We start from the raw sequence: 144,179 nt of genomic DNA, 5'->3' as shown, positions 1-144,179 counted from the left end.
GATTCACCAGAACCTTTAGAATGGTAATTTTAAATTTTTCTAATTTGTTACCTTGTAGAAGAAACTTTTTCCAAAAGAAATAAGAAGTGACTTGGAAGAAATACTCCAGGTCAAGAAGAGGGAGAAAGGGCAGATGCTTGGTACAACAAATAATCAGTCTCTGTTTTAGGTTTGGCAAAATACAGAGAATGCCCTGTTGGAGATGGTGATTGTATCGATAGTGCAGATGTTGCTATTTAATACTGATGTGTGGTGGAACAGAAGCCTTGATACAGGAATCAGACTCTTACTGGTAAACCTAATTTTAATTTTGATTAAGCAGCTAGCTATTGCATCCCATTCTTTTCTTCCCCACTTCTTCCAAAATTAGGGCTCAGGGCTTATGGATATGGAGACTGAAACTCTGTAGGCATGGATTTTCTCTTGGTTTAATAATTAGTTTTATTTAGTGCACTTAACATTATGTAAACCTGAAAGCTCTAACAATGCTGAATGTGACCAGATACCTAAGAAAAATATTTGATTATTGTATGTATCTCAACAGGCTGGTGTCATTCGGGATCGATTACTTCAGTTGATCTCAAAACTGCAGTTTGCTGTAGCTGTTCTCTTGACATCATGGACAGAGAAAAAGCAACGTCGGAAATCTACTGCAACCTTAATAACACTCAACATTGTTTTCTTCCCAATTGTACTGGCCTTCATAGCTGTCTCTGCACTACTTTCTTCCCCCATGCTGCCGCTCTTCACTCTACCAATATTTTTGATTGGGTTTCCTAGACCTATCCGAAGCTGGCCTGGACCTGTGGGTGCAACAGCATGTGTTTGTTCAGATACCATGTACTATCAGCAGGTGGTTCCAAGTCTGGCCACTGCACTGCAGTCTGCACTAGCATCAGGTAGTCTAGGTAGGTAAACTGTAGCTGTATAAAATAATTTGCAGATAATATAGTTAAATGCTTTAATCTGTGTAGCCTCTACTGGAGAACATTGTGATTTGCAACCTCTATGTTAAATAGATGTGCTCACTACCTAGATTAAAACTTAAACAATGCAGTGTTCCAGGGTTTATTCAGCTAAGTAAAAAATGGGTGGTTTCAGACCTTGCTGCATTCTCTTAATAGAGACTGCTGTGATTTAATACAATGACACAGCGGTGGCAAAACTGTGTTGCACTTGGTATTCCTTATACTGAACAAGAGAAGATGTCTTTCTAAAAGATCTACGTAGGCTTAACTAAAATCTATGGGCTTAATACATGAACCACTTTGTCAAATTCTGTGGCCTGTGTTATGTAGGAGATGAGACTAGAGGATCATAATGGTCCCTTCTGGCCTTACAATTTTACAGAAGATTGTGACGTATTTATTTTTTTAATGATACTAAAAGAAAACAAAAACCAAGATTTTTTTTTTCTTCGCCAAAGAAAACATAATTGCTGAAATTGCAAGAAATTCTTTTGAGAAACACTTGGCACACACAACCAGAATAATCAAGAGCAGGTTGCCCCACTGATAAGTTATGAGTATTTACTTTTGCTGTCTTACACTGATGGCTAGTAAGGGAGGCATCTTAGTATTCAAAGGTAATTGAATCTAACTTCAGTCACTCTTTTTCGGAGGAAGAGATAAATGCAGAAACTTTTGTCAGCAGACCTATGCAATGGATTTGGTACAAGGGCTGAAGAGACTTGAAGTAATTGTAGGAAGCGTCCCCACAAAAGAAGAAACCCCACTCGCAGTTCACTCTGCCAGTAAATAAGAGAACATCTTTCTTATTGCTACTATGAAAGTCAGGTGTTGTGGCACTCATGCCTCAGATTCAATATTTTTTTAAAAAATAGAAAAAATTACTTGCTTTTTAAAGGAATAATCTTTGAATGGACATCTCCAAGCAAGGATCCTGTTAGGATCTTAGATCATTTAAAGATGAAACGATAATGCTCTATGTGCCACTATTTTAATTTTAAAAAAAAAATAATAATCTACAGAGAGGATTTGTAGTAGCTTTGACAGCCCAAATTTAAAAAAAACTTTGCAAAAATGGTAGCAAGAAAGTGCACTTCATTAGCACAGTGGAATATAAGGTTATTTTTAATTTTAACTATAACCTAATGGCTGGTTTTACTGATTGTATTTTACAACATTCTGAAACTAAAATTCACTGTACAAGTCAAAGATGATTTGAACGTGAGTGAGGATGCAATGTGCTGGCAGCAAACATGCACTGTCCTGTTTTGGAATATCACAGATGTGCTGGAGAAGTGACAGCTGACTGTAATCTAAAGTCTGAATTAAGAAAATCAGTTAGACGGCAAGTTTACCATCACCCTCTTACATCTAAACAGAAAGAGAGTAGAGGAAAGAAATGTGATGTTTCTGTGGGAGGGAGGGCAATCTACTGACTAAAGCAGTGAGCTTGATTTCAGGACTCTAAGTGCTAGCATTGCCATTAACTTGACGTGTGCAAGTCATTTATGCCTTAATTTTCAAATGCCTACTAATTTTGGTTGCCTCGGGTTTTTTTGATATCTAGGGCCTGATTTTTCTACCTAGTGGTGCTGAGGAACAGCAAATTCCATTGGATCTGTGGGTGCTTAGTACCTCTGAAAATTAGTCCATTAGATTTTCATGTGGGACATCCAAAAATGGATACACTTGCAAAATTTAGGCCTTAACATCTGCTTAAGTGTCTGTAAAGAAGGCATGATAATACCTCACAGGTGGATTGAGGTTTAATTGATATTTATAAAGCATTTTGAGATCCTTAAATAAAAATGCCATAGAAGCATTCCTCCTCCTTCCCCCAGGCCGACCTTGTGCTGCTGGGGGAGTCTCAGAATTCCCTTTTGTATACACATTGATTTTTCACAAAAGCAAGAAAACATAGGACCTTTCTACTGGCTGAGGAATGCTGGATATGACTCCTTCAAGAGCTCATTGCTGCTGCAAAAAAATATTGTGAATTAATGAAAAAAGTTGCAAGGCATGCCTTCCTCTTCTAATCTTCAGGATCATCAGTCCATGCTGATATGGGGAGTAACAGAAGAAACATGATCCTACATTTTAAGAAGTCTGCCCCCTTTCCTGTATTTCTCTCTCATCCCATTCCCACCTTCCTTTTGGAGTATTTTAAGTACCTTGCACTCCTTTGCCATTTCTCACTTATTTTATCTGTGGCTCCCTCTGTCTTCATGCCCCACAGTTCTGTTCCTTGCTGTGTCCCAGACACAACTGTGTGATGTTGGACCAAGCCACTTACTTCATTTTCCTGTTGTAAAAAGGTTAACATCTCAAGGTTGTCATGAAGCTGAATTAATGTTTGGAAAGCACTTTGAGATGCTCTGCTGAAAGATTCTATAGACATGCATTGTAGTAGTATTCTACAGCTTATGTATATACGTAATCGTGTAGGCAAGAAAATTAACTTGGTTTCCACTAACTTTTCCCAGCTTGCCTCATCATTTCTATTTACACTACCTAAGTGTTTCAGAATGTACTATAGTCATTGTTCTGGACGCTATTTGGATCCAGATTTGCACCTTACTTGCTTTGGTTTCTACTCTTGACCTGACACAAAGTAGTGTAATATAAGCAGCAGTCCATAATCTAACTAAAGTTGTAGATGCTAATGCACAAAGGCTCAATCTATACCGAAGAAAGTATGGCAAAAAGCAGTGCTTGGAAAGCTCTCTGTGTACACAAATTCACCAAGTATTTCAAGATATTTTACAAGTTCTGGTTGTTCCAGCTGATTGTAATATCCAGGAATAGGTCTCCAGCTCAACCAGTGTAGTCTACAATAGTTTCTTCATATTGCAAGAGGAAACCACAAGCATTGCAACTGCCCTAGTTCTAACCCCATTCCACCAGGCAATGCCTCATATTGGCAAGTTGCCCCAAAGCTCCAGCTAGTAACAGTTGCGGGCACTCTGGGATATGTACATCAGGAAGCCACTGAAGCAACACCTGTGCTGTGCTAGGCCAACCCAAACTGGTTCTGGCAGGATCAGTGTTGCTGTGTAAATGCCCTTGCAACAGCCTAGCACATCACAGGCCACAAACTTTCATACAAGAGTGTCTTTGCAATGGTTTCCTCAATGTACAGAAGAAACCTTAACAGAATCCAACAGTAAAAGTTAACTTTTTCTGCATCTTTTTTAGGTCTCTCTTTACCTGGATCACACTTCTTGTGCCGTTTTCAGGACAGACTGATGTGGATATTAGTACTAGAAAGAGGCTTCACATACTGCTGTGTTAATATTAAGGTGAATATTTACTGAAAACTTACCTAGTCATGTTTTGGAAACACACATTTGTTTCTGTATAACTTCCTGTAATAGCACAAGTAACACAACTTACGTTACATAAGGTTAACATATTTTGGGTGCGTAACTAATTTAGTTTTGCAACTGATAGGGTCTTTTGTGTTGCACCATTAAGTCTGTAATAATACATTTGAAACAATCTGAAGCACATAAGCAAGTTATGACATAGAAGAAGTTGGGGGTGGGGGGAGAACCTACTAGATTAGCAAGTATGGAAGTACAATATCACTCATCCTGTGGCTACAGACTTTTTTTAAAAAAACAACCATATACAGTTGATCTGTAAGGGGCAAAGGTAACATGGCAAATAAAATGCAAGGTTCTAAAGAAAGTTCAGATTTATCATGTCTGTATTTAACATCTGTAGTCAATCTTAGATACTATGATGGGTGCTATAAAAAAATCTTTGCTTCAGTGGTGCCAGAAATATTAGAAATGGAAGTCTCTCTTCAATTGCTGGGAATAATTTTTAATAATAAGAAAATAGTATTCGTTAGCATTGCTTGTACAGCCAAAGAGCAAAGATGACTTGTTCCCATTTGTGCTATAGGGGCTAGAATTGCAGGAAACTTCCTGCCACACTGCTGAAGCACACAGAGTGGATGAAGTTTTTGAAATGGCCTTTGAACACCAGGAGCATGCAGAGACTTTCTCTCTCAATCATCATTTTGGAAACATTTTAACCCCTTGTACCACTCTACCTGTGAGACTGTATTCTGATGCCAGGAATGTCTTGTCTGGGATCATTGATTCACATGAGAACTTAAAGCAACTGAAAGATGATTTCCTTAAAGTGCTTGTATGGATACTTGTCCGGTACTGCTATAAAAAATCAAAAATGTGTGAGAAGCTGGACAAAACAACCAAGAACGAAGAAGGGTCATTTCCATTAACCCAGCCCAATGCATTTGACAGTGCAGTAGAAAAGCCCAGGCCCATAAAGGATGAAGATAGCTTTAGTGTAGATACAATTGCGGATTGGACCGATGATAGTGATCTTTTTGATCTTGAGCCCAGCAGAACAAGAGAAAGAAAAGAGACCTTGGTGCAGCTTCCAATGGCTCGAACACTTTTGTCTGTTCCAGGGTCAGTAGAAATGGAGAGCGCAGTTGGCGCTCTGCAGGAGACAGCCCCTGAAGATAAACTCTACAAAGCTGTTGTGCTTGGCCTCCCTGCTGTAGACAAAGGAAAGAAGCAGGAAGTTGTAAACTTGCCTTTAGTTGCGTTTAGCTGCTCCTACTCTGAGTTGCTAAGCATACCCGAAGAGTGGAGAACTGCACCCATACCTACTTCCAAACTCAATGAGATGAGGCAGAGGTTTCCAGAAGACTGGTACCATTTTGTTTTGAGTCAACTGGATTTTTTTCATTTGAAAGAAAAACCTTCCAATTTACTTGATGACATAACTAAAGACAAAGCTTTGAAAGAGTTGTACGTCCATGGTGTATTGTCTTGTTGTTTTGGTTTGTTTGGACTAGACAATACAGTTCCTGCTCCTAGTCATGTATTTAGAGCATACACTGGTGGCATCCCCTGGTGTGTTGGTTTGGATTGGCTAACTGGAAAACCAGAGCTGTTCCAACTAGCACTGAAAGCATTCAGGTAAAAAGCCATGCACATTATAAAACATAGCATAACTCTGTCGGAAGAGAGCATTTATGCTTTCAGAGTTGGCTTTAAACTATATGTAGTGAAGAGAGATATGCTAGCTAAGTGACCGTAAGTCACCATATTCATTGCCAAATAGTATAGCAAATTAGTTCTGAAATTAAGTATTTTGCATTTTCCATGATCAATCAATAGTGCCAATGTTTGAGCTAATTGAAACAACTATAACAACCTGTAAGTGGGTTATCATAGCTACATTGCTTTTGATAACTGCTTTGTCCCTCTCTCTGAAGTGTGTACTTACTCTAGGCATTCTGTTATACATCTTTCAGATATACGTTTAAGCTCATGGTTGACAAAGCAAGCCTGGGTCCAGTAGAGAACTTCGAAGAGCTGATTAACTATCTGGAAGAATATGAAAGTGACTGGTACATTGGTTTAGTATCAGATATTGAGTGGCAACAAGCAGTTTTGCAGGAAAAGCCATACCTTTTTTCTTTGGGACATGATCCTAACATGGTAAGGGGGGGAATGCTAGCAAGCAACATTAATGTGTTTTTTCCACTGCTCATTATTTTAATGTGTGTCTTACTTCCAAGACTTTACAGAGAACTTTACATCCAAAGAACAAATGAATGCTTGACAAAATTTGGCGTTAGTACTGCTGCAAATTGCTAGACAGCTGTTCTGCAAACGCAGCAGCATTTGTTAACTATGACATGGGGATATTCAAGCATTCGGCCATTAAAGATTCAACAGTTCTAGTTAATTATATGCAACAGCATAATCTAGAGGCCTATACGCCTTTCATCTTACACTAAATATTGTGAGGGGACCAGGGCATGTGACATTATTTGGTTCAAGGCACTGCAGTGTTGAAAGTCTCGCTTACTAAATTGCAGTCTCAACCTGTTGTTGAAATTATGGAAGAGGCAGTTTTAAAAAGACAGTACCCAGAATGATGCTAACTATTCCCTTTATGCTCTGTAACTGAAACATTTTTATTTGTCTGAATTCTATTAGTGTACTGAAAATTAAATGTTTTTTCTTTCAAAGGGAGTTTACACTGGGAGAGTGCTTACCCTTCAGGAATTGTTAGTGCAGGTTGGGAAGCTCAACGACGAAGCTGTCCGAGGTCAATGGGCAAATCTTTCATGGGAGCTGCTGTATGCTACCAATGATGATGAAGAACGCTACAGTATACAAGCTCACCCAATCCTTCTGAGAAACCTTACTGTGCAAGCAGCAGACCCACCGCTTGGCTACCCAGTTTATTCATCTGCATCTCTCCATGTGCCTTTGTTGTAGGCTGTTGATTTGTAAGGTGTGTTTTTTGTATTTCCTATCTGTAAGTAGGAAACCAAACACTAATGCTGCATTTGTACAACTAGAAATATGAAGATCTCATTGAGTGGCATTGGATGGCAGTTGCCAAACCAAGGAAACCTAATTTGCACAGACAAGGTGCTAGCTGGAGGCAAGAACTTTAGAATCTGTTTTTGCAGTGCTGGAACTACTTAAACCCCATTCCCTGTGTGGCTGCCACATGTCTTGATCTCCACTTCAGAGAACAGACCACTTAGCTCTTGGCCACTAACTGTGGTGGTGCTTTTTTTTTTTTTAATAGCTTGACGGGGTGACTTGCATTTGTAGGCAGGTTACAGCTCATTGTAGTATAGTGAACTGTATTGTTATTAACCAAAGTGTAACATATGAATATTTATATGAAATTTTTTATTCTGATTTTATATATTGATGTATTTTGATATTTTAGAACTTGTTATAATGTATAATTTTATATCATTTTTTTTAATGTAATATTACCTGCTGCCCTTTCACAAAGGAAGCCTTGAAGTGTTCTATAGAAAGGCACACTAGCTACTCCAGGCTTTCCCCTGCCCTAGTGTAAACAAACCATTATAGGGGCTGTATGCAGGCAGAGGGGTAGTTCAGAATGCAGGGAGAAGGGTAACTAGGGGCTGTGTGCCAGGAGGGCTCCCCCTTGCAGTCCCTGTGCCTCTCCCCCTGCAGCTCCCTCCCAACTCCGCCCCCAGCTTTAGCCCCATAGAGGGCAATAGGGCACTGGACTTCAGCCCTAAGGCCCTGTGGCCTCTAGACTCCTGATTGAGAACTGCTACTTTGCTGGACAATCTAGGTGTGTAAAGCTATTTCACTTGAATCTCTTTGACTGCTCAAGCCCTTCAGCAGGGCAGTCAGACTCCTCCACTTTCCTGCGTACTAACAGGAAGGAGATCTCCTAGCAGGAGTTTCTGACTTGGTGTCCAAGACAGCTGAGGCATTTAGAACTATTCACCCTAACTACCTGAGTAGACTACTAAAAGGAGAGAGGACTCAGCTGACAATTACCCCTCCCTGATGTAGAGAGGGGAAGTGCCTTCCCCTAAACAACGCAGGGCTATGGGGAAAGCCACGAGCCTGCTGCATCCCCTCCTATCCAGACTAATCAGATGTGTGCACAAGTTATCCAGCCCCAGAGCTGCCCTTCCAGAGCAGCCCCTACAAGCAATAAACACTCTTCCCCTTCATGCATTGGTTGACATTGGTCCTGAATGTCAGCCCAGGGTGCAACCAGTGGCTAGGGACTTTAGGCTCCGGGAAGGGAAGAATCTGGGCTGGTGGGTGGGGTCTGTAAGGTGTGAGAATGGTGGAAACAAGATCAAGTAGCTTATTGGGTAAATTCATGGCAGCGGAAAGATCACAATAGGGTTCCTGTCCTCCTACCATAGTTTTTATAAACCTAAAGAATGACTTTATAGAAGGCCCTGCAAAAGTAAAGCAGATATGTTTAGAGACATGCTTTTATTCAATAAATGTTCTTACAATGACATTAGGTTGCAGTTGTCAGATTACATGATAGCAAAAAAAGTAAGGAATAATTAAAAAAGGCCTTAACTTGCAAAGATGAACAGAGGACAGAACACTCCCCCAGGTACAGTTACTAGTTTGGTTTAGTGGGGTTTTGTGCAGGTTTCTCCTCAAGCTTTCTTCTTTTGAGAGTAGGAGACATCAGCATCCTGTAATAATGAGAACACAACACCTTTTAACCAATGTTTTCCTCCATTTTCTATTTCATTTAGATTTGGAAATCCTTCACACAAGACAGAGTTAAAAAAAATCTCATTCTACTTGTATTAGTATGTGATCAGATACTGACAATACCGTTGTGCAGGAGGACAGCTTTAAGTGTGCACATGAAACTTTTGCTGCTTGGCTTTAGAGTGCTTAATACAGGTTTTTCTGCCTAAAATGAGGCTTTTGTCTCAGACACAGCTTAAAGTATGTGACACAAGCCCTACTTGCAAGGAAGTGAGAGACTGTCAGCCTGTCTGAATTTCAAATATATTGCTCAAGTCACTTTAAATATTATAGTAGTGACAGAGAATAGTGCAGGCCAGGTCTATAGCAGCTGCTCAGTATCCAGCTCTGAACCTACATTTCTGCAGTGCAGACTAGATACATTTGAGGTGAAATGTTTTGTCATAAGCATACTAACTTCACTGTTCTGCTGCTTGAACAGCAATAACCCATGGGGCTGTATATTCTCATGTAGTGTACAAATGTGGTACCAAGCAGGGAGGAAGATGAACAGCAGACCCAGAATGCAGCCTACATTGATGGCTAAAGTCTCTCTACAGAGCGAGGAAAGGATATACAAAAACACCCGCTTAGGAATGGCTTACCACTCCACACTTGAAGTTTTGTATTCTTATTTTGCCCATCTTGTTCATAAGCCACCATGCCCAGGTGGGTGCATATTGCCAAAGGTAGCAGACTGCTAGATATGGGTGATCGCTGATCCAGGCTTCTTTCAGATCATTTACCATGCTGACCAATGTAAGCCGAACGCAGCGATCCGTTGGCATTTTGTGGGATTGATCACCAGTGTTTTCTAGTGACTGGGAAGAAAAGAGGAATGATGAAATGCTACAGAACTTCTGCATTGAGAAAATTACTTCGTTCCCCCATCTTTGGATTTCCTGTGTACCCATCATCAGAGCATTTAAGCAATATATACATAATTTAAAACAAAATTTCTACCTCAGTGCTGTTCTCCCTTCTTCCCTCATTTATGCTGCATCCTTAAGGGGGAGTTATACTTTGGTTTTAAATGGATCACAGCTCACTGCATATGTATCCCTAAGGATAATAAAATCAAGTCTCTTGTGGCTTCTGGCAAAGTAGGCTGGCCAGAGGACCAGTCTCTATTTATTTTAGATGAATAGTGTAGGACTTTGGGTAAATGAAGCCTATATAATGCCCCATGGGCCCAAAGCCCCACCCAAGCAGCTAGATGTGTGTGCTAAGGAGAAGTAATTTTCCTCCAAAGGCTACAGCTGCTCTACCAGGCTACTTCATCCCAACAGCTACCTGGCCCTGTGTCGTACTAATGCATGGCAGTGGGCTGAAAGATGTGCATAGCAACCTTGGGCCTATACCTGCTACTGTCAGAAAAGAGAACGACTGAACTGGGCTCCATGCAGAGTGTATGCACTTGCTACACATTCAGACATTTCAGCCTCTCTTCCACACAGCAGAACCACATGGATTCTTCTCGGGGGGGGGGGGGTCTGCTCCAGCCCCCTCATACTAGAATATTATTCTTGTATTGATTTCTGAGTGGGAACAGCTTCATTTAAGAGTCATGAATAAGTAAAGCACACTAATCTTTTTTTATGCCATCTCCCTTTATGGTGGCTTTTAAGCTGAGACATTGTGCTCATAAATTAAGCCTCCAATCACTGAGAAGAAGTCAGTTCAGGTGTTAGACAACTTGATATTGCAGGGCTGAATAAAACTGGATTTACTGGTATTGAAGTCAGAGGTCAGCAGTCCCACCACCCTGCAGGCTTGAGGACTAGAATTCTAAAGAAGCTAGTGTGAATTGTGTTGATGTGCCAGTGGAGGCTTCCACTGCTGGCAGGAGCCTTGCCTTACATAGTTTCAGCAAATAGAAAGCAGGAGATGCTCTTGACCAGGATATTATAGCTGTTCTAGTTCATTTAAGATGTGTTGAATCTGGCTGTGATGAAGGTGAAAGATGTGTATTATATGTACACTTGTTTTGAGTGTCCTTTGTGAGACCCTCTTAGCCCTAGGCCTACCTTCCCAAAAAGGAACTCCACACCACTGAGCCCCATGTTCACATCAAGGACACTTCCCTGTCAAAAAGCCCAACCAGAATGCTTTGCAATCTTACATGCTAATGCTATGATAAGTATTTAAATTTTACCAGCCTTTGAACCATTCTTTCCCATTCAACCCAATTAGGTCCAAAATGTGACATACTTAAACATGGTTTATAATTTGGTATAATATAAGAGCACATACTACATTTTAGAGTGGATATTTATGTTTACTATACTGCAACTGAGAAATTAAGTACTCTGCACCATTAGGTGGTCCACGGCACCAGGCTTCGCTGCAGCAGAAGCTGTTGGTAATAGTCTGCTTTCCGATTCCAGGAGTGAAAAGGACCCTGGGGCAGGCTGCTAAGGAAAACACTCCCTGATTGATTGGTTTTGGAGGGAGGCAGGACCAGACTTCTTTTCCCCAGGCATCTGAGAAATTTTTTATTTTTAAGACTCAAATGAAGGTTTTGCTCTCAGTAGGGTTTTAATAAAATAAATAGCTTTAGACACAATGTTTTATTTTTTGTGAAAATACAGTTACACAAACACCTGCCAGAACCTGGCTCGAATGTACAGGAGGAGAGGTGGACTGTTCCCCACATGGCATGGAATTACCCTAGGTATTATGTTTGCTAGGTAGTTTGTAGACAACAACAAAAAAATGTTTACCAATTTCAGTTACTAGGGTTTTTTTTGCTGGATTGTTTAGCTGAAACAGTTTTGAAACTTGAGAGATTTTCCTTGGCTTTCCATAGGAAATAAGAATGAATGCCTTGAAGCTGATGACAGAAGGAGCTTTGCCAATTGATTGCATCATAGTGTCAACAGATATAGGGAACTTTGTGTGTTGAGCAGACAGAAGTTGCCTAGATGGCAGCTAAGAGTATTCTGCATTCTCAAAGTTCTGTGGGACTAATCCAGACCCTTCCCTTGCAGCTGCAAAGGGCTTGTAATGCAGGAGAACAGGGTGATTCTGTGAATAAAAGGTGACTGTACAGGGAGTTGCAACCACTGGATGGCTGCATATTGGCAGGTACAGGTTGCCAGAATGGGAGAGTGTACCACAACCAATCACCTACAAGGAATTAACACACCTGCACATGTAGGAAAGGGAAGGTTCACCATTTGCAAAGGTGAGTAAGCATGTGATTCTATATGAAGTTAGGGACGAAGGCCCAGATTTTTAAAGGTATTTAGACATGGTGGTGTTCAGTGTTGCAATGATTAACTGATTTAAGAACCTAAAAGCCCATTGTCAATGGGATTTTAGGCTCCTAAGTGCCTAAATCACTTATGAAAAATATTTTAGACTCCTAAATCTGTTAGGCATTGCAACGCTGAGCACCACAGTGCCTAAATACCTTTAAAAATCTGGGCCTATATAATGTTCCTTTATTACACTGTAGGTTATTCATCTCTTTACTGCTGGAAGCTTAGTGTTTGCCAGCAGGAAGGAGCTCAGTTCTACATTGAAAAATGATAGTTTTACTGAGCGCTAACAGAATTAGCTTCTACTGTAGCAGAGTTTCAGCAGGAAAATATCTGCTCCTTACCTTTGAGAGGTCTTCAGTAAAGACATTGTGTATAATTTTGGATTGGACAGGTCCTGGACAGATGGTGGTAATGATTATCTCTGGGTATTCACCAAGTTCAGGCCGAAGAGAATTAAAGAAACCCTAGAAGAAAGGAAGTTATGTTGTTATTGCCCCATGCCTCAGTTTCCCCATTAATAGAATGAGGATAATGTTTATGTAGTTCACTGTGGTATTGTGAGGTCTCACTTATTTTAATGAGCATTAAGCTTTAACTCTGCTGTAGAAGTTCCAGGTATTGTACTAAATGCGATCACCACCACCAGTCTTCAATCTTTCATGTTCAGTGACCACTTTGAATATTTACTCCTAGTTCAGTCTACAGCTAAAGGGCTTGGATAGTAAGAGATTGTCTGCAGTCACTGATGCCTCTTTCCATCAGCTCTCAGAAGCACAAGGGTCTCTATACCAGAAGCTTTCCCCACTCTTGCAGCTCTCAGGTCTGCACAATGCCCACCAACAAAGTATTATGGGGCCTGAATTTTAGAGGTACTGAGCATCTCTAGCACCAAGCGAAGTTAATGGCAGCACATAGTGCTCAGCGCCTCAGAGAATCAAGGCTCCTGGTGTTTTGTCAAAGGGAGCTGTGCAGGACTAAGAACTGCAGAATCACAGAAAGGAGTAGACTACTGCAATCAAATGCCTATTGCTTCTCCCAACGCCTATGCAGAGAGTAAAGAATAGTTTCTATCCTGTTTTAAGTAAAGGACAAGGATTTTGTGTCACAGGGAGGAGGGTGTGACAGATTGGACCCCCCATCCAGGATGCCACCTGATGTGCTAGGGTCCATCCATTCCACCGGCCTGGGTTTCCCCACCCTGTCCTAGCTGTGCCCAGCCCTCAAGCTTTCTCCAGCACACACAGGTAGGGACACACCCATCAAATGGACACAGATATGGACACAGACATGGAGATCAACTCTGTGTGGGAGGAATCAGCTCCGAGATTCACCCAGTACTCATGTACACGTGCCCTTGGGAGAGGGCAAACCCAAAATAATATTGTCTTGCGTTGTATAGAAAAATCTGTACAGCGCAAGCTCATAAAAATCACCCTCTCCCTCAATGTGGAAAGAGAGATGCACAGCTTCTTGCCCCTCTCCCCAGCTATGAATTGCACAAACTGGGTTATGTTATGAACAAGAAATAAGTTTATTAACTACAAAGGTAAATTAAGTCATTATAAGGGATAGCAAACAGAACAAAGCAGATTACTGAGAAAATAAAACAAAACACACAAACTAAGCTTAATACACTCAAGAAACAGGTTACAAAGTGTAATTTCTCACCTTAAATGTTATTTTAGGAGAGTTGCAGAGTTTCCGGAATTTAGAGTTCCGGTTATTTCCCTTTACAGACTGGACCCTGTCTCAGCATGGACTTAACTCTGCCTTTCCCTTCAGGTGTTTTTAGCAGTCTTCCTTCCGCGGAAGGCAATAGAGGACAGTCCAGACTGCCTTGCTTCCCAGCCTTAAATAGAATTTACTAAGGTGGGAATCCTTGTGTTTCTAGTGGAAAAGTACCAGCAGTGCCCAAGGTGGTATTTTTGTACCAGGTGGACATTATCATATGACTTGCAGTGTCAGGGCAACCATGAGACAATGTTTAATTGCAAGGTCCACAGGAAGGAATTCTTGGGAAGATGGGGGGGGGGGTGTCCACATCTTTGAACACTCATTGGCTTTTCCTAATAGCCCATTAAGGCTGATTCTGGGGGAGTTTCCCCAAGCACATACGTAGACAATATTTCTGTGTGGGTAACAATTACAACTAACTTTAGATACAGAAAAGACACATGCATACAAATTGGATAAATACATTCAGTAAATGGACCTTTTCTAGGACACCTCACATGCCCCATCTTGCATAAGACATATAATATGAACATGGCACAATTAAGATATTTCTGTGAAGAATAGGGGGTGTAACGTCACAGAGGGAAACATTGTTCAACAAGATCTTGGACCACGTGCTCTAAGTGTCCAATGCTGCACCACTGAATTCAATAGAGAATTTTGCTCTTGGCTTCACTTGGAGCTGGACTGGGCTCTGACTTGAACACACTGCAGACAAATGCAAGAGCGAAGCTGAGCTTTAATTACAAACACGAGAGGTAGGTCTACATTGTAATCAGGTGATGTGATGGCAGCATGTGTAGCAAGATCTAGCTGGTTACTCAAGCTAGCTTTGAACAGCAGTACTGAAACGTGGCAGCATGGGTGGCAGCCATTCAAAGCACCTACCCAGAGTCCTGAGTGGATGAGGGTAGCCTGTGCTGTCAAGACTTCACTGCTACGGCTACCTGAGCTAGCTTTGATCTAGATCTAGCTTTGATCAGAACTAGCGTGGGTATGTCTATGCTTGCTGCAATCACACCTCCAAAGCGCAGTGTAGACAGAATCTCAGATCCTGAGTCCACTGACCTGGGCTCTGAGACTCGCTGCTGTGGTTTTTACTGGGGGTTTTCAGTGGCTGAGAGTACAGATTAGTGATTTTATAATATTATTGCTATTAAAAGACAAGCACTGTCAAAAAGAAACCTAGATATTAGGATAGGTTTCAAAGAAAGCCCAACATTTGAAAGTATAGAAACACACAGTTAGGCACCCAGCAACCCTAACACTGGCCCCTGGTGACACCCTCACTGGAGTGCATTTGGGGAGTGGAAGGATGGTGTTAGAACAGAAAGTGTTATCCATCCATACGCACTTTCAACTCAATGACCAAAAACATTAAGATGTTCTGCTCCTAATTGCAGTGCTAGTGTGCAAGAACTAGCAGCCTTTATGTCTAGCAAAGGCACCTATTTCAGAAGTTTTTGATTAGGCAGCATGCGAAGACATCACAAATCATTCTTTAGTGCAACTCCATGTGCCACCAGTTATACAAATGCCTAATTAGGGTGAATACCGAAGGCTGTCATTGCGCCATTGAGGCACCATGTGCTACCAATTATCAAATTAGGAATTTGTATGAAGAGCATACTGAAGTCCATCATTCTGCATTCTTTATTAAGACTCCATGTGCCACCAATTAAGAATCAACAAATACAAAACAATTACATGTAGACAAACTTCCTAGACCCAGATCAGGGCATTAAAGCCACTTCAAAAACCTAAGGTAAGGGTGCTCCTCTGCCATCATGTTAACTAGCATTATACATACAAGTCTTTACAAATACAGTGTCTTCAAGTTGAAGGTTTGTGCTTTTAAAGAATACAAACATCTTAAAATGTCTGTGATGTGACAAAAGGAGGATGGTAGTAGGGTGGTCAATGAATCAATACATTGACTCTTACAAGAGGATATCCACTAACCTATCCTGAATTTCTTAAAAGCCTTTGGTAAAAATTAAATAAATAAATACTACATCTTGTAGGATAAAGCCCTCTGCTTTGCAACCCTGTGGGAAGCTATATGAATAGCAGTTTGTAGAACCAGGCTCTAGCTGTGAAAGAAACAGAGGAAAGGCGACTTGAGGCTTGTTTTGCTATAGATTAAGGCTGTTGGAGTGCTTTAATTGGTCATTTCCATACTTTCAAATGTTAGATTAAGCTAAGATTAACTTTCAGTATCCTGGGGCTTTTTTTTTTTTTTTTTTTTTTTTAAAATAAATAGCCCAACCTTACCACCACTTGCAAAGTGCTCTACATCTAGGGACTAGATGACCTCCTGAGGTCTCTTCCAACCCTAATATTTTATGATTCTAGGAATTTAGAGAGCCTTGTGTGCACACATAGTGATATATACAATGGCTGAATTGTGTTTAGACAAAAAAGCATTCAGAATTGAGTTTACAAGACTACAGAAATGACCCTGGGGGAGGGTGTTCACGTTTATATGCTTTTTCTCTCAATGGACTTCCAGATCAGCTCTCCACAGTGTAGAAGTCAAAAGGTGAATTTTTAATTGAGAGCTCGAACCTCCACCTAGGATTTCAGTGGTAAGAGTTTTCAGTAACACCTGACAACTGTCTTGTGCCTCCTCACCAGAATTGGCCTCATTCTTTCATAGCTTATTGACGGGCTTATTATGCCAGCCCTTTGCTTTATAGTATTTCATACACTAAACAAATATCTGCTATGTGCACCTTCAAGTCAGGTGTTGAGTAAGGTGGTGCCATTTTACAAAGTCACTGACTAGAACAGTCACTGCAGTTTAAGTTGAAAACAAATCACACTTTAGCAGCAGTTCATAGAATAGTGTGGAAGGCAGATCATATCTAACCCCATAAAGTATACAAATTCAGATGCAACCCTTACAGACATTGTTTCTTGGTCTGTTGCTCTGAGAGCCTTCTACACTGGTGAAGATAAGCACACACATCCCCAATTTGTTGCAAGAAATGGTGAGAATAAAGGGCAGGATGCTGAAAGATACCAGGTACTTCATGAGGTGCCATGAGCCACAGATTCTCTTTGAAAGTCATGAAAGTGCTCAAAATTCAAAGGACTGGGCCCACAATTCTCTCAGTTATTCTAGCCCATAAACATGAATGTCAATTCCCTTCTTCACAAGGAGTTCCCATTGCCACTCATGGCTTTCTCCTTCAGATATATATATTTCAGCCAGTAAGGCTGTAGGTCTCATATGGGGATTATTTCTATTTCAAAATATAAATAAGGAAACCCCCATATCAAAGTGAACAGAGTGTACAGTAGACCCTCGGAATTACAAACGCCTTCGGAACTGAGGTTGTTCATAACCCTTTTATATTCACACCAATATAAAAAAAAAGCCTTGCAAGGAAACAGGGCTGTAATATAGTATGTCCTATAGCAACGGTTTCTGGGGGTTTTTTTTGAGGATTTCACTGTGCCCCTTGACATACAGCATTGCCAAAACCTATGATTTTATTAAGCCCCAGCTGCTGGAGTCAAGCAATTATTAGAAATAAATAGTTCTCTGAAACCATAAGGGCCAGAAAAAGCTTGAAAGGGGGCACCCTAAAGGCTCCAAAGCCAGAAGGCAAAGAATTTAAAAAACAAACAACAAACACACATACACCCCTCCCCCCCAAGTTCTTGTGATGTTTTGACCACTTATGGTTTTGCGCATAGGTGCGGACTTTTGTTTTTGCTAGTGACTGTTTCTGAAGGGGTGTGTGTGTTGGGGGAGGGAGGAAGTGTTCTGCCAGTTTGCGGGCAGGGGAGAGGCTATTTTCAGCCTATTTTAAACACTTCTTTTATATTCTAGTTATTGAATGTGTATTGTTGGTATCTTTACTGTTTTAATAATTAAGTTATGAACTACATAATTATATCATGAATTACAGTATATTAAAATCATTGCAATCACCTACAAGCTGTCTTCACTAACGTTGCAGTTTAAAGACATTACGTCTCACTGTAGCTTTCTGGATGAAACGGTCAGCAATCTTATTTGATATCTAGTTCCCTGATATGGTCTTGATGCACGTTAAGGACAGCTACATTATTCAGTTGCGTCTGTCCCATTGATGACTGGAGATAATTTTTAAGTCATTTGAAGCTGGAGAATGAGTGTTCCACAGTTCAGGATCATAGAGGCACAGTGTTTCCAGAGTACTGCAGATTTATGACTCCAAGATCTCTTTCTTGAAGGGCAACAGCTAATTTAGGCCCCATCATTTTATATGTATAGTGGGAATTATATTTTGCCCTGTGCATTACTTTGCATTTAACATGTAATTTCATCTGCCATTTTGTTGCCAAGGCACCCAGTTTTGTGCCATCACTTTGTAACTCTTCAGTCTGCTTTGGACTTAACTATCTGCAAATTTTGCCACCTCACTGTTTACCCCTTGTGACAAAGCTCTGTCCTTGCCTCCGTGGGTCCCGCATTTCCTGGCAGATTTCACTAGCCTCAGAGGCTCACTATGACCCTCCACGTAACCCTTCTCTCTCTAGAGACAAGGGTCACAGTCTACTGAGCCATTTTCATCATAAGCCAGTGAGGGAAGACAGGAGAAGTTACCCTGCCTTGCACAGTCTCTGTTGTCTCCCAGTCTCAGTGATTAATCAGGGAGCAAGGGGGGGGGGGTGGGAGAGCCCGGGCCCACCCTCTACTCCGGGCTCCAGCCCAGGGACCCTAATAGTATCAGCTATGGTAGCTGACCTTTTAGAAACAGAACATGTACAATTCCCTGGGCTACTTCCCCCACAGCAGCCCGCACTTCCTCAAGCTCCACTTCACTCTTACCTCAGGGCCTCCTTCCTTGTGCCTGATATGGTGTGTACTACTCAGTCTCTCCAACAGCACAACTTCCTCCTGCAGCTCCTGACATGCACACCCACCTGACTAACTGGGAGGCTTTTAACTAGTTTCAGCCATCCCCTGATTGGCTTCAGGTGTCCCAATCAACCGAGCCTTCTCCCTGCCTTCTGGAAAGTTCTTAATTGGCCCTAGGTGTCTTAATTGATCTGGAGCAGCTGCCCTTTCACTTATCCTGGTACCAGGGATTTGTTTAGCCTGGAGCTAATATCTCTATCTCCCACTACTTTTCTATAGACATCTGGCCTTGCCCTGTCACACCCTTTTAGAGATCATTTATGAATGGGTTGAACAGCACTGGTCCCAGTCCATGCCCTTGGGGATCACCACTATTTACTTCTCTTCATTCTGAAAATAGACTATTTATTCCTACCCTTTAGTTCCTTAGCTAGAGTGTCTGGCACTGCTTTCAGGATCATCTTATGATCCTTAACAAAAGGCTTATCATTAAATTATCTTAATCACCCTGCCTCTGTTTACAAAAAAGCTCCCTGTCCCAAGAGCAGAAGTTGTTAGCAGCATGGAACTCATCACATTCCACACTTAAGCTCTGGCTCATGGGTGCTGAGCACCCCTTATTCTCTCCCCCCCCCCATCCTCCATGAGTGCTTGAGCCCCAGAGCACCCACAGAGTCTGTGCCTATGATTTTGGGGGCCTAACTCATGGGTTTTGGATCCCAATACTACCATACTATTTCACCTAAAAACCCTGGGAAGACAGACAGGGAAAAAATGGTGATCTTATTTCAGTTGTAAATCTGTTAGACCTACCTGAGGCCCCTGCAGTCCCCACCAGCGAGTTGTTGGCTATCCAAAGAGGAAAGGACGGATGGAAAGGAGACACTTTTCCTGGTCACCAATTGTGCCCAGGTTTGGGAGGGGAGTGTTGTCTATAGCCAGCCCCTTCTGTTAATTCTGAGGAGCTTTAAAATACTTAGGCAGGGGCCCCACAATAAGCATACACTTCTGCAGCCAAGTCTCTCTCCTTGCTGGATGTTGGTTGGAATAAAAGCTTCAGCAAGGACTAGCTGCTCCAGCAATAAAGCTTCCTGGAGATACAAGGTCACTATGTTCCAAGACTGCTAGTTTAGCGAGCCAGATGGAATTTAGCTTACCTGGAGGGCATGCTTGCTGGCACAATATCCCGTGGCGAGGGGGGCTCCCATGATGCCCATTACACTGCTCACAGTTACAATCTTCCCCTTCTCCCTTTGGACCATGTGATTCAGGACATGTTTAGTTAAGGAGACTGTACCCAGGTAATTAAGTTCCATTATGGCAGCATAGACATCCACCTTCGTATCCACAAACAGGGAGCGCTGGGAACGTCCACCATTGTTCACCAAAATGTCAATCTTCAGAAAAGAAACAAATTAATACAAGTCTTAACCACCAACATTTTTTCCCTGAGGGAGCACGAGTCTTGCCCAGCTTTTCTCTCCCTAATATCGTCTAGCTTTTGTAGCATTGGGTCACTATTAGCTGCTGCAGGAGATGATGTTTTAGGCACTCTAGTGGCAGAAACCCACAACAATTAAGTCTAAGTTGAGGTTTGGCTAATTTTGGTGCTGGGTTAGCAAAAAAACTGACAAAAATAGCTCAATGTAACTATGCTGAGCAGTAGACCAGGTCCATTAGAGGAACACTTGTAGATGGAAACCACATAGCAGGATAGTTTAATATAAAAGAAGCCTATAATCTTGTAGCTAGTAACATCTAAGGCCCTGGTCCTGCAAGATGGTCCATGTGGGCTGACTCTTAGGTCTGCCCAGAGTTCCACTGGAGGAGACAGCACTGGGGGGTGGGGAGAGAAAGACAACTACAAAAACAGGACTGTAAAAGCATAAAATGACAAGGGGACTATGGGCACTATATAAAACTTCCCACTTTATTACACTGCCTGGATTTCAGATTATGTTTGAAGGGACAACCACAGAGCCAGGCATCTGGAGCAGAACACCTACGCACAGGAAAATATTTTATTTATCCCCCCCCCCATTCTTGATATGAACAGTCAGCTTTTGAGTTATGTACATTTCTGTTGTGCATGTTAGCTAGCACAAACAGATATTACTAACACTGCGACATGAAGCTCTCTGAATTTGCTTTCTTGTGTTCAACTTTCAGACCAATACACACCCAGTTATGGTTATTCCATTTTCAGTATGGATCTAGAAATGAGGTTATACAACCACAGATCAGGAACAATCAAATTAGATTCTTAGCTCCTTACTCAAGTTATTTGCTCATTGTTGTACCTGTGCAGAACCCCCACTGACGTCAATGGCATGCCCACAAGCAAACAATTGTAGGATCAAGGACTTGATATCCACACAAACATGTGTGCATACACACATAAACATACAAAATGGGTAGGTAACTTTGGTTTTGTTTTTATTTTCATTAATTCAGAAAAGAATAAAGGTGGAGGGATGGGGGTGGTTGTAAACTGGGGGGGGGAGAAGGACAGCCCAAAAATTCAACTCACTCTGCCAAAATGCTGAAGAACGATTTTAGTTGCAGTTTCATGGAAGCTTCTATCAGTCAAATCAAGGGGCAAAACAAGGATATCTTTACTGCTCAAGTTGGAGATCTCTAAAGTAAAAGAAAGTATTTAAAAGGAGCATTCCAGCCAAAACACCAACAAGGCACATTTAATTCCTGATATTTTAAAATAAGTAAATCCAACAGCCTCACCACCAACACAGCTTCCAAAAAGGAAATTCCATTAAGTGGGAAGGGAACAGATTTTGTTTTCTCAAACACAGAATCAGCTAATGGAATGCTATCATAACAACAGTACCAACACAAAGTACTCTTATTAAATGAAATGGGTTTGTGTATCTTGAACATACCAACACACTCTAGTCTACAAGGCATTTACACATTCCTTATAACCACTGCAATATGGCTTTTTAAATTAGGATTTTAACCAAGGCCTTCAGAAGCACAGAGTATCAGGATCCTTCACATTTTGCCTGTAGGTTAAACTGTTCAGCTGTGTGCATTCCTGAGAGCATGCAGGGTATTGTCCTTTCCATGACAGCCAGGGGGCGGTAATGGCCAACCTACATACACAATACCTGAGCCAGAAGCAGGAGAACCTTGAATATGGTTAATGCTATTGGACTACAGAAACAGCTCCTAAAGGCAGAAAAAGGATTAAAATAAAATTTGTAAGTGTAGGTACATTATTTGGGTGTTAAACAAATGAAAGACACTAAGCCCTGGTCTACACTATGAGTTTAGGTCGAATTTAGCAGCGTTAAGTCGATTTAACCCTGAACCCGTCCACATGACGAAGCCAGTTTTGTCAACTTAATGGGCTCTTAAAATCTTTTTTGTACTCCTTCCGAGGGGGATTAGCACTAAAAATCGACATTGCTTGGTCGACTTTGGGGTAGTGTGGATGCAATTCTATGGTATTGGCCTCCGGGAGCTATCCCAGAGTGCTCCATTGTGACCGCTCTGGACAGCGCTTTCAGCTCAGATGCACTAGTCAGGTACACAGGAAAAGCCCCAGGAGCTTTTGAATTTCATTTTCTGTTTGGCCAGCATGGCAAGCTCATCAGCACAGGTAACCATGCAGTCCCAGAATCACAAAAGAGCTCCAGCATGGACCGAACAGGAGGAACTGGATCTGATCGCTGTATGGGGAGACGAATCCGTGCTACCAGAACTCCGTTCCAAAAGATGTAACGCCAATATATATGCCAAAATCTCCAAGGGCAAATGCGAGGTGTTTACAATGCTCACAACTGCAACAGTGATCGGAGCTGGCTCCCGCTTCCCGTGCTCTGGCATATGCATGGGTAATCCAGGAAAAAGGGCAAGAAATGTTTGTCTGTTGTTGCTTTCATGGAGGGAGGGAGGGAATGGTCACTGACGACATACCCAAAACCACCCGTGGCTACCTTGTCCATTATCTCAATTTTTTTTTTTAATTAAGAACGAATGCATGGTTTCAAAACAATAGTTACTTTATTTCAAAGCGGGGAGGGTGGTTGGCTGACAGGGAATTAAAATCAACAAAGGGGGCAGGTTTGCATCAAGGAGAAATACACAAACTGTCACACTGTAGCCTGGCCAGTCATGAAACTGGTTTTCAAAGTCTCTGTGATGCGCAGCGCGCCTTGCTGTGCTCTTCTAATCAGTATCTGGCTGCTCAAAATCGGACGCCAGGCAATCTGCCTCAACCTCCCACCCTGCCATAAACGTCTGCCCCTTACTCTCACAGATATTATGGAGCACACAGCAAGCAGCAATAACAATGGGAATGTTGGTTACACTGAGGTCTGACCAACAGCGCCAGTGAGCTTTTAAACATCCAAAGGCACATTCTACCACCATTCTGCACTTGCTCAGCCTATAGTTGAACTGCTCCTTACTACTGTCCAGGCTTCATGAGCCATGGGAGCAAGGGGTAGGCGCGACTGCGCAGTGCTGCTGGCTGGGAGAGCAGCCTGAGGCAGAAGCCTCCTGCTCGCAGGAGATCAGGATAGCAGAGTTGAGCGGAAGCGGTGGAGCTAGCAAGACACCGTTGATGAGGATGGCTAGCAGTCCTACTGCACTGTCTCCTGCAGAGTTGCAGCAGATCAGGATAGCAGAGTTGCAGCAGAAGTGGTGGAGCCGTTCACCATTGATGCGAAGGCACCCAGGAGCTGCTGCTATGTGGCCAAGGCAAAAGAGCAGGAGCCCTGGAGTTGTTACATGTGGAACGTACGGCTGAAAGATTTCTTCACCAGCGACAAAGGACAGGAATATCTAAAAAGGCCCGCACATTTCCCAGAGTCACTACCCTTGATAACAGAACGTCAGTGATTCCATTGGCTACTTGGATCACAGCAGCCCCCACAGTAGTCTTGCCCGCAACAGCAGTAGTGACAGTGAGCTGAGCGGGCTCCCACTTGCAGTGCTATGGCGGCTGCATGCTTAACCCAGGAAAAAAGCTGCGAAACGATCCTCTGTGAAAGCAACGGCAGACAGAGGGAGGGAGGGGCGACTGACAACATGTACCCAAAACCACCCGCGACAATGTTTTTGCCCTATCAGGCATTGGGAGCTCAACCCAGAATTCCAATACCCTCAGTGTACCGCTCCGAAAATCGACGCTAGCCAGAGTACTGTGGACGCACTCCGCCGACTTACTGCGCTTACTGGGGACACACACAATCGACTGTATAAAACTGCTTCCAAAAAATCAACTTCTATAAAAATCGACCTAATTTTGTAGTGTAGACATACCCTTAGTGTTCTGTCTTTTTAAGCTGAACATTAATTTTTTTTTTTTTTTAAATGTTTTATAGTCATGAAAAATTAAGGCACAGTGGAAAATTCACAAGCGTAACCACTAGAGCGTGCTCATGCGTTTCATAGGGAGTAAGGCCTCAGTCACATGGCAAGCTAGTGTACAGCAAGCTGATACACAGTAGATTCACACCTGGGCTTGCCACACATTAATTTGACATGTGGGCAAGCCCTCAGATATTAAGCGTTACTTCTAAGTTTTACAAAGAGAGAGAGAGAGAGAGAGACACACACACACAAAAACGAACATTAAGGCCACTTGAGATCAAATCCCAGTAAACTTGTAAGGTTAATTGACAAGAACCAGAGAGTCAGGGAAGGTTAGTGTGACTTCAGTGGCTATTTTTAATGCCCTCTGCCTGGGAAACATGTGAATGATCTTAAGTACTTCCCACAAGAATAAGAAAAGCATCAGAAGGCCATGCAGTGCTCCAAGACATCCTATCACAATCTTATCACTAATGAACCACATAGGCCTTACTGCGAAGGCCAGACAGTATATTTTCTGAAGACAGGTTCTTTTCCTTTCAAAAGGAGAGAAAGGAAGCATGTAAACACAAAAACCTCAACTATTTTTGTAAGAGTTTTAGTTGGCAAACCAAGTACTAAGCAAACGGCATAGACGTTCAGTAACAAACTGGCTTCCCTCTTATACATTAAGACATGGTTCCATCCTCAAAAGTGGTTTTGTTTGTCTCAGTTTCCACAGCAAGTGCACTCAGATTATATAGCTTAAAATCTGTGCTGGCAACTTTCTGCTTTTATTTCAGCAGCAGAAAAATTTAGTGTAAAGCTAGCCAGAGTTTGTTCCATGCCAATCACAGATCCCAAAACTTCTAAGCCCGCCCTGCCATTCTGAGCAGTTTCATCAACTTGAGCCAGAGAATCCACACTCTTCGGGAGAGGGCAGGGGATGGACCCTATAGACACCACCTCTCCTCCTGGACCAATCCCCAGTCCCACACTGTCAAGCTGCCGTTTCTTTTGTTAACGGTACTTTTTTATGGTAAAGCAGAACGCCTGCGTTTGTTAATTTCTTCTTGTTATGAAGAAGGATTTGAGGAGGCTTAAATGCATCTCATAAGATATTTTCACTATTGCATAATATGTCTGTTTATTACACTGTGTGCTCTTTAGAATGCTTTCAGGCTGATGAATATGTTAGCAAGGCCAAGTGCCACCAATTCCAAGTCTTCATGCTGCATGCATCAGCTTTTCTATTGTTTTGAACAACTGACCTTTCTCACAGTTGCACTGAGCTTGCTTCCTAAATAGTGGCTTGAGAGTCTTCTTCACACAGCAAAGGCAACAAAATTATTCCCTTCCCCCACATTTTAATGTCTATTTTTGTGTGTTTTAAGTGTTTTTAATTAGAGTCCACCTGGTAACTAATTCTCTTTCATCTTTGATTGTTTCTGGGCCATAACTACATTAATCTCTTTCTCCTTCCATCATCTGCACACTAGAAAGCAAGTAGAGGGCTACAGCAGGATTTGTTAATGATTACATTTATAGCAATCCAATATATGCAGGCTAGACTGACCTTGTTTCCACAATGCTGGGCAAATACTGTGTTGGACCTTGTCCCTGCCCCCAGCAAGTGTTTTTTCATTAGACCTAACCTTTGCCACAAATAAGGAGTCCCTACTTGTGCACCAGTATGCAGCAACCTCATTTTGTTGAGATTGAAGTCACTGCTGTTGGCATGTCATTCATCAATACCAGTAAAATATTCTGCAGGGTAAACGATTTCCTCAGGGACACCTGTGCAACCTTGCAGTTACCCTGTTCAAACATGTTGAAGGCAGACTGGACCCCTGAATGTTTCTGTTGTTTAGTGAGACCATGTCTACACAACAGGGACTATAGCAGCATAGTCTCACACTCATCTGTAACAGGGAGTCTGAGCTACTTACACCCACCAAGAAGTTTAGGTGCTATAAACAGGGGCAGACAAACTTTTTGGCCTGAGGACCACATCGGGTTCCTGAAATTGTATGGAGGGGCGGTTAGGGGAGGCTGTGCCTCTCCAAACAGCCAGGCATTGCCCTACCCCTGCCCCGTCTGACCCTCCTGCTTCTCACCCCCTGATGGCCCCTCCAGGACTCCTGCCCCTCCTGTTCCTTGATGGCCCCCCGGGGACCTGCTCTCGGTCCCCTGACCACCCCCAGGCCCCTCACCCCTAACTGCCCCCCCCCCATCCAACCCCTCTTCTCCTTACTGACTGCCCCCACCCAGGACACCTGCCCCCATTCCCCACCCTCTGATTGCCCTGACCCCTGTCCAAGCCCCCAACCACCCCCCAAACTCCCCTGCCCAACCCGCTCCCTACCCCCTTACAGCGCTGCCTACAGCGCCGGTGGCTGGCAGCATAGCTGCACCAGGACAGGTAGCTGCGCCGCACAACACAGAGCACGGGGTCAGGCCGAGCTCTGCAGCCCTGCCCCCCAGAGCATTGTGCCGCGCAACGGCACGACTCCGGGGGAGGGAGGGACAGCATCCCAGGCCAGGAGCTCAGGGGCTGGGTAGGACGGTCCCGCGGGCTGGATGTGGCCCGCAGGCTGTAGTTTGCCCACCTCTGTGCTATAAGATGGTACTGAAGATTACAAACTGCCACAAAGACAAGTTTAGCTGCATATCTTGGATGGCTCAATTATTGAGTAACTTTTACACTAAGAGCCTGCCAGAATTTCCACATGACCCCACCCTGTTGGCACAGTGCCTTGTGTTCCTTTTGAAATACCCTCTTATTTTCAAGAGAAAAAGGCCCAGACTGTTAAATTGCCTAAAATTGCAGATAAGTGCTTTTGACAATCCCACTAGGTGCCTACGCATGCATCTGCAACTTTAGCACCTAAACATTTTTCATTTACTGCTCCTGTAACATTGCATCCTTCAGCTGGAGCTTTCTAAAAATACACAAAACTCAAAGCAAAGCATCTAGGTTATAATAAATGTAAGTTCATAACTGCCTTTAATTATGAATGTATTCCTGTTGTATGGATTAAGTTTTTTTACAACACTTCTATAATGGCAAAAAGTCAGATCAATAATATGGAAGTTACTTTACTTACCAAGACACTTCTGTTTCACCCTTTCCAATTCATTCTCTCTTCTTGCAGAAAGCACAACTAGAGCCCCTATCTTTGCTAGCTGGTAAGCTAACTCTTCTCCAATTCCACTTGAGGCCCCTGTCACCCAGACGACCTTGTCAGGCAGTTCATTTTCTGTTGAAATGACCAAGAAAGCAGTTTATGAATCACTGTTGGCAGCGATTCAAATTTGCACAGTTTATACAGAAACATGGAACCTCACAATAGCATTATTATAAAGTCACTTGTCAGTGTATAACCAGCTATTAAGGTTACATGGCTAAGTGCTCAGAAGATCAAGAAGTTCCACAGTTAAAGGCACATGCAACCTTAATTTCACCCTTTTGCACATTACAGTGCAGTCTTTAAGTTATACAATCATACTATTTTTATACATATTTTCCCCTATAGTTTATCCCAACACACCCCAAACTCTGATTGTTAGCCATCTTTAGGAGACACACTCACACACCCTTCCTCCACCCATCCCAAAAAAAGAAACCTACATAATTAAATAATATTTGTTGAACCACCAAAGATATTGCATGTGTCCTCTCAGCATAGACACTTTTGTCCCCTCTTCCCTTTGCTGTTGAAAATTAATCTCCTCTCTCCTACTGGTCAGATTTCCCATCCCCCAGCTATTTAGGACTGATTCACTGCCACTGTTCAGCTGAGGCTAAAAAATATATATATATTCCCCTATATTATGGTTGTGACCATGGTCACTGAATAGGCCATACTGAGAATGCTCAATCAGGGCAAACAGCAAAGAATAGGGCAAAGGATCCCCCAAACTGGTGGTTTATTCTAATAATTAGCTCCAATTCCCTCCTTGTCACAATTTTCTACATGGGTAGCGGGTAACAGTCCAATCACCTTCATGCTTTCCTTGTGCGCCCTGGTCATATCAGCCTGATGAAACAAAGTTGTCATATCCTTACCCAACAACAGGCAAGATGGAAGTGTCATAATCACCCGGGCCCTAGTTATGACATTAAACTGGATGCAACCTAGTTATAATGTCATTGCCAATCAGAACACTGGCCGGAAGATGATCTCAATCACCAGGACAGGCATCCTCTGCCCATTTGGAATAGGATGAACTTCACACAGACATTCAAAGATAGACAGAAATTCCTCTATATCCTCAGTATCTTTGTAAATAGGACAAATCCTCTCCAAATTTTTGCTATTGAGATGAGATCGATTTCCAGGCTGTAGCAGATTCTTTTGTTCTCTCAGGACTTAGAGCTGGAGTGTGGCAGCTTCTACCTGCTTTCTATGTGCCTGTTCCAGCCTCCTTTGAGCAGCTTTTTCAATTTCAGCCTCTGCTAGATGTCGGTAGTAAGCTTTTTTGGCTCTCCTGTCAGCTTCTTCTGTAATCTTTTGCTTTTCCTGCAATCGAAGATCTGCCAGTTTTGCTTCATGCTCTAACTGCTATTTGTTTTTCACTGCTAGTGTTCTAACTGCTTCTATTGCAGCCACTGCATCTGGGACAGATGAAGATGGAGACCCTGCTTTCTGGTCACGGTCTTTTAAACAGATTTTTCAGGTCTTGATCTGAGAACATTTTCCTTAAAAGACAGCCCCTTTTGTGAGCACAACTCTTCAAGGGTTTTTCTGAAAGATCATCATATGAATGTGGCTCACTTGTAATTAATCTTTAACCTCTCAATATCAATTAACTTTTGACAAGTATGTGTTTCTGACCCAAAACCCAATTGACCTGTGGTAATGTATATCCTAACCAGACTACACCAAAGTGATCATGGTCTCTGGAGGGGCCACACTGAGAATGCTCAATCGGGGCAAATTGTGAAGAACAGGGCAGATGATCCCCCAAACTGGTGGTTTGTTCTAATAATTAGATTCACCAAGCCAGTAACAAAACAGCTTCTGTAATACCTAACTGGTCACTATGGAGCCAAAATACAGTTCCCTTTAAGCAATCCAGCCTTTGGCTCCCACCCAGTCAAGCCTACATAGTGAGGGTTATTTAAAGCCTTATTCACCAAGTTCTACCAGTCCCAAGAAATCAGACACCATATCCTCCAGATCAACTGATATTTCAGATCTCACCTAAATACATGCTTACGGCCAATTCTTATTAACTAAAAGAATATTTATTAAAAAGAAAAAAAGTTACCGTGGTTAAAAATTATTATATATACAGACATGAATAAAGTTCTTAGGTCAGTTCCATAGCAGAGATGGTGAACTGCTGATCTGTAAGAGTCCTTCCAAAATCAGTTCAATAGGTTATAGTCCAATAGGCAGTCCATGTGCACAGTTTGTTCAAATTCTTCCATGAAAAGTTGGAGGGATAATCCAGGACATACACGGAGACCTCAGTCTTGTGGCTTGAGTTTCCCCTGACAAAGTTTAAGCAGATCTGAGATAAAGGATGAGGCTCTAAAGTTTTTATAGCTGAAGCTCAGCTGACAAACCTCTTGGCAGAAAGTGACCACAGCAGGCATTCCTTGGACGATGAATAGGTAATTACATTGTTGCTTTGAAGTAAATCTCTTTCCTAGGCATACACTGATAACCAGTTGCATTGATTAGCATAAGGCAATTAACTTTTTACAGGTTCATAGGTAGCTTACTACAAACTTCAAAGAGAAATAAAGAATGATATTATTGCACCACAAGTTTCATCTAATTGTTAATATTCCCTTTTGATCTCTGAATCAATAGAATATAATAATGAAACATTACAGACAGAAACAGAAGTTTAGCATCTAAAAGTTTATTAGATCACATTGCTATACTTCTAACAGATCTAGGTAAACACAAATACAATTAGTATTCTCTTCTAGTTCTCCAACAATACAGAACTCCCATCTATTTAACATGGCTTTGATAACCATCTACACGGAATGGCCCTGGTTAACATTTCAATACTTTTCTAATGTCTTAAAGGTTGATTTTGGATCACTTAGCCTGCTGGCTGCTTATCCCTCACTGGCTCAGCGTCACAATGGTTTTGCATCTTGGCAAGTACATTTGGATCAATTTGGGTGTTGCTCTTCTGTGAAGAGCTTGGAATAGAATACTGTTGGAGACCAGTCATAGAACTGGTTTGTTCCAGTATGTGTTTTTGTTGAGAAGAACTTTTAATGGTTCATTTTTAAATGAGTGTTTTAAAATAAAGAATTACAATAGAATGGTGTTAATGGTTAGCTATTGTGCTCTGATACACAACATGCATGAGAAGTTGTGCAGCATAGCAGTATGTGTCAGCCAGCTAAGACATCCCTCTGGTGCAGTTTGGATTTTTTCCTGGAGTTTCATAGCTCCTGTATAAACACAAGGCCTCGATTTCATTTCACCAGTGGAAAAGGAGGAGATGGGAGAAATTTAGAGATCTGAACCACCATAGTTTAAGAGAGTGTTCACACTTCCCAGGGTAGGTTAGTCAGATGGAATTGTTCTTCATATTTAGACCAAGTGCAACAGTCACCTTAAATTGGCTATACTTATCCACTCTGAGGAGAGCACATTTCCCAATCCATGTTCATTCTCTAGAACAGAGGTGGACCGCGGGACTGTCCTACCCGGCCCCTGAGCTCCTGGCCTGGGAGGCTAGCCCGCGGCCCCTCCCCTGCTGTTCCCCCTCCCCCGCAGCCACACCGCACAGGCAGTGCTCTCAGTGGCGGGGCTACGCGCTCATGCAGGGCAGTGCGGCAGTGTGTCTGGCTCCAGCCGGGTGGCCCAGCTGCCAGACATGCTGCTCTGAGCAGCATGGTAAGCGGGGGTTGGATAGGGCAGAGGTTTGGGGCGAGGGGGGGGAGGGAGGCGGTTAGGGGCAGGGGTCCCGGGAGGGGGCAGTCAGGGGACAAGGAGCGGGGGGGGTTGGATGGGTGGGGGACCTAAGGGGGGCAATCAGGGGGCGGGAAGTGGGAGGAGTCGGATGGAGGCAGTGGCCAGGCTGTTTGGGGGGCAAAGCCTTCCCTACCCAGCCCTCCATACAGTTTCGCATCCTGATGTGGCCCTCGGGCCAAAAAGTTTGCCCACCCCTGCTCTAGAACCAGAGCTATCAAGCATTCAGCTACATACATGGGTGACAAACAAATGCCTACAACAGGGACTGGCAACCTTTGGCACACTGCCTGTCAGGGAAATCCACTGGTGGGCTGGGACAGTTTGTTTACCTGCAGTGTCCACAGGTTCGGCTGATTGCAGATCCCACTGGCCGCGGTTCGCTGTTCCAGGCCAATGGGGATGTGGGAAGTGGTGGCCAGCACATCCCTTGGCCCACGCTGCTTCCCACAGCTCCCATTGGCCGGGAACGGCGAACCGCAGCCAGTGGGAGCCACAATCGGCCAAACCTGCGGACGCTGCAGGTAAACAAACCATCTCGGCCCATCAGCGGATTTCCCTGATGGGCCGCGTACCAAAGGTTGCCGATCCCTGGTCTACAGTCTGAGACAAACTCCCCTCATCTGCCAATGATAGGACTTACAGCCTGACTCCAGATGTAATGTATACCCTGGAACCTTATATTAACTGTTTTACAGCTATTAACCTGCCTTCCCCATTCTTACATGCATTGTGTATACCCCTCAGATTGCAATCTGTGTTTATTACAAGCAGCAGCACCACTTGGGCCAGATTCTGCAACCCTTACTCAGAGGGTATATCTACATAGCCGTGGGGAAGCAGGATTCCCAGCTCAAGTAGAAGTATATGCCCTAGTTCTGATGGAGCTAGTGCCTAAAAACAGCACTGTACCCGTTGCCTATGCTGCTGCAGCTGAGACTGAGCAAGTGCAGACCTAGGGGATCAGGCAGGACTTTGCTTCGGCAGCTAGCCTGAGAAATGGTGGGCAAACTGCTGTTTTTAGGCACTAGCTCAGGCAGAATTAGCATGCGTCTATCTATTTAAGATGGAAATCATACTTCCCAGTGGCTATGTAGATGTACCCAGACTGAGTAGTACCTTCATCTGCAACTATTGCAATTCATGCTATTAAGTGAGCGAAGCGATTACTCAGCATGAGAATGGGTGGCAGAATCTAGAGATCTTTTTACATTAAGCCCAGATGTTAGCCCCTTCGTACAGTACACATCCCTCCTCCCAAAAACACCACAGAGCATGAGCTGTTTAAAAAGTGTCTGTTTAGTTGGTAATAAAGCAGAATTGACACGGACTTGTGATTCCTCTGAGAGTTCCTACACCCCACGGTCATATCTTTTTAGAAGCACAGTGACCACCAGAAGGTGATTTTAAATAAGTTTCAGTTATAGATTTCAAATGTGATCAAAATTTAGTTTAGACAGCACTTATTGCTACAAAAGCACCAAACTGCTGTGCTAAGACAATTGACCATAGCTTCCACTTAGAAGGCCGCCAGTTTCTAATCCACTGGGATAATATTCCCAGGAAGACTTACAACAAGGCTCAGTGATTCCATTTTACTTTGAGAGATCCTTAGCTAAGGCAGTAGTCATCAATGCCCACATTTGCATTCTGCTTAAGTCAAAGAGGATACCTTTGATGCATTATAAGAATTTCTACTCAGTTATAATTATCTTTTCCTCAGGTTTTGGGGAAAACTCTCCTAGTTTGTTTCAATAGACGAGACGCACCCAAAGGATACACTGCTCTTGCTCTCCTTGTCACATTTACAGCACAGAAAGTTGTTTGACCCTAACTGCTTGGCTTCGATTGCATCCTCAGAATATTGCTATATCCGCTAAAGTATAGTCCAATTCAAAGAAATTGGAGATCCTTTTAAGTAAGCTTTAGTGAAACTGAAGACTACACTCAAAGAGATATTTAGAAAGTCTGAGGCCTCTTCTTATTCCTCCCTTACATAGATGATCTCCATTATATTTGTGCTGTATAGCACACACACGTTATGGACAAAGTTCAATACATTTTGTCCTGGAACAGGAGGTGGAAATCTATGTGCACAGTTTTAATCATGTTTGAGTTGGCAAGCTTATCTTGTGTTTTTCTATCACTTGTATCCTCTGATCTTTGATCCAGGTTTGGTTTTGGTTGCGTTTGTTTGTTTGTTTTTAAACATAACTTGATAAATGTTTGCTTAATTGATAAAGTCGTGATGTTCAGTATTTTTAGACACGTGTCCGAAAAAGGTCATCCTACAAATAGCAAATACATCTAAACAATTTCATTTTCTTGCAGTAAGAACATAACTGATAGGGCAGCATGACACAGGTGTTGCCCTGTAATTGGGGGCAAAGTTAGCCCAGAATTTGATCAAGCTAATTGCAATCACACTGTGTGCATTCAGCCACCATGAATTAATAAAACAGAACACCATATAGGTAAGGGTTCATTGGAATAAGCAGGGCTTCTGGAGGCAAGGTCAAATGTTGGCTGCAGGCTTGCAGTTTCTTCTAATCAGAAAGAGAGGAGCGGAGAAGAGAGTCAACAAATTGAGACAAAAAAAGTAAGTGGTTGAAGATCTTGAGTTTGGGCACCTTTGATATAGCAGCTTATGACTAAGGCTATGTCTACACTGCACTCCTTACAGTGGCAGAGCTGTGCCCTTACAGCAGAGCTGTTGTAAGGACCACAGTGTAGCTGCTCTTTGTGCCAACAAAATAAAACCACCCCCAACAAGGGGGCGGTAGCTTTGTCGGCAAGAGAGCGTCTCCCACTGACAAAGCACCATCCACACCAGCACTCTTCATCAGTAAAACTTTTGTCAGTCAGGGAGGTGGGTTTTTTATACACTTGACCAACGAAAGTTTTACTGATGTAAGTGCAGTGTAGACATACTCCTAACAATCTTAGGCTGTTTTGTTGGTAAGTAGTTTAGTGAAGTTAGGAGTGGTGATGACCCAGTATGAGCTCTGTATTTTGTAAAAGCTAGTTATAAAAAGACTAGATAATAGAGTGTGCTTTGGAGTAGTTCTCTGAAGCTATCCTGAGAGACTTTTTGACACCATACTCCGTGGCAGGAAAGTGACCGGCTATCGCTGACCTGCTGCTAATTATTCAATAACATCTCACAGATTCTAGGTAATTTGGGGTGTTCTAAACCTATTGTTTCTGTCTGTGTGTGCTTAAATCGAATAAATAGTAGTTTCAGATAAGAGCTACTCCTGGGAGAATTTTGCACCACTGCGCATGTACAGAATTCATGTCCCCTGCAGACTTCTTCACTTTCACGTAGAAAAAGATTACTGACAGGGAAGCAAAGGGAAGCTGCAAGAGCAGTCATGCACCACTCCCTAGCTGTGCAGGTACATTGTTTCAGGTACCCGGAGCAGCCAGCTGGGGTGTCACCGCGAGGCTGGGGACACCCCAGCCTGTGGCTCCTACCCTGAGCCAGGATCAGCTGCTAGTCCCAGCTGGGCTGGAGGCAGGAGAGGATGGGACTTCCTCTTCCCCTGCAAGAAGTGACTGGGGCTGTGTCAGACTCAGACCCACGCCCAGAAACCTCCCCCAGCTGCAGGAAGCACCACATCCTCCCCTGCTTCCTCCCCACATTGCTCCTCAGCTGTGGGAGGAGGGGTCACTGTACAGCGATCTGCTCACCCATTCCAACCCCTGTACATCTGGACCACCCAGACACCCCTGCCAAGCCTCACCCAGTACATCCAGAACCCCCCCTACCCCTCCATACCCAAACCCCACCCCCTGAACCTCAACCCCTGCATCTGGAGCCCCCCTGCACCCAGAACCCATGCCTCCTGACCCCCACCCCTGCACCCAGACCACCACCCTGAGCCCCCACATCCACACCCCCAACCAGCTATACCCAGACCCCCACCCCACCAAGCCCCACTTCCCCACCACCAAGACCCCTCTGCTGAGCCCCAACCACCTTCACCTGGAAGCCCCTGCATAGTCCAATTTCCCCTGCACTTTGAACACCCCCCCACACAAAACAAGCCTCTGTGCATCCAGATCCCCACACCTACACCCCCCCACTGAGCTGCCTGCACCCAGATTGTCCCACACAGAATCCTCTCACCCCACACCTGGATCCCTCCACACTGAGCCCCTCCACACTTGGACCCTACCTGGTTGAGCCTGCCTGCCCCAAACCTGGTGTGCCTGGCGCAGAGAGGCAGGGCTCCAAGGTGTTTCTGGGGCAGGCCCAGGCCTTGTGCTGTGTCAGGATCAGATGCAGCCTCACCACTGATTCTGTGTCCCGGGGCTGGGAGGGCTGCAGGGTGATCTCCCACCTTTGTGCAGCCAGTGGCCTGTGCTCCCCACTGTCATGCTGGAGCCTCTGCATTTATTTATTGACAAATAAAACTTGCAGAATTTTAATATATTGTGCACAGAATTTTTAGGCACGGAATGCCCTCAGGAGTAAAGAGCACACTTACTTGTATCAATATTTCAATCAGCCAGAAGCACTGTGTTTCCACTGATTTATTCCTGACACCGCCTGAAGTAAAACAGTTAAATTACCACTGCTTTGGGTTCTGAAAATCCTGGGTAACACAGGCAGCAGATAACTAACAGATGTTTATGATGGTGATGATAGGCATGCTTCCATCACATAGATGGAACACACACATGGAAAGACACTTTGGAACTGAACATAAGAACGGCCATAATGGGTCAGACCAAAGGTCCATCCAGCCCAGTATCCTGTCTACTGACAGTGGCCAATGCCAGGTGCCCCAAAGGGAGTGAATCTAACAGGTAATGATCAGTGATCTCTCTCCTGCCATTCATCTCCACCCTCTGACAAACAGAGGCTAGGGACACCATTCCTTACCCATCCTGGCTAATAGCCATTAATGGACTTAGCCTCCATGAATTTATCCAGTTCTTTTAAACCCTGTTATAGCTGACTTCCACCTGTATTTGTATGGCCCTACCAATTTCACTGCAGTGAAATATGTGTCACGGACCGTGAAATAACCCCTTCCCTGTGAAATCCCATCTCCCCCTGGTGCTAGGAGTGCCCCAGCCAGGGGGCTCCTAGTTCCAGCTGGACTGGGAAGGGACAGGACTTGTCCATACCCCACACAGCTGCTGAGACCCACCTCTGGGTGCCTCCCCCTGCTGTAGGATGCTCTGGGACTGGGCAGCCCCAGAGGTTCTTGCAGCTGGAGAAGGCTTGTGGAGTTGGGTCTGATCTTCCCTGTGCTGCTGGGAGTGCCCCAGCATGGGGCTCCTAGCTGGTAGTCCAGGCAGAACTGGGGCAGGACAGGACTTGCTCTTTCCCTGCAGGGCTGTTCTTAGGTATCTCTCCACACCCCTCCTCCCCACTCACTTCCTGTCCCCCTCCCTTTGCAGCTGCCTGGAGAGAGAACATTGTACAGGGAACTGCCCCTGATTCCAGATGCAATTATTAGCTTATTTAAAAAAAGACAGACAGACGAATCACTTCACAGAATTTTTTGATTGACACTTTACAGCAGCAAATCACACTCAGGGCTCAACTCTCCGATTGGTAGATAGGCATCTGAAATGGTTTTGTAGGGTAGTGATCTCAATGGTAACCTCAAACTTCAGAGCCACAGTGTTAAGATAACAAAAACAAGTGTGTGTGGGGGCGGGCTGTTCTTGTTTCAAAGTTCATCATTAATTGAATGTCAGCATGGAGCATCCAGCAACTGTCTTTCCCTCATTCCGTCTCTGTGCTGAAAACACCTTTCCGTGGTTAGACACGGCTGTCTCTGCATCCACAGAGTTTGTTGGATTTGTCAGACAGCGCTGAGCTAGCCTTGCAAGATGGGGGATTCAGCCTTCCACTAAGTTCCAAAACTGTAGCACGGGCAAACTACAGTCCACTTCTTTTGCAGTATTTTTGTAAGCAGGCATCTCCAGCCTACAATTCTTATCAAAGTCAAGAATTACAGTAAGCAAGGTTAAATCCACCTTCTACAGGTGCATTTTTGCAGGGTCAGAAATACGCACTGCTTTTAGGAACCCTGCTTCAGGGTTGTTGAAACTTTTGAGCCTTTTTGACGGGTATCAGAGCACTCTGCCATCTTCTAAAAAAGAAGAAATTGTTTGATTTTTTTTTTAAACTTTTTGTTTACCAGCAGTGCACTATCTGCAGCCGTCTTTTATGGGTTTCCGAGTCTAACAGGTGCTGAACTGTTGCCCAACGTGTGTGATCCAATGAAACACTGCAGCTTGTACAAAATAGTTTGTCACCATCGGCATGTAGAATTTGGCTTCAAATTCTTTCACACGATCTGCTGCAGTAATTATTTTTGATTTACTTTGGACACTCATTTTACAGTAATCCAGGTGTCTTCTGGTAGGCAATCAATTGAGATCACTACACTACAAAACCTCCCCAATGACCATATCTAACAATCAATGAGTTGAGGTCTTGGTGTGACATGCTGCTGTAAAGTGTCAATCAATAAATCCTGTCAAGTTCACATGACCTTTATTTTATTGATACAAGCTAATGATTGCATCTGGAAGGGGGGGGGGACACACCCTGTACAGTGACCCCTTCCCCTGCGGCTGCAGAGCGATGAGCTCAAGAAGTTAGGTGGGGGGCATGCGGAGCTATCCGCAGCTGGGAGAGGTACCCAAGAGCAGCCATGCAGAGGAAGAGCAAGTCTTGTCCCTCCCCAGCTGGCAAGGACTAGCAGCTAGCGGACCCGGGCTGGGGCACTCCCAGCAGCACAGGGGAGATCAGACCCCCCTCGATGAACCTTCTGAGGCTGCAGGAAGCCCACAGTTGCTGCCTTTGGAGTCCACCTCTGAAGACAGCACAGAAGTGAGGGTGGCAATTCCAATAACCCCCCCCCCCCCAAACAAGTTTGCAACCCCTCTTCCCCCCCGCCCCCCCCCCACACACACAATCCCCTTTTGGGTTGTGTGGGACCCCCACAGTTACAACACCCTGAAGTTTCAGATTTAAACATCTGAAAACGTGAAATTTACCAATTTTCAAATCCCATGGCTGTGAAATTGACCATAACCAACTGTGAATCTGGTAGGGTCCTACCTATTTGTAGCTTCATATACTGAATATTAAAAAGATAAGAATGTACAACTTTATATCACTCTGCTTTCATTCAGTATGCATCCGATGAAGTGAGCTGTAGCTCACGAAAGCTTATGCTCAAATAAATTGGTTAGTCTTTAAGGTGCCACAAGTACTCCTTTTCTTTTTGTGCTCTATCAATCTAGCATATGCTAAAGTTTTCCTTTTGTTTTTCCAACTCCAAGACAAATACTCAACTAGTGTTTACTTCATTAACAACAGCTGACAATTTGACCCGCAATATGCAAGTGGAATGGAAATAGTTTGTCCAAAATGTGAGAGTTTAGCAGTTCAGAAAGCCTTTAGCATGGAACGTTGATCTTATTTATGATCTAAAGACACCATTGTTATTCTAATGTTTGAAAAAGATCTGTCAATAGCTTTCAGAGTAGCAGCCGTGTTAGTCTGTATCCACAAAAAGAAAAGGAGGACTTGTGGCACCAGAGACTAACAAATTTAATAGAGCATAAGCTTTCGTGAGCTACAGCTCACTTCATTGGATGCATACCTCACGAAGTCTTATGCTCTAATAAATTTGTTAGTCTCTAAGGTGCCACAAGTACTCCTTTCCTTTTTACGGATACAGACTAACACAGCTGCTACTCTGAAAATAGAGATTATCATTGTAAGTAACTTGAAGGACCTCAAATGACCATCTCTCACTGGGGGAGGTGTCTCAATCCTCTGAGTTACACTTCTCAGGAGTGAAACAGTCACTCTCAAGGGTCAAACTCCTGAAAGCAGGGATAACACTTTCCCATCACCTGGCGCAAGACTATGGAACACACTTCTGGAAGAGGTATGAATGACCACAAACCTCACTGTCTTCTAAAAGGTGTGCAAGGCTTATCTCTTTAGCCTAGCCTTCCCCCAATATCTGCAACCAACCACTAAAGAGACTGAAGTGGGTAAAGAGAGGCATATGTGTGCGTATGTACACACACACGCTACCTAGCAACCACTTAGGGAGGCGGAAGAACGTCAGCTGGTTGGACCCAGCCTTGCCTTGGTCCTTTTTGCAAGGCATCCAGCCAACCATCACCATAAAAACCTATGCAGGGAGAGAGAATTTGAAGGTCTGATTGCTGAGCAAAAGCATGTTTAAATTTCACAACTTGCAGCTATTTGTCTCAACACCTTTGGAACAGCCTGTCCTATACACAGTAGGGAATTCCATAGGAGGCAGGCCCCCTTGCAAACTTTTAAGGAGCGATGCAGTTCCTAACATGCTTCAGAGAACGGCTCCCACACACATCTTAAAAGGCATGCTGGAGTCCTCCTTTAATCCTCTGGCACCACAAGAGGTTTGAGCGAAGGAATCAAGCCAAGGAATCCTATGGAGATCTTGCCTCTGCCAAACTGCACATACTCGGTATGTCTAAACTGCAACAAGAGACCTGCAGCATAACCACAGCTAGCCCGCAGAAGACTTGGGCTCAAGAGAATGAAGCTGCAGGGCTATAAAATTGAAGGGTAGACACTTAGGCTAAAGCCCAGGCTCTGAGATCTTCCCCAAATGTGGGATCTGGGCTTCCACCCGAGTGTCTACACCACTATTTTTAGCTCCAGAGCCCAAGCCAAAGTCAGCTGACCCAGGCTCTGACATTCAATGTCACTGTTTTTGTTTTCTTTTAAACTATTGCAGCATGTTTAAATGCAGCGTAAACATACCCTTAATGTTTCAGTCTACAGCTTAAGCACAGCCTTCCTTAGCTATACACCAGTGGTTTTCAACCTTTTTAGTGGTCTGCAAATGAAAAAAAAAAAATTCAAAAGGATATGCAATCTTAGGCATAGTCTGGGGACCACTAGGGTCTGCAGACCCCAGGTTGAAAACTATTATTGCCTTAGTGAAAGAGTTACACATAATATACTTCACTTGAGCAAAACCTGATTTTCAAAGGCTCACAGTTAAGAACCAGTTCTTACTAGAACACCCAAAGTAATCACTCAGTCTGTTGCAGAACTGGGAAGAATTGCCCTGGTCTTATAATTTCCAGTCCAGGGTCTTAACCATAAGACCACCTTCCTCTTTATATTACAGGTGCTAATCTTTTGGCCAACGTTCTAGTTAAGATGTTATAATCAGCTTTTAGAATGCTGCACTGAGTAGAATAGGAGGAAGGGACCTCAAGAAGTCATAAATAGATTTCTTGGCAGTGCTTAAATAGGGCCTCCCTTTATCCTCAAAGCAGGATTTTAATAGTAGTCTCAGTGAAACTGAAGTCATGAGCAGATTCCACAAAGCTGCCTGTATGTCTATGGCCAGATCATCATTTTGACCTTTCTATTTGCATCTTGTACCCTTATTCTTTGGCCCCAATCCTACAAACCACTTGGAGCAGCTGGACCCTCTGTCCACGTGGAGCCCCATAGGCAGGGGTGAGCTGGAGCCGGTTCACAAGAACCTGTTGTTAAATTTAGAAGCCCTTTTAGAACCGGTTGTTCCGCGAGGGACAACCAGTTCTAAAAGGGCTTCTAAATTTAACCGGCCAAAAGTGGCGCCTTAGGCACTGACTCCACGGGTGTTCCAGCCCTGTGCAGAGCACCCACCGGCAGCTCCCCGCCCCACCCCTGGCCCCAGCTCACCTCCGCTCTGCCTCCGCCTCCTCCCCTGAACGCGCCGCCCCGCTCTGCTTCTCCGCCCCCACAGGCTTCCCGCGAATCAGCTGTTCGCGTGGGAAGCCAGGGCAAGCTGAGAAGCAAGCAGCGGCTTCCCGCTCAGGCCCAGGGAGGCGGAGGTGAGCTGGGGTGGGGGGGTGCGTGAGGAGGGCCGCCCGCGCCACAGCAAGTAACCCGGGGCGGGGGGCGCACAGGGGAACTGCTCTCCGCCCCAGCTCACCTCCGCCACCCTCGGCCTGAGTGGGAAGCTGTTTCTCAGTCCTCCCAGGCTTCCCGCCTAACAGCTGATTCGTGGGAAGCCGGGCGGGTGGGCAGGGGGGCAGCGCGGAGAAGAAGAGCGGGGTGGTGGGTTCAGGGGAGGGGGCGGAGCAGAGGTGAGCTGGGGCGGGACGGGGAGCTGCCGGTGGGTGCTCTGCACCCACCAAATTTTCCCCGTGGGTGCTCCAGCCCCCGAGCACCCAGGGAGTCAGTGCCTAAGGCGCCACTTTTGATGTGATCAGTAGGGGAGCGGCCGCTCTGCTGCCCCTAGGAGCCAGAGGGACCTGCCAGATGCTTCCTGGGAGCTGCCCCAGGTAAGCACCACCGGGACTTCCCACCTCACCCCCCAGCAGGTGCCTCTAGCTCTTAGGGGTGGGGTGGGCACCCACTACGGTGGCCCACGAGACCCTCCTGCCCGGTTCTGGGGGCAATCAGGGGACAGGGGAGGGAGGTGGATGGCACAAGGGTCCTGGGGGGGCGTCAAGGAACGCAGGGGGATTGGATGGGGCAGGAGTCCCGGGGGGCAGGGGTGGGCAACAACCCCCTCATAGGGTGAGGAGGGAACCTGTTAAGATTTTGGCAGCTCATCACTGCCCACAGGCATAGGGTTTGACCACACAAAGCAGCCTGCAGTATCAAGCCATAGGTTGTCAGCTCTTTGAGTCAGGGACCATGCCTCCTTTATGTTTATACAATGCCCAATATCTTGTGAGCCTTACCAATAATAAACAAACCACAAGGCATCCATTTCTGTAGTATCAACATTGCTTTCTACAAGGCCATTTTTGCTGGCCTATGTCCAATCAAAGAACTGAGAATATGTTGGCTGCATCAGCACCTGAAAACAGGTTACATGTAGCTACTAAAAAATATGGGAACCAAAACAGGACCAAAAATATAAGTGGGAGAGGGACTGATGAACAGCTATAAAACAATCTGACAGCACTAAAACAAAATGTAAAACCAAGAAAACTACGTTAGAAAGATCCATCAGATAGTTATAACTGTTATTTAACATAGAACTTTTTAACATTGATGCACATGGCACTGTACAGTGTAAGATACTTGTTATCTACCCTATTGAACTTAAAATCAAAAGGTACAGGTTGTGAAATCCTTCTGATGTCAGGATGTGCTGAAAGGCAATAATAAAAAGGGAAAACTCTTGGGAGGACTTTATACAGAGAGCTTGAAAACACACAATCTGTTCATGTTGTGTGCTTAATTTCCTTATTGGCTTTTTAATTAACAGTTTTTATGAGAGTGGAAACTGAGCGCCTGGGCTGAATTTAATTGATAAAGTAAGACAGTCAGTTCTGAAGAGAGATTTGAAGAGGGGAAGCTAGCCTGATACACAGAGAAGAAAACTTACAGAAGGCCTAAGCAGCTTGCAAATTCAGGAGCAGGAGGAGACAGAGGGAACAGTAACACTTTCTTGTAAACTGTTGCAATCCTTGTCCTATCTCACCCCCATCCCCTCCTTTTATTTGTTACCCTTATTCATTCTGTTCTTTCTAAATAGTGCAGTCTCTTATTTGTTCTGTAGCAAGCTTGTGATGCTATAAAAGTAACAACATGAACAAATAGGACATCACACTAGAATAAATCTAGAAAGAGAATTATTAGCACTGTATTGGTGGGCATGTATTTAAAACAGACTAAAAACTAGACTGAAACCTCTTACAGAAGTTTCCATAACTATCTCCATTAGATCTTCACGTGTCCACCGATGAGAACTCAGACGCCAGGGAGATGGACAAGTCTTGCTGATTAACTTTTCTGCCCTAATGTCAAAATGTTTAAATAGCTGGCCTTTTTCAAAAGGTATGAGTGTGACTTTTTTAATTCCCTGCACATTTGTGAAGCATCTAGCCGTTGGTTGGCACTAATAAGGAATATAGAAATGTCTTCAAAAGACCTCTTCCCCGTTTTTTCCACAGCTGTGCAGGGCACAAACATCAGCATTATCTGGTCAGAGGCAGGTTATTGCCAGCCTTCAGTTTCTTTCAAAAGGTAGTATAAATAGGGATGTGGTAGAGACTCCTAAATATCCCACCCCTACCTACACTTTCCTGTGACTATCCCACACTTACTCCACGGCTTTTCCTCACCACCATTACACCAGGACCCCCTCCTCCTCCAGCTTCTACACCATGACCACAGCCCTGCAACGATCCCAGCATTCTTCCCATAGCCTTACCCCCCATCCCCACACACTCCCTTGAGTCTACACTGGGGCACTTAGGAAAACAATCCAAATTAACTATAACGTGTGTATCCAAAGTGGATTAGTTAAACTGCATTAAACCCCGGTGTGAACACTCTCTTCACCATCAAAGTGGCAGCGATTCCGTTTAGTTGAATCCAGCCACGTGAATGGTGAGTACTGGGGTCCACCAAGGGGTTTAACGTAGTTTAATTAATCCACCCCTTTTTAGCTAAATCGGATTAAAATGAGCGTCCCCGGGGCACAAAAGCCCCACTGAGGCACAGGCTGGCGCTACCCCCGCCAGGCTTTACCCCACCGGCTCTTGGATGGGGCCGGGCTCGGCCCCCTGGCGCGGCCCGGGGCACGGCACTACCGGGGGGTTACCTGGCCTCTTGCCCCGCCACTCCGCCCACAGCAGGGTGAGGTCGCCGTCCAGGCCCAGCAGCCAGCGGCCCAGCAGGTAGAGCAGCGCGCAGAGCGCCAGGGGCAGCAGGAGGAGCACGGCCCACTCCATGGCCGGAGCGCACTGGCGGGGCCCGCTCAGCCCTGGGGATTTATGAAGGGCCAAGGCCAGCCGCCTCCTGGGCGAGCGCCCCCATTCTCCCCGCCCCGCTCCAGTCCCGCCGCGGCGCAAAGCCCGCCCCCGCCGGGGAGTGGCCGCTGCTCGCCTGGCGGGCAGCCGGGGACAGGGCCTCCTGCCCGCGCACGTCGCGGCGGGGTACGCCGGGGGGAGCCCACCCCAGCGACAAGAGGCGGGGAGCTGGGGCAGCCCTTCCGAAGCGTCCCAGAGACCCGGACCCCTGGTTGTGTCCTCCACTCACCCCGCCCCCCGCGGGAGCTGCCCCCACTCCCCTCCTTCCCCCACGGGAGCTCCCCACTGACCCCCTCTCCCCGCCCCGCGGGAGCTGCCCCCCTCCCTACAGACTCCCCCCACGGGAGCTCCCCTCTGCCCCCCGACCCCTGCTCCCCACTGACCTCCTTCCCCCCCGCCCCCACTCCCCTCCTCCCCCCCTCGGGAGCTCCCCTCTGCCCCCCACTGACTCCCCTCCCCCACTCCGAAGCTTCCCCACCTCCCCCTTGACTCCTTCTCTCCTCTCCTCCCTTCCCTTGCTCATGACCTAGTCCCTCGTTTTATTTTAATTCCAGTATCTGCACTCCCCCCCCCGTAACTCTCCTCTGAGGCCTTTCCACAGTAACTCCAGCCTCGGAATCTCACACACTGCTGCCAGGTTCAGCTTCTGGCCAGCAAGTTGTCCTGCCAACCACCTGGAGGCTGAGCCAGCTGATAAATAGTGGGTGAGAGGTCAGTCGCATGCTACAGGATTAGAACTAGGATCAGTAAACGCTAGCCCTGTCCCTGGTGTTAACTTTCCTCTGCCTTGAAGGCTTGCCATAGTGGTAAGTGGAATGGGTCATTTTTATTGTGGGAGAAGGGGGAATTGATTGATAATGTTTACTTGTTCCATAAACAGAAACAGCCTTTGTAAGCCCACAAAGCATGGGGCTGCCTTCCCTCTCCTCCTTGCCCCTGCTCCTGTTTTACACCTGGAAGTGTAAAGGAGCATACCAGCTTCCATTTTTTGTCTTTTAAAAAGTAAAATAGCCTTGCAACTGCACACTGATCACTAGGGTTGGCAATATGTTTTCCTGAAGATCACAGGTTATTCACAGTCCTATTACAGACACCTGAGGCTGGCCTTTAGGATCCAGGAAAAACACAACCATGTGTCCCTTGACGCTGGGGAAGAACCCAGCTTGGTTGGCAGCGATAAGGAGCAGGTCCTTCTGGACTACCACTGATAACAGCACTGCCATCACAAGCTCCCTGGGCCAGCTTTTCTGCCGAGCAGCCATTGTGACATAAAAAAGAAGCTTACAAGAAGTGGAAGGTTGGACATATGACCAGGGAAGAATATAAAAATATTGCTCGGGCATGTAGGAATGAAATCAGGAGGGCCAAATCGCACCTGGAGCTGCAGCTAGCAAGAGATGTCAAGAGTAACAAGAAGGGTTTCTTCAGGTATGTTGGCAACAAGAAGAAAGCCAAGGAAAGTGTGGGCCCCTTACTGAATGAGGGAGGCAACCTAGTGACAGAGGATGTGGAAAAAGCTAATGTACTCAATGCTTTTTTTAAAAAGAAAAGGAGTACTTGTGGCACCTTAGAGACTAACCAGTTTATTTGAGCATGAGCTTTCGTGAGCTACAGCTCACTTCATCGGATGCATAGCATATCGTGGAAACTGCAGAAGACATCACATACACACAGAGACCACGAAACAAAACTTCCTTGCCGGCGGGGGAGTGAGGTGGGAGGAAGTTTTGTTTCGTGGTCTCTGTGTGTATGTGATGTCTTCTGCAGTTTCCACGATATGCTATGCATCCGATGAAGTGAGCTGTAGCTCACGAAAGCTCATGCTCAAATAAACTGGTTAGTCTCTAAGGTGCCACAAGTACTCCTTTTCTTTTTACGAATACAGACTAACACGGCTGTTACTCTGAAACCAATGCTTTTTTTGCCTCTGTCTTCACGAACAAGGTCAGCTCCCAGACTGCTGCGCTGGGCATCACAGCATGGGGAGTAGATGGCCAGCCCTCAGTGGAGAAAGAGGTGGTTAGGGACTATTTAGAAAAGCTGGACGTGCACAAGTCCATGGGGCCAGACGAGTTGCATCCGAGAGTGCTAAAGGAATTGGCGGCTGTGATTGCAGAGCCATTGGCCATTATCTTTGAAAACTCATGGCGAACGGGGGAAGTCCCAGATGAATGGAAAAAGGCTAATGTAGTGCCAATCTTTAAAAAAGGGAAGAAGGAGGATCCTGGGAACTACAGGCCAGTCAGCCTCACCTCAGTCCCCGGAAAAATCGTGGAGCAGGTCCTCAAAGAATCAATCCTGAAGCACTTACATGAGAGGAAAGTGATCAGGAACAGTCAGCATGGATTCACCAAGGGAAGGTCATGCCTGACTAATCTAATCGCCTTCTATGATGAGATTACTGGTTCTGTGGATGAAGGGAAAGCAGTGGATGTATTGTTTCTTGACTTTAGCAAAGCTTTTGACACGGTCTCCCACAGTATTCTTGCCAGCAAGTTAAAGAAGTATGGGCTGGATGAATGCACTATAAGGTGGGTAGAAAGTTGGCTAGATTGTCGGGCTCACGGGTAGTGATCAATGGCTCCATGTCTAGTTGGCAGCCGGTGTCAAGTGGAGTGCCCCAGGGGTCGGTCCTGGGGCCGGTTTTGTTCAATATCTTCATAAATGATCTGGAGGATGGTGTGGATTGCACTCTCAGCAAATTTGCGGATGATAGTAAACTAGGAGGAGTGGTAGATACACTGGAGGGCAGGGATAGGATACAGAGGGACCTAGACAAATTGGAGGATTGGGCCAAAAGAAATCTGATGAGGTTCAATAAGGATAAGTGCAGGGTCCTGCACTTAGGACGGAAGAACCCAATGCACCGCTACAGACTAGGGACCAAATGGCTAGGCAGCAGTTCTGCGGAAAAGGACCTAGGGGTGACAGTGGACGAGAAGCTGGATATGAGTCAGCAGTGTGCCCTTGTTGCCAAGAAGGCCAATGGCATTTTGGGATGTATAAGTAGGGGCATAGCGAGCAGATCGAGGGACGTGATCGTTCCCCTCTATTCAACATTGGTGAGGCCTCATCTGGAGTACTTTGTCCAGTTTTGGGCCCCACACTACAAGAAGGATGTGGATAAATTGGAGAGAGTCCAGCGAAGGGCAACAAAAATGATTAGGGGTCTGGAACACATGACTTATGAGGAGAGGCTGAGGGAACTGGGATTGTTTAGTCTGCAGAAGAGAAGAATGAGGGGGGATTTGATAGCTACTTTCAACTACCTGAAAGGGGGTTCCAAAGAGGATGGCTCTAGACTGTTCTCAGTGGTAGCAGATGATAGAACAAGGAGTAATGGTCTCAAGTTACAGTGGGGGAGGTTTAGGTTGGATATTAGGAAAAACTTTTTCACCAGGAGGGTGGTGAAACACTGGAATGTGTTACCTAGGAAGGTGGTAGAATCTCCTTCCTTAGACGTTTTTAAGGTCAGGCTTGACAAAGCCCTGGCTGGGATGATTTAATTGGGGATTGGTCCTGCTTTGAGCAGGGGGTTGGACTAGATGACCTCCTGAGGTCCCTTCCAACCCTGATATTCTATGATTCTATGGTGATGAGGGGCACCTCAACAGAATGAGACAGTGTGGACTAAGCAAGGGACTAATTTCATCAATGACACTGAGTCCCTATCTTCAACAAGTCACATAGATCAAAATTTTCAGACTCAGATGCCTAATGTTAAGCTCCCAAGTCCAGGAGTGCTGAGCACCACAGATCCAATTGACTCCAGAACTTCTAGAAATCAAATCTCTTTTATATAGATGCCTGAATATGGATTTAGATACCTTATCTTATATGCACAAATTTGAAAATTCTAGCTTTAATCTTTCTGTGCCTCCATTTCCAGATCTGGTGAGTGTAACAGCCACCCTTCGTTTGGGGTAAATGTAGGACAAAATTAAGCTGCAGTGTGGAACCAGAAAGCTGAAACAATAGCAGCCTCCTGTCAAAACACAGATGCAGGTCATCACCCAAAACAGAAGTACATGCAAGGCACATAGGGGAGGAGGGGTGTCACTGGATATTGTTTGGTGGAGGTACCTGTGTCTGTGGGAAAGAAAGAATCAGGAAAAACACCAGAGAAGTAGAAAGACCAGGAGCAGAAAGCCAAGGAATCAGAACATCCGCTGGGATCGTGGCCCTGAGAAAAAGGTTAGAGAGCTTTTTGCACTGAGTACTGGCTGAAAGAAGTTTAGAATTGTGAGCAAATAAATTATTTCCTGTTTGATTCCTGTGGTGCTCAGGGAAACAGGACTTTGTACACTCTTCGTAAATAAATAGGATTGCACCTGGCCAAAGAAATATCTGATTCCAACATCAGTTTCTACTCCTAATCAAAACAACCCACGGGGCTCCAAAAATTGGCTAACCACTTGGGTCAAAAGGGGAAAACAGAGGAATATACGTCAATATTTTTTACTCTTTGTGTAAATAGCCACTATCCTCACTTGGCCATTGAGCTAATCATTATTAGTGGGCTAATTTCTTGTGGACATCACAGTATAAGTGGGTCTTGGGATGGATTTGAAGGAAGATTACCACACTTTTCATATCATAATCATCTCATTCTTACCTTCCCACAATTTTTGTTGTAGCCACCTGTTCTCTCTCATCTTATATTTATGCCTTGTCTACACTACCAAATTTTGTCGACAAAAACTGCCTTTCGTCAACCAAACAGTGAATGCGTACACACTGCAATGTGACTTTTGTTGGGGAAAATGTCCGGTTTTGGTGACAAAATACAACCACCCCAACGAGAGACATACGTCTTTTTCCTCTAAATTTTTCTCAACAATGTGCCAGTGTAGACACCATGCTTGAGTTCATCACTTTAATTGGCCTCCAGTACATGTCCCACAAGGCCCATGCTGACCGCTCTAGTCAGCAGTTTGAACTCCACTGTCCTGTAGCCAGGTAAACAACCATCCACCCCTCCCCCTTAGAAGTCCTGGGGATTTTTGAAATTCCATTTCCTTCTGGCTCTGCATGGAGAGGTCTTATCGCATCTTCCCAGGTAACCATGGCGGGTTATCACACCAAACGCTCTCCCGCTTGGACCATTGTTGAGCTGTTGGATCTGATCAGTATATGGGGAGAAGAGGCTGTGTAGTCACAGCTGCATTTGAGCCAAAGGAATAGGGAAACCTATGGGCACATTTCTCAAAGCTTGTGTGAAAAGGGCTATGATCGGGACACGCTGCAGTGCAGAGCGAAGATGAAGGAGCTGAGGTAGGCGTACCATAAGGCGAGGGAAGCAAACTGTCAATCCGATGCTTCACCTAAAACCTGCCAGTTCTATAAGGAGCTGGATGCTATCCTCAGTGGCGACCCCACCTCCACTGCCAAGAGCCCAGTGGATACTTCAGCAGACCAGGAGGTAGTGGAAAGAGGACCTAATCCGGAGGACAAAGTTATTGAGGAAGAGGTGGCATTAGATGACAATGTGCAGCTCCCTGTGGGGTCACCCGGTGCGGTAGGCAGCCAGGAGCTGTTCTCCACTCCAGAGGTGTCTAGCCAGTCTCAGCAGTTGCTCTCAGGTGAGCATGAAGCAGGAGAGGAGATGCCTGGTAAGTGGCTGTGGTTTGTGTAGTGCAGAGTTGGGTTCAGGGTATAGAAGTGTGGAAGGCTGGCTGTGTTTCTGTGAGCTGCACATTTCGCTGTGTAGCTAATCGGTACAGCAGAACAGGGTGTTGATGAAAGCCAAGATCTCATGGGAATCCTCCAGAGAGATCTCCAGGAAAGTTTCCTGGTGGTACTCTGCAGTCCTCTGCCAAAGGTTCCATGGCAAAGCAGCTTTGTTCCTTCCCCCATTGTAGGAAACTTTCCTGTGCCATTCGGCAATCACTTGTGCAGGGACCAAAGCTGCAACACGTGAGCAGCATAGGGAACAGGGTGGAAGCCACAAGCATGGAGTAGATGTACCCTCATTTCCCTGTTTACCCATAGCAGTGAGATATCTGCTAGAATGATCCCCGCCTATGGAAAAGTGTGGGAGAATTTTAGAATTTTTTTCCTAGCATGCTGCACCACAACCCTTGCAAAGAGAGTATGCTCTTTTCCCCATGAGGCGCGCCCTTCTTCCCCCCCGCCCCCCAACACTCACCATGCTTTTGGTGTTCACAGAGATGTTTGCCTGGCTACGGTCAGTGAGGGTGATTGCAATGTTGCAAAACGTTTATTTAATTGAAATTTCAATGCTGTGTGTGAATTTAAACAATCCTGCTTCTGTGCATTGTCCCATGTGCTTCACCAGATGTGGCCTTCAGGAACACCCCAGGCACCCCAGCTGAGCATATGAGCCAGATAAGAAAGTGCCCACAATGCAGCAAAGAAGACATGTTCTGGGAGGTACTGCAGTGCTCCAATGCAGAAAAAAGGGAACGCAAGGAGTGCTGGGTAGCCAAATGGCAGGACATAAAAGAGAATCAGGAGTTTAAGGATGCAACTGAGCGGATGATTAAAGTAATAGAGGAGCAAACACAGATGCTAAAGTCCTTAATAATGCTGCAGACTGAGCAGATCCGTGCTCGCCCTCCCCTGCAGCACATTCAGAACTCTTTCCCATGCCCCCCCTCAACTCTGTCCGCACATTCCTTTTGCACCAGGACTTCTCGGTTTCCCATTCACTCTACCCCCTCAGACAACTTGCACAATGATAGATGGATCTACACATATATGTGAAAGTCTGTCCTTCCTTGGTTCCTCCTTTCCCACCAACCGTCTTTGTCTGTTTGTGTGTGTTATTTACTGTGCAATAAAAGCAAAGTTTTCAAATGGTAACTGATCTGTATTTGTTCTCTACAAATTGAGATTGCAAGCACTACCAATACATGCACAGGCATTTTAACCATTTGCTTACTGGAATATAAGGCCCCAAATGTCACCATTGCTTCCTAGGAAAACTACATGTAAAGTAACATTGAAGCACCAATCGCAGACATATACATTATTGGTTCTCATTTTCAAAGTGTTGCCTCAAAGCCTCCCTGATTCAGATTGCCCCCCTCAGGGCACCTCTGATAGCCCTGGTATCTGGCTGCTGATTTTGAGCTGCCAACTGGTCTGCCTCAGCACCCCAGCCCTGAGCAAACCTTTCATCCTTAGCTTCACAGAGCTTATGCAACATACAGCATGCGGCTATGACCATGGGAATATTATCCTCATTAAGGTCTAAACTGCCATAAAGGCATCGCCAGCACGCCTTTAATCTGCCAAAGGCACATTCCACTGTCATCCAGCACCTGCTCAGCCTGTTGTTGAACCGCTCCTTGTTGCTGTCCAGGTTTCCCGTGTAAGGTTTCATGAGCCACGGCTGTAAGGGGTACGCCGGGTCTCCCAGGATCACTATGGGCATTTCAACATCCCCACTGTAAGCTTCTGGTTTGGAAAGAAAGTCCTTGGTTGTAGCTTTCTATACAGTCCAGTGTTGCTGAAGATGCATGCGTCATGCATCCTCCCGGACCGTCCCGCATTGATGTCAGTGAAATGCCCACGGTGATCCACAAGTACCTGCAACACCATGGAGAAGTACCCCTTCCTATTGATGTACTCTGTCGCAAGATGGTCTGGTGCCAAAATTGGAATGTGTGTGCCATCTATCACCCCTCCACATTTAGGGAAACCCATTTCTGCAAAGCTGTCCACTATTTCATGCATATTTCCCAGACTCACGGTCCTTCGTAGCAGGATGTGATTAATTGCCCTGCACACTTGGATTAACGCAGCCCCAACAGTCTACTTCCCAACTCCAAATTGATTAGCGATCAACCGGTAGCAATCTGGAGTCGCCAGTTTTCACACAGCGATTGCCACATGCTTCTCTACCAATCAGCGCAAGGACACCAGAATGAGAGCTGCCCTTAGTGCTGGGGCAGTGAGCTCCGTTCCAGGAAGGTGGCTTTCTGCATCCGAAAGTTCTGTAGCCACTGCTCTTCATCCCACACCTGCATGACGATACAATCCCACCATTCAGTGCTTGTTTCCCGAGCCCAAAAGCAATGGTCTACCCTACACACCTGTTCTGTGAATGCCAAAAGTAATCTAAAGTTGCTCTTATCCATATCACACAGAATGTCGGGCACCTGCAAGTCTTCTTCAGTAAGGAACTGCACGATTAACTGCACTGACAGTTAACAGAACATAGGAGAGCAATGCAGGATCCATCCCTTCTCACAAAGATGCCGGGTTGCACAGCAAAGAAGGTCTATTGCAAAAATGCTGCAAAAGAAAGCTGGAAACCCATGGAGTGCTGGAACAGCAAGCAATGCATCATGGGACATTGAGCCCAGTCCCAGGATGTGCTGCAATCCACTCCACTTTCTCACAACACCTAGCGACAGAAGGTGTCGAGCTGGATTGTGGGATAGGTACCCACAGTGCATTGCTCACACTGTCAATGATAGTGCCCCCACTATGGATGCACTCTGCCGACAGAGAGAGCAAGTGTGAACATGTGATTCCGATTTTTATTATGTTGACTTTTGGGTGTCAGATTCACTTTTGTCAACAAAACTTGATGGTGCAGACATGGCCTTAGAGTGTAAACTCACCAGGTTAGGCACTTTCTCTTTGTTCTGTATATAATGTCTAGCACAATGGGGCCCTGATCAGGCCTCCTAGGTACTATCCGAATACAAATAAAAAAAATAGTAAGAGTAAAGATGGTTTTATGGTACTTGCATAAGAGATGAAATGGGAAAAAAGCAGATGGTTTGGGAGAAACAGACTGACCCTTGCACCAGAATTTGTCAAGGTGTTGGGGTAGTAATGAGACAAAGAAAACATCTGTGGCACATAGGCTTTGAGGAGAAAATACTGGCTCCCATTCAGTAGCCTGCAGTTCAGTTGAACTGTCTGCAGGTTCGCTGTGTTACTCCTGGGGGAATTCTGTGCCAAAATATAAAAAATTATCCACACAATATTTTAAAATTCTGCATATTTTATTTGTCAAAACAATATAATCACACCATAATATAATTCCCCTGTGGCGGGAAAAACACCACAGCCACCCAACACTGTAGCATTTATTTTCAGAAGGGGGACTACACAAAAATGAGGCAATTAAACAGAAATTACAGTGCCAAAAGTGAAGCCCATGCAAGCTGCATGGAAACTTAAAATACACCATAATGGAGGCTCAACTTAAATGTATACCCCAAATTAAAAACACCTAGTAAGAGAACCAAAAAAGTACCACCGTGGCTAAACAACAAAGTAAAAGAAGCAGTGAGAGGCAAAAAGGCATCCTTTAAAAAGTGGAAGTTAAATCCTAGTGAGGAAAATAGAAAGGAGCATAAACTCTAGCAACTGAAGTGTAAAAATATAATTAGGAAGGCCAAAAAATAATTTGAAGAACAGCTAGCCAAAGGCTCAAAAAGTAACAGCAAAATTGTTTAAGAATATCAGAAGCAGTAAGCCTGGTAAACAACCAGTGGGGCCACTGTTTTTGGGGAGATTTTGGCAAACCGGTAAAGTGCCTAAACCACTATCGCTTGTTGCTAACAGTAGTCAAGTTAGCAGGCCATACTGAACCATTCTTGCTTATTGCTAAAAGTAGCCAAGTCAGCAGGTCGTAAATTGGTCATGCAGAGGCCTCAGCGTAACCAAAATGGGAGGGAGGGGGTCTTGGGTGCCACAGACAGGACAGCTTGATCCCGCACCCTTCCTGCTAAGAGTGTTGAAATTACTGATGCATGTATTTTAGAAAAACAAGAAGTCTGTTTATACGTACCCCCGGGAATGTTTGTCAGGGCCCAAAGGCATGGACACTCTGAAAAAAAAAAAATCTCTGGCTAATTGACGGTCATAAGATGTTTGACCTCTTAACCCTGCTTGCTTAGCAAGTTTTCTTTAAGGGATATGTCATTGTATTACTAATGTATAAATAAGGGGGAAAAGTTTGAGGTAATTGGACTTCTCAGGAGAGGCTCTTCAGGGACGTTCCCTCTGGACGCATCTTGGTCCCCACCGACAGATGGAAACCTGGCCTGTAGAAGCCTGTTACGGTGCCACCCGAAAGCCACGCTCAGCTTCAGTAATTATCCAGGGTTGAAGGTGTTTTACTAACCTGCTGCAGACGTGTAAGTTCTTGAGACTAAGTAAAGTTTAGCTTTAAGTGAAAGCGCTCTTGTGTTGTCCTGTTTGTGCCAGCCATCTATCGGTCAGACGGCCGTGTCTCCCCGATTTATTTCCTGACACCACCTCACACAGAGTAAACGTTACCAAGAGCTTTGGGTTAAAAGAACCCTGGGTAACAACTGGATGATCGAGATGCTAAAGGAGCACTCAAGGACGATAAGACTATTGCTGAGAAACTAAATGAATTCTTTGCATTTGTCTTCACCGCTGAGGATGTGGGGGAGATTCCCAAACCTGAGCCATTCTTTTTAGGTGACAAATCTGAGGAACTGTCCCAGATTGAGGTGTCATTAGAGGTTTTGGAACAAATTGATAAACTAAACAGTAATAAAAGTCACCAGGACCAGATGATATTCACCCAAGAGTTCTGAAGGAACTCAAATGTGAAATTGCAGAACTACTAACTGTAGTCTGTAACCTATAATTTTAATCAGCTTCTGTACCAAATGACTAGAGGATAGCTAATGTGACGCTAATTTTTAAAAAGGGCTCCAGAGGTGATCCTGGCAATTACAGGCCGGTAAGCCTCACTTCGGTACCAGTCAAACTGGTTGAAACTATAGTAAAGAACAAAATTGTCAGACACGTAGATGAACATAAATTTGTTGGGGAAGAGTCAACACGGTTTTTGTAAAGGGAAATCATGCCTCACTAATCTATTAGAATTCTTTGAGGGGGTCAACAAACATGTGGACAAAGGGATCCAGTGGATATAGTGAATTTAGATTTTCAGAAAGCCTTTGACAGATTCCCTCAGTAAAGGCTTTTAAGCAAAGTAAGTGGTCATGGGATAAGAGGGATGGTATTCTCATGGATCAGTAACTGGTTAAAAGATAGGAAACATGGTAGGAATAAATGATCAGTTCTCAGAATGGAGAGAGGTGAATAGTGGTGTCCATCAGGGGTCTGTACTGGGCCCAGTCCTATTCAGTATATTCATAAATGATCTGGAAAAGGGGGTAAACAGTGAGGTGGCAAAATTTGCAGATGATACAAACCTACTCAAAATAGTTAAGTCCCAGGCAGATTGCAAACAGCTACAAAAGTATCTTTCAGAACTGCGTGACTGGGCAACAAAATGGCAGATGAAATTCAGTGTTGATAAATGGAAAGTAATGCACATTGGAAAACATAATCCCAACTATACATATAAAATGATGGGCTCTAAATTAGTTGTTACGACTCAAAAAAGAGATCTTGGAGTCATTGTGGACAGTTCTCTGAAAACATCCACTCAGTGTGCAGTGGCAGTCAAAAAAGCAAACAGAATGTTGGGAATTATTAAGAAAGGAATAGATAATAAGACAGAAAATATCATATTGCCTCTATATAAATCCATGGTACACCCACATCTTGACTATTGCATGCAGATGTGGTTGCCCCATCTCAAAAAAAGATATATTGGAATTGGAAAAGGTTCAGAAAAGGGCAACAAAAATTATTAGGGGTATGGAATGGGTGCGATATGAGGAGAGAGTAATAAGACTGGGACTTTTCAGCTTGGAAAAAAGACGACTGGTATGGAGAAAGTAAAGAAGGAAGTGTTATTTACTCCTTCTTGTAACCCAAGAACTAGGGGTCACCAAATGAAATTAATAGGCAGCAGGTTTAAAACAAACAAAAGGAAGTATTTCTTCACACAACACACAGTCAGTCTGTGGAACTCTTTGCCAGAGTATGTTGTGAAGGCCAAGACTATATAATAGGGTTGAAGAAGGAACTTGATAAATTCATGGAGGATAGGTCCATCAATGACTATTAGCCAGGATGGGCAGGGATGGTGTCCCTAGCCTCTGTTTACCAGAGGCTGGGAATGAACGACAGGGGAAGGATCACTTGATGATTACCTGTTCTCTTCATTCCCTCTGGAGCACGTGGCATTGACCACTGTCAGAAGACATGATGTTAGGCTAGATGGACCTTTGGTCTGACTCAATATGGCCATTCTTATGTTCAGTTGCAATTATTTTGGCAATTTTATTTCAAAATACCTATCAGCAAATGTCTATTGTGACATTACACACCATATTCTTTATGGAAATATGCTTATGTTGTGGATATGACATAACAGACGTACTTTATGCAAGACAGGTCTTATAAGATATCATTGGAGAGGTTATAATTTACTGAATGTGATTATCTGATTTGTATGCATGTATCATTTCTGTATCTAAAGTTAGGAATATGGACTATGTAACAATTACAACTGGGTGTGCATTAGAAGACACCCACCAGATGACAGGCCATCAGATTTGATAGGCCATTAGGAAGTAACAACAAGACCATGAAGATACTGATCTCTTCTCCTCCTGGGAGGCATCTGGGGACATAACTGTGACACTACTAGGTGAGGTGGTCTTGTCACTTGATACTAAACATTATCTGGAACTTGTAACTTTCCACTAAAAGGGAGGGGGGGGTCAAGTTTGGGAAACAAAGGATTCCTGCCTTATGTAAATCTTATTTAAGAGTGGGGAGGAAGGCAAACAGGACTCCTCTCCATGGCCTGTCTGCCCAAGAAGAAAGGCTACTAAAGACACATGAAGGGAAGGCAAGGGGGGAGTCCAGACTGAGACAGGGGTCCAGTCTGAAAAGAAATATAACTGGAACTCTGAACCACACAAACTTTGCAACCTGCCTAAAATAACATTTAGGGTAAGAAATTACATTTTGTAACCCATTTCTTAATTATATTGAGCTTAGCTTGCATATGTTGTTTTATTTGCTCAGTAATCTGCTTTGTTCTGTCTGTTATCTTATATTCACTTAAAATTCACCTTTTGTAGTTAATAAACTTATTTCTTGTTTATAATATAACCCCATTTGTACAATTTAAAATGGGTGTGGGGGGTAAGAGGCTATATATACCTTCCTCCGTGTTGAGGGAGGAGGTGGACTTAATAATATACCTTTGGTTCTGCACTCGAAGGGAGGTGGACACCTGAGTGCTGGGGCAAATCCCTGAAGCTGAGCCTTCCCAGAACAGATCTCAGTGTCTGTTTTGTTCTGCAGTTGCGTGTGGCCCTGCCTGTGTGTGTGCTGGAGGAGGCTTAATAACCTGCCTCAGCAAGATAGGTAAAAAGGGTGCCCAGGCTGGCAAACAGGCAGGCTCAGTGGTATCTGAGTACATCAGGTGGCATCCTAAGGGAAGAAAACAGTTACATCTACAACAATGGAGACAAAAAAAGATTCGGGAAATGTTTTTTTGACAAATAGATTCCTTACTAGGCATATTAATATAGAATTTTGAGTAATAATTCATTTAAACTACAATACAGAAACATGTTTCCTCAGAAGCAGTGCAAAGGAGTCAGGGGTAATGGAGGAGTTGAGAGAAAAGGACGTCATTTCTGGGAAGGAGCCTGGGAGCGAACCTGGAGGGCTGTTGGGTGTGGGTGTGAGACATATGGAACAGGTTGGGGGGGGGGGTTGGCGCGGGAGGGGGGGATTGTTAGTGTGCCTCCCCCATACAGACCCTGGCAGAACCCTAGCCTCTCCCATTCAGTCAGGCACATCTGCCCCTGGCCCCATGTCCCCCTGCAGCCCCTCTGATCTCCATGTGGTCCTGCACCCCCACTCCTCTATTCCTATGGGGCCCTGCACCCTCCCTCTGATTCAGCCCCTGACTCAATGCTGTCACCCACTAGCCCCTGAGCCCACACCCCAGTCTGTCCCATTCCCACACTAGCCCTTCTGAACGCCAGTCTCTGACCCCTCCAGCATCCCCATATGCCCCACTCTGTCCATTCTGTGCCTCCTCACATGGTCCTACTGTGAGGAAGGAAGCCTCTTGGTCAGCTGGCTGCCCTCTCTTCTGGTCCCACAGCAGCCCCTGGTGGGCAAAAGGTGTAACTGCACTGCCTCTCCAACAGAATCCATATTCTGTAGAGAAAAAAAATCTTCAGGGGACATGAATTCCCCAGGAGTGCTACATACAACTGGGTTCTGTGTCTTAGACTCTGAATGGATTTACATGGGGGTAGAGGGCAGGGCTGGGCAAAGGTGTGTGGACTAGAGGGTACAGTGACCTTATTTTCAGACAGGCCTGGGAGTAGTCCCTGAGGTGCATCACTGTGGGCAAGTAAGAATATTTTGGAGGTGGGGTTGAGGGAAGGGTAAGACAGGAATCCATAGTGTTTGGAGAGGGGGTAGAGAGTAGGTTGCTGATGGTGAAACATTTTGCAGGCTGGACAAAAAATTGCTAAGGCCAGCCCTGCCAAGTGCCACAGTTAAGCATCCGTGCAGTTCATCTTCTTGTAGTGTGCCATTTGATGAATTGGGAACATGTCTGTATTGTTTCCTATGAATATTGTATGAGATTTGGTTTCTTTGTTGGATTTAGTATTGTTGTCTGCCTGAATGCATAGAGTTAAGTCAAAGGAAGCTGTTCTTTTTTGTAAAGGAGTTCTTAAAGAACCCAGCAGGAAAGGTAAATGACAGAGATTAGGTAGCTTCAGTACATATCTTCAAAGCAGCTAAGAAAACAATGGGGCATGTCACAAGGTGCCTCTGTTGCTACTCAGGGTACTTCACTACTTGTCCCTTTCACCTGATCTCACAGTCACAAACACACAGCAGGTTGTGACCCTTTCACCAAGTGTGTATTTAGTCTTTCCTTATGAAGTATTACTGTATCGTGCAGGCTTATAGCAAGAGGCAGCTTCTCTATTCCCCTCTAAGCTTCCCCTAGCTTCCTGTTCCTTCCATTTATATCCTCCCAAGTACATTGTTAGCCCAGTGATTACCACCCAGGTGCTCATAACCCCCCAGTAGAAAGTATTTAATTGCTCATAGCTGAGCCTGTAGCTTTCTTTCTGTTGCATCAATATCAGTGGTCAGGGTGCTACTAACAGCATCCTGTCACAGGCTATTATGTGGAGATTCTACTTGCAGGTACTAGCAAAGGTAATGAGCTTTGTTTTGATAAGGCTGGTATACTAAAGGATTGAAAGATGCTGATCAGTTAGAAAAGTGCCTGCAGCAGGAAGGGAGAGGGAAGTGATTAGGGAGGCTGGCCAGGATGTGAGAAGGCTGGTGAGGTAATAACTTTTATTGGATCAACTTCTCTTGGTGAAAGAGACAAGCTTTTGAGCTACACAGAGCTCTTCTTCAGGTCTCAAAAAAAAAAAGCTGACAGTCTGACTGAGGCACAGAGAGATGGAGGGAGGTGATTAAAAGCAGTGTAGACTGTTTTCTCTCAAGTCAGAAACAGGAAATAAGCCAGACCTGCTTGAGTGGTGTTAAGCTTCAGTAAGGGAATATGCATGTAGCAATCTTTGTATGCAGTGTTTGTTGGTCCCAGGATATTAGAGAGACAAGGTGGGTGAGGTAATGTCTTCCAAGACCAACTTCTGTTGATGAGAAAAGCTTTTGAGCTACACAGAGCTGAAGAAGAGCTGACTTGAAGACGAGCTCTTATAAGCTCGATAGCTTATCTCTCTCACCAACAGAACTTGGTCCAATAAAAGATATTGGCACACCCACTTTTTCTCTGTAGGAGTCTTTGTTATGTTAAAATCCACTTCTCTAAGTGCTGTGTGCCTTTGGAGCAAAATAAATTATGCTTTGTTTTGAAGAAGCTGTTTCTGTCTCACTGCAAACCAGTGCTGTCAGAGGCTCCTGCGGGAAAATTGCTGGTGCCAAACACTCTGAAACCTGAAAAAATGCAGTTGGCAAACTGGAGTAACCCGGAGACCCAGTCGGAGAATATTTGGGTTGCAGGATCCCACCTCAAAGAAGTAGAGGGACTGGCCTGCCACTGAAAGGGGTTCACTCGAGGGACTGGAAAAGGCTCTCCACAGTGACAGCCTGCCCACAGATTATGACAGCCATTATTTATGTTGCATAATTCTGTGTAGGACTACAATTTGGCTAGACAGCTAAGTACTGGTTTCTATTTTCATTAACTAGAGAACTTGATGTTATGAATTTTAGGCATGCATGAGATTTTCAGCATGTGAGTGGGTGTGCACAGATCTTCTGCAGGCTGAAGGACAGGTATGGGCAACTGTCTTAGCCTATTTCAGCATTGCTTGTAGTTCATGCAAATTAAACATGGTTCAGGAAGATGCAAGCCAAGAGATGAAGATGGAGGGGTCTTTCATCAGCTCTTCATGAGTATTGGAATACCCATTACTGTTCTAACAGAGCAGCAACTGAGGTACCTTCTGTTATGTCCACAGTATGTACACAGAGAAATTGAATAAAAACATAAATACTCCTGCTGAAAGGTTGCAATATAATACTAATCTATTTCTTAGAATTCAGAAGGATAACAGAGAAGAATCGAAAAACAGAGAGAGACAAAACAGGCTGCTCCTTCAGACAATGAGGCACAATTCACTCCATCTTGCTTTCAGATGGGTCTTTCCAGACTGACTCTGCTCCAGTGCTACCAACCACAAAGCTTGCGTTTTCACCAATAACATGCAAAAAGTAGTCCAAAAATCACAGAATGACATCTTAATTCAAAAATTCTGATTCTGCCATTTCAAAAGAAATCAGAGAGGTTGGCAACACCAACCTTATAAGCAGCTGTCAGTCACTCGCCCTAGGCTGCTGCCGGTTTATACCCCACCTTCCTGTTGGCTGCGTCCTTACCCAACTGAATACATCCCGGGGCCAATAGGAAGCCCTGCTTTGCTGCAGCCAGTGAGGCTCTGTTCCCAATGGCATGTGCGCATCTGCTGGCTAGAGGGGGTGGATTTGTTCCCACTACACATGTGCTTTGGTGGTTGCTCATTTTAAAGGCCACCAGGTGGCAGCAAAGAGACAGGGACTGGAGAGCAACAGAGCTCTAAGTAAAATCACCCATATTTCACAACAAGAAAATGATTTGTATTCCAAAAAATCACCAATTTGAGGTTTTTGGTCACTGAGGGCTTTCAAATGAAGGCCAGTTGGCACAAAAAAAAAGGGGGGGGGTTGTTTAGTCTGAAAAAGAGAAGACTGAGAGGGGACATGATAACAGTTTTCAAGTGCATAAAAGGTAGTTTCAAGGAGGAGGGAGAAGAATTTTTCTTCTTAACCTCTGAGAATAGGACAAGAAGCAATGGGCTTAAATTGCAGCAAGGGAGGTTTAGGTTGGACATTAGGAAAAAATTCCTGTCAGGGTGGTTAAGCACTGGAATAAGTTGTCGAGGGAGGTTGTGGAATCTCCATCACTGGAGATTTTTAAGAGCAGGTTAGACAAACACCTGTCAGGGATTGTGTAGATCAGCGGTTCTCAAACTTTAGCAACCCGAGGACTCCCATTTTGATTTAAAATTTTTCGCAGACCCCTAAGCCTCCCACTCAGCCCCAGGCCACATCCCCACTCCACCCCTTCCCCCAAGGCCCCACCCCACCCTTGCCCCTCCTCTTCCCTGCCTCTGTCTGCCCCTCCCCCCAAGTGCACCCCATCCCAGCTCCTTCCCCTCCCTCCCAGTGCCTCCTGCACACCGGGGAACCGAGGATACTCCAGGGGGTCTGCCAGCCCTGCTGATCGACTCCTCCCCATCTCTCTCCCTCAACTCCTCCCCCTCCCTCCCAGCACCTCCAGCACGTCGCTGAACAGTTGTTCCCTGGCATGCAGGAAGCACTGGGAGGGAGGAGGAGAAATTGAGGGAGGGAGAGGGAGGAGTTGATCAGTGGGCCGGCAGACCCCCCTGGAGTACCCTCACGGACTCCAATTTGAGAAAAGCTGGTCTAGATAATACTGAGTCCTGCCATGACTGGACTCGATGGTCCCTTTCAGTCCTATGATTCTACATATTGTTTGTTAATTTACATTATCTCTGGCTGCTCATTATTATCACAAAGGTGTCCAGACCACTGATCTCATAGATAATTTTGGTTATGAGTCTGGGTCTCCTGCTAAGTCAGCCACGGCTCTCCTTCACTTTGGACAGGTGGGCCTTCCTCAGCTGCCCTTTTAGTGGCTAGCTTGTCTTTTGCATGCAGACAGAGGTCGTCCCCCCCTCCTTCTTGATCTCCCTAGTCCTTCTGTGAATCTGACAGCTAATGCGTCCCTCATCTTTTCCCACTGAGCAGGATTCATTTCATGGGAATAGAACCTCCTGACACTTTGGCTTATGTCCGCATTTGTGCTCTTTGAGGAAATCATAGGACTGGAAGGGACCTTCCTTCATCGAGAGGTCATGTAGTTCTGCCATGAATGCAGGGGACTTGAGTAGATGATCTCTCGAGGACCCTTCCGGTCTTACGATTCTATGATTTCCTCAATGAGCAAATTCACCATTCAAACCTTTTACCTTCTTGAGATACAAGTTCTTTTGACTGTAGAATTATTCAAGATGTTTCTCTTACTGTTCAGACCCAATGTTTCTGTTCAAGCAAAAGGATTTTTTTTTTACTCTTCCTGATTGAGATACACAAACTGATCACAATATTAAAGCCACTCAAAATCTGTCTTGATTTTTTTTTACAAGAAGTGAAGAAAGCACAATCTATTGTTTGCAGCACTAATAGTGGGAAAAGAATATTTTTATAACTAATTTTAAACATGTAGCTGAAATTTGAAGTTCAAATCTGAAAATAATTTTTTGTGGCAAGTATAGTCAGATGCTGAATTGTGTGAGAAATAAAAAAATGTGATAGATCTAAGCTAGGTCAGGAAACAAAGGTGATGAAAGTTAACAGATTTGGATATGTTCTGCCCCAAATAAAAACCTAGATCAAGTATGGAGAATAATTTTACCAAGATATTTTTCTTTAATTAATGCCAGTCATTGGTATACATTACAAGGTAAGGTGACATTACAATAAAGGGTGACATTTTTATCAAGATACAGAAACAGAAACCCTGCTTGGGTTATCAGTGGGGTCTGAAGCCAGAACCTTCAGAGCTAAAAAGCGTGGCTTGAGCTAAAGCTAAATTCCTTAAGGGGCTCCTAAACCCTGTATGTGGATCTGCCTTTAGATGGAGACAAGGGCCACATACTTTACAATTTAAGAAGCTCCAGCTGCTAACGGAAGAGTTGTTTAACAGAGTACCAAAGCAAGATGAAACACCTTAAATAGGAAGGAATAAAGGCCCCAAATTTCACTTATATGTAAGAGGGAAAATGGTCCTGCTATTGTGGGGAACTTTCTCGGCTTATACACTATCCTGGTGAAATGGGCTAGCAAAGAGATCTGAGTCCCCACTCCCACTCACTCACTCCCACTCTCTTTACCCAGAAGCCTGCCTGACCACTCTCCTTCCACTCTCCTGGGCGGCAGAGTCCTCATAACCCTGACAAGGCTGGGCCCAGGATTCCTGGGGGTCTCGACCCCCAACCTTGTTGTGGTCACTTAGGGCTGGGGCTCAGGTGTCCCCACTCTGGAGTGCTCTCTCTGCTTTGGACGCTTCCCTGACCCACTGATCATTACATACAGTTCAAAGCAAATACAATTTATTAAACAGCAACTAATTAAAAAAAATAAGGAAAAAAATTGAAAAAGTTAAAGGAAAACATGTAACTAGTCTCTGGAATGTAAGGGAAGTTCACAGTCTGTCCCTCACGTGTCCCCAGCCTCATCCACAGGACCTGGCTGTGCTGAATGGATGCAGCGGGTTGGACTTTCTCTGGTGGTGGACACACGCCCTCAGGCTCCTCTAGGTGGCAGGACCCTTCTTCCCAGCATCGGCTCTGTCATGGTTATGATCCCCCCACCAAGTCTAGTGGCATCTCCCTGCGCTGGGCCCTCTGCCCACGGTCCCCCTCGCTCTTCCCAGCTGCTCATAACACTTGGCTCCGGACTGCCCCAGCTCCTGCTCTGCTGCTGCAGCTCTCCTCCTAGCACAGTTCTACTCCCTGGGCTGCTTCTCTGGTTCTCTCCGGCTCTGGCTGACAAGGCTCTGCTCCCCATCTCAGCCCAGGCTCCTGTTGGCCTCTCCTTAGCTCGGCCCCACTCAGGCCCAGGGAGCACCAGCTCACACGGAGGATGGGAAACCCCCTTCCCATGCCTTGGCCTCCTGACCCCCTCATTAGCCTGCCCACCCTGTCCATCAGGCTGACCTGGAACGTTGGCCTCTCCCCATTGCCCATGAGGGACTGTCTGTCCCAGGGTCCTGATTTCCCATCAACCCTTCCCCTTGCTTTTGGTACTGGGAGCTGGCCAACCAACAACCCCCACTAAGTTTTAGTAAGGTGCCAACAGTCCTCTTACATATATTTAAATCCCAGATAAGCTGAATGAAGATGGTGTTAGAGATTGGGAATACATATTAATAATTTGAGGGTTAAAAATGATTTTAAAAGATTTTTTCCATATTTTCCCCCTCATGGTGCCTTGCCTTATTTCACCCTTATGAAACTAATTTTCACTTCCTGAAGGAACAATGACTCATAACGCTGAAAAAAATAGTAAAAGAATTAAAGCCGGAAGGCAAACTAAATCAGGCTGAACATCAGTAAAGTGACAGTTCTGGTGCCCTCAGTGCAGTGAGTGATACAGACAGCACTTTGGAGAGCAGTGATCTAGTAAGCACATTTTTGATGACTACACAAAGAACACAAAGGTGTGGTTGTCAAGAGCAATGGGAGGCAAAGGGAGGATGAATTACAAAGCTGTGAAAACAAAATGACAAATAGCTACCAATACTGTATATATGCAGTCCCAACACTTGTCCACTATTCACTGTGAAGTCTGGTGAGCTCCCCCTGCTGTCTCTAGCAGCAGAAAACAAATTAATGAAGCTCTAGGAATAATCTAACAAGATAACACATATTACTCCTGGAGTTTCACTAATGATACTAATGCACAAAAAGACTATAAATAAACAGAGCTAAGTTGGCTTCTGTTCCAACCAAAATAAGAGAAATAAATGCGTGGTGGTTTTCATTAGATTGTTGTTTCCATATGTTTATTTTATTATCGAACTATTGTACAGTATCCAGAAGGGATATTGGGTTTCATTAAGGCTACGATTTTGTCACAAAGGTCACAGCAATCATTAATTTGAATAACATACATAAAATCTCAGAAATGGCTGTGAAAGTACCTTTGACAGCCCCAAACTGACTGGGGTTACAGTGACACTCAGATTTGACCTGTCTGTCCCCCTGTCTCCATCTACAGAGGGGCAGATGAGCCAAACGTGAAAGGCACTGCAACCCCATGTGTAGCGCCCTACCAAATTCACGGTCCATTTTGGTTAATTTCACAGTCATAGGATTTTAAAAATTGTAAATTTCATGATTTCAGCTATTTAAATTTGAAATCTCACTGTCTTGTAACTGTAGGGGTCCTGACCCAAAAAGGAGTTGTGGGGTGTTCACAAGGTTATTGCAGCGGTTTTGCAGTACTGCTACCCTTACTTCTGCATGGCTGCTGGCAGTAGTGCTGCCTTCAGAGCTCGGCAGCTGGAGAGTGGTGGCTGCTGGCTGGGAGCCCAGCTCTGACGGCAAAGTCACCACCAGCAGCAACGCAGAAGTAAGGGTGCATGGTATCATATTGCCACCCTTACTTCTGCGCTGCTGCTGGCAGGGTGCTGCCTTCAACCTGGACACCTGGCCAACAGCCGCCACTCTCCGGCCACCCGGCTCTGAAGGCAGCGCAGAAGTAAGGATGGCAATACCACGACCTCCCCTAAAATAACCTTGCGACCCCCAATTTGAGAAACGCTCGTCTTCCCCCATGAAATCTGTATAGTATAGGGTAAAAACACACAAAAGACCAGATTTCACTGGGGGAGACCAGATTTCATGGTCTGTGATGTGTTTTTTCATGGCCGTGAATTTGGCAGGGCCCTACCCATGCACCAGGTCACAATGCTGGGAGCAGGGAGCCAGGTCCAGCCCTGCTGGACAGGAGTCACAGCTGCAGGTGAGTGCAGGATGGGCTTGCTCTCCAACCCTCTCTCTGGGCCTCACCTTTCAGCATCCCCGCTATGCTCTTGTGTATGTTGATATAGTGAAAGATACATTATTTGGTGACATTTCCGTGACTATTTTCCCCACACCTCTGCCATAACATTCATTAAAATTTCTGTACCAAAATCATAGCCTTAGGCATAATGCAATCTCTCTGTCCATGCATTTCACTTTTGAATAATTCATTTTTAATGTTATTCATATTTTTAATGGGAAAGGAAAATCTGTTTATTGTTGAGACTCTAACAGAGTAAAAAAAGGCAAAAATCTAAATTAGGAACTCTTGTGATGGTTTGCTCTCATGGTGTGTGTTTCCTAGTGGTCAGGGTTTAGGCCTTTCAACATGCAGGGTAGGGGGTTGCTAGGGGAGCCCAGGCCCTCCCACTCCACTAGGCTCCGTTCAGTGGCCCTATAAGGGCTATCAAAGGTCTGACACCAGGGGTGCCTAAAGGCTGCCCTTCCTAGGCCACTTCCTACCACCCCACTATTGTCCAAATTTCACAGCCTATGGCAAGGAGGTGTGAAGGGGATCAGATCAGCGCCTCCTCATGGCCATGCTTGGCATAGCAGATTGTGGTCTCTCTCAGGGCAGTGGCTGCCTGCTCTTGTGACTTAGCTCTTTTGCCAGGTCAGTTCCCACTCTCTCTACTGTCGGAGTGAAACAAGTGAAATTATTTTAAAATGAGTGTCCAAAATAAATAAAAAACCTCTACAATCATTGCTGTAGCAGATCATGTGAAAGAATTTGGAAGTCGAATTCTACATGCCAGGTGACAAACTGTTTTGTACAAGCGGCAGTGTTTCGTTGGATCACGCATGCCAGGCAATTGTTCAGCGCCACTTAAACTCAGAAAACCATCGAAGCAGAAAGGGGGCTCTATAGCATAGTGCATTGCTGGGAAACAAAAAGGTAAAAAAACAAAAACCAATTTCTTCTCTTTCTGAGAAGATGAGAGAGAGTTCTGAGACCCTTTATTTAGCTAGAATGGAACTTTTGGAAACATTTGCAAGAGCTAATATACTACTGGAAAAACTTGATCACCCAAAGCTACATGAATTCATTCAACAGAATGTACAATATGCTGGTTGCTAACCAAGTGTGAATATGCTATGACAGGACTATCTTCCAAAGGTTTTGCAACACATTTTGAGGAGATGAGGTCTCTAACTCATGTGAATCTTTTGCAATTATTTCTGCTGAGTTCACTGAGGAGCAAGACAACTATGTACTACATGTTCTGTTTGATTTTATTTCTGACCAGGCCAAAGATATACAAACAGGAAAGATAACAACAGTGCTCATCAACTATATTTACCTGGATGCTCTTAACTCCACTATAGTTTCTCAAGTGATAATTAAAACTGTTTCAAAATACGGTGCGGACTTTGACAAAGTATCTGCTTTCACAAGCAACGATGCAACTTACGTGATGAAATCTTTCAAATCGGTTCTCCAAGGTCTAATGCCAAATGCTCTCTATATTACATGTAATGCACATATAATTTCTCTTGTCAGTGAGGTATGGAGATGCGAGTTTGGTGAAGTTGATAAATTGGTCACTATATTAAAAGGATCTTTAAACACTGCCCAAGCTGCAAACTTCAATACAGGCAGTACATTGCAAATGCAACTGAAACTGGAGAACAAAAAATTGCACTTCCCACAGAGCCAGTAATTACTCATTAGAATTCTTGGTTTTGAGCTGTACAATACTAAGCAGCTCACCTGAAGTACTGCTGAGAGTTCATCTCAGAAGAGCTCACACTGACTCTGAAAACACAGGTTTTAACAGAACTTTCAACCCTTCTAAACAATGCTCAGCTGAATGAGGAAGTTCAGTTCATTGCCAAGAATGCCACAGGACCGATGGACTTAATCACTTGGTTCGAATCTCAACATGTCATAATCCATGAAGCTTACAACCAAGTAATGGATGTACTGTTCTGGACTGACGCTCAGTCAAATGAAAATCACTCTGACAACGCTGAGTTAAATGCCAGTCCTCAGCAAGTGTTTTCTTGCATGGACAATACTACTGCTATGGGGAAGAGTCAAGTGATGTAGTAAAAATGGCTCAAAAGTTTCAACAACCTGCAGTAGGGTTCCTAAAAGCTGTGCATATTTTTGACCCTGCATAAATGCACCTGTTCATGGGGGATTTAACCTCACTTAATGCAATTCCTGGCTTTGACAAAAATTGTAGGTGCTTACAAAAATATCACGAAAGCAGCAGACTGAACTTTGCCTGTGCTACAGTTTTGGATCTCAGTGGAAGGCAGAATCCCTCACCTTGCAAGGCTAGCGCAGCGCTGTCTGACAATTCCAACATATTCCATGGGTGCGGAGAGAGCTGTGTCTAAACATGGACAGGTGTTTTCAGCACAGAGACAGGGAATGAAGAAAGACACAGTTGCGGAATCCTCCATGCTCACATTCAACTAATGACATTTGAAACCAGAACTTCTTTTTTCCTCGCCTGCTTTTGTTAACTTAAGGGCTTTACATGATTAATTTTTGCTCTCTTTAAATACATAGGTTTCAGAGTAGCAGCCGTGTTAGTCTGTATCCTCGAAAAGAAAAGAAGTACTTGTGGCGCCTTAGAGACTAACAAATTTATTTGAGCATAAGCTTTCATGAGCTACATTGGATGCATCCGATGAAGTGAGCTGTAGCTCACGAAAGCTTATGCTCAAATAAATTTGTTAGTCTCTAAGGCGCCACAAGTACTTTTTTTCTCTTTAAATACATAGTCATGCTTTGTTACAACACTGTGAAATTTAAGATTTAAATATCTGAAACTGTGAAATCCAAGATTTTTAAATTGCTATGACTATGAAATTTACAAAAATGGACCATGAATTTGATAGGGCCATGCACATAAGGGTACATTTAACTATTAGCATGTGGTTAAGTCCCATTGGCTTCAATGGGACATGAACATGTACTTACTGTGAAGCATATGCTTAAATGCTTTACTGAATAAGAGCCTATAACTGTAATTCTGGGGAAGCTTTTTCAAATTAAGACTTAGTTTTGCTAGTAATAAGTTGTTCATGGTTCTCAAGTACCAGGTGACTTTAGCAGAGTTCTATAGTCATAATATTAAGCCATAATTATAAGTTGATTATAGTTTTGGAATGTAAAGAAATAACTTTCGACGGCTTTCCTATGATTGACTAAGTTAGTTTTTATACCTCTTTTCTTGATCCACTGTTAACTTTTTCACACTTTCCTAAGGCTGTCTCTAGACATTTTAATATCTTCAGACCATGGCATCTTTGAATGCCTCAAGCAATCCTGGCTTGCTATGGTAATGGAAGTGATTCCTTTTGGGTAATGCCTTGCTTAGTAAACAAAAAGGCCAGAGTCTTCAAACCTGGATACCTAGAGTAAGGCTACTTAATGCACATTTAGGCACCTAAGTTAAAGTGGTCTGATTTTCAGAGGAGCGGAGCCATCCATATTCTGTTCTACTCTGATTATTATAATATGTCAATCACCATTTCATTGAAGGCACCTGTTATTGTTTCACTGTAACTGGATCACTTTCTTTGTACAACAGATTATTACAATTCCAGACTTACGAAGGATGTTGCCCCAAGACCTTCTGACAGACAAGCAGGGCAGAATGTCCTTACTTTTGTTGGTTTATGAAATATTTTGCTCTTAAATAGCACTTTCCATCTGAAGATCTCAAAGCGCCTGACAAATGTTAATTAATTAAGTTAATTAAACCTCACAACACCAATGCAAGGTAGGTAAGTATCTCCCTGCCTTCTTGTGTCTTGGCCTTTGCTAATTATTTTCAGGTTTCCTCTGGAATCCTTGTAACCCTGAATTGTTTTCCAGGGCGAGGACATTCCTTCACATATGTTTGCTCCTTTGTTCAATCAGGAATGACCTTAAGTGCCAGCAAGCTTTACTGCCCTGGGAGATCCTGAGGGGATTTAGAGTGCTTCAATGGAAGTAAGCGTGATGCTGGCAGACCAGATGCCAATGCCCCTAGCCCTCATCTGAACACTGACAAATGCATAGCTGGAAACCAGTCTGGCTCACCTGTGTGTTATTATTGGTAAAATAGTCCTAGAGTTATAAAAATGTGTTTAGTGTTTAGGCTTTGCGAAATGCTCGTAAATTGCTGCATGTATTAATCTCACTTCTAATATATGTATCCCAGGTTATAAGGTTATCTTAAGTGTTTGCATTGTAAACCTCTGTAACTGTGTAACTCACCAGCAGTCAGGAGAGAAGCATTACCTAGTGCACACCCTCTGTAAACACTCTTATTTCAGTTTAGCTTAAACCTGTTCCCAGTCAAGTTAAGCTACACCAATAAATAAATAGACACTTATCCCAAAATAAGTGTGTCCGCACAGAGGTTTGCACAGATTTAGTTAATCCCACCTTTAATTAAACTGGTACAACTTTGTATGTAGACCAGGCCTTTTATGTTTTATCCTGGAGATAAATGTTAAATAGAAAAAGGAAAATAAAAAGACCTTGACAATCAACAGGATATAAAACAAGCATACAAAAAATCAATATAAAATATACAAATAATGATATATGTGCTAAATAGGCAGCCATGGATACTATAATGATAAATGCTTTATAAATGCCTATGGACACGTACAGAGAAACACCTGCTGCTTATTCGCTTGCTTTTTGTTGCATTCCTTCTCCCATTTTTTGCCTGTATGTTGTATCATTAGCTTGTAAGCTGCTCGGGGCAGGGACCTTGTTTTTATTCTTGTGTGTGTAGAGTGCCTGGCATGCTTTTGGTGCTATATAACTAATACTCTACAATTATTATTTCTATTATACAATGAGCTCATCTGTTGCTCATTGAAGAGTGAAATTCACTCCCATGCAGAGGGACCAAACAAGGCCTATATACTGCTCCAGTCTGCCTTAAACCCTATTTTGAGAGGTTAAGTGGGACTCATGTAGTGCACGGGTATGCTTTGTGCAGGCCCCCTGCACAAGGGTGAATTTCACCTCGAGGTGAAGTTTAAAGCTCAGGCTCTTTTGACTCACTAGCCTATGCTCATTTCTCCAGACTCCAGTGCCTTCCACTTTGTTCCTAGTTTATTGACATTCCATAAACTCTTGCCCTTGGTTATGAAAAAAATAACAATGCCTAGGAAAAGTCCAAGCATTTTTACAAGGGATGGGTAATTTATGTAAAGATCAGGTTTGTTTAGGATACATAAGAGTGATGGAAACCAGGAGTTCTAAAGTTATATCATGCATTTGCTTGTCATAACATACTGTCATCAGTTTACATAAGGCTCTGACTAAACCATCTGTGTTTATATAAATGCTAAAAATACAGAACATATTCAGTTTATTGTATAAAACTTCACCTGATTCTGATAGCATTTTGCTTGTGTCACAATATGGCAATAGAATTGTTTATGATTCCGTCAATGAAATATTTAAATAGGTCAAGATACAAAAGTGTGATGGACTTTTTCTTAATATGAGAATTGTCCCTTTTTTTCTCACGGGTATAACTAAAAGAAATTAGTCTAGACCATATCTGGAATGATGGGAGAAAACAATATTTGCCCTCCTCTCATAAAACGTTCTTGTTTTCTAGGTCTGGGAGAGTTGTGTTGTATAAATAATAATAATCAAAAACTGGGAATTAAGATTTGTATATTTGATTCCCAGGACTGATGAGGAAATGCTGTGTGACTTTGGGCAAATTGTTATGGGCTTGATCCAAAGCCCAGTGAAGTCAGTGGAAAGTCTTTCTTGTGCATCAATTTTCCTATCCACAAAATGAATATAACAATGATTAACGCAGCTCAAAGTTAATCATAAAATTCAGAAGGCACACTGACTGGAGTTCTCACCAGCTCTCCTAATCTTGCCCATTTTATAAGTATTGGGGAGGATACTGTTATGCAATTTGATTCTGAGTATACCTATGATTAAAGGAACAATATCTGATAGTGTCAAGATTGTCAATAATTTCTCAAGGGAAATTTCTCAAGTTGAAGCCTCCTCTTGAGACATTTAAAACTAAAGCGCATGAAATGATACTTTAGGGGACCAATCCTGTACTGGGTAGGGGAGGCATGGCTGGAATTAGATGACTCAAAATGTCTTTCTCAACCCTAACATGTATTATACTTTTATGTATTATATATTTTAATCTTCATTGTTAGCAATGCCCTTCTGAAAGCCTATTAAAAAGTGTCTCTCGTGCCCAATTTTTTTCCTTTAGTTTTCAATTATATATTCCTTTTTGTTTCTACTGGAACACTAAATTAAAGTGGCTTTCCTGTGTACTTCCTTTTTTGTGAACCAGTATCGTCAAGAATGCCAGCATAAATCTGGGTATAAGGTTTGTTAGTTAACTTGTGCACCCTCTGCTGGCTCTTCCATCACAGAGCACAAAGCATCATAGATCCTTCATATATAGTGACAATAATGTGATTGGATTTTAACAGAAAAATCCATATGTTGAATCTACAAGAGTTTCATCACCAGATTTTGAATTATAAGGAAGATCAAATTGAGGTCTGAACTGGCCTTTTAAAAAATAATACTTAATGGTGTAATGAACTCAGAAAATAATTGTTTGGTCCTACATGTGAGCTTGTTGACGTTTGAGACAAGACATCAAAGAATGGATATAGTCTGAAAAGCTGAGGAAAGCTGAACGGGCTCTTAACAGAGTTCTAAAACTGTCATTTTAATGAAGAGGTCATGAATGAAAATCCAGAAGCATATATTGTAGGGATTCTTTTTCAGGTTATCAAAGATTGCTGTTTTTCTCTGTATATCCCAACTAAAAACAGTAGTATTTGTAGGATGGGTAGACCAATATAAATCCCAGTAAGTACTCTGAAGGTGGTAGACAAGAAAGGAAACTCTGATATGATGGACAGATATTAGCAACCATTCCAGCTCCACAAAAAAGCAGAAAGTTGGCTTAAATAGCCAGCTGGGGAAATCCCTAAGTGGCATAGAACAGGCATAGACAGTGCTACAACATGTGCTCTTGGATGCTCTGAAGTATGGAATGTGTGAGGATGGGAGGGTGTGGCTGGAGTACCTGGCATACCAGCATTCTTGCAGGTAGCATGGCCTGTCGGGAGCCATTCCAACTGACACAAGTTAAAGCAACCCTGAGGCTATAACTCGCACCGGGGCCACAACTGGCTCCCTATTTCCTGAGGATCAATGGAGAGAAAGATGGCAGAGTCAGGTATGCCCTTCTTCTCAGGTGTGCTAAGCACAGATTAGGTGGATCTGAGGTTTTGACCCATCACCTGAAGTGACAGAGTCCCAAATTGTGAGCCCAATCCTGCAAGTATTCCACCTGTACAACTCCAGTTGACTTTATGGAGTACTTAGTGTTGGGATGGATTATTGTTATTGGGAACCATTACAAGCAGCCCAGCGATCTACTTCATTACTATCAACTTTGTGTCTACAACTGCCTGTGTCATAACCTCTATGGGTTCAGTAAAGTTGCACAAAAGAATAAGGTTTTGCTTTGTATGACTTGAGCAGAAGATCTGTTAGTGTTTTTTAATGATGTGAAAAAGCAGTTTATTCATTTCACAAAAAAATAAGAGTTTAATCATACTAGTCCCAAGTGTTTAAATAAAAACTTAATTTAGTCAGCATCCTGTTATCACTTGCTAATTATCTACATGATCGTCCTACAAGTGAGCCAGGCTATAGTGATGAAAGTCACCTTGTCACTGCTGCTGTTTTCCCTGAGCTAGTATGAAATATAGGCCTGATCCAACTCCAGTGAAGTCAACAGGAGTCTTTGATTCCAGCAGATGTGGATCATGCCCTTTAAGAATGGCTTTCAAAAGAGAAAATGAAATCTTCTTTTTCTAGCCTGCATTTTTAAAATGTATTAGGTTTTTTTCCTCGTGTAATTCTCAGGTTACTTTTGCAGTCAGAAGACAAAATGGAAGCTCTCCATTAACAATACCTCTAAATTTTCATGGTGTCAAGTATCAGGGGGTAGCCGTGTTAATCTGTATCCACAAAAACTAAATTTTCACAAATTTTAACTAAACAGTAACTGACATAATGGTTTCAGAGTAACAGCCGTGTTAGTCTGTATTCGCAAAAAGAAAAGGAGTACTTGTGGCACCTTAGAGACTAACCAATTTATTTGAGCATAAGCTTTCGTGAGCTACAGCTCACTTCATCGGATGCATACTGTGGAAAGTGTAGAAGATCTTTTTATACACACAAAGCATGAAAAAATACCTCCCCCCGCCCCACTCTCCTGCTGGTAATAGCTTATCTAAAGTGATCGCTCTCCTTACAATGTATGATAATCAAGTTGGGCCATTTCCATTTCCCAGCAGGAGAGTGGATTTGGGGGGGGGGGGGGGGGGGGGGGGGGTGAGAAAACCTGGATTTGTGCTGGAAATGGCCCAACTTGATTATCATACACATTGTAAGGAGAGTGATCACTTTAGATAAGCTATTACCAGCAGGAGAGTGGGGTGGGGGGAGGTATTTTTTCATGCTTTGTGTGTATAAAAAGATCTTCTACACTTTCCACAGTATGCATCCGATGAAGTGAGCTGTACCTCACAAAAGCTTATGCTCAAATAAATTGGTTAGTCTCTAAGGTGCCACAAGTACTCCTTTTCTTTTTGACATAATGGTGTAAGATTCTGCTTCATGTTTCAAGGATATGAATTACTTTGCTGTTATGAGTGCGCATCTATTAAAATGTCCATTATTTTCTATCCGTTATCAGTAAGGAGCCTTTCATCTCGAGACTGGGTCCAACCCAGATCAATTTCAAGTCCAGACATTGTCTGTAGTAAGCAAAAATTGTACCATCCAATGACAGTTTTATGACCTCCATGAAATGATTTAATAATGGTTTCAGTCCAGTTATCATGGATGGATGTCCACTTTACCACCTCACTTTTCTAACATAATTGTTTGTTTGTTTTCCCCACATATTATAGGGCAGAACTATTTTTTTTCTAATTTGGTTCTTTTAAAAAAAGATTATGTTCTAGGTTTTGAACACAGAATAAAACATTACAAAGGGGCAGTTAGAATACAGCATGACAAGTGTCGGGTATCAGCAAACAAAGTTACATTGAGGTACCATGCAAAGGTAAAAAGGTAGAGGTATGCAAAAGAGAAATAAACATGGTATGTATATAATGGAAGTAAGAATTGATAAACCTTATTTAATAAACATATGACTGGTAAATAATAAACTTTAATGAAAGGAGACAAAGCAAATGCATTTTTAAATCCTTAGAGAAGCCATAGTCCCAAGCCTCTCTGGGTTTTTTGGTCTCTATGTGTATGGGACTAACTGACATTTTTATTTTCCTGAGGAGCGCCAGCCACTATCAGTTCTGTACGGAGAATCAGATTATTTCTAAGGGTGAGGATAGCTCTCTTGGCTACAAACAAACAGGGTCTGTGGTTTTTTTTTTTTTTTCTGTGATACAGAGCTGCACTGCATTATAACTTGTCTGTTTTTGTGAAACGTGAAATGTTTTGACTCACGTACAAGAATAGCATGTCTTGGGATATGAGGGTTTCCTCTTCTGATAGGTCACCTGCTCCTGGTATACTGAGTTTATACAGCTGCCTTAAGCACTTTCTCTTAAAAACAGCCCTTAGTGCTTGGCTAATGTTTTGTTTCACTCCATCCCCAAAGAAACACATACTGATGTGGGTTACATAGCATATTTATTACTTAGAAAAACAGAGAGAAGCATAAAAATGCTAAGAACCCAAATTCCTGGCAACTGCAGTTCTTCTCTAAGGAGTCAATTTGATCCCAAAGCCATTTTCTGTCCACAGTCCTCTTCTGCCCAGCAGGCATTAACAATGTTTTTATTTTTGGCAGCAGTCACACCACACCAGCACAAAAATAATTAGACTAAATTTAACCTCAGCAGTGTTGTCACTAGAGAAGGACTTAGATGGCAAAAATCCAGTGGAATATTATGAACACCCCCCAATTCAAGACTATTAAGGAGTTTTGGTACAGTCCCTTGTAAACACAGGGGCTGTTTGCAAAATATTGATCAAGGTTCAGATTTCAAATATCTCCAAATATTGAGTGTTTGAATCCAACATTTTGATTCCAACCCATCTCTAGTTGTAACTGTTAATTTATGCAAAAAAGTCTTATTAGCTGTGTTGTAGCTAAGAGGCTTGCTAAACGAGAGCAGTGATTGATTAGATTTACATTAATGAATGTGGCAAAAAAATAAGTGTTTGAATGTACAAAGATGCGAACCAGATTCAGGTACTTAAAGGAGAAAACTAGTCATACAAGAGGCTTAACTTTAGTAAGCAGAAATCTCACCCTCTAGTCTGAACTAATCTGCTGTACTTTTGGGAATTCTTATCTTTATAAAATTTTGAAGTTTCTTGCTTTAATATTAACTTATCTCCAAAAAACCTGAGAAGGTTGCAAGGCTCTCAGTGACTCAATCTGAGGTATCTTCATGGGCCAGCAGGTTTATACAGCTGTGATTGAACTAGAATCTGAGTTATTTTAGGCTAAATAAAATCCCTTGAGACAATCCTATGACGGGTTATAAAACTGGTTGGGACTACAGACATTTTACACCCTCAAATATCTTAGTGACTATGGGCTTGATACTGCACCATTGAAAGCAATGGACACTTTTTTACTGAGCGTAGGATCCAGGCCTCCATGCACAGACTGCTGATAGCAGACAGTAAGCAAAATCAGTGGCTTATATAAACCCTCATTTCGATGACAGAGACACTATCAGATAAATTAAGTAAAGACTAAAGCTCTAACTGGTAAAATATGTGAGTTGTTCTGTGCTGCACAACTCTTCCTGGGAAGTGGAAAAATCTTCTGACCAGAATAAAACTTCTAGCAATTGTGCATCCAGGCATTACAAATGCTCATCAATGAGAGTTCAGCATTTTGACAATTCTGGAAAATAGTATACATCCCTTTGTATCTGAACGAGAATCAGAAAGACAGCAGGTCAAAAAAGTAGTATCGTGCACTGAGTTTATCCCAGCCTTTATGGAACAGTACTTCTAAATCCACCTAAACTGTTGAATAGTGTTGCTTTAAGATGTTAGATAGCTGCCATGTCATGCAGAATTCCCACATGAGATCCTATTAAAAACAGTAAAAACCCATGTTATTGTGTATTTTGTATATGCCACATATCTCACAGAAAAAAAAGATTTGAGAAATGTTTGATTTTTGGAAATGTTATTGATGCTATTTTTGATATTCCTTTATATTTAGGGGAAAGAAACAAATATTTCTGGACATTCAGCTCTTCAGTAACCTTTTATTACTATCAAAAGGAACCCTCTGAATAGACGGTGTTTTGCAGATGTTGGTGAGCTGTCAAAACGCTGTTGTCAAATGGTATTCACCCTGCACTTTCTGAATTTGAGCCATATTATCTGTGCCTCTTGAGTTCAGCTTTAGAATTCTTACCTGGAAAACTGAATGGGAAGGAGACAGCACTTTTTCCCCTCTAGATCACCTGGTGCAGGCTAATAGTGACCGGAAGTCATTTGACAGCTATTTAGTGTGGCCTCTCTGAAATAAATTGTAACTCTCCGTCCTTTTCCTACACAAGACCCAATCACACCAAAAAAAAATCCCACGGCAAGGGCTCCTTTATTGTTAGAAAATAATTCAAAAGCTCCACAGACTGAACTAGCTGCCACCTCGCCCACAAAGGGTGAGGCTTCAGTGTTGGGTTTGCCCAAGCTCTAGCCCATGTGTTTCACTTTAACCCCTTCCCAGCCACACAAAAAAACCTCTACCCTGAGCTTGAGAGTGCTTTAAGCCTGGGCTAGCAGGCATGGCTGAGGGTATAGGCTCGAACTTGGGTTTCGCTTCAGCCTGAGCAGGCAAACCACCAACTTTGCTGTGTGGACGCAGGCTAATCAAGCTGGGGTGCTGTTAGTCCTCCTGTCCTATCCCACAATTCCACCTGGGCTGTATTTCTTGCCTATCTCCTCCCTTATTCTGCACTATGTTTTAAACCTACATTTGCCTGCTCCATTTCTGTTGCACTTCCACAGCATTTACAGAGATGCCATTCAATAAATTCCTCTCCTGTGCTGTCAGTTGGCCAGAAGCTGACACCAACCATGTGGTAAAGCTGTGACGTGACATCAGTAAGACCCACAAGAGCACTTCCACAGGAACCCAAGAAGGACAGACAAGTTGTCCCATGACACACTGCGAATGAATACACAGAGTGGCCCAATTAAACGTACTACTAAGAACTCTGAGTCATTCTGCTAGAAATCCAGCCCAGCAAGTTCTGCACCATTGTAGACACAATCCCATGGATCTGGCACAGGTAGGGCTTTGCAGTGGGGATGCTCCACTCATGCTAGGCTAGCCCAAGCTAACACTGCAGTGAAAACATACTCTAAAAGTGGCCCCTCCAGAATATAATAAAAGCTCATTGGCAGAGCAGTGTGGGGAAATTTGCCCCTCCTGTACCTTTTGTAGGACTTCCATTTCCAGAGCTATCAATCCAGCATCTTTACCAAGTATCAGCTTAATTTTCAAAAAAGGAAAATGATGTTCTAGTTTTGCTATCACTACCTCACTTTTGAATCTGATATTCCTGAGCAGTTGCCAAATACTGGCTAATAACAATTGTGAGTTTGGAAAATGGGGTCTAGAGTTAGCACATACCAAACCTGAATTCTGATTCCCTGTAGCTTTAAACAAAGATCCCCTATCAAAGGCAGTATTGGATGCATGGAGAACATCCAAGATGTTCTTACTATACGTTACTGCTTCTCATTTAGATATATGAATGTGAGTGATAAACATGGTAAGTAATGGTTATTAACAACTGAAAAACCTACATATAAAATATAAATATTGTGAGGAATAAAACCAAACCAAACAACCCCCCTCACCATCACCACCATTCTAGCATAAACCCTCTGCTGGTACAAGTCCTCAAAGTAAAGGGTTTTCCATCCTTTTGAAATGTAGGTGCTTATTACATTTTAATTTTCTTGATTTTTCTGAACTGTTGCTTACTTCCAGCAGAAAATTTTCACTAGAGAAATTCATACATTGATAATTACTTTCTCTCATTCACAACTAAAGATGAAATAGGAAAATTGCTTCGTGAGCCTCCTACTGAATTTGTGCCTAATTAGTCAGACTTAAAGAGTCTTAGGTTAGTAACTGCTATTCATAAAAATAAGTCACTACCACTCTGCACAACAAGGTATTTGTTTTTAAAAAATACTAGTAAAACACAAAGCTTGACCCAGAGTGGCCAGAGTGTGAGGTTGTGTGTAGTGTTTCTTAAAAAACTGTATCAGGAAGACAAATTGTAATGGAGCTGGTACATTTCAAGAATGAAGAAAATGTATACCCAACCTTTTCTCAAAAGGCCAAGCTCTTTATGAAATGCTTAAAGGAGAATCAGTTTGGGTGTGGATAAAGCACAGGCATGCAATCTAAACCATCTAATGACTACTTCTTCACTACTGGCATTTTATGAAGTTTCCAAGTGTACAGCTGTTTCAGCAGATGCCTGCAGATATAAACTTGCCCGGGTGTTACTGAATTTAAACTGAGATGATTGGAAGCATGTAGCATTTTGTTCCAGATGGCTTTTAGATTTCAAGACTAGGTATTCCCCTATAGAGAATATTTTGCAATCTTATGGGCATGACGGCTTCACAAGATATTTGTAGGGTCTTAGCAATGTCAAGATCATGAGATCCCAAGCCCAGGGTATCATTAGTAAAAAGTTTTAGACATGTTATCCCTGAAGTACCAAGCGATTACTCATGTGTTTGATGAGATTTATACTTACAGCAGAGTATGCATCTGGGCAATTTTTAGTGGTGGTTGACATCTTACTAAGAACCCTGTTAATCATTCATGTTTTCTAGAAGCTTGAGATGATCTAGAAGCACACATGGGTGCCATTTTTAGTGGCCTTCCAGCCTCATCCTGAAGATCAGAACTATGATCTTAAAATGATCACCAGTGATGGTACACAACTGCAAAATGCATCTCAATTTATAACATAGCACAATTATTTAGCAGTAAGTCTCACATCCAGTCTGTGACTTCCATGCAATGACAGGGCAACTCTCCAAAACTGGAGGACTGATTGCCATAGATAGATTATACTGTAGTCCCACAAAGATGACATTGAAAAGGATACATAAGGGACACTGTGTCAAGTGTCAAGAATCCAAATTGCAGTGTGGCAGAATGACCAGAAAGACACATTCTAAAAACCTCTCATGCCCAAAGCATTACCCTTGGAAAAGAATAGCACTAGGTCTGTCTAAAGAAAGGAATATACTTAATTACTAGCCATTAACTATTTTTCTTATAAAAATATATATTCTAGTTCTCACTAGAACCAACAGCTCACAGGGAAGTTAAAATATATCGTCTCACTCTGGCACCCAGAACGAATAGTCACTGACTATAGGCCAGAGTTTGTCATCTTTTAATTTTAAGCTTTTGGGATATGGTGTAATTTCAAGCATATTACTTCCAGTTCCCATCATCCACTACTGGCAGATTGGAGGAGATACCAATACAGATTACTAGTAGAAATCTACAACAAAAAGACTGTTTATTTGATTTGCTGACCTGTAGTCACTGGAGTAAATCCAGCTTAGCTACTTTTGGATCAATATATCAGAATGATGCCAATGTTACAGGTAAATTTGGCCCTCCTTAAATAACATGAAACCAAATTTAAGGCTTTCTTCTTAACAGTTGGAATGCAGCCTAAAATTTACCCATACTTTGACCAGGACACCAAGTCTAGCTAAGACTGGATGAGTAAAAATACTGGAAACCACCAAAACACACAGATTCTACCTGGTTAACACTGATCAAAATAGTCATTACAAAGGAAAAAGTGGAATCTTCTGCTGGTTCCAAAACCCAGCTGAATTGCTACATGACCCTAGTATCAATGGTATTCAAACACACTCTTCGTGAAGGGAGATAGTCTTGTTGAGAAAAATCCTAAACCTAATGAACATGTTTTTCCACCTTTGCAATCTGACAATCCAAGTGAATCAACTGGACAAAACCCACCTCATTGCTAATAGATAATTCATTGTGGAATGATGGTGAAGCTGACAACTTGTCTTGAACTTTAACTTATTAAATATTCTTGTTAAATATCGTGTATAGAAGATAGTTCCTTTAAAACTTTAGCAGGAAGCTAGGCAGGAGTAGGACTAGAAAAGGCTCTAAGGAGAAATTCTACAATGAAGTAGAGAGACAGACAGATATAGCAGCTTTAGGGATGTTTTCCTTTTTCCTTGTTCAGTGCCATGGAACAGGACTCTTTCTGAATTCACTTTTGTCATATGACACATAGTACTGTGGAAGTTCTACAATGAAGCCTGGGCTGTCCTCCTTAATGTGGAGGTTCTGCCTCCAAAGACTATTGGTCCCCGCAGTCAATACCTTATCTTTCTCTGGGCCTACATAGAGAATTGTGTGCTGGGAGTTGTAGTCTCTTCAGGCTACAAATATGTAGTAAAGAAGAGTGTAGCTACATAGCTCTATTTTATTCAAATTATTTGTGGTCCTTGAGTTTCTGGTAAACTGTTGCCAATGCCAATAAACTAGGTCTGACAAACTCAAAGTTACCCTTTAAGAATGTACTTTGGTTATTTGACTCTATCCCATTTGCAGATAAAAACATATAAATAGAAAATGACAACAGCAAAACTCTGTACCCATGCATTCCTGAAGCTTAAACCTAGGGCAGCACTGAAAAAGCTAAACCATACTTTTGTTCAGCTTCTTAACATTTACCGTCGCATTTAAAAAAAATACAACCAAAAGCAGTAAATAATACTAATTCAAATCTAAACATTCATCATGATGATATATAATTCAAGGAATTAAAACAGATTCAGCAAAGTATTGTGTGTGTTCATGAGAGGAATCGAGGCCAAAGAATTTTCTGTGTGTTGATTTGGAGCCTTCGTTTGGAGAAATGTGTGTGTAGTTTCAGGGCCAATGTTTCTACAGATATGCATAAGCTCTCCCTTTTGAAAACATGGGCATAGAGGATCATTCCTTTTATTCAAGAAGCTTTAGAAAATTAAATACACTTTCTAAAGCTTGAGCTGATTCAAAAATGTTTATAAATTGTCTGGGTACTGCAGAAGACCTCATGTCTCATAGATAGGGACATGGTGAGTTAGGTGCTGACCTGTCAAAGTCTCATTCGTTGTGGGGTACGGCGAAGACTCTGCCTGAGGATAGATTTTCAGACGAATGTGTGCTATAGCTCCTCTATTGGTTTGGCTTCACTAGAAAATTTTATTGTATATGAACATGATTGTGAAGAGCTGAGTTAGCTGACACATTGCTCATTGACATGACTTACTGGTCTACGTAAATGAGGGCAAATTGTGTTCAGTATCATGTTAGTAGTAACAATTAGCTGATGCAATGCTGAACACAATTTGGTCTGGTCTACACGCACGCATCAGTCGTGGTCCGCAATGCCAGCTAACTCAATTCTTTGCAATTGCATTTAAACACAGTAAACTTTTCTAGTGCAAAAAAGCTCTATGGGGATGAGATTTTGCTGTATGTGTTACAATAGCTCTACCCATCTCTGGGAATTGAAAAGGGCAGAATTATTTTGCTCTATGTTTTATGATAGGCCTTATTTACATTAGAGCAGTCACTCAGTGGGGTTTCAGGTTATGGTATGCACAGGCTGAAGCCTCATGAATTGAGTGTGTCCACACTAGTCATCTGCATTCAATTTAAGGCTTTCCCAGCTTTCACATTAGGGCAACCTTAATCTGATTTAAGATGTGTGTGGCTGTCATGAGCACCATCTCTGATGGCTCTCAAAGATGACAGCTGCCTCAGCCAGTGAACCTCCTTAGTCCTCCAGCTGAGTCCCCATCCTATACTTAGCCCTCCACAGTATCTCTCCTGCTCCAACCCTCCAGCCACAGTCCCAGCTCCATTATCCCTCTTATTCTCCCCCGAGAAATGTTCCCCTTCTAGACCCACCCCAGTCCTGAAAGTCTCAGCCTGTGCTCCAGTTAGGGGCACAGAGAAAACTACACACGCTACCCCCACACCACTCCCCAGTAACCCTCTGGCCATACCCCATTCCCATGACAGCCTCCTTGAAAATTCCCCTGCCCACCCCTGCTAAGTTAATATCCCCAGCTTCAGCCCTGACAATGCAATGCCAGTCCAGCTGTAGCTTCCTAGCTACAAGTACCAGTTTGATGATCTACAGGAGGATTGACAAAGTGCTGCTTGCATCTGGTGATCCACAGTGGGATTGTCATTTTAGACTAGGGGGGGGGATGATGGGAGTATTGGTGGAGACTGGGAATGAATATTTGTAGAGGAAGCATTGGGGGGTTCCTGCTGGCTCCATTAGGATGTCAGCTACAGAGTTGGAGGAAAGTGCTCCTTGTGCTCTGTTGAACCTGTTCAGCTTCCCTTTGACAATGATCAATTTTTCAAAGGATTCAAAAACCACAGGATTGTCCAACCCATACTTGTTGCTGGCGATCCACAGCTGGATTGCCAGCTTTGCACTTTCAGGTCCATGAGAGGGGCTGCTATCATAGAAAACCCTGCCATGAATCAGTGGTCATAACCTGTGAGCCACCCAAGCCCTTTGGATCTGTTTCTTTGTTGTTGGGGCTGGGCATGCTTTCATGGCCTGTACTTAGTCCAGTAGGGGCTGGATCAGGCCCTTCCCCAAAATATACCCCAGGTAAGGGGTTTTTTCCTTCCTGATTTTACACTTTGGTAGGTTTGCAGTTAGGCCAGCCTCCCACAGGGATCAAAGGACAGTGGCAGCCTGCTCTAGGTGGGCCTCCTGTCTCAGCTATAGATGACCACATCATCTAAATAAGCTCCAGCATACGAACCATGTGGTTGGAGGACTTAGTCTATGAGCTATTGGAATATCACTACAATGCCATGGAAGCCAAAGGGCATAGTCCTAAAGTGATATATGCCAAACAGAGTAACAAAAACAGTTCTTATGTGATTCCAGTGTGAGTAGAATCTGCCAGTATCCCTTGGAAGCTCTAATATTATAATATACTGGGCCTCACCCAGCCAGGCTAGTAATTTATCCACTTGGGGCATGGGCTAGGAATCAGATTTGGAGATAGCAATGATTTTTCTCAAATCTATGCAGAACTACATAGCACCACCCAGTTTAGGGATCAGTACCACTGGGTTTCGCCAGTTGGTTTGGGATTCTTCGATGACCCTAGTTCCAATGGCATAGAGCTCCTGTTTCACTGCATCCTGCATTTTTTTGGAGAGCGGCTAAGGGTTCTCCCTGATATTTTACCCTGGCTTCATCTGGACATGGCGTTGAACATGATGAATTTATCTTGGCTGTGATGAACACACCATTGTGAAGGCATTCAGTAGGTGTCTCACTTAGGCCCTTGGCTCCAGGTCTAGGTTCTCTCCCCAACTGCATGGGGTCAGGGTTTGGGGAGGCGGATGCTTGGGGCCACTGCTCTGGCTCAGAGGAATAAGGAGTGATAAATGAGCTCTCCTGCTCCTTCCAGGGTTTCAGGAGGTTAATATGGTAGATCCTCTTGTCAGGTTGTCAGATCTCATAATTAACTAGCCCTATGTGATGGTCTACTTCATATGGTCCTTGCCATTTAGAGAGTAGCTTTGATATTGGCTCACTCCTGAGACTGCTGAGCACCAAGGAGGGGTTTTTTTGGTGAAGGTGCCTAGGGTCTTGAGCCTCTCCTGGAGTTTTAGTATATACTGTACAACATTCTCTGTTCTAGGAGTTTGTTCCTCACACATCTTATGGATCAGAGGAAGAAGACGCTGGGATTGTCTGAATGGGGACTAGATGACTAGGAAACCTCTCAAATAGACAATAAAAGGGAGGGATCAGCTGATCCCACTGGCAGGGGTCCACAGCAATACACTTTTTCAACATCCTTTTTAAGGTCCGATAAAACCATTCAACCAGATCTTCAATTTGCAGACGATAGACATACATACCCAGTATTTTTATTTTTAATAGATCACACACCTCCTTCAACAGATGAGATATGAAGTTGGTGCCTTGAATGGTGATGATCGTCATAGGTACCCCAACTCTGGAAAAGATCTTTAGCAGTTCCGTTGCAATAATCTTTGCATGAGTGGGAGTGTAGCAGGATTGCCTCCAGATACTTGGAGGCATAATCACTATTACTAATATGTACTCTTTTGTAAGGGTCCAACTAGATCCATCCCCATTATTTCAAATGGGACACTTACTACAGGGAGTGGAACTAGATGGGCTTTGCCCACCCCTCAAGGTCCTATGAGTTGGCACTGAGGACACGGGCTGCAGAAGTCTTTGTCCTCTTGATAAATCCTGATCCAGTAGAGGTGGTCCAGAATCCTGGCCAGGGTCTTCTCATGGCCACAGAAGGGAAAGCATGAGCCAGTCAGATAACCTCACGCTGATGAAGCCAGGGAACAAGGACTTGCAATCAAGTTTCAACCATCCAACAATCTTTCTCCAGATGGTACAGTTGCTCTGCCTGAAGCTCAAACTGAGGGTACTGCTCTGCTTGATGTGGGCCTATTACCTCACTGTTGACCACTGAGAGAGGGTCATAGGCTCAGCTCAGGGTTTTGCCCTTCCTCTGATCCCTCATGAAGTCAGTCCCTTTAGTTATGATGCCCTCCCCCTTCAGGGTCCAATAGGGGTATCCAATATTGTTTCATCATTAGGGTGAACCTCTGTGGGAGATTCTGCTGGGCTGGACCCCAGTCTTCAGGGTCCAGCTCCTCACCTATACCTGCCAATATCCAGACTCCACTTCCCAGAGTCTCCTCAGTTTACCCCTCTGAGGGCTTAAATTCTCCCAGTACCTCTGAGAAATGCTCCCAATCCCATCTCAAGATAATGGTGTAGGCTAGCATCTGGGGCAGCTCCACTATAAGGGACTTCATGTTTGCTGTCAATTGCATGTGAGCACTGGGATAACATTTAAAGTTCCCATGAAATACATTGCAGAAAGATGGTCCCAAACCTCATAGCCCTGAGGGAAACTAAGTCATCCCAAATCAGGGTTTGATCACACCCAGAATCCATCAGGCCTTTCATCTCTGTCCCGTTTATCCAAATAGGGATAGTTAGTTTAGTCAGGGTCTGCTTATGGGCTTGATTTTCCATCATCCACATCTGTCCATAACCACACTCCACATGTGGCCTAGAGTGAGACAAGTGTCCTGTGCGCCCACACAAGAAACAAACTCCCACAGCTGGCATGCTGGGCTCCAGCCTTGTGCCTAATATTCAAGGTGACCCCTTCCTTTGTGACTTGTCTGCACCCACCCCCTTGTTTTCCTGAAGAAGAGACTGGGGTAGTCCCAGAAGCCTTTGTCTGGGCTGGGGCCCAGAGTGACAGGGTTTTCCACAGGGAGCCAATCCAGGGCCCTGTGGCCCGCTGTGTCCCCTAAGGATTGGCACTTCTGTGCCCAACACTGGACCATCAGTCTGCAAATTGCCCCAACTAGGTTCTCCTTTGAATAGAGGGACCCCAGTGGCTTCAGGTGGTCTCTGGTATGACTCAGCCAAAGCCACTTCAGCAGCCAGATAGTTTTCCATAAGACAGACTACATTGGCTAGTGTCTCAGGACAGTGTCTGAGTACCCAATCTCTACCCCGAGCCAGGAGTATGTGGGCAAAATGCTCCCCCAAGATGAGTTTGGACACCTCGACTCCAGTCTGAGTCTCGGGCTGGGCTTTTAGTCATCCACTTCAGAAAATGCTCTAGGTCCATGTAGCCATTGTCTTACCAAACCAAACACTTAGGCCTAGGTTGTTCAACATTCTGGGTCAATCAGTCCTCCCACTCACTTCTCCAGGGGTGGGAAGGTCATGCCTGCAGTGTCTACCATTTTGTCACTGATGTTTCTACACACTAGGGCACCCATAGGTCCTAAACCAGGCCCCAGAACTCATTTAGGCCTCTGCTCTGCAGTGACCAAGTGTTTCAGCGCACCAGTCCAATCCTAAGAGGCTCAGCCCTCTGGCTGAGCCCAAATAGTCCACCCCTTCCTGAATGCTTCCCTCTGTTCCCTCAGAATAATTCTGTAAAGCTGTGGGCCCAACTAGGTTCCCTAGCTAAGGTCAAGATGCAATTCCAATATAAGTTGATTCAGTTGATTCATCCTCCCTCCAGGGTTGCTGTGCATCAATTGGCTGAGGAATCCTTGTCTTGCTTCATCCCAAAATATTACCCGGGCTCCCATCATCTGCCTCCCCATAATATAGCTATTTGTAAATATATACACACAGCTATAGAATATTTCACACCTCTCCCATTGGCCCCCCAGCCACCAGGAGAATTCAGGGTGGGCTTCTCTCTTCCTCCACAGTGTTGGGGTGAAGAGGTTGTGGGGGAGGAGCACCCCTCTCAGTAGAGGATGCAGCAGGGGCAGCTCTCAGACTCTTTATTTGGAGGGGTGCACTGTGTGAACAGGGGGGTTCTCCAGCTCCTGGGACCTCCTGAGGGCTCTGATGACATTGTGGAAGGACTCATTCATGTTGAGGCAGTACCCTCCGTTTAGGGGGATGCAATTCTCCTGGGCAAAGGCCAACGCCTCCTCTTTGGGCACCTGCTGCTGTAGGTCCAAGTTGACCTTGTTGCCCACAAGGATCATGGGAAACTAATCCTGGTCTTTGATCTGCAGGGTTTGGGTGTGGAACTTGCTGATCTCATTGAAGCTGCTGTGGTCACTGATGGCACAAATGAGCAGGAACCCTTTCCTGGGCACATGTACTGCTTCCACAGGCCCCAAAACTCCTCCTGCCCTGCCATATCCAGGAAGTTTAGCTGGGTCAGGGTCCCATCAACGCTACAAATCTTCATAAAAAAAACAAGGAGTCCTTGTGGCACCTTAGAGACTTAGAGACCATAAGGACTCCTCGTTGTTTTTGTTGATACAGACTAACATGGCTACCATCTGAAGCAAATCTTCATGAACAAGTCCTCAGTTGTGGGATCATAGACAGAGACAAAGTAGAACTGGATGAACTCAGGACCTACTCTCCTCACTAGTTGGAGCTGAGTTTCTTCCTTTTAAGCTCCTCCCTGCAATTCTGACATCTCTCATATGAGCCTTGGCATAGGGCCACCTGAGCCCATATTAGCTTGTTAGCCCTGTTGGGGATTGTATATTTTATCTCAGGGAGATGTTACTGTGAGCAATGCGGGGGAGGGGGGAAAAGTGTTACTGGGAGTGGTGTGCTTGTGTACAAGGGTTGTTATTGAGAATGGTGTGCGTGTGTGTGTGCATGTATAATTTTTGTGTACGTTACAGAGTACCTTCCCTGTGGGGATGGTGTATGTATTGAGCAGGATGTAGATTTTGCTGTGTGGTACAGTCTCTTTTCCCCTCTGGGAACTGAGAAACGGTTTCCCCATGCATGTTACACTCAGTCCCCAGCCACAGCCTCAAAGCAGGCGAGTATCTTGATCACAACAGTCTGAGCTGGCTACACCACACAGCAGCATAGGTCACTGATCCCCTGAGGGGCAGCGTGTGTGTGTGTGTGTGGGGTGGGGGTCGCTGGTACAGTGTCTCTCCCCCATTTCCCGCCTGAGAGCATGCTGGGGGGAGGGGTTCTGTGTCCTGGCTGGCTGCTCCACACCGGGGTAGAGCTGCTGTCTCCCCCGCCCAATGAGCGGAGCGGTTCTACCGCCCATCCCCCCACGCGCAGCGCCTCTCGCGGTCTCTCACACACACACACCCCACCCTCCCCGCCAGAACCCCGGGCAGCACATGCGCAGTAGGGAGCCGGGAGGTGATGTAATAGCTTAACAGTCTGCTCCCCCTCCCCCCTTGCAGTTCTCCGAACTCAACCAACATCCGGGCTCTTTACGGTGCACCAGCAATAGTCACAGCTGTCCTGAGCCCAGGCTTTAGAGAGCAGGAAGGAGCCGCGTGCGCGCTGGCGAGGGGACGGCGGGGAGCGCGCGCGCGCCGCACACAGCAGGGTGGCAGGAGAGAGAGAGAGAGAGAGAGCGCGCGCGCGCGCGCGGCGGCGGCGGCTCGGGAGCGCGCGTGTGCCGCTCAGGGAGGGGAGCGGGGTCTGCGCGAGTCGGCGGCGGGCGGCGCTGGGCTCGCGGCAGGGCGAGAGAGAGAGAGCGCGAGCGAGCGAGCGAGCGGGGTGGGGGCGGGAGGAGGGGATGAGCTCTTGGTTCCCCCTGGCCAGAGAGCCGCTCTCCGCAGCTGCCTGTGAATGAACTGAAGCGAGGCCGCCGGCCCGCCGGCCCAGCCCCGCCGCGGATCCCTCCCTACCCCGGCCCGCTCGGAGCGCGGAGCGCGGCCCTGCCCCCCCTGCGCTCCCCGGAGAGCCGGTGCCTTTGGCCGCCGCCGCGGGGTAAGTAAGTGCTGCTGCGCAGTGCGGGGCTCGAGTGGGGAGGCGGGCCAGGCGGGCCGAGCGGGAGGCGGCGGGGCGGAGTACGCTAGGGCGCTGAGGGCCGCGCCGCCGCCTGGGCCCCGGGGCCTGTAAACAAGCGGGGGCGGCCCGCGCGGGGTTACGGAGAGAGGCGGGCGGGGGGTGTGACACCCCCCCTCCCGCCCCCCGCGGAGTTGCCATCGCGGGCCGCAGCCAGCACCGAGGCGGGCTCTGCGAGCGAGTCTGCCCCTGCCTGGGATGCTGCACTTAAGGGGCTGAAGGTGACCAGGGGCTTGTCCCCAGGGCGCCAGCCCCGCATTGCGGAGTGGGGGATAGCGGGGTGACGCCCCCCCCTTCCGCTCCCCTGGGTGAGAGCGGCCCCGGGCCTGCTGCAAGTAACAACCCAGCAGCGCTCCTAGCCAGCCGAGCTCCATTAATAATGGTTATAAACACACACCAGCCGTCGCACAGCACTTGGGGCAGGGCACCATTAAGAAACACATCTATTTATAAAGCACCCCACCCCACCAAGGGTCGCTGCATAAACACTCCCAGATAGTGATTTCTTATTTTCATAGCAGCCGCCGCCTCCTCCACCTTCGCCTCCCAAGGCGAACCATTTCAAGTTAGAGTTACATATTAAGGTCTTTAAAAACAAATGTGGGAACCAAAGCAAAGGTTACATAGATGAAGCATATGCTGTCTCATTTCCCATGTTAAGAGTGGGTGGGAGAGATTAGGCCCCTTGTAAAACTATTGCCCATTGACGTACTTGGTAATCTTGGCTGGTTTTGGTTTTTTAAATGTCAGAGATGTGGGCTGAGAATTTTTTTTTTCTGCAACCAACATGAACTGTACTAGCCAGAGAGATGTTTAGGATGTGCTGCAAATTAATAGTTTTGAAAAAACTGATCTGATAAGCGTTTCTTTGACATACATACTGGTGAACAATAAGGGACCCTCAATTTTGCTGTCTTGCTTATGAGGGACTAGTTTTAGGTTTGGTGTGTCCTTTGACAAGTTAGAAAGTCTGTTGCTTGTTGAGAATCACTATTGTGATAACATTACAGTTTAGGGCTCAGTATTTCCTACAAAGGAGTTATTCTTTGAAGCAGATGCCTATCTTAAAAGGAAAGACATTGAGGGCAGTAAGGCTTCAAGCTCCACACACAATTCACCAGTGATGAGGGGAAAGATTTCCCGGACGTGGGGCCTAAGTCATCAGTGTCTTCAAAATTTAAGCTTTCGTTTATAAAATAAGGCTTTATAATCTTATGACCGTGAGAGAGGGCCTTCCAAATGTGGACCCGTGCAGTATTTTTTGGTGTCTTCAGAAAGATTGTTCCAATGCCTGTGCTGGTGCTGATCCAGGCTTTGCCAAGCCTTGGTAATGTGAAACTAACAAGGTTCACTGCTGTTAAAACCTGTGGGAAGCAACTATCAAGAATTGTGTCAGTTTCACACAGTTCTTTCTGTGTCAGTTTCACATTCCTCCTCCTGCTTGGGAAAGCTATGAACAGCAGCAGAGGCAAGAACTGGAGACAGGTTTCAGAGTAACAGCCGTGTTAGTCTGTATTCGCAAAAAGAAAAGGAGTACTTGTGGCACCTTAGAGACTAACCAATTTATTTGAGCATGAGCTTTCGTGAGCTACAGCTCACTTGCATCCGATGAAGTGAGCTGTAGCTCACGAAAGCTCATGCTCAAATAAATTGGTTAGTCTCTAAGGTGCCACAAGTACTCCTTTTCTTTTTAAGAACTGGAGAGTTATTCAGAGGAAAGAGGAGTGAGAAAATTGGGGTTGCGGGAGACGTGAAGTAGCAGAGACCCTTCTTTAAGCTCCTGCTCCCTTCCAACAGTTGGGGTGAGGAGGGATAGGAGCTTTGTGTTTAGAATCAGATTCTTCCTGTCAGCATCCATAAACATGGAGCCCTTGAAGAAGAAAAACATTTTGGTAGAAATTTCATCCTTCCCTGCAGTAGGGATTAGGCATCTCACAAGTATTTTGTCCCTGAATCTCGCTTGCTTTATGCGATCTCCTCTAACCTGCCCCCTTGTTTCTTGTATCCAAGTCCTAGTCTACACTCAGTTTTGCTGGCATAGCTAGTGGACTGGAAAAAATCATACCCCTAGCCAACACAGTTTTGCTGGCAAAAGCCCTAGGGTAGATGCAGTTGGGGGGGGAAGTTCTTTTGCTAGTATAACTTATTTTGTTGTTGTTTTTGTTGGGGAACACTTTTGCTGGTATAAGATGCTTCTGGTGTATACAGCTATACTGGCAAACCCTTTCTAATGTAGACAAGGCCTAACTCTTGCTAATAGGCTTAGTCCTCTGGAAAGTAGTTATCTGGTAAATCTTAGCTTTTCGTGGTCAGTATTCAGTGCTTCTGTTCTTTTTTTAAAAGTGAATATATGGAAAACAAGTATTTATTGGGCTTTCTGTGGCAAGGTTTGTAGAGATGTTTCAGTGAAAAACTCAGAGGAGTATGGAGATATCAAAGGATTGGTGAGAGTTGGTTGAAGTTAACGTGTCTGAACAGGCATTCACTTGATAGTTTGATGCAAATTCCATTACAAGCAGTATATTATACAAAGTGTCCCGTCCTGTCGTCGTCGGCCCCCCCCCCCCCCCCCCCCCCCCCCCCCCCGTGAAATCAAGCTGGTTGTTTCTTACCTAGAGTATAGTTTAAACACAGTTAAACTGAGTCACATTCTTGCTGAGACCAGCCTTTTAAAGCTGGCCCCAAAATACTTCTTAAAGATTTCAGTTGGGCGTGGTTTAATTTGTAAACTTAAGCAATTTATATGTTTTAGACCGCAGCTGTCGATAAAAGGGAGATCTTATTACACTTTGCCATTTTAGTGGAATTCAGATTATTAAGCATCTGCTTCCCAAAGATGAATTAAATATAAACTTTATGTAACTATAATAACCATGATTAATTAGATGTTAAAATCAGGCCTATTCTAATGTCATAAGATTTTTTGAGTTTATCGGTTCAGCAAAAGTTGTGTAAGAATTGGGTAAAACAAAGGTGTGTCCATAACTTTTATTTAATTATTTTATCACATTGTAAATGCCTTCTAACATCTTGGGAAGTACAGTCTTACTGCAACTGAATATACAGTATTTGTGACAAATGTTCATTCTTTTTATAAAATGAATCTGACTATTGTTTAATTCAGGGATTTAGTGCCCTAGGTTTTTACTTGTGGAAATCTGGGTTCAAATGTTATTTGGGTCACAAATGAGAATAAGTTTAGTTCCATCCTTGATCCTAGTGTCTGTTGATCTACACCATAAAAATGTTCACTTTGGCATGAGTTGCTGTTTGTTATTCAAGTAATTGGTCTCTATAAAAGATGCCTTAGGTCAAGATGCTAGTGCCTTGGCAGAGCTCTGTGGGGAAGCTTGTGCAGCTCCTGCCATGTTATGTGTGGCCCTGGCAATTTAGTCCTCGGTTCACTGAAATCGTCAGTGCTTTAAATGGAGACGGTCAACTTGAAATCTGGTTTATTTTTCATATGCAAAAGTCCCTCAGTTTTTTTTGCAGATTTTTGTGGTTTTATGATCACATCTTCACATTTTTAAAAATGTTTTTCCTCCAACATCTTTCAGATATAATAATATATTATAAGTCAAAAATCTCACTTCTGTCAAGTTTAAGTTGACTGTCCCTTCAGTAAAGTGCCCATCACTGTGATAATTCCAGGGTACAAAGTGTAAAGCCTCCTTAAATATAGTATAGTTCCTGAAAGGATGTTGGTGGACTGAGAATGTTTGTTGGTTTGTTTGGCTGTAGGTCCATGAAATACAGCAACACTTGGTGAACTGCATTTCATGATACCTAGACAATGCGTGTCACAGCTACATAGGGAGATCGTCTTTCCATGGCTCTCTGAGTAATGTTGTGGTATAGGTAGGAGGGGATTTCATAAGCATTCATGATAAGGGGGTGAATTCTTGAATTCATAAGACTAGCAAGAACATTTAAAAGGAGAGGGAACCAAAATGCAGGGAAGGGTGAGAAGTGCTATTGCACAACTGTACTGCCCAGTTGGAAGAGTCTCTGTCCCAAATAGTATACAGTCCAAAAATAATTCTAAAATTTCTCATCCAGTAAACAGGCAATTTAGATCGCTGTTTCAGCAGAAATTTGTAACTTATTTAACATATATTTTATCAGGTCCCTTATTGGGGTTTTTCAGTTGTTGGTGTATAGAAACCTGTTTTATGAGGTCTTCATTAAAAAGGATGTTTTCTGGCCTTGTTTTTTGGTTAATATATGAACAGTAGTTTTTAACAGGGTGTTTAAATTGATTGCTGAAATCTTCAGGGGAAAAGGACTATATAAGTTCTCTAGTAGTAGAAAGGGAAACTCAGGTTTTGTAAAAAGAAAGTTTTACCAAAACTAAACTTAGAGTCAAATTTGACCAAAGACAATAGAAGTGTTTTCTTCAAAGATGAGAGAATAATAATTCTAATGAGAGTTTTTAATCAAATAAGTACTCCCCTGTGTTTACAGTAAACATTTCAGTGGGGCTGCTGAACGATTCAGATGCTAAAGGAGCACTCAAAGACGATAAGGCTATTGTGGAGAAACTAAATTAATTCTTTGCATCGTTTTTCACAATTTAGGATATGAGGGAGATTCCCAAACCTGAGCCATTCTTTTTAGGTGACAAATCTGAGGAACTGTCCCAGATTGAGGTGTCATTACAGGAGGTTTTTGAACAAATTGATAAACTAAACAGTAGTAAGACACCAGACTAGATGGTATACATCCAAGAGTTCTGAAGGAATTGAAATATGAAATTGCAGGACTACTAACTGCAGTCTATAACCTATCATTTAAATTTAGCTTCTGTACCAAATGACTGGAGGATAGCTAAAGTGACGCAAATTTTTAAAAAGGGCTCCAAAGGTGACCCTGGCAATTACAGGCCGGTAAGCCTCACTTCAGTATCCGGTAAACTGGTTGAAACTATAGTAAAGAACAAAATTGTCAGACACATAGATGAACATAATTTGTTTGGGAATAGTCAACATGGTTTTTGTAAAGGGAAATCATGCCTCACTAATCTATTAGAATTCTTTGAGGGGGTCAACAAATGTGGACAAAGGGATCCAGTGGATATAGTGAATTTAGATTTTCAGAAAGCCTTTGACAGATTCCCTCAGTAAAGGCTTTTAAGCAAAGTAAGTGGTCATGGGATAGGAGGGACGGTACTCTCATGGATCAGTAACTGGTTAAAAGATAGGAAACACAGTAGGAATAAATGGTCGGTTCTCAGAATGGAGAGAGGTGAATAGTGGTGTCCATCAGGGGTCTGTACTGGGCCCAGTCCTATTCAGTATATTCATAAATGATCTGGAAAAGGGGGTAAACAGTGAGGTGGCAAAATTTGCAGATGATACAAAACTACTCAAGATAGTTAAGTGCCAGGCAGACTGCAAAGAGCTACAAAAGTAGCTCTCAGAACTGCGTGACTGGGCAACAAAATGGCAGATGAAATTCAGTGTTGATAAATGGAAAGTAATGCATATTGGAAAACATAATCTCAACTATACATATAAAATGATGGGCTCTAAATTAGTTGTTACGACTCAAAAAAGAGATCTTGGAGTCATTGTGGATAGTTCTCTGAAAACATCCACTCAGTGTGCAGTGGCAGTCAAAAAAGCAAACAGAATGTTGGGAATTATTAAGAAAGGAATAGATAATAAGACAGAAAATATCATATTGCCTCTATATAAATCCATGGTACACCCACATCTTGACTATTGCGTGCAGATGTGGTTGCCCCATCTCAAAAAAAGATATATTGGAATTGGAAAAGGTTCAGAAAAGGGCAACAAAAATTATTAGGGGTATGGAATGGGTGCGATATGAGGAGAGAGTAATAAGACTGGGACTTTTCAGCTTGGAAAAAAGACGACTGGTATGGAGAAAGTAAAGAAGGAAGTGTTATTTACTCCTTTTTGTAACCCAAGAACTAGGGGTCACCAAATGAAATTAATAGGCAGCAGGTTTAAAACAAACAAAAGGAAGTATTTCTTCACACAACACACAGTCAGTCTGTGGAACTCTTTGCCAGAGGGTGTTGTGAAGGCCAAGACTATATAACAGGGTTGAAGAAGGTACTCAATAAATTCATGGAGGATAGGTCCATCAATGGCTATTAGCCAGGATGGGCAGGTATGGTGTCACTAGCCTCTGTTTGCCAGAAACTGGAAATTGGCGATGGGATCACTTGATGATTACCTGTTCTCTTCATTACCAAAGGGCACCTGGCATAGGCCACTGTTGGAAGACAGGATACCGGGCTAGATGGACGTTTGGTCTGATCCAGTATGGCCATCCTTATGTTCCTTATGGTTTTAGTAATGAAAGTAATCCTGAAAATGAAATTGAATCAGATCTTAATATAAACAAAAGGAACTCTGACTAGTCTAGTTTCAGTGTTGCAGTTTAGAGAAATGCCAAAAGTATGCAAAAATAGTGAAAAGTAAATTTGACTCTTAATTCTCAGTTTTACTAATTAAAGATGTTTGCAATATCTGTAAGGAGGTCTTGATTTCTAAAAATAAATTTTAACCTGTTAAAATGTAGTTTTCATTGCAAAACCCAGGAAATTCAAATATAAAGTGTCATTACATTCTGATAAGCAATTATGGCCTCTGTCCAGCAAAGCATGTAAGCATGTGCTTAACTTTAATCATGTGAGAAATCCAGTTGACTTCTGTTGGACTGTTCACATTCATAAAATTACTTATGTGCTTAAGTGCTTTACTGTATTGGGACCTAGAAGACGACATATGTATGCTTCCATGTTTGTGTCTCAGTGGCTTCTGTGTCAGAAAGGAAAGATGGCCTTTTTATTAACTTGCTGACACTGCAAATTCAACCTGGAATCTATAGGTCAAATTGTGTTTTTCTGCTGCATGAATCGTGACTAATGTATTAACTAAGCTCTGTGAAGATTATCTGTATACTTGTGAAACAGAAAAGAAACTAGCTCACATTTCTGTAGCTGAATTGGCTGTACAGTGCTAACGAGTGAAAAGTAAGTTGACTCTGAATATGTACAAGGAGAAGTTTATAGCTACTTTTTTTGCTCATTCTTGTAGACTTTACTGTTCTGGGCACTGGGTGCGGACGTGGGCTCACAAGTCTGTCTTTTCAGTGCTGGACCAGTATCTAGCATTTAGAGTATACAACACTGTTCTCAGAAGATGTTATTCCTGAGGATATGGAGTAAAAAAAAGTTAGAATTTTTTGATGTCAGTATTTTAAATTGACTTAATGTAAAGTCTAAAGATGTAAACAAACAAAGTTTAAAGATCTGTAAAGGTTTTTTAAAAGGCTTTTGAGGGTAACTTTTCTGAGTTATACAGGAGTCCTGAAAAACTTTTTTTTTTAAATGGTTTTCTTTATGCTTGTCTTTTTACTTTAGAAATATCAGAAACAGTTCATTCTTCCCCAGTTTTGCCAGCTGGATTGTGGGTGTCAGAGATTTTGGGATATATATATATATAATATATAAATAAACTCACACATTAATTGAAGAGAACGGGGGTTAGTAATCTTTAACAAAAATGTTATTTCTCCAAAAGATTAGTCATTGCACTTAAACAGTCTTCACCTCTCAATTTGCTGAACTTTCTCTCCTAGTTCTTGTGTTGTTTTCCAGGTTAGACATGCCCTGAATTTCTAATGTAAAAAACAAACCGAATATAATGAAAGCCTTCTTTAGACATTATAACAAAGCAAAACAGGGCGCACATATCCAACTATTTTCCTTCTGTAGGTCACCTTTAAAAAGATAGTGTAACTTGAATTTGTTTGGTTTTTTTTACATCAAGATTGTTACATCTCAGAAGTTTGCCAGTGAGGCTTTCCCAAGATCTGTGGCTCATTGATGACTTCTTCAGTGCCATAACAATATGTCATAGCAAAACAGTATGCTCTACTGCTCCAGATATGTGTTTGAAGGTTAAAAAGCAAGGTCATGAATTGAAAATCCTTAGGCTTTGTTATGAAAGTACAGTAGAATCTCCGAGTTATGAACACCTCGGGAATGGAGGTTGTTCGTAATTCTGAACAAAATGTTATGGTGGTTCTTTCAAAATTCTTTACAATTGAACATTGACTTAATACAGCTTTGAAACTTTACTAAGCAGAAGAAAAATAATGCTTTCTCTTTATTTTTTAGTAGTTTACGTTTAACACAGTATTGTGCTGTTTGCTTTTTTTTTTTTTTAAGTATCTCTGCTGCTGCCTGACTGCATACTTCCGGTTCCAAATGAGTTGTGTGGTTGACTGGTCAGTTTGTAACTCTGGTGTTCCTAACTCTGAAGTTGTACTGTAACTGCAGCTCACCTGTGGGAGTGTTTGTAAGCTTGAGACTTAAAAAACAAGCCCCAAATGGTGATATTTAAGTTAAATACTTAATCAGTTTTTTCAAGTGGGAATGGACTTCTCCGTGAGTCCGCTCTTCCCATTTTTTATCCCACTGCCACTTTCCTGATGGTTCCACTTCAGATGTCCAAACTGGAACTGGACAGAAACCAAAGGGGAGTCCCGTCAACATTATCACTCAACTGAAAGTGCCACTGTTCAGCTATGCAGTGTTCTTTATTGCACTACCATTAGGCCAAATGAACCAATCCCTATTATGGAATAATTACTGTGAACATTTATATATAAACTAATCAAAGCAGTTGTTACTGCATCAGGAAAAGCTACCTGAAAGCAGAAAATGTTGTACTCATATAGAAGGGGGAGAAGACAGTGGTTGCACTATCCTCTAATTCTGATTACAATCCCAAAGTAACTGTTAATTCTGTTAATATCAGTGAAAGTTAAATATTGGCAACTGAATTTTCTTCATTTGGCCTCATTGCCAATATGCTACTGAAAGTAATAGACAGGTTTCAGAGTAGTAGCCGTGTTAGTCTGTATCCGCAAAAAGAAAAGGAGTACTGTTAGTCTCTAAGGTGCCACAAGTACTCCTTTTCTTTTTTTGAAAGTAATAGAGCACAGTTCACACCTGGTGATGTTTCAGTCTATGTCTGCGGAATCTGGAAGATAGCATTACATCTGTCAGAGTCAGGTGATCTTTTGCAGCCATAAAGGCTAGAAATAGTTTTCATTGTAATGAAAGATTAAATTATTCAGAAACTGATAAGATCACCAACAAGAGTAGTTACTAATCAACATTCAACACCCCTCCCTCCCCTGCAATTATTATCTGTACACAACTCATATGTGGGATATTCTCTGCCCCCCTACCCCCCAATGCATGATCATCTTGTAGGTTATCCCTCTCAGATGCTGTTGCTCCTCTTGGTGGCACCTTACTGGGGTCCTGTACCCCATAGGAGCTCTGATCTGCGTGAAGGATTTCATCTGGTATGTAAATGAGAAGTTCATTCATAATATACACAACTTGATTGAGCAGGAAGTTCAGATCCACGTATAAAGAAATCAGTCCCTCTGGTCATTGTCCATGCTTTTAATTTTGAAAAAGTAGGACAAAGGTAGACTGAATTACATCACTTAATAATACTAGGGATGTATATTTAGGCTGTGGTTATACCTTTTTAAATGTCTGCAAGAAGAAATAGATTTATAATCCATAGATGAGATTTCAGAGGGCACAGCAAATTGTACTTCAAGCAAAATATCTTTTTACTCTGTATTTTATTTCAGAATTCCTTCTTGTTCAGAGACCTTTTTGGTTCAAAAGACTTCTTAGGTTGTATTTGCAGTTTTCCCCCAGAAGTTGGGGGTGAGAAGTTTAGCTTATAATTGAAACCTGACAAACTGTCAACTAATTATGTCATTGATGCAGTGTTTACTTACACATGTGATCAAATCATACTATAACACCCCAATGAACAGTTGCACAATTGTGTTACACATTTTATTGTATATGCCAATTACCTTTGCTAAAAACTTACATTAAAAAGACAGGTGAAGGAAACGGATCTAGCTTCCAAGAAAAGTTATCAATGGTAATAAGAACACATTTGTTGCGTTTTTTTTGTTTTGTTTAGGCTAATCACAGTACATCTCCTGCCTCTACCCCATCTACTCCCCACATACAGCTTCTGTGCTACTGAACTTGCATCCTTTCCACCCAATATTTTGCCCCTTCCTGCAACATAAAAGGGAGAGGACAGTCATAAGATTAGTGAGAAATAATAGATGACTTCCTTGATGCTTACAAAAAAGCAATTAAGATGTGGGGCTTCTGAGAGTTAAATGAGGAAAGGTTATTTGCTTTGCTCAGCAGCTGAGGAAGGTTTTTTCACATATAATCCTTGATGTGGTTGTAAAGAAATAGACGATCGGGGTGCAGAAGCTGGCACCGTTAGCAGAATGGGTAGAGGTGTAGTCTGATAAAAACAAACAAAAAATAAATATTCAGCAGATAAAAAATTCAGCAGATTAGAGTTCTTACAGATTGTATCTCTTGAGTCATACTACGTTATATGGCTAGTGTTATGAGGCTGTTTTTTGCTGGAAACATGCTTCATCAGTGTTTGAGGCACTTTGATACCATGCAGATTAATACCATAAATAAGTATCATATAAATAAATTCTGTGAGATTACGCACCCTAACTTTTCTTTAAACAGTGAGGACAAGGGAAAATTGAATGAAAGCATCATTTAAACCGTGCAACAAACCACTTATTTCACAGAAGGTCCTCCATGATACAGAAAGCTTTTGTATTGCAAGGTAACAGAACCCATTAATATTACTGTTTGTTCACATCCATGCTAAAACCAAACCATATTTTAGCCATGTCAAAGGCTACCATATTGTAACTTGGACCAACAACATGGCAAACTTCTGAACCTCCACCAATAAATGAGCGACTGGAAGTATTGTTTCACCTTCTTTAAGGTAAAGTTCTATAAGGGAGGCTGTATTATTGCTCTTAGCATTCTTAACTTCCAGCCATACCCAACTCTGAGGCTATTTCTCCCGCAAATAGTCTCACTCCAAATGCCAGTGTGTAATTTAAGACTATTTAACTGAAATGTTGAGGCGCACAGATCAGCAGGAGCTAGATCCCTAAAAAGGTCCATAGGAAAATTATTTTGTATATCAGCCAAGAAATTAAACTAGAGTTATATTTTGAAAAAATACATGTGGGATCCCATGTTTCTCTGTTAATTCTGTATCAAATTAAATAAGTTCCTAAATAAATAAAAATGTCTTTTCTAACTGCCAGTGCTGCAAACCCAGCCATGGATCTGAAAATCAATCTGTGTAGTTCTGGCTTGTGTACCGATAATAAAACTACTTTGAATTAGAACTTGGCTAACAACTCTGAATGAGCCAGAAAAGAATCCAGCTCACTTTCCCATAGAGTCAAAAGTAGACTAAACCTGTAGTTGTCAGTAAAGTAAGCACATAGGCTTTGAATGTGCACAAGCAACAGATTTGTGGAGTGTGAAACTTTTTTTCATCACTTTTATAATTGCTTCATCTGGGAAGAGGGGAGACTGCATCCTTCCTTCTTCTGAATAAGGTTTGGGTGAAAAACAACTTTAAAAGAAAAAATGAATAAAAAAGCAAACAATTTCTACTATTTTAAAATGAAAATGGAAGAGTCGGGGTGGAGTGGCCTTTAAGAAGGTGGCTGAAGGACTGAAATCTGCCATTTCCAACCAGGAAAACCAAGATGTTGTTTCCTTAAGTCTTTTGACTCAATACTTACTGTTGAAATTCAAGCAGCTAGCACTGCAGGGACGGAAAGCATATAAACAGAAGAACAACGATCTTCTGGGTTAGGATGCAGTATCTATGTTCAATTCTTGGGCTTTGTCACAGACTTCATGTGGAGCTTTGGACAAATCACTTAGGCCAGGTCTATGGTAAGAGCACTTTGCCTGCATAGCTATACCTGTACACTATTCCAGCAAAGAGCTCATAGCGTGGCTGCAGTTTATTGTGGCAAAACTGCACTTGTGCTGGTATAGCTCTTTCTGCACCACTCCTATTCCCCCCCCCCCCCCCTTCCACTAAGGGCTTTTGCTGGCATGACTTTATAGATCAGGGATCATACTTCTTCACACTTCTGACCAACATAGCTATGCTGAAAAAGTTTGTAGAGTTGGTCTTAATCTGGCTATACCTCATTTTTCCCATCTGTAAAATGGGGAGAATACTTCCTTTCTCCCAAATGCGATCTGTCTTGTCTACTTTAGATCGTAAGTTCTTTATGGCATGCTCTGTCTTTTACTACAATGCCTAGTATAATAGGGCCCTGATTTTGGTTGTAGCCAGCAGGTGCTACCATAATGCCTCTACTAATTCCCATATCTACATTTAAGAAGGGTGTATTTGTCTTCATTTCAACTTTTAATATTTTTGAAAGAGTAAGAAAAATAAATGAAGGAAACTAACCAGCAAAGTGGTGCAGCATTATAAAGTAAGACAAGTCAGTTTGGTAATGTTGCACACTTGTTCAATTTTCAAACAAGCACTTTCATGCTTTGTCCCATGCTGCCCCCTGTAAACGTCCACAAAGCAACCTCATCATGCTTCAAAAACCTCCTTAAAAATCTCCTTTCTGTGATGCCTTCAAGAACGTTGTCAAGAGTTAGGCTGCTGGTGTGCCACTGATTATCATGCTAACCAATATTGTCTCATTGTTTTCTTATATTACCCCTATCTTTCTGTCTGTCAATCTGTTCTCTTGTAATTTTGTTCTGTTTATACAGCACCTAACAAAATGGGGTCCTGGTTCATGAATAGGTCTCCTAGGTACTACAGTGATACAAATAGTAACTAATAATATCCTCTCCTAAAGTCAGCAGAGCAGTTGCTTGTCTGACCAAGGTTATAGTGATCTCAGAAGGAGACAGTTACTTTCTGCTATTGAAGAGCTAGTAAAATGAAAGGAACTTCACTAAGTAATATTGAAATTACATCATCGTGTCTTCAAACTGCTGCAGTAACTACTTGCTTTGCTAGGGTAACACTACTCTGACAGGACATATTACAGATTTCCATGTCTAGGGCGTCTTTTAAGAAAGTCAGATCAGCTGTACTTTTTCACTGAGTGCTGATCTGTGCATTAATGTAGAAGCAGCATTTGTTGTCTATATGGAAAGTAGATAACCACTTGCAACAAATTCAACTAAATTAATTTTAAATTTTTTTTTGGAGGAAGAAATTGAAATTTTTTCTCCGATTTTTACTAAGAAATGTCTATTGTTCTTTAAACCCCCAGGAGAGATTCCTAAGATTTTGGAGGATCAGACCATTCTTTTGTGGCTCCTATAACCAAAACAAGTGGAAAAGAGCTACTTGCACAGAAAGGCAATTAAGATAAAACACAGTTCCTCTCCTGATACCAGTAGGAGCCCAGCATGACTGTAAAATCTCCCTCAAAGGTCACCTTTGGGGCAGAAATGGGGGTGGGTGGGGATCCTTTGACCAAACAAGAAAATATCCTGTGGTCCAGCAACCTAGAGAAATGAAAAACCGAGCCCAGCAAAGTGAATTTTAATTTTGTCTTTGACATACTGTTGATCTGAGTTCAGAATCCAAGATGCAGTTTTATCAAAGGAATGATGATCTAGACTAGAGCTCACTACTCTGGTAGATTTGACTGTGATATTTGAATCTTCCCACTGTTAGGTAAATAGCCACATTCACTTGTTAATTACTGTGTGAAACAAAATAACTTGCTCAGTTGGAGGGCAGGGGAAGAAAATAAAATGTTTTTCATATATGATTTAGATCAGGGTGGATTTGATTTAAAACATGATTTAAATCACTAGTCAGGAAGACTTGATTTAATCATGGATTTCTACATAAAAGTGCATTCTTGTTGGTTGTTATAACCTTAATACATATTCTTCACAACTACGAGATAGATGTAGGTTTCATTTTTAGAAGGTACACGCTATACATTTTTGAACAGTGATTATTTTGAAAACCTTTCATTTTCTGATATAGCTGTAAAACTCATCTGAATGATTGTTTGGTTATTTCATTTACCAAAGGTAATTGAAGCAGATATTTATGAAGTCATTGGGAGGTGAACTATCTCCAATTCAACAGGTTAATCATTAATATTTGGAGGATTTTCTTGCCATGTTGTATTAGGAAAACATCACCAGACAGACATTTAAATTGTTTTATTTAACTAAAACCACAATGTTAAGTATTTTGGATTTTTTTTCTTCAACAGCAAACCTATAATAATTTAACAAAAAAGCATATGTCTCTCCCTTCTCACATTTATCTCCAGACTTCTTCTCCTTGTCCAGATCTGTTCTGCCACGAACAATATTCATTGAACTTTTTGAAACTTTGCACTTTTAGAAAAGAGAGGTAAGGGATTGACTCTATGTACACAAATTTGCAGAGGGACAGTAGGGTTGAGGTCTGTTACTTATCACCTCTCTATATAATTTATTTAAAAACACTTTTGCTGTTAACAAGCATGTTACCGCTGGAGAGACAAATCCACAGTTTGATAACTGCAAAACTAAGCATCTATGATGGTATCTTCTAGACTGAGCACTGAGTCTCCTTGGGTAGATAGAAAGATTAACCTAAATAATCTGTTCAGAAGCCTGTGGAACCCCATAAAATTGCGTCCCTAATCCATGAACTATTGGAACTCCTTTACTAAACTTTTCTTAAACATTACATGAATATATTGTCTCATACTATAGAATTAGAATTTATAATCCCTATTCCATGAGATCTTTGAGCTATAATATATCTTAAAGCTATCTTTAGATAGGTTTTTTCCTCAAAAAGCATTTTATCAAAATCTTCTTTTTTTTAAATCATTGATTTTTATCCACCCTGATTTAGATGGATCAGGAAGTAGTTCATGTGTTTTTTATACCCTTTTCCTTCAGTGCAGTAATCATAAGCTTGCCTCTTCAGGTAATCAATTCTATCCTTTCTCAGTTCCTGTTTTTATTGGCTTTTTGTTTTGCCCTATCCTTTATTCACTTTCCTGTTCTTGTTCGTGCTTTTCCCATGCCTAACCCTGCTTCCTATGGCCTTTGTTCCCTGACTACTTTGTTACTGCCACTGCACTTTCTTCATTCCTCTGCTTTCCTGTCCATCTTCCCACCTCTTCCCATTTCTCCTGCCACAGATCCTTCTGGTTCCAGCATTTTATTCCTTTCCCTATTAGAGGGGCATTATCACAAACATTCTTGCTGTTTTGAATATCAGTAGAAAGGAAAAGAATATTGCTACATGATCACTTGTTTACACACTGACTGGTCGTCATAGCCAAGCTGTTGCTGAAAACGAAAACCAGTTCCTTGTTTGTTTCCTTGTAAATGCTCCAGAAAAGTAGAAGAAACAAATGATTTGCTTGTCCTACCCATTACTTTGTGGGGTTTATGCTCTGGCTTATATAAGTGATTTGCAGCACATACTACTGCTCAGGGTAGAGATGATGGGACTAATCATGTATACACACTCCAACACTGGGCATAATTCCACTTGGTGAAATTTTCAAGGAAACTGGCATGAGGACAGTTTTAGTTTAAGCATTGAGTCACACATGTCAGTCAGCACCTGGAACTTAAGTGCAGCTCAGATAAGAAGCTTGTCCTAGAGAGCGGAACAGAACTCAATGTTTAAAAAGACTAATTAAATATAATTTCCTGTTTGGACAACCAGATAGGAGTTTTAGGTTTTCTTTGGACAAGACTTACTCTTAGCCTGTGACTGAATTTCTTCAGACAAATGGGCCTCCTCTGACAGGAATACATGGATATAAATCAGTAAGGGATACTCGGTAGAATTTATAAGAATGCCTCATGGCTTCATATGTACCTCCTCTATCAACTGATAGTACAAAGAGCAATACAATCAATTTCTTGTCTCATGGACAAGGAGGTAATAGAGCTTTGCCATTTGCTTGACTGGTAAGATTTAGGGAAACACATGATTGGGCAAAGGAATCTTATGAATTCTTCTGAGGTATCCATGGCTGTCCATGGTCCAGATTAGTAAGAACCCTGTTTTTCTGTGCCAGTTTATTTTGTTCAGCGCCATTGCATCCTGCCTTAGGTCATCATCTCGCAGTTGGCACTATGGCTGGTTAGATATTTTGCTGGCTTTTCTAGCCTTTTATAATATTCTCTGCAGTTCCGTGCACTGCCTGCACATTGCAACTTGAATTTTCTACACTTTTTTTCAGTTGTAGGATGTTGTCCTCTCAGTTGACTTTTAGGAATGAAGGAAGGAAGGAAACAAAGTACTTCAGTCATGGATGAGCAGAATAGCTTCATCTTCTGCCTTGGAGAAGACCATCATATTCATGCAGCTCAGGTCTCTCTCAAAATGTTGCCCATAATTGTTACATTTTGTATAAAGCACCTCAAATCCTTCCTCGAATGACTAACATGACTTCTTCAGGAAGCTTCCTCATGAAGAAGAACCTAAATGGAAATTAGAGGCTGAGATAGTGACAAGGGAAGCTCCACCCGAGTTAGAATTAGAACTTAGTTTTATAGACACTTGCAAAATACACATTTTTGAGTTTGTCATCTATTTATGGCAATATATTATCAATTTATCCTCTTTGTCAATAAATACAGCATTTCTGTAGCAAGAACATTGCAAAGAAATGTTTTGGAACTAGATAGCATCCTAGGAAAAATTGTGCATGTTGAATATTTCAGTCTTCCATTGGTCTCGGGGCAATGGCACCTTCCTTCGGTTCAAAGCCTGCCAAAATAAATTGGACATTAGAAGGGTCCTGATCTTCATAACCAGAGTTCACTACTTCTTTCCTAATTGTAGGAGAAGTAGCAGGGATCCATCAGTCTTCATTAGCAATTTTGGATACTATAGTTTTGATGTGTTGACCATCTTGAGGTAGGCAGGGAAGAGGTTAATACTCAGTGACTCAGAGAGGACTGCTTTTTCTGACTGTCAGTGCAGGGTAGCAAGGCTGGGTTAGGGTGGAGAAATAATCCTGCAAGCGACTATATAAGAGCATTGTGGTGTGGAGAGTCAGGGGCTATGTGGCAGTGGGTCAGGGAGGAATCACATCTAGGAAGGTGACTGAAGAGAAAGGAGAGTCCTCTTTCTCTGGAACTTGACTGAATTGAGCCATGTTTTGACCTTACTTTGAAGTAAGCCATATTATGCTTTTGCTTAGCACGTTGGCAGATAGAAGCCTTCTTATATTTTTCTCTTTTCTTTTTAAAGATCAGGGTGGATTAAAAATAGACTTCTTTTTAATGTAAGCCCTCACCCCCTAGATTTTTTAAAAATTTATATTAAATACAGGTTTATTAAAAAAATAAATTTGAAATTGACAACTTATATTATGGCCTAAACTACTCATAATATATTTGTCATGTAAGTTAAATACAAAAAATATTTAAGCAATAAATGTTTTCTGCAAATGCTAAATCAGCTTTAGACAGCAGTAGCCACTTCCACAGGTGCAGAGAGAATATTTTTTTCATTCCAGTGTATTCAATGATTAGTCTATTCAAAGTTGAGAAACCAATTTGGGATTGAAAAATCAGGAAAGCTTGTTTTCTTCTAATCTATGAATAAAAACAAGGTGTGAGAGTGAAATCTACTACTTCTGCAGTCTTGAATCACATGGTGACCAGAAACAATCAGTTCAATTCACTGACTGCAGATAATGCTTCCTTTGTTTAATAAAACAGTTTTACATGCATAATGTTTTGATAAACTTTTTTTGTGTATCCATCATCTTAAGGTCTATTTAATACAAAAAATTAAATACTATGTTAGAATTTTAATTTAATTTGAATTTCTGAATAGATTGGCACAAGTCATAAGTAAAGATTAATCATTATGTAATAATCATTCACCATTTTGTAACCATAAATTTAAAAATCGAGAATCTGAATAAATGTACATTAAGCTATATAATTCTTTAAATGTATAGACATTGTGTATCCTCCTGGTTAGCAATAATGGACCACCAAATTTAATGTAAAAGCTATATTTAGTTGCAAATCAACATGTTTTAGTGGTTACCAACTAATGAGAATCAAATTTTCTTTAGGAAAATAACCAAAAAGTACAAAAGCAAAATATGATTAAAACTGATTATTTAAATTAAGATTTCCTGCTGACTGACTTCCTTCATGATTAAAATGACTTGTGTAAATTAATTTGTTTCAAATCAACCTATCCTGTGTAGGTACTGAAAAATTAAGTATGTTGCAAAGATATTTAAATTCTTCTTTGAGTGCTGTCCCTGTAGGTGCTCCACTTCAGGTGTGTGTGTGTCCTGGTGCCGTTGATCAGAGATTTATGGTGGCGGTGTCTGCGCAGGTCTCACATGGTGCTTTGGTGCTGCGTCTGGCACACGCACAACCCAAACCCTCCAGTTCTTTTTCAACTGTCCTCTACTGCAGATGGAGCTCAGGGACAGTGTTCGTTTCTCTCGCCAAACGTTTAAAAAAGAAATAGCAGTTTAAATAGTTAGTCTTTTAAAAGTTATAATTAGTTTTTGTAAGTGTTAATGACAGTTTTGTGGGGGGAAGTTTACTTTTCTAGTTTATCCTCCCTGTGCTGAGGTTAGTTAACTGTCAGAGATGCTGGGTTCCCCAGGCTTTAAGTGATGCAGCTCTTGTCGCAAAGCAGTGCTCGTTTCTGACAGACACTCTGTGTGTCCGATGTCTTGGGGAGATGCATATCCTGCATAAATGCACCCATTGCAGTAATCTGAAAGTGAGAGCCCGGTGTGACCGAGATCTCCACTTGAGAATGATACTGATGAGGAAATCTCTTGAACCAGAGCCAGACCTACTGACTGCCTCTTTGGGCACCACCCCACAGGAGACCTGCCTTCCCCTAAAAGATGGAGGAAGAGGACACAGAAAGCACCACAGAAACATAGGCGGTCTCCTGCAGGTCACTACTCCTGATGCCAACACATGTTCGGGTGAGCACCTACAATATTCAGGGCACCTCCAGCACCGCTGAGTCTTGAGTGAAGGAGATGGGGTCGAGGCGGAGATGGGAACATGCCACTGAATTCACCCGTAAAGGACCCAGTACTGAGCCATCTTCTCAAGCACCATGCCTCTGCCCCTGGCACTGGCATCGCAGTTGGCACCAGCTGAGAAAACCAAGTTGGCACTGACTGTGCTGACTAAATCAACACCACATCTTTGATGGCACAGATAAGAGTGTCCCCATTGGTGCCAATGGCACTGACATAGAATCTACTCCAACAGAGAGACTTGGCTGTGTCATCGGCACCACTGTCCCCACTGCTCGGTACTGAGGGCTGTCCTGTAAGTTAGAGGAGATTCCCATATTTCTCATGGCGCAGTACACTCATCCAGTGATGACAATGATGTGCAGGAACCATGTTGCACTTTCTCGCTGCACCACTCATCACCGAAAGACCGATGACCACCCTGGAGCCAGATGGGTCCTAAATAACCTTATAACTGGCCAGCTCAACCGTGGGACGGACCACCTTGGATGTATCCACCGACAGCCTTCCCAATGTAATGGGTATATTGGGAACCCTGGGAAATTTACCGGGGAACCCAGACCAGACCACCCATGACTCATGGAGGTGATCTGAGGTCTAATCCCACGCTTCCCACCCTGCAGCCAACGGAAGCTCAGGACATTGGGGATGATGCAGAAACAGCCACTGATCAGGAAGCAACATCTCCTGCTCACAATACTTCCTCCTCCTCACTATCGCCTACCTCGGTGGATGACTTCAGACAGTTCCAGGAACTGTTTAAGCAGGTCGCCTAAAGCCAGGACAACTCATTGGAGGAAGTGCAGATAAACCAACACAAGCTGGTATAAATCTTATACCCTGCATCTTCTTCCAAAATTGCCCTGCCCATCCATCAATGATGTGATCTTGGAACCAGCAGACACACGCTGGCAAACACCGCCCTTTTGCATGTCGGTGGAATTGAGGCCAGATAGAAAATATTATATCCCTGCCAAAGGGGTGGACTTCGTCTTCTCACACCTGCCTCTCAACTCCTTGGTGATGGATGCCGCTAACCAACTTGACAAATAAGTACAGTTTCGATCGATCACACAAGAGGCTCAACCTCTTTGGATGAAAAATTCACTTCTCAGTGACATTACAATTCTGAGTCTCCAACTATTTAGCCTTGCTGGCTAAATATGATTATGATAATTATGGGAAACTCAGCTCGTGGACAGTGGAGTGCCCCGACGAGAGAGCATCACAATTGCAGGTCATTGTAAATGAGGGTTAACTTGTAGCTAAAACAGCCCTCCAAGCATCTTTGGGTGTTGTAGACACAGCAGCCAGAATCACGGCCTCGGCCGTAGTCATGCACTGGGTATCCTGGTTACAATCCTCTGGCATACCTAAACAACTCCAAACCACGGTCGAAGACCTACCTTTTGACCGAGAGAAGCTATTTTCGAACACTACACACAAGGTGCTTCACTCAGTGAAGGATTCACGAGCCGCACTTTGGGGATCTACATGCCACTTGGGAAGAGAAGATTATACCAGCCTTATCAGAGGAATAGGGATTCCTCTTCCGAGCGACAGCAACAACAGTGGAATATGAGAACCAAAAATATCACCAATGGTCACAGCGACAGAGAGCATCTCAAGCTCAACTGTCGACTTCTCAGTCAGCTCTGCCTAAGTCACATTTCTGAAATTTTGGTTGAGGGTCCAGATGACCTCCGTCACCAGGCAGTGCTTTCACCCAGCCTGTCCCCATGCTTTGGACACCGCCTTCACCCATTCTACCACAGCTGAGCATCCAATAACAATGGACCAATGGATGTTAGAGATCGTACGATCGGGATATACCATCCTCTTTACCTCCTGACCACCTACCATTAACCCCACCCCCCTTCTTATGAGCACCTGTTATGACAAGAAGTTGATCATCTTCTACAACTAGGTGCCGTGGAATGAGTACTTTTGCAATACCGGGTGAAGAGGTTCTACTCCCACTACTTGACCCAGAAGAAGGATGGGGGATGAAGACCTATCTTGGATCTCATGAAACTCAACGAGTTTGTATGCACTCGAAAGGTCAAAATGGTGACGCTGGGCATGATATGTCCAGCACTGGAAAAGGGGGACTGGTTTGCAGTCCTCGACCTACAAGATGCTTACTTTCATATTACCATACACCTGCTCACAGGAAATTCTTGTGTTTCACTGTAGGACATGAATACTTCCAGTACAGAGTACTATCATTTGGCCTATCCACTGCACCAAGAGTTTTTTCTCCAAAACCCTAGCGGTAGTAGCAGCACATCTACGCAAACAGGGAATAATGATTTTCCCTTACCTGGATGATTGCCTTCTCAAAGGTCCAACTCAACAAGAGGCACTGGACTTAGTACAGACGATAAAACTATTCAGGGATCTAGGACTACAGAGAAACGAACAAAAATGCGCTCTAATCCCTGTCCAACAACTGGACTTCATCGGGGCACATCTCAGTGCCATAGAAGCCAAGGCATCATTGCCCTTGAACAGATTCACAACTCTGACAAACCTTATCTCAGAGCTAAGAGTCAGCCCCCCAAATACTGGCTCAAACTGTCCTGCAACTGCTAGGACACATGGCAGTCAGAACGTTTGTAGTACGACACACAAGACTACATGTGCGCTGCCTACAGGGCTGGTTGAGCTCAGTTTACATATCCAGCAAGCACAGCCTTCACAAACGACTTACAGTACCACCCTGTGTCCTGTACTCCCTGCATTGGTGGACAAGACCAGAAAATCTATGCATGGGCATCCCGTCCCAACAGGAACCCCCATCAATTAGTAATCATGACAGCTGCCTTGCTGATAGGCTGGGGCGCCCACATGCATCAGCATACGGTTCAAGGCAAATAGTCTCTTGTGGAGACTCAGCCACATATCAATCTGTCAGAGCTACGCGCAGGTCCGCAATACCTACAGACGCTTCCTACCTCACATAAATAACGAATCCATTCACATCATGACTGACATCATTGATTTAAAATGTGGGCAGTCAACAAGGGGGGGGGGGGGGGGGGCTCGATCTCTCACTGTGCGCATGAAATTTGGGCACTGGGCACCACAACATAAACTTTTTGGCCTCCTACCTTTCCAGCTGTCAGAACGCGATGGCAAACATGCTAAGTAGGTACTTTTCTCGAGACCATGAAAGGGAAATGAATGGGAGAGTCTTGCTCTCCATTTTCCACAGGTGGGGTACTCCCCTCATGGACTTGTTCACATCCCCAACGAACTGCAAATACGCAATGTTCTGCTTGAGAGCAGGGATGGAACCTCGGTCACTGCGGGATGCCTTTCTCATCACATGGTATGCACAACTCGTGTATGCTTGCCCACCGATTCCAATGATATCCTGTGTGATATACAAGATACGAACAGACAAGGCCAAGAGTATCCTCATAGTTCCGACATGGCCCAGACAAGCATGGTACCCTTACCTGATTCGCATGGCGATATGTGCCTCTTGAGCTCTCCCTTGTTCTGAAACAGCAGGTCCGAACAACAACGGTCACACTCTTCACCTGAATCTGGAGAAACTCCACATACAAGCGTGGCTTCTGCATGGTTCCGTCATGGCGAACTAGCCTGCTCAGAACAAGTTAAACATGTGTAACTAAACAGAAAGAAGGTGACCACGCATAGTACTTACTTCAAAAATGGAAGATATTCTCCTCCTGGCGTCAAGAAAAACACCTGATGGCCTCCACAGCACCACTACAATTAGTGTTGGAATACCTATGGGAGCTTGGGTTGAGCAACGAGCTCGATCAAAGTCCATCTTGTGGCCACTACTGCATTCCATCATGAGATTGGCATTTTGGGATGTATAAGTAGGGGCATTGCCAGCAGATTAAGGGATGTGATCGTTCCCCTCTATTCGACATTGGTGAGGCCTCATCTGGAGTACTGTGTCCAGTTTTGGGCCCCACACCACAAGAAGGATGTGGAAAAATTGGAAAGTGTGGGGAACAAAAATGATTAGGGAACTGGAACACATGACTTATGAGGAGAGGCTGAGGGAACTGGGATTGTTTAGTCTGCAGAAGAGAAGAATGAGGGGGAATTTGATAGCTGCTTTCAACTACCTGAAAGGGGGTTCCAGAGAGGATGGATCTAGACTGTTCTCAGTGGTAGCGGATGACAGAACGAGGAGTAATGGTCTCAAGTTGCAGTGGGGGAGGTTTAGGTTGGATGTTAAGAAACTTTTTCACTAGGAGGGTGGTGAAACACTGGAATGCGTTACCTAGGGAGGTGCTGGAATCTCCTTCCCTAGAAGTTTTTAAGGTCAGGCTTGACAAAGCCCTGGCTGGGATGATTTAGTTGAGGATTGGCCCTGCTTTGAGCAGGGGGTTGGACTAGATGACCTCTTGAGGTCCCTTCCAACCCTGATATTCTGTGAACTCAATCTTTGCGCACCCAAATACTAAATGCTTCCTCCTGGGTCTCCAGAACATTAACCCAGAAGTTCGCCAACCTACCCCGGCCTCAGACCTTAATCTGGTGTTGAAATGCCTCACCAGACCGCCATTTGAACCTTTAGCCACCTGTCCCCTGCTGCATTTATCCATGAAAGTGGCCTTTCTGGTTGACGTTACTTCTGCCAGATGGATGAGTGAGATCGGGGCGCTCATGACCAATCCTCCTTACACAGTATTCTTCAAAGACGAGGTCATGGTGCGTCTGCACCCAAAATTCCTACTGAAGATAACAGTCTACAAAATAAACCAACCAATCCGTCTTCCCACGTTCTATCCCAGGCCTTACGGCACTCCAACAGAGGCCGTTTTGCATACACTGGACATTAGGTGGGTGTTATTGGTCCTTTCCAGGTAAAACAAACTTCAGGAAATCTCCTAGACTTTTTGTTTCTATTACCAAGCATTCAAAAGGCTGTGCAATATCCACTTGGAGATTGTCTAAATGGATCTCCACATGCATTCAACTGTGCTATCGTATTCGGAATACTGACCCTCCTACACATATCGGCGCACATTCCATGTGATCTGTTTCTATCTCGATAGCGTTCCTCAACAATTTTCTGATTTAGAGATTTGTAGGGCGGTCACTTGGGCCTCTGTATAGTGCTCAGTGAACGTGTACACAATCACTCAAGACTCCAGGGCTGACACCATAGTTGGCCTAACCGTACGTACTTCTACGATGCAAATGAACCCGAAGTCCCTCTGTCCTCTGAGGGGCACTGCTCCATAGTCTCCTGATGTGGAGCACCTACAGAGACAGCACTCAAAGAAGAGAAGGTTATTCACCTTGTGCTGTAACTGAGGTTTTTTCAAGATGTGTCCCCCGTGGATGCTCCACTACCCACCACTTTAGAGTTCGCTGCTAGGAGTCTACGGTAGAGAAGGAACTGGAGGGCTCGAGTCGTGCGTGTGCTAGACGCAGCACAAATGGCACTGCGACATCCTACTGTGCACACCCGACTTGCGCAGACACTGCTGCCATAAATCTCTGATCGGCACCATGAGGCACCGAAACCTAAAGTGGAGCATCCCTAGGGACATACATCTCGAAGAACTTCTGTTACTACACAAAGTGAGTAACCTTCTCTTCTGACTCAAACTTCTGTCACAGCTATGTTGTTGCATAAAGGACTCATGATCTCACTTAGGCTATTGGATCTACATAGAAAGTTGTACCAGTCTAATTAAAGGTGTAATTTTATACCAATTTAGTTAAACCAGTGCAACTTCTATGTTAAGGTAAGCCCTTAGAACTCTATGAATGAATGAAAGATGTATCAGGGACTTAACTGGCTAGAGACTGATATTTGAATGATTAGTGGGATATGCTGGCAAATGATACGGGTAGTGGAAACAGCAAAGTGTGCACAATATTCTGGTGAGAAAATTGCAGTTTTCTTTCTTAGCACCTCCCTTTCTCTCCCCTCTTCCCCCCCCTCCCCCCCCCAGGCCATTTGATCTTTTTATGATCTCTGCTAGCTCTCTGTAAATAGCTCGTCTGCCTTTGTTGCTATTCATAAAACATCCTAAATCAATCAAATGAAACTAACATGGTTTGTTGTTCTACTGTTTTCCGGCAAGGTTCTGAGTAGCAGTAGTCATACTGACCAGAGTCCTGTATATTTCAGCTTACTGCACTGTGTGGGGAAACTAGGAATGACAGCAGAGGCACTGTAGCTTTGTTTGCAGACTCAGAAAGACAGTGCTTTGGCTGGCTGAATCTAAAGCTATTTTTGCAACCATGAGGCCTAGAAATTTATTTTTTTAAATGAAAGCTGAAATTCTGCAGAAACTGAAGGCTTAGCAGCTTGCTCCTAGGTGAAAGTTTTCAAGGTGCAAATCTGTATGTCTGTCTTTTTTTAAAGCCCAGCTTGGAGCAGAAGTGAAGAACTTCCCTGTTGACTAAAATTTTATGTAGAGTAACACTGTCATTAATCATACTTTTTCAAAAGCATGATAAACCACATATGATAAACCTTTGTCTAATGCTTTCTTCAGACAGCATTATGCTTTAATGCTGTAGGCTTTGAATAACTAAATTTCCTAGGATGAGTTCCACAACCACATTGTGGTTATCCTCCGGTCTGATTATATTCACTGCTACATTAGATTTTAAAAATATATTAATTAACACATGCAAACATCTCACCTTTAAATTCTAGTCTAGACAAAGTAGCAAGAGCTTTGACCTACCCTCATATTGGTGATGAAACTAACTTGACTGGAGAGGGGGTAGATACACTACTCCAAAAATTAACTGAACAGTGTGCCATTGGGGATTGCTAAAGTTTTATATGGTCAATCTGTCTTAATAAAAGGTCTCATAGTCAAAGATATTGTCCTTTTAAAAATGTATACAAAAAAATTTAATGAAAAGGGAAACACCAACTTAAAAAGCACAGCTCTATCTGAATATTTTGTTGCTATTTCTTTTAAAAGTTAATTCCTAAAACCCTTGTAATTTAAAGATTAGAGGAAAAAATCTTGTTTGTGTAGTTTGCATTTGACAAGCGCTTTGTGTATAGTCAGTTTTACTGTATTCTCTGTATATTCACTTTCCCTTTTTTGTGCAAATGGTTTACACAGTAGCAAGGGGTAAGAAATACTTTACAAAACTTGAACTTGCTGTGCCAAATTCTTATTTTATACTCACATTTTCAAGTCCTGAATTAAAACTTGAAATTATTGAATTGATTAAATTCCATTGTTACTTTTTATAGAAGTTCATTCCAAAACATTCAAGGAATGTTATAGTGGAATAAATGAGCTGTAGTTTTCTAGGAAATAATTCCATTTTTGATTTATTGTAACACTATAAAAGAGTGGGGGTTAGGTCAGTATATGATTTCAGTTGATGTTATAGCTGGAGAGAGAAATGCATTGTCAAGATGGTATACTCTATAGCAATTGTGGCATGACCCTTTTCATATGTGTAATATTTTGTATATGCTTTTAAGAATTAGGTAACAGTATATAAAGTGTGCATGCCTTAGCTACAGTTGCTATGGGAATAATTTTTTAATTGATTATTGTGTTCAAATCCAGAATATTGTGGTAATATAATTTTAGCTATATTTCTTATTAAATAATGTAGATAGAACAAATGTGCACTTCGGCCATTGCATCTCCAAATAAATGTACAGTATATTTTTACAAGTGCATATACATAGGCCTTGTCTACACTACACAGTTTTCTCGACAAAAGTCAGGTTTCGCCAACAAAATTGGGGAGGTGTACGCTCAATAATGCTCCTCCTGCTGATTTAATTCTCCAACGACGACATAATAAAACCACCTCAACAAGCGGCATAGAGCTTTTTGCAACGAAGTTAGAGCAATACAGTGTCAGCTGTAGCTCACGAGAGCTTATGCTCAAGTAAATTTGTTAGTCTCTAAGGTGCCACAAGTCCTCCTTTTCTTTTTGCGAATACAGACTAACACGGCTGCTACTCTGAAACCTGTCAGTATAGGCTGTGCACTTGCTTATGTTGCCCTAGGTAGCCTCCAGGGTGCGTACCACAGTGCCCATCATGACCACCGGTATGCAGTTTCTACTCCGCTGCAGGTACACAGACATACACCCCTCACCCTTTAAAGCCCCAGGAATTTTTGAAATTTCCACTTCCTGTTTGTTCGGTGTGGACAGCTCACCTTGCATCTTCCTAGCTAACAATGCTTGCTTTCTGCAGCAAATGCACTCCCGCCTGGAGTGCACTGGAGTTGCTGGATCTGTTGGGTCTGTAGGGAGAAGAGGCTGTGCAGTCACAGCTCTGGTCCAGCTGTAGGAACTTTGACAACTATGAGCAGATTGCTTGTGGCGTGGCTGAGAAGGGGCAGAAAAGGGATACGCATCAGTGCTGTGTGAAGATCAAGGAGCTGAGGCAGTTGTACCAGAAGGCAAGGGAGGCAAACCATCGCTCTGGTATGGTGCCAAAAACATTTATAATGTTCATCACAAGACTGGTGAGCAGTGCAGCATCCATGCTTTCAGGCAGAGATGGTGGGTACAAAGTTTATGGGAGCAATTGAAAAACAGCACAAAACCTAGTCGGAAGCCCTTGGAATTATGGGACAGAGAAATCTGCATCATGGGGCAATGATCCTTCCCTCATGGTGTACTTCGATCCCCTCCCAGAACTCCTAGCAGGAGATGGTGATTTTGCACAGTGGGGTAGCTACCCACAGTGCACTGCTCTATCTGTTGGTGCTAGAGCACCAACCGCGGATGCGCTGTGCAGATACAAGGATCGTTGTATGAATATGCACAAGCAATGTAATTACAGTGGTTTATGATTGTCAGTGTAACTTAAGTCAACTTAATTCTGTAATGTAGATATGGCTGTATACAGTATTTTGTTCATAGGCAGCATATACAGGTATTTAAATATACTGTCACTTTCCGATCAAATGTAAATATTCTAAGAACATAAGAATGGCCATACATGGTCAGACCAGTGGTCCGTTTAGCCAAGCATCCTGTCTTCCAACAATGGCCAATGCCAGGTGCTTCAGAGGGAATGAACTTGAACAGGCAATCATTGAGTGATTCATCCACTCCCAGCTTCTGACAGTTGGAGGTTAAGGACGCCCAGGGCACTGATGGACCTATCCTCCATGAACTTATCTAATTCTTTTTGAACCTCATTATATTTTTGACCCTCACAACATCCCCTGGAAATGAGTTCCACAGGTCGACATTGCATTATGTGAAGAAGTACATTCTTCTGTTTGTTTTGAACCTGTTGCCTATTAATTTCATTGTGTGACCGCTGGTTCTTGTGTTCACGTGAAGGCGTAAATAACACTTCCTTATTCATTTTCTCCACACCATTCATGATTTTATAGACCTCTATCATATTTTCCCCCTTAGGTGTCTCTTCCAAGCTGAAAAGTCCCAGTCTTTTTAACGTTTCCTGATGCTGAAGCTGTTCCATACCTTAATCATTTTTGCTGCCCTTCTGTACCTTTTCCCATTTTAATACCTTTTTTGAGATGGAGTGACCAGAACTGCACGTAGTGTTCAGAGTGTACCATGGGTTTATAAAGTGGCATTATATTTTTCTGTCATGTTATCTATCCCTTTCCTAGTGGTTCCTAACACTGTTAGCTTTTTTGGCTGCTATTGCATATCGAGTGGATGTTTTCAGAGAACTACCCACAATGACTCCAAAATCTTTCTTGAGTGATAACAGCTAATTTAGATCCCATCTCTATTTTGTATGTATAGTTTGGATTATGTGCATTACTTTGCACTTATCAACATTGAATTTAATCTCCTATTTTGTTGTCCAGACACCCAGTTCTGTGCAATCCCTTCGTAACTCTTCACAGTTTGCTTTGGACTTACCTTGAGTAATTTTGTGTCGTCTGCAAAATGTGCCACTTCACTGTTTTATTCCTTTTTCCTCTCAGGCTATGTGTGCTAGAGTATGCACGTTTCGCTTCCAACAGAGATGGGGGTGGGGGAGGAAGAAAATATCTGGAAAGCTACCAGGATTAATTTGTTCCTTATAGGTATTTAATTTTCTGCTGGAATAAAGTGTTGCTGTCATCTTTAAGACAGTGTGGATCAGTTCCTTTATATGCATAATGACAGGTTTCAGAGTAGCAGCGGTGTTAGTCTGTATCCGCAAAAAGAAAAGGAGGACCTGTGGCACCTTAGAGACTAACAAATTATTTGAGCATAAGCTTTCGTGAGCTACAGCTCACTTCATCGGAATGCATCCGATAAAGTGAGCTGTAGCTCACAAAAGCTTATGCTCAAATAATTTGTTAGTCTCTAAGGTGCCACAGGTCCTCCTTTTCTATATATGCATGTTTATCCCTTGAAAACTACACATATAAGTGAAATGTTCTGCCACCATAACAGCCTTATTTGGGCCTGTGGCATACTGAAGCTGAGGGCTCTTTCCTGGTCAATTTTATGCGTAGCCTATCAATCATCAGATGGACTAGGACTTTGCCAGCTTTTCTTTATCTTGTGTTGCATCATGACAGGTTGCACAGTCCAAATGATGCAAAACTTCTGAGCATGCAAAATTTGAGCTGATTTGAGTGATTTAATGACTGTGTAATTAAACTGGTAGGGATTAAAAGGGCAAGATGAATGGCTAGGTTGTGAGAGTACAGTAACTCTCACTTAATGTTGTAGTTATGTTCCTGAAAAATGTGACTTTAAGTGAAACGATGTTAAGCGAATCCAATTTCCCCATAAGAATTGATGTAAATGGGGAGTGGGGGGTAGGTTCCAGGGAAATTTTTTTCACCAGACAAAAAACAAGCATACGGACAATATAAGTTTTAAACAAACAATTTAATACTGTACACAGCAATGATGATTGTGAAGCTTGGTTGAGGTGGTGAAGTTAGAGGGTGGGATATTTCCCAGGGAATGTCTTACTGCTAAATGATGAACTAGCACTCGGCTGAGCCTCAAGGGTTAACTCGTTGTTAATCTACCTCACACTCTACAAGGCAGCAGGAATGGAGGGAGGGGAGACAGCATGACAGAGACACATTGTGTGTGTGTGTGTGTGTGTGTGTGAAAGAGATGCACATTGTCCCTTTAAGTACACTGACCCCACTCTGAGTACATCACCTTTTTAAATATATCAGGAAGTTGAGAGAGCAGCTGTGGCCAGCAAGCTCCTTCCCTCCTGAGCCCTGTCCTGTGTTCCCCCTGCTCTGTGGAGATGGGGTAAGCAGGGAGCAGGAGCACGGGGGAGGGGGGACACCCTGACATTAGCCCCCTTCCCCCCCCCCGCCCCCCCGCACACCAAGCAGGAGGCTCCAGGGAGCAGCTCCAAGGTAGAGAGCAGGAGCAGCACATGGCAGTGGGGGGCGGGACAGCTGAACTGCCGGCAATTGATAGTCTGCTGGGCGGCTGCTGCACAGGGAACATAGGGGAGCAGGGAGCTGATGGGGGGGCTGCCGGCCCACCCTGGTTCCATGCTCCCCCCAGCTAGCTGCAAAAGGCTGCTCTTCCTGCAAGCAGTGGACAAAGCAGGCAGCTGCCAAACAACGTTATAAGGAAGCATTGCACAACTTTAAACAAGCATGTTCCCTAATTGATCAGCAGCGGGATGACTTTAAGTGAGGAATTACTGTACAGAGCAGTCAAAATAGACTAGTCGATTTACACTATTTAAAAGCATAGTAGTGTTTCTTGGGTACAAATATTTGTTTGGTTCTCTGCACCCACAGAAGAGTGAATAAAGAAAATATTAAAATATTTGCTTACTGTGTATATGAAATGTGAATTTCTAATACTTGTAATTTTATTTCCAAACAGATTTCTGCAAACATGTCAAAGGTAGTTTTTCCTCCTTGAATTATAATCACACAGAACGTTTGAAGTTTTAAACACATCTGGACCACAAAATAGACATCTGAGAAGTTAGTTGCTGTAAAAAAAAAAAAAAATAACCAAGTCTAAGATGTCTGTGCTAGTTAAAATAGTTTGAATGGTGGTTTTTGTTATACTTATTTTCACTACAAGTGTTTTGATGAAAACCACAGACACTAAACTAGTGTAAACCTTCTTCATGCATGGTTACAGCTTAAATATTTACAAAAACATACAGAGTACACTCAATTAGTAGTGAGGTCCTTACTTAAATCAACAAAAGCAAAACAAGGCAGTTCAGAGTTAAGGCTGACATTTTAGTTAACTCGTTATTATCTAAAATATTGAGTTAAGGACCAAAAGTCAGCCATAAATTTTAACTTCCCATCTTCATTTGTCTTACCTTAATATTGTTTAAGTAACATTTTCTATATTTAATAGTTTCTAGTAACATGTTTAAATGGTTTGGTTTTGTAGAAATAGCTTAACAATAATATTCTTTTTTCCTTAGAACTGAAGGAACAAGTCATCATGGGAGCATTTTTAGACAAGCCAAAGATGGAGAAGCATAATGCCCAAGGGCAGGGTAATGGGCTACGTTATGGGCTAAGTAGTATGCAAGGTTGGCGAGTTGAGATGGAGGATGCACATACAGCTGTTATTGGTTTGCCAAATGGACTTGATGGATGGTCATTTTTTGCTGTATATGATGGGCATGCTGGATCCCAGGTTGCCAAATACTGCTGTGAGCATTTATTAGATCACATCACAAGCAACCAGGATTTTAAAGGGTCCGATGGACCACCCTCTGTGGAAAGTGTAAAGAATGGAATCAGAACAGGTTTTCTGCAAATTGATGAACATATGAGAGTAATCTCTGAGAAGAAACATGGTGCAGATAGAAGCGGGTCAACAGCGGTGGGTGTCATGATTTCTCCTCAACACACTTACTTCATCAACTGTGGAGACTCAAGAGGTTTACTTTGTAGAAACAGGAAGGTTCACTTCTTCACACAAGATCACAAACCAAGTAATCCACTGGAGAAAGAGCGTATACAGAATGCAGGTGGTTCTGTAATGATTCAACGTGTGAATGGCTCTCTTGCTGTGTCTAGAGCTCTTGGGGACTTTGATTACAAATGTGTCCATGGGAAAGGCCCTACAGAGCAGCTTGTCTCACCTGAGCCTGAAGTTTACGAAATTGAGAGATCAGAAGAAGATGATCAGTTTATCATACTGGCTTGTGATGGTATCTGGGATGTTATGGGAAATGAAGAGCTCTGTGACTTTGTAAGATCCAGACTCGAAGTCACTGATGACCTTGAGAAAGTTTGCAATGAGATAGTCGACACCTGCTTGTACAAGGTAGCCAGAATTTTAAGAGGAGAAACGTATTATGTTTTCAGTAAAGTAGTAGGAGTTTTTCTGTTGTCAACAAGATGAAAATAAATTTCAATTCAGATCTATAGAGTAACTGAAGTTTAGTTTCTGTACAATTTTGTAACAATAACTATATGATGCAATCATTCCACTGTTGAGCCACTTACTAGAATGCCATTGGGGATATAACTAGGAGCAGCAAATAGTAAGGGCACGTGGACTTCAATAATGGTTCTCCTTATTTGTTTAGAAGTTTTTTAAATCATGTAAAGATATGTTGTGCTCTATGGCAAGCTAGTTAGCACTTTTAAAAATGACCAATGGAAATAACAGTGCCCTTTTTGCTGCTTCACAATGCAATAAAAATGGATTTTAAAACATTTGATAGAAATATCAGGTCTTATATCACGTTTCATATAGAGACTGAATTACTTGAGAATTGGTGGTATTGGCATGAGTGGAAAATTTAGTAGCTGAGGAGAAATGATCTATTTCTAAGATTAAAGAAAGGAAATGGAAAAAATATATAAGCAGCTTTTATACCTTCCAAAGAAGTAAATAAAGGCCACAAACAATTTATTTTTTCCTCTTCTGTCACTGGGGAAATGTAGCATTTCTGGCTGAATCATGCCAAAACCATACAAAATGACTGAACTTTGGTTTCTAAAATTAAGAACTTCAATTAACTACTGAAATCTTTGATCTGATTTTTTTTTAAATTGTTCCTTATATAATTCTGCAAAAAAAAATCTTTTCTTGTACAGTTACTTACAGATTATTACATATAGCTTTTAGCTGTCCAAGAGTCCAACTAATTACATCTGCTCAAGAAGACAGGCACAATTTTTACTTAATGAATACAGATTTTGTGATTGGTTTTTGTATGCAATGAGTCCGAATTCGTATGTTTCTATAAACAAAATGAAAGGTTGTTCTGTTGCTTAATAGGACAGACTGAACATTGTTAAAATTTCATAGTTTGTTTTAACTTTCCCTAGACAAGCATTTAATCCTATTTATAAAACTGAGCTTTGATATGCAAGCTGTAAATAAAGGCAGGATCGCATCGTTAGTATTGGCACCATATCTCTAAAGAGGTGTGAAACAATGACCCCGTTAACTATGTAATAGTTTTTTAGAGATGAGGTGGGTGAGGTAATATCTTTTATTGGACCAACTTCTGTTGGTGAGAGATATCGGAAGACGAGCTCCACAGAACTCTGGTATCTCTCACCAACAGAAGTTGGTCCAATAAAAGATATTACCTCACCCACCTCGTCTCTCTAATATCCTGGGACATACGTAGCTACAACAACATTTAATAAATAGTTTTCTATCATTTTAAAAAGTTAAACTTCATTCACTGCCAATTTTTCATTTATAATTTCAGCTGCGCTGGTACGGGAAATGTAAATACCACAGGACTATACTGATTGGTTTAGGCACCAATCTTGCAAATACTTGCATCCGTGCTTACCATTATTCACATGAGTAGTCTCATTGGCTTCAATAGGACTACTTATGTTTAAAGTTCAGCATCTATGTAAGTGTTTGCAGAATAGGGCCCTTAACAGTTGGAAAATCATTTGAATCAATATTTAGTACTTTTTTCTGCAAAGCATGGTTGTACAGTACTGCATTCAAGTATTTTATTAAAGTTGTGCTTATTTTGCTCACTTGTGTTCTAAAAGTTTACATAGTGAGAAATATTTTTTTGTGCAAATGAAAATGTGTATGTCACAAACACTACTTCCTCTTAATGACTGGCCCTTAGGCCTACTGTGGGGAACTGTTTATGGAAAATGCACATTTGACGCTAGCAATATTTTTAGGTGTCTAAGTTGGGTTTTTTGATTTGCTTTATAACTGGCTTCAGATACCTTAAATGTTCCTATTTAAGCATTTAATATATCTACAGCTAATGTAATCTTTCCCTCCAAACAATATTAATATTTAAGCAGGATGGAAACAAGTTTTATAAATCTCAGTAATAAATCTCCCATGTTAGTTTTGCAAATAATTTCAGCATTCAGCAAGACGGGAGTCATCAACTTGTAGGCTCATTGTAAACATCAATCATGAAGAAAAAAGTTAACAAAGTATATTTAAAAGCCTGTTTGTACTGAATGATACTCAACATGCAGACTTCTTGAACAGTTATTTGTAAATGATACCATTTTTTATTTAATGGTATGATGGAAGAAAAGTATTCTAATTTCACATGATGAGCAAAATATTTTACTTATTTAAAATTTTATTTTTTATTTTAATTATTTTAAATAATTTTATAAACTGCTTTGATATGGCCTTGGGATAAAATCAGTGTGTATTACTCACTGGATACAGGATATTGTCTCATCTGTTTTTGTTTTTTTCCACTACCAGGGAAGTCGAGACAACATGAGTGTGATTTTGATCTGTTTTCCAAGTGCACCAAAGGTATTGCCAGAGGCGGTGAAGAGAGAGGCAGAGTTGGACAAGTACCTGGAAAGCAGAGTAGAAGGTGGATCATTTAAAAAAAAATAAGTAGCTTTGTTTCTAAACAATCCCCCAAACAACTAAACTCTAACACCTGTAGGGTTTTTTTATTAAACCTTTAAGTGCCGTTGGACATTTAGGCTGTCTGCACTTGGAGCTAGGAGGTGTGATTTCTAGCTTGCATAGACGTACTCATACTAGATCTCATTGAGCTAGCGCTCTAAAAATAGTAGCGTAGCCGTGGTAGCGTGGGCTGCTTTGGACAGTGGCACAGGCTAGGTACGTCGACTACAAATGCTCCTGGACCCTGAGATATACAGGCAGGACGGATAGCCTTTGCTGCTGCTCACCGCTGCCCTTGCCATTGTGGCAACATTACTATTTTTGGAGCTTACAAGAGTGTCTCTACATGAGTTGGGAATCGCACCTCTAGCTCCAGGTGTAGATGTAGCCTGCATATACGTCTCTGAAAAAGGCACTCCTATATTCCGTTGGATGTATGCTGTATGTCATGACAAAATGCTACTAAAACAGAAACTGCAGAAGCTTATGGCCCTGGAGATTCTATTTAGGATGGCAGAGGAAAGTAATCTACTTGTGCTCAAAGTTCTTGATGAGTCCATTGGCATCACTAACTTCAGGCCAGTAAATTCTGATTCCTGGCATGTGCATTTGAATGAAATCTGGCAGCATATTTTTGAAGATGGTAATTTGAGTGCCATTTTTCTGTAAAGCTATGTACAATTACATGGCCCTAATAAGTATATTGTATGATAATTTAAGGGTCACAGCAATGTTACTGTTAACATAATAGCACTTGCTAATATGATTATATTTAAGAGTAAAAGCCTATCAACATTTGTGTTATAGCTAAACCTTAAACATTCATACTGAACTGAAGCTGGGCATATAATGTACAATCCTGCCAGTAACCTTTTTAAAAGCAAATTTTATTTTCATTTGTGTTTTTTATATTTTAAAAGGGAAAGAGAAGGAACTGTTGTTTCAGGCACTTTGTGCCATATAACTAGAAATGTGTTGACTTAAAACATAATTTAATAATTTTGTAATCTGGACTGTAGTGCCTTTGGGTATTAAAAACTGAAGCAGAGATTGGGGTTTAAGAAGCAGCTGCCACTGATGTGCTCAGATCTCCTAAATATTAAATTTCCTAAATATCTGAAACGCTTACTGTACACATGCAGTTTAGTATATAGATGAAATTAATATTTTTCAAATGGAAACATATTGAGGATATAGCTTTTTAATTAATCAGTTATTATGAATGTATCATGTTAATAATATCTAGGGTAAGAGTCCCTAATAGCATACATTGGCGTGATATACCCAGCTCTTAGGGTTTGTCATATCAATGACTGATGAATTATATAAATGCCCCATGAACTTTTTTTCCCTTTTAACTGTTAACAAAAATCTTGGAGATTGGAGATTTGACTTAACTCTAAGGCCAAAGTAAGTTAAGGTTGCATCTCCATTAACTGATCCCATTGGCCTGTGTGTATTACAGTAGATGAAATGGGAACATCACGTCCAGATATTGCTGAATGAAGATCCTAAGTATTAGAACTGCATAAGGTTATGCTGTAGGGAACAATGCATTTGTTTGGTTGCTGAGTTTCCTGCATTTTTAGAAATAACATATTTCAGGGACAAGTGAAACTTCATTTTTGTCTGTGTGAATGGGGAAAATTTACATGATATAAAGCACTTTAATCCGAATTCGGTGGACACATTTAGAAAAATATATTGCTGCTATAGAGTCCACACTTTGTTTTAAAGTTATTTTCCTTGGACTTAAACATCTTTTCCCTTTGATAATGCACACAGAAACAGTATTTACACTTTTTATTGTAAGCAAAAAATGCAACCAGATAGCAGTTTATAACATAACATAATTTCAGAACTTACAGTTCTCACTAGCATGAGTGAAATTTTTGGGACTTTATGTGAGAAAGGTAAACTCAAGCCACAATGTCACTTTATTACATTAAACTTAACCATATTTATGCAATTAAAATAAGATTGTTTCATGCTGGAAACTTAATATACAGTATTGTCTACTGAAGTGGGACTAATATGGCCATTGCTGAAACTTTCAACACTGTGCTGAATAATCTTACTACTGTTATCTTGAAATGCCTTAGTAATAATGCAGTTTTTAAGATTTTAAAGCTTCAATTTCAGTTGAAGAAATTGGTAAATGTAAAGAAATTCTGAAAGTTTTTACCAGTCTGTAATGTCTAATTTAGAAAATTAAAATACAATAAAATGGAAATTTTGTGAATGAGCACTGCAGTACATAGCAGTTATATAACAAAATAGGCGTTTGACCAGCAAACATAGTCCAAGTAATGAGGTTAGATTATATTTTAATATAAATTTTCTTGTTGATCAATTACATAAAAGCATTTTTCATCCCATAATGTGCAGTAAAATCTTATTTTAATGTTTTCATATTAAAGTTTGTTGTACTTACTGCTGAAAAGAAGGCCCTGTATTGATGGCCATCTTGAACTACAAACGGGAATAAAAAAACCTGGCTGATACAAGAAGGTTTCTACTCTCCCCCTTACACCTGACTATCCTTCACTCCTTTAACCTACATTCTTGCATCAATGTTGGACACTTCTGTGGCTCACATTTAGAGCTGAAAATGTCTAACAGGAGGTGAAGTAAGAGTGACAAAACATCTTTGTGCAATCCCTTTCCAGTAAATCAGTGTTGCTTCTAAAAGGTTTTGAAAACTTGCTGGCTGGAAAAGATTAATCAATCATTCCCAGATGTATTACTCTAGTTGCACTGTTACTCCAGTTACTGAGTTGGTTTGACTCACTTCTTTTTTTTTTTTTTTTTTTTTTTAAATTAACATTCCTTAACCTTTTTGTCTCATTCTTTAAAACACATTTTGTATCATATACATACTTAATATAGTAACAAATCTGGTTATTAGATGCATGTAATCCACGGAGTTAATTGAAATTGATAGTTTTAAATTAACTGGCCATTTTTCAGCAAAACCTGAAATGTTAGATTTTTAAGAATTTTATATGAAATTTCCATTCAAAACCGGAAATAAATACATTTTGATTTCTTTATTTTTAGTGTAAGTACATTTTTTCCCCACTGTCTTAAATGATGAAAACATTTAGAAGGTTTAAATTAGGTCAGAGAAAGGGATGCAAGATGCATTGAAACAAAAGATAATTTAATAATTAAAAAAGAAAAAGCAATGGATTGGTTCCATTTGTTGTCATCAGTGTTATTTCAGACTGTATCTATAGTTCTATCAGAGTATAAATGTATTCATTTAGTGGTGACTGTATGTTAAATGTACTGCAGCTTTAGGTTGTGAAACTGTGTAGTTTAGGCAAACTATAAATCCCTTTATTTTTGTACAGCAGAACTTTAGCTTTAGAATGATGTAGAATATACTAGATGTTGAAGATTACACAATAAAGGAACTTGGCAAACCAAATCTGAGATCTTTGCTTTTTATTCAGATTTAAGAGTGTTAGAATTCTCTTTACTAAATGCTAGATGGTAAAATATGAATTTTGGCCATAGTTCTTGAGAAAGTGGGACATTTGAGTTTTGAGATGTTTGCCTAATGTGTAGTGTCACATGTTGGATTTCTTTCCTACTTAAAATGTAGAACTAAATAGCTAATACTTTGTACTGCAAATTTTGACATTTGGTTATTTTACTGCAAGTAAGGGTAATTGACACTGGAAACACTGGCATACTTGCATAGAATCTGGCGGCAAATTGGACTAAAACTTTTTGCATGGAAGGTTGCATCCCAGAAAACCTGTTCCGTGCACACAAATCAGTTCATGAATTTGTACTATTTTTTTTATTTAAAAGGAAAGTATACTGGTTTTAGATACTTTAGTGTAACATTAACTCACCAATATGAGTTTAAAATGGTATATTGTACATCTTGATTTTTTTTTTCCAGTATTGGGATAAAAAGATAAATTGTCAAAATATTTAAATTGAAAGTGGGTTCTCCATGTGTTCAAACTACTTTTTTCAAATACATTTTGGAAAGATTTTACTACATAAAGAATATTTAACTGTGCATGCGCATTTTTGTACACTTGCCATGACTTCCACTTGGAGATCAGCAACTCCAAGCTGATTGATTGATAAAGTATCCTTCTTAAATAATGTCTTTGAAGGAATTTATAGTGTATTGAGAAATGTATATACATTTAAATGTCATGGGATAGTAGACAATTCTCATTTACCTTGTAAAAAAAATTTTAATGGATTTCACAAAACTGGAAGAAGTCTGATTCCCCTCCCCCTCCAGAGGTGATAACTAACTTAAATTCAGCTGCAGATGTGAGTGTTCAACACTTCAGAAGATAAGGCTTAAGAAATGTAGCTATCTGTAACTTTATTCTTAGCACACTTTGCTGTGGCTACTGTAGAGAGTCTCTTGCTTACCTGATGAGAGGTGGATTGTGTTTGTTGTATGTAAAATCACCTGCTGTTGAAATATCCCTTTGAGTTAAGGACAGAGTTCTATCTTAACTCTGACATTCTTGGCTCTTGTCTGTTTATGCGTGGTGACTTTTAATGTTTTTATGTTAATAATCTGCAATCTGGTATAACTATATAAAGCATATTTTAAACAAAACACTTAACTTCTTGTTTCTTCAAAATATTATATTTTCTACCATGGCAATAACCTTTTAACATCCATTCATATAAAAAAAAAATGGACATTAAAACCCGGCTTTTTCACAGGATGTTTCTTTGGCAAAATACAATAATTATGTTCTAGTGAAGCCTATTTAGAGCTACCTAGTTTGTTTACCTGTTAAGATACCCTTTGTTATGTGATATACTAATCAAAATGATTAAAATTTTGGAAGTATAGAACTATGTGAAGAACAGATCATAGTTGGTATTTTTTTGTCAAATATACAATAGCTTTTTACAGGTACACTGGCTTTTTTGTTGTGGCACCAAAGATTAGTGTCCAACATGGTAAATGCTGTCTTTTAAAATGTTAAACTGCTTTTTGATAAAACTGAGTGTTTCAATCTTTTCAAGTTAAATTTGGACTGCACTTACAAAAAAAGTACTTCTGATTCCCAGAGATCATAAAGAAGCAGGGTGAAGGAGTACCAGACTTAGTCCACGTGATGCGTACGTTAGCAACTGAGAGCATCCCAAACCTCCCGCCAGGGGGTGAATTGGCAAGCAAGTGAGTCTACGTTAGTGTAAATGTGTTTTTGGTCTAAATTAACAGAGACTTTTTGTAAGGCCACTCTTAAAAATAAATAAATTGAAATAAGGTTTATGGGGACAAAAGGGCATCATCCATTCTCAACTAATATCTTTCACATTTTGATCTGTTTTAAGTTTGGAAAGAAATCCATGCACAAGACCGTGGTTGATTGTGGATGATAGTTTCTAAAATTAAAAATATGTGAATGTCAAACTATAGTTGCAGAAAGAATGGACTGCTTTTAAGGGTGGCCTCCTCTGTTAATTGTAGCTTAAAATGTTTACTGCTTTTACTTTTTAAGATGTAAGGGAAATGTAATGCATATAATGGCTCATTTTGAAAAGTAGTTTATGTACTTAGTTAACAAACAGCGATTACTCAGTGCATTTAATGCTTCACTTGGCAGCTTTCTTTGCTTTTGCTTTTTTGTTAAATTTATATCTCTTTTTTCTAGAATTATAAATGAGCTCTTTAGCTAATTATCCCTTTAAAGGAAATTACTGCTTCACCCTGGCTAAGCAGGGGATTGAATTTAAAGCTTTATACAGATTCATTTTGATTGTTGTCTTGAAGAAATAGTCTGAAACAGACTTACTAATTTTATACATTAGCATTAAACCATCAAAGAATTCAAATCTCAAGCTCCTCTGTCCAGAAAACCAACCAATTTTAGTACAGATTGCTCACAAACCAATATTTTTCTATTTAAAATGTATGTAATATGAATACATTATAAATCATCTATTTCAAATGTTATCATTTTCATAGTGTGGTGTTTGCTTAAGCATGATAGCTTTCTTTTAGTTGTCTTTGTAATAAATTATCTCTGTTAGAGTTGTCAGTTATGACTTTCAGTGAGCAATAAACAGCTAGACTCCAGAGCAAATGAACTTCTAAAGAAACAAAAACCTTGTTTTCATGCTAATGTTTCAGTATTTTTTTTTAAAAAAAAGAGAGAAAACTGACCAGGCATTATGAGATGTCAAAATGGTATCTATTTTTAGAATATATTTTTCTTTGAAGCATCATTGAGTCTGAGTTCTTGTTGATACATTTGGCAAATCTAAATATTGTAACATTAAATTGGAATGTATATCATTCTTTTGACTCATCTTTCTAGCTCTGTTTTTTTTTGTTTTTTTCCCCCTTCTGTTGGACTTGTGAGCAAGTCTCTTCTACTGCACCTGACTTAAGAGTATTTTTATGGTGCTAGTGAAAGTGGTGAAAACAAACACCTTTTCATGGGAGACTGTTACCTGTGTTGCAGTAGAGCTACATAACCCTGAGATGTTAGATCTGTTCTGTTTGTTATTAATCTGTTTATAGGACACAGTATATGTTACCCAATTGGACTACCTGGTTGATTTAAATAACCTAGACTGCAGCTAATTTTAAGGTAGACTGTCAGTGTTGAGACTAAAAATTGACTTTTACTCCCATCCCATGTTGGTGTTTCTGACTTCAGGATTCTCTCGTGGGTGTTTGTGTGTGATGATTTTGCAAACCAATTGTTATGGCTTATTGGTTTTGTTTTAAAGAAATGTCTGCGATACCTGAAATCAACTGTGTAACTGAGCATACACTGATTTGTTTAGTCTGAGTTGCAGGCATTTAGCTAGTTAGTGAACAAATGCAATAGCAGCTTAGGCCCAGATTCAAGAAACCATTCCCTGTTCAGGGACAGCACTTAAAGAATCTGCTCAAATCGCAGTGAAGTCAGTGGGGATTTAAGAATGTTTTTAACTTTTAAATAAAAACAATGAGGAGTCCTTGTGGCACCTTAGAGACTAATAAATTTATTTGGGCATAAGCTTTCATGGGCTATAACCCACTTCATCAAATGCATGGAGTGAAAAATACAGTAGGCAGGTATGAGTATACAGCACATGAAAAGACGGAAGTTGTCTTACCAAGTTGAGGGTCAATGCTAACAAGGCCAATTCAGTTAGGGTGGATGTGGCCCATTCCCAACAAGAAGGTATAAGTATCAACAGAGGGAAAATTACTTTTTGTAGTGACCCAGCCACTCCCAGTCTTTATTCAGACCTAATTTGATGGTGTCAAGTTTGCAAATAAATTCCAGCTCTGTAGTTTCTCTTTGAAGGTTTTTTTTGTTGAAGAATGGCCACTTTAAGTCTGTTATTGAGTGCAGGGAAATTCAAGTGCTCTCCTACTGGTTTTTGAATGTTACAATTCTTGATGTCTGACCCAGGAACCAACCCCGGCAACAAACCCCGTTGCCAACTCTGTCTGCATATCTATTCAAGGGACACCATCATAGGACCTAACCACATCAGCCACACCATCAGGGGCTCGTTCACCTGCACATCTACCAATGTGATATATGTGCCAGCAATGCCCCTCTGCCATGTGCATTGGCCAAACCGGACTGTGTCTATGCAAAAGAATAAATGGACACAAATCAGACATCCAAATAAATTTGGATCCAAATTATGCCCAAATAAATTTGCTAGTTTCTCAGGTGCCGCAAGGACTCCTTGTCGTTTTTGCTGATACAGACTAACACAGCTACCCCTCTGAAACCTTTAACTTTTAAATGTGTGCTTAATTAAGTTACTGAACTGGGCCTTAATGTAACTCAAAAGGATGCTGTTGATTTGAAAATCACATTTATCTAAAAATTGTCTACTTGTAACACCTGAGATAATTATGTCTAAAAGATTAGAGAGAGGTCTGTTTTTCAGTTTGTACATGGAATATCACTTTTTGATGCTCAGTTTTGCTGTTTCCCTTGTTTATCTAGGACTTTTCAAACAGCAAGGGGGTCGGGGAAGGAAAAGACTTTTTTTTTAAAAAAAGAGAGAGAAATGTTATGGTAAACCCACACATTTTTCAAGGGAAATCAAGGACAGTGATAGTACCTGAAACTACTTATAAATCTTTTATAAAAATTGACTAGATGTCAAAATGATGGGGTTCTGAAAAAGTCCTGGGTCGTGTTTGATTTGTTGTACTGCCATGCTCTGTTAAAGGAAATAATTTTCTCAATTATTTTAATTATAAAACACTTTTTTTTTTTTTTTTTGAATGAGTAATTTAGAGTATTTTACTGATTAAATTTCAGGTTTGACATGATTGCATAGCTAGCTGCTTCGTCTTTTGAGAATCTTTTCACAGAGACAGCATTATTATTGGGACGTTTTTATCATGCTGAAAAATTTTATCTATTAAAATTAGAAGCAAAAAGTTTAGTTTAAAAAGCTAAAGCTGAAATTTTTTCAGTGGAGTCCAGCAATTCCCTAAAACAGTATAACTTTCTCTTCAAAAATTGTACACCTTTTGGAATTCTAGACAATGGGATGTCTGGAAATGAGCAGGTAATAGATCCAGATTGTTACCCATGGCCTTATAATCAATCCTTACCTTGTTTACGCTGTCCTCAAGTTACTAGGTGATTCTTGGAAGTGGATGTGCTGATTAGGATCTTCCTTGTTCCCTTGTCCCGTTTGCTGTTCTCTGCCTATCATGGATCTCCCTGCTTATTCCTCACCCAAAGTCCCTCATTCCAAAACTAGATACACCAACCCACACCCTTGCTAGCATGCTACCAACATGGCCCCTCCAGGATACTGACCCCTTTACATTTTCCTGTATTTCTTACACTATCCCTGAACATATGCCTGGAGTCCATAATAGGTCAGTTTATATTTATAAGTATTGAAAAAAATTAAAATAGCTCATTCTGAGTGTAGCCCAGTCTGCAATCACGACTAACAGAAAGACAAGGGGAAGGGCTACATTCTGCCACTTTAAGGCATGAAGATGTGAGCAGAGCACTTCTCCACCTGACCCTATTGTACAGAGTAAGAACTGAGGCATTCTTCAGCTTTGTCCCCCATTCCCCCCTCCCCCGCAAAAAACTCCTGTCATCCAGGAAAAAAGTCTTTAAAATCTCTTACTTGTATTAGACCTTCATTTTCCTAGTTATATCATGCTTGCTGAGGAAGGCGAGTGCTTCCTCTTCCCCTTAGCATTCCACTGTTTTTTAGTATTGTTGCTCTAACGAACCCCTTGTTAATCTCTTTCCTTACAGTTAGGTAAGCAGGGATCACAAGCTATTTTTATGTTTTATTATATAGCTTTGTAATTAACCCTCTACTCTGCATCCACCCCCAAAGTGCAATCAGCAAGGCACAAAAATGGGGAGGGGAGGAGTACCAAAGCCAAGCTGTTTTGTGAGACATTACACAAATTTAAAGTTCAGATGTGAGCAAAAGGTAAATTTCAACACACTATAAACTCATTTGCTGATTTTTACCAAATTCCGCAGGAATATATGTTACAGGATGAGAGATGCTATACAAAATTTCTGTTTTAAGTTAAAATTGGTTTCTTTTGAAGGATAATTGTAAAAGGGAATTGAAAATTGGGCATGCAATGGGAAGCTGCTACTGCTCTATTTTAAAAAAAAAAAAAAAAAAAAAAAAACCTAACAAGATTTATAATGGAAACTAACTTAAACCAAACTAAGAATGCAGAGTTTTCATTAAGGGGCGCACAAAAAATTGTATTCAGAAAATACAAATATAGTGCTCTCTTGTGAAAAATATTATCTTTGTACAGCAATGGTGTATTATTTACTGCCACCATATCCCGCAAGCACACAAATGCATATTGTTTATGCTGCTCATCACTCTGTAACCTCCTTGTCTTATTACTTCGAAGACAAAATGTGGGCATGCCCCGATAGTATATCAAGAGCAGACAGTCTAATTGAAAAGTCTCATATGCAAATATGTAATTTTCCATTTTGTTGGCAAAACCCTTAGGAGTGTTTACCTTTTTAAACTGTCTCTTCTTGAATCCAAAAGAGAGCACTGCATAAATTATATGGAAACATAGCTTTACTTGCAAAAAACTTAAGTTCTATACATTTTGAATCTTTTTACCATTTTTAAAGTTTTGCGTTTTAGTACGTCATGACTGCATTTAGGAAATATGTGACTTCATTTAAAAAAATCCTTAACATTTTGTTTTCTGCTTTGGTTTAGACGGAGTGTGATTGAAGCTGTTTATAACAGACTGAACCCCTATAGAAATGATGATGCTGTAAGTACTTTCATTCTCCCATCATTTCCATCCTACCCTTTGAAGTCTTTCAGCTTGTTTGTGCAGACCCTACCACAACTCTTTGAAGGGGGAGGGATTTTTTCCAAAAGTGCGTTCTGTAGACTGTGCCCTGTGAGTTCTCTTCTGCCCTTTCCCTCATCTGAACCTTCAGAACTCTCATTTGTTTTTATCCTCTATCAGTTCAAGACTTGAAAGTCTGATTGTATTCTGTCTCCATTTCCACACATCTGGTGCCAGATCCCACCACTAGTAGCAGATATGGTCTTGTTTTGAGATATCTAATTTTATTTGGTTCATCCCTAATACCACAGAGATAGTGGGAAATCTGTGTTAAAATATTTTTTATTAAGGTATCATTTTGTGAAATTTTAATTCCCCGAATTAGAGGCAAAAGTGTTCTTTTTGTAACTTTCTGCTGGATACTTAGTAGTTTAATAGTTGCTATGATTAGCATATTTACAATTCTAGTTCAGTTAACATAATTTTCTGATCATTGGATTATATTATGCTGTAACTTCCCTAATATATTTTTCACAGTGAACATTCAATAAAAACAATTTTAAAATGGGAACAGTAACTCCATTTTCAACTGAATTTAGCTTTAAATTCTTGGGAGTGCTTTGTCTCAGAAAGAAAGCAGTTACTTTTTTAATATCTCTGGCAACTAATACCATTAATATGATTTTTTTTTAATTAACAAAAAATTATATAAGTGAAATGCAGTTTGCAAATGTTTTGGCGTTAACAGAAGCTGTACAGTTGGTCTTAAACTTTATTTGCTACAGTTTACAGTGAGCCTCTTCTAGTCTTGTCTCCTCCCACATCTAAGAAATTGATCCAGATCTATAACTGAAATGGAACTATCCCTGCATGGGGATGATATGCAGTCATTCATTGTATAACTCTTCTGCGAATGTACAGTATGCAAATCTAAGTGTCATTGGTAGTCCTAGTACAGAAATTTGCATAGTATGTAGTCAGTAAGTAAATTTCTGCACTTTGACTTGGTGCTGACTTTATCCATGTTCTCTGACAAACATGGCCACATCAGATTCTCACTCTGGCTATCCTAGTCCTTTCTAACTTCTGCTTTCTACTACTTGTAGTCCCAAAGGAAGGCTTAGACATTACTCTTAGAAATCATAATTTTTAAAAAGTGAATAATTCATTTTAATTCTCATGACCAATCTTCTCTCTCAGGTCCTGCAAAGAGAAAATCCTATTAATCCTATTAAATTCTACTTAACAGCTGAATAAGGAGTACAGGGCTCTACATCAGCTCCACCAATCTAAAGTAGTGAGAGATGGCATTGCTCAGACATATTCTAAACAGCAGCCTCTTTCCTCTTAAAGTGATGCCTCTGACTGTGTAAACACAATCTTGCTAACAACTTCTGATCAGTAAAACTGATGGGCAGTCCAGTATTCCTCATTCAACTTTTTTCTGTTAAATTCTTTGTGCAGAGGGGAAAGAGGATGAAAAAAGTATGAGGAGGGAAAGAGGAACAGAGCATAACTTATATAAGGACATTCCAAGACACACAAAACTATGTTAAAATGGAGTTAAGGCTAATAGTTTAATAACTTGAAGGTAAAAGTGTTACAGGGATGTTGTAATTATCCAAGAACCAAGTATTGCAAATTCAGATCATTCAGAGTGAAGGCTACACTTAAAACAAACCTAAACATATTAAAGTACAGAAATGTACAATTAAGATACCCATGCAATCTTAACTCTTCCCTGTAGTGATACCATATGGCCATTTTAGGGTTCATGGTTCCAGATTATACTGATTTTTAACAGTTTTTGCAATATTTTCCCCCTTGTATCATTACAAGAGAAGAATTTAGGTTGCTTTGGGTGCTCTGTATATTTTCCATATCTTAACATGTTTAAATTTCTTTTAAATCTGAACTCTCAATAAATTACTTAGGATGTGACTTAGATTCTAAGCCTTCCTTACAGCAAGAGGGTTGAGAATAGGTTGCCAGGCGTGTGGTTTTCAACCGGAACGCCCGGTCGAAAAGGGACCCTGGTGGCTCCGGTCAGCACCGCTGAAAGTCCGATTGGCAGTGCAGTGGGGCTAAGGCAGGCTCCTCGCCTGCCCTGGCTACGTGAGGCTCCTGGAAACAACCAGAATGTCCCTGCAGCCCCTAGGTGCAGGTGTGACCAGGGAATCTCTGCACGCTGTTCCTGCCCCTGTGCCTGGGAGCTGGACATGCTGGCTGCTTCCAGGAGTTGCAGGGAGCCTGCCTTAGCCCTGCTGCATCTCCGACTGGGAGCCGCCTGCGGTAAGCGCCACCCGGCTGGAGCCTGAACCCCCACCCACACCCCAACCCCAGCCCTGAGCCCCCTCCTGCATCCAACCCCCCTCCCACACCCCAACCCCCTGCCCCAGCCCAAAGCTCACTCCTACACTCCAGACCTCTCCTCATCCTTGGCCTCACCCCAGAGCCTGCACCCCCTCCAACACCCCAACCTCCTATCCCAGCCCAGAGCCTGCTTCCACACTCCAAACCCCTTCGCCCCAGTCTGAAGCTCCCTTCTGCACCCTAAACCCTTCATCCCAGGCCCCAGCTTGGAGCTCGCACCCCTCCTGCACCCCTGCCCCAGCCTAGAGCCCACTCCTGCACCTGAACCCCTCATTTCTGGCCCCACCCTAAAGCCTGTAGCCCCAGCCAAAGCCCTCACCCCCTCCCACACCCCTGCCCCAGCCCAATGAAAGTGAGTGAGGGTGGGGGGGGTGGACTGAGGGGTGGGGCCTTGGGGCAAGGGTGTTCAGTTTTGTGTGATTAGAAAGTTGGCTACCCTAGTTGAGAAGGCAGTCAGAGTAGGTAGAACATAATTAAGAATAACAGGAAATATGCTCCCTGTGAACTTAGCACACCTACAAGAAATTGTCCAAATAGATACGTTTAGTGTACTGTACATTTTAGGTTATACTGGTAATGTTTTTGAATGTGCTGGTTTTGAAGTTAACAATTATTTTGAGCAGCTTTAAACATTTAGAAAACATTAAAGTATATTACACTTTAGACCAGGGGTTAAAAAACTGCTTTAGTGCTAGCTAATATTTACTGAATTAAAATAGTTTAATGAATGTACATTTTTGCATGTTAGGAATAGTGTTTTACAAGTATCTAGTATGAAACCTTTCATTAAAAGGGAAAGACTCCTACAATTATCCATATTTTTACCCTTTTCAGTCTGGATTATCCAGAAACTGCTGTAATTTTGGGCACTCCAGACTTTAAAGGGTTCCTTCTTTTTTCTCTATTAAGGACTCCGCATCAACTGATGATATGTGGTAAAACTGCCCATCTAGCTGTGGAGTTTACATTCATCCTCCAGTTGAAAGTGCAGCCCAACCTCAGTGACCCTTCTTAACGTCCATCCTCAACCTTATTTAAAGAAGGGATTATGATGTGTTGGTGAGAGTGACTACACCAGAAAACTACAGCAGTACGACATCTAGCCCAGGAACTGATGTTTTTTTTTGTAAAACAGACTTCTGTAAACGTGATTTCAAACCATAATTCATGTTGTAAATCAGACTCCAGCAATTTATGTTGTATGATTTTGTTTTTGTAAAGTGCAATTGTCCTTGTACAAAATGCTCATATTTAATTATGAATTGCTTTAAATCACTATAAAGGTTAGAAGAAATGTTTGGCTTGTTGTGTGATGCAACAAATATATAGCCCTTTAAATTTATGTTGTGGTTTTGGATTGCAAGGAGCAGCAGCCTAGCCAGCTAGATGCTCAAGAGGTGCACAAAACTGTAAGATTACTTTTTATTTTATATATAAAGATGAACATTCGGACAATTTATCCCAACTGTAGTATATGAATTTGCTTGGCAGTGGGGAAAAATAACTAACATACTGCTCGTTCTCCAACAAACCTATCTTTTTATGTTTTCTATTGCTATTTACTATGGTCCCAGTCCTGCTACCACTTTAAATCAATGAGGGTTTCGGCTGTGACTTCAGGGGAAGCAGGATCGTGCTGTATAATACAGATCAATCATAAGTATATGAATTTTGAGGTTAGAATGCCTTGATTCTTTGCACCTCTTTTTTACAAACCCTTATCCAAAATTACTAATCACTTGAGCAAGAGGGAGCAACTTTCTACATACAGTAGGAGTCTGCAGCATTTTTACTATCCTGATTGGCTGAGTCTGCTGCTGTTCCAAGTAAAATATTCTGAATTCCATTTTATCAATAAAGCTTGATTTAACAAACAAGACACTTAATCTTATATGTGTAATTCCTCTTTTTTTCCTGCCTTTTGAAATTCTGTGCCATTGTAAATGAGATTTCACATGTGAAAAAATATTTTTAATAATTGGTAGCCCATTTTTAAAATGGGGAGAACTTTGACTGTTGCCCAAGGCATAGACAGACACTGGAACATGTAGTGGGTTTAATCTGTTACTCTGTTTTACATGGATTTATTTCAGGCTTTTTGTTTTTCACTGAGATGAGTATCAGTTTGAATTTGCCTACTGTTTAATGAAAATACATTTGTCAAAGCCTGACAATCTTAACATTTTATGGCATGTGTGTTTTTAATTGACCCACTTATTTAGAATGAGAAACTAGTGGTTAAACAGTATTTGTGATTTGAAATATAGCATGTTGACTATGTAACTGGTCATTAAAATTAAATTCTAAATTAAAAATTTATAAGGGTAATAAACATAAACTAAATTGATTTAAGCTTAACTTTCTCCCATTGAACATACAAAAAGTAAGTTTTCAAATCAGTCGTGTTTGCAAAACTACTGTTTTGTGCACCTTGTATTCTTGTCGTCTTAGGTTGAGGATATTGTGTTTGTTGTTAATATTTAGTTTACTTTAATCATTCAGTAGGCAGAGTCCCCAAAAGGAAAATCAGTAAAATATAAGTAGCTTGTAACACTTACCACAACTAAACAAAAAATCAAAACTTGGTGTAAAATTACTTTTTGATAGGAAAATGTAGTACAATGCGTTTTGCTATATTTGTCTTTTCCCTAACTTTGAAATATACATATTTGTATATATAGCCTTAAAACTAATGCAGAGTTAGGGAACTTTGAACAGTGAAAAAGTAACTTATAGTGTCTCAGAATTAAGTATAGTATATACCAGCAAAATCTTTCTTTTATCCCTCTTGTTTATGTGGGGTGCTTAAACAAACGTAACTTCATTGTATTCAGTTTGTAATCTGTTCAAGCATGAATGAAGAAACCATAAGCACTATTTGTATTTATAAATTTATAGCAATTTTTGGTTAAAGAACCAATTCCTTACCTACCTACAAATAAATGCTTAAAATGTCTAATTTTGTTGTAGAGTGCAAAACTATAATAATGTCATAAGTTATAGCTTCGCAAGCACCTAATTAACAAATGTATTTAATACTACACAGTATACTAGTACAGAAAGCTAAACTTATTTTTAGGATTAGGCAGATAAAGTTCTGTTCTTTACTTTTCTACATAGACTAAAGTTTAGTTCTGGAAACTGCAAAACCTTGAACTGGACTGTGGAAACTTTGAGACCTAAAATCTTTAAAAATCACAAGCAAAATTGTGGTAGAAAGCCATACTTCAAATATAATCACTTAAAATGTGTCATAATGACATACTGTGTACTAAAAGCATTTTCATATGAGTGGCCCTTCCTAAAAATATAGAGAACATAATTCTTCTGCTATTGCTACCAGTGCTGTAACTAGGTTTGGAGGTAAAGGAGGAATGTCTATTGCAATCCTTTCTTTTTCTGCCTTATGTTCAGCGCTTTTGTGTGGTCAGAGCACTGAATCTATTATATGTGCATAAACACTGCCATTCTAGGTACAGATTTTGATTACAAAATACATGTATTAAGTACATAAACATTCTTGCAAAGGAGTAGCTGGTCTTTTCATGAATCTGCAAAAAAAAAAAAATCTTAAAAAGGCACTTTTGCACCTTTGTGCATTTCCTTTTTGCACCAGTTAAACTTTTTTTAATGCTAAAAACATTAGCACCTCAGGGGCAAGGCAGCAGAATTTTTGAAGTATTGTGTGCTATTTATTTCTCTCGGGAAAAGATTCCTGTGTGACAAAAATGCAAACGATGTGCTGTTCAAAAATGTATTTTGAATAGATGTTCAAAAAGGATGGTCCCAATTTGCTTGTTTTTAAAAAGAAATGACATTTTGTAAAGCTATTTTGCTTCATATGCCATGCAAGTTTCTGTGTTTTTCTTTATATTTGACAGCTTCACTGTTTTCAGTTTCTGTGAATATTGTTATAGTCAGATTAAATGTTTCACTGATCATTTTGGGAAAATATTGTACTGCTTTATAGATAACACTGTTTCAAATAATCTTAAACTACTCTCACTAATTCAGCTTTGGGGAGGTATTTTATTCAAGGTAGAATTTTAAAATGTATTAACTTTTTTTTAAAACCAGTGTTAAATTTATTAAATGCAATTTCATTTTTAATAAATGGGGCACTAGATTTGCACTTTAAAGTGCGTGGGAGACCCCTGCATTCATACAGAGTCCTAAAAAGTCTGGGTGCAGGACTCTTGTCATGCATTGTAAATTGCAAATCTAGGTCCTTTACAGTTGGCTTGCTGTGGTGCTAGTCCGTCAGTACCGCTATAGAGAGCTTGTCACTTTGCCATCGTTCAATTTCATCCTTCGGCGGAAGTCAGAATCAGAGAAAAGAATTTCATCTGCATGTCTTTATAGTGTGCTGAATTGGGGTAATCCCAGGACAGTCGACCATTACAGCAAGATGTCTGAAGAATATTAACCAGTAGTTCAGTAACTACAACACTCTCTCTTGATGATGATTATTTTTCTAACCTACAGCACTTAACATCTTGTAATTATGGATATTGACTGACTTTTGAACATCAGAACTATCTACTGCAAAGTTAATGCATCCTCAGTTGTATAGGTTAAAATATGAATAAAAAAGTTACTGGTCATTTTGCTCAGTCCAAGAATTTGAAAATTCATAAGGTAATTCAACAAACTGAAATAAGGAATATAGCATTTATTGCAATTATTTTCCTCCTGCTAGTGCCATCTTAACTAAACTAAACTTTTGACTGTTACATTATGAATAGGATGGACAACAAGGCAACCTTTTGGCTGAACACTGCTGTTAATCATTTTTAAAAAAATATTTTGAGTAAATCCTTTAGCAGCTCCTTGCAAGGGAGTGTAAAGGTCTTTGCTTGTATATCTCCTTATAGAATGGATTTAAAATATAAGCATTTTGCTTTAGTATTAAATATTCATTTTTTGTTAAACCACTATTGAATAGAAGTTTCTTTAGCTTTATACAGGAGTGTCACTGAAAAAAATCGGGTTATTTTGCTTCTGGTAGCTCTGTACAAACATGAAGGCGTAATTCCTCTCCTGAAGGGCTGACAAGATGGCTGCCACCATCTGGCGACTAATAAGTATCAGTTGTAATTGAACTTTATTCCCAAATATATCAGCATTCATTCATGCTGACAAATGCTTTTTACTTTACGAAGCTTTGTATTAACATGTTTTTTCAGATTAGGTAACACTTTACGTTCAAATAGTTTGATATGTTTGAATACTATGAATTGGTGTGAAAGTTTTTAAACTTTTAATTTAGAGCATGATGTATAATATTAGGCAGCAGAGTATTATAAAACTTTTACTCTTTTTACTATAAATATTCTTTGCTGATGAGTTGCTCCATGGGAAATAGAAAATGTACTATATGTAGGTAAAGAGAACTGCAGTTGACAAATTTAGTGTAATGGAGTGGTCCAATTTGCTGCCAGGCTTCACTTCACTTAGATGTGAAAATGATTTTTTTAGCCCCCATTGTAGCTCCTTGTTAGTGTCTAAAAATACATGTTCATAAATTGTTGTTTGGTCTTCACAGTGTTGGCTCAAATTAGGTCACTTTTGATTAGATGGACTCTCAACACTTCAAAAATAAATTGGTGTTGTGAGAAATGCTCAAACCGTGTGAATTTTCTGAAAGCTGTGCTGAGCAAAATGAATGCCATCTCTTATGTGAACTGCAAAGTCAACATGGAAATTGAGTGAAGCTTAGAAGTATGTGCTGACCAGACTACAGAAGAATTCAACTCAGAAATCAGACTTTGCAATAAACTGCATGATTGGTCCCCGATCTGGAGCATTTCTGAAGTCAGTGGGTCTCTGTGCATGCACAGGAATATACCTGCTGTGGTTCATTGCTGGGCTGCTTAGGTCTGTTTAAATGAAATTGCTTTGCTATATTGTCAGTGTGCTGTAATGGTGATTTCAGAATCCTGTGCCATGGCAATTGCTGTCATAGCAACTCTTGTAAGAAGCCATAGTAATAATTTTTTTAAAAAATTCCCCTCCCTGTCCCTGTCATTCAGGTTCCCTGGACATGCCAGAATGCCCTCTTTTTTGTGATGTGTCAAGGGTGCTGTATTTATACTGTCCTACTTCAAAAGCACACTTTTTCAGCGAAGTCTATCAACCTGGTCAACTGATTATTGAAAAATAAACTAAAAATTGCACTGCCCTGTGATCTTCTGATCACCTCTTTTTGTCTAGTTAGATTATAAACTTGAGAGCATGGTCCATTTTTTTCTCTTTCCTCTGAGTAGCACTGAGTATATTGGAGCTTGACAAATATTTGTGATATGACTCGCATTAAAGTGAGAGTGGGGAAAATTAAACTAAAACTAAATGTAATTATCTGTCGAAGTAGTTTACAATTTGTTATTGGGGGAGGTCTCCAGCATATTTCTGGGTTTAACTTAATTTTTGTTTTAGCTTTGCAGTACACTTAATACCCCATAAAGTGTTTATTCTTCATATGTGGTCATTGTTTTAAGACCCTTAGTATTCCAACCTAAAGGACTCATCCTGTTTTTCTCGTGTTTGTTAGTTTCTCTCAACCTTAATGTTTAAGGAGATTTGATTTATATAATTTTTCTTTTATGGGGACATGAGGTCAGTAATTCACATTAAAATATGGTTCTACTCTGAAAAGTTACTTTAAAAAAATTGTGATACTAATATTGATTTACCTCTGTTATCACATCCAAGGATCATATCCATTCAGTTTACAAGTAAAAATGTTTTTAGTTCTATTCCTGCAAATTCTTAAAGTCCCTGAATCTGAAAGTCAAGCTGGGTTCTTTCTGTGCCATTCCTCTCCAACAATAAAGATTCTGCTTTCAGAACTTTGGGCCTAATCTTTCAAGCACTACTAGATGTCAGAGTTTTTAAAATTATTTACTTTCCTAGTGGGATTTTCAGAAGCACCTAAGTGCCTAACTCCCCTTGAAATCAGTGGGATTTAGATGCCTATCTGCATCTTTAGGTGCCTACGTATCTTTGAAAATATGGCCCATAGTGCTTACCCCTACAGCTGACCAGTACTATTCATGCTAGCAAGAACTATGCTGGGTAATAAGCTTTTTTTTTTTTTAATTTAGTACGGGGTCTCTACTTCTCAACTCTGTTGACTATGCACAAGCCAGGTTACAAGTCAGCTCGCTCTTCATAGCTGTTGGGCTTTAAAGAGCTAACAGGAGTAGCGTGGTTTTTGTTTTTAACTGTAGTCAACAAAGTAAATAGGCAGGACTCTGAATATACACAGGGAGCAGGTTAAC

The 144,179-nt window shown here is 42.0% G+C and overlaps 3 protein-coding genes and 1 pseudogene across 17 annotated transcripts in view; 2 read left to right on the top strand and 2 right to left on the bottom strand.

Annotated features, from left to right (window-relative positions):
* The window catches only part of PCNX4 (pecanex 4), a 21,148-nt gene extending 9,386 nt beyond the window's left edge, over window positions 1–11,762 (top strand). For 6 of the 8 annotated variants that reach the window (XM_037901156.2, XM_037901154.2, XM_043547867.1 and 3 more), the window contains 7 exons: window positions 1–23; window positions 170–292; window positions 545–908; window positions 4,164–4,267; window positions 4,878–5,929; window positions 6,268–6,454; window positions 6,992–11,762. The exon at window positions 1–23 is cut by the window's left edge and continues 78 nt beyond it. In XM_037901156.2, the coding sequence (XP_037757084.1) occupies window positions 1–23; window positions 170–292; window positions 545–908; window positions 4,164–4,267; window positions 4,878–5,929; window positions 6,268–6,454; window positions 6,992–7,243 (2,105 nt within the window). In that variant the 3' untranslated portion in view covers window positions 7,244–11,762. The remainder of the gene's footprint in view (window positions 24–169; window positions 293–544; window positions 909–4,163; window positions 4,268–4,877; window positions 5,930–6,267; window positions 6,455–6,991) is intronic. The other 2 variants (XM_037901159.2, XM_037901160.2) reach the window with 2 other exon arrangements.
* DHRS7 (dehydrogenase/reductase 7) lies at window positions 8,737–44,029 on the bottom strand. 3 transcript variants are annotated; one of them, XM_027827642.3, is made up of 7 exons: window positions 43,758–44,029; window positions 27,310–27,462; window positions 21,417–21,523; window positions 20,044–20,283; window positions 12,639–12,761; window positions 9,637–9,852; window positions 8,737–8,970 (listed from the first exon to the last, which is right to left on the bottom strand). In XM_027827642.3, exons 1-7 carry the CDS (start codon window positions 43,885–43,887, stop codon window positions 8,932–8,934), a joined length of 1,008 nt encoding a protein of 335 aa, XP_027683443.2. In that variant the 5' UTR covers window positions 43,888–44,029; the 3' UTR covers window positions 8,737–8,931. The 3 variants fall into 3 exon arrangements, with proteins under 3 accessions (XP_027683443.2, XP_037757090.1, XP_043403804.1); XM_037901162.2 differs by lacking the exon at window positions 43,758–44,029 and adding an exon at window positions 29,477–29,522; XM_043547869.1 differs by lacking the exon at window positions 20,044–20,283 and having other exon boundaries at window positions 43,758–44,003.
* Window positions 44,030–87,468: 43,439 nt separating this feature from the next.
* Window positions 87,469–112,051, bottom strand: LOC122466314 (annotated as a pseudogene).
* On the top strand, window positions 88,934–139,858 carry PPM1A (protein phosphatase, Mg2+/Mn2+ dependent 1A). Of its 6 annotated transcripts, none has more exons than XM_037901150.2 (7): window positions 88,934–89,438; window positions 120,261–120,281; window positions 120,826–121,679; window positions 124,080–124,197; window positions 129,303–129,411; window positions 134,448–134,505; window positions 137,734–139,858. In XM_037901150.2, the coding sequence occupies exons 3-7, from the start codon at window positions 120,846–120,848 to the stop codon at window positions 137,779–137,781; spliced, it is 1,167 nt and encodes a 388-aa protein (XP_037757078.1). In that variant the 5' UTR covers window positions 88,934–89,438; window positions 120,261–120,281; window positions 120,826–120,845; the 3' UTR covers window positions 137,782–139,858. The 6 variants fall into 6 exon arrangements, with proteins under 6 accessions (XP_037757078.1, XP_037757077.1, XP_037757079.1 ...); XM_037901153.2 differs by having other exon boundaries at window positions 89,253–89,438; window positions 137,809–139,858; XM_037901149.2 differs by lacking the exon at window positions 120,261–120,281 and having other exon boundaries at window positions 88,935–89,438.
* Window positions 139,859–144,179: the final 4,321 nt, after the last annotated feature.

The sequence above is a fragment of the Chelonia mydas genome, chromosome 6, assembly GCF_015237465.2.
Source record: "Chelonia mydas isolate rCheMyd1 chromosome 6, rCheMyd1.pri.v2, whole genome shotgun sequence".
In the NCBI taxonomy this organism is placed as follows: domain Eukaryota; kingdom Metazoa; phylum Chordata; order Testudines; family Cheloniidae; genus Chelonia; species Chelonia mydas.
This window is presented reverse-complemented; position numbering and strand designations above follow the sequence as displayed.

What these genes read in the sequence shown, in the direction of transcription:
- DHRS7 (XM_027827642.3), bottom strand. Translation starts at nt 43,887, where the DNA reads ATGGAGTGGGCCGTGCTCCTCCTGCTGCCCCTGGCGCTCTGCGCGCTG. An exon ending in GGTGAAACAGAAGTGTCTTG is followed by an intron (nt 21,524 to 27,309) that starts GTAAGTAAAGTA and finishes CTTTTACTTTAG; the next exon opens with AGATCTCCAACTTGAGCAGT. An exon ending in AAAACTTCAAGTGTGGAGTG is followed by an intron (nt 8,971 to 9,636) that starts GTAAGCCATTCC and finishes TCATTATTACAG; the next exon opens with GATGCTGATGTCTCCTACTC.
- PPM1A (XM_037901150.2), top strand. Translation starts at nt 120,846, where the DNA reads ATGGGAGCATTTTTAGACAAGCCAAAGATGGAGAAGCATAATGCCCAA. An exon ending in TCGACACCTGCTTGTACAAG is followed by an intron (nt 121,680 to 124,079) that starts GTAGCCAGAATT and finishes TTCCACTACCAG; the next exon opens with GGAAGTCGAGACAACATGAG. An exon ending in CCTATAGAAATGATGATGCT is followed by an intron (nt 134,506 to 137,733) that starts GTAAGTACTTTC and finishes TACCCTTTTCAG; the next exon opens with TCTGGATTATCCAGAAACTG.